Genomic DNA, 113785 nt, shown 5'->3' with positions numbered 1-113785 from the left:
GGTTTGGAACAACTTGAGGGTGAGTAAATGACAGAATTTTCATTTTTGGGTGAACTATCCCTTTAATACAAGGTAAACGTTGCATGTCTTTGATATCAGAACATGCGGATGAATGATTCCATCAATCTGGTGCCTGGTGGAGGTACAACTCTGTGGAAACCCAACTCGGACTATGCAGAAAACGCCTACGCTCCCTCCAGACTACCATAGTATGTCAATTTACACTTATTAGCTGATAATTCTAATTATGTTCAAAATTTCTACCGTAGCTCTCCTCTCTGAGAAAACCTCAGAGAGGAAAACCATCTATTGATGTTTTCAGTCTCATCTGAAATGAGCAGAGTTGGGGGCATTACAGGTAACGTGCATTACGTAATCAGATTACTTTTTGATGTAACGCATTACGTAGATTATTTTTGACGTAACTGCAAATTACATTCTAATTCTCACTCATACTAAGTTACTGCAGATGAAGTATTTTCAAGAACCATAGTCACAGTAGTAGTATGACTTGTAGCTGAAATATAGCTAGTGATGCATAATGTCCAATTTAGTGGACAGATGATTAATCAGAATTTCCTCCCAAACTATAATCAATACAACTCCTTAAATGTTACAACATTTTTTCCCCCCTGCAAGAGTCTCCTAGGATAGAAGGAATGGATGGATATTTCAGTGCAACTTGGCATTTTTGACTGGCCTTTAGCCATCTTGGCTTGGAGCGGGGGGGGAAAATCCACATACAATAGCTTGCCACATGGTGGCAGTGTATAAGATGACACACTAGTCTACTGTAGTGGTTGATATGCAAATATGCAATCAAAACCCATGCATATGCAAGAAATGGCTTTTTGAATAGCTGTCCACTGTAGTGACCTCTATGTGTGAAAGGGTTGAGAATAATAGTAAAGTCATCAAAACTATGAAATAACACAAATGCACTCATGCAATGTCAAAGACAAATGACCAAAACTATATTAAAGCTATTTTAGCTTCTTCAAAGTAGCCCCCAAATTCACATAACTGTTATTTTTAATAATACACTCCTTTCATTTTAAGTATCCCATATATTTTAAACCTATGGATTCTGGACATTCTCATTTGACAGACATTCATTCAAATTTCTAATTTCCACAACAAGATCACATTGTTTGATTCACACTGCCTGTCCACCTCTGCATCTGAAAGTTGTTTTTATTTTCAAATGTTACAAAAAGTCTTGTTTGTCTACAAAAAACAAACTGTACAAAATGTAAAATCCTCTGAAATCAAACATTGGCATTGATATTTCACAAAGAGCATATGTGGCAAAAAAAATAAATGTTTGACATATAACTTGAAAAGCGATTTCTGTGCATATGAAGAACCATAAATTAATTATTAAATGGGAATAGAAGCCATCCTTCATCATATTTTCTTTTAAACTTAAAAAAAAAAAAAAAAAAAAAAAAAAAATTCCAGTTGGAAAAGGTTTAAGGTTAAAACATAAGCTTACCTAATTGTCTGGTTTAATAAAAAATACATTAAAGACAAAATCATGTAAGACATCTCAAATGGCCATTAACCCAAACCTTGTTATTATGCATTCATAGTCAGTTTTTTTCCTTATTTATCAAAATTACAATAACATGACAGACTCCTCCCTTTCCTCTTTGTTCTAATTCAGTCGTCTTTGTTCCTTGTGCTTATAAACTCATTTCCAGCCTTTTCCTCTTTTGTGACAGGGCAGAGTTTTTATGGCAGAGCAAGCTGATTCTGGTCTTGACCTCATCTCCGCCCTCGAGTGTTCGCTACAGGAGAGGAACTGACATGCTGGTTGAGTCATCACATGCTTCTGAAAAAAGCTGTGGCCACTCATACTTGGCGTCTGACACAGTTCTTTATTTCTTCTGTAAGAATTTCATTTTATTCCCTGCAAACAAACATTTTTGTGAGTAAAACAACAAAAATAAATCATTCTCCTTCTTTATCTTTTCATTCAAGACAAATGCAAAAGCAGAAAAAGATTTACCAAGCCCCTTGAGAAATTTATTGACTCCACTTGGTTCAGGTTCAGGATATGAATCCAGATAATCTGCAGCTCTCACTTCAAACAACCCTGTTAAACGACAACGACACATTCCCCTCTTATTTAAAAGGAACAGTTCATCCTAAAAATGATGACTTTAACCAGGAATATCCCTTCTCTCACCTTTAACACCTCCCTTTCTGAGCTCTCGGTCATGAATGAAACCGGCGAACATCTGCGTGTCCATGAAGAGCTGAAGAAACTGCCGCACTCCTCGAGAAGGATGAGATTTCCTAAAAGCGTCTCTCTGCAGCTCTCGGGTCCCACCGGGTTCTACGTCACTCATGTTGAGAGAATAATGTCCAACCAGCTCAACAAAGAACCACACGAACGCCTCTGACACCAAAGTGCTCAGGTCCGACTTGTCTGTAAGGAGAATAAAACCACAATGTAACACACTGATAATGTATAGTGTAAAAAAACAATTAAAAGGGAACTATTATATAATCAAAGTCTTGATTTTGTTTTTGGGCTCTACTAGAATATGTTTTCATGCTTGAATGTTCAAAAAAAAAAAAAAACATTATTTTTTTACATATTTTGCAATGTTGCAGCACCTCTCTTCCCAGTCTGTAATGATCTGGGCTGCGTTTCTCATCTAAGTTTATAGTAGAGACTGTTGGTAGCAATGGTTCTACGATCTACGTAGGCTTACGATGCTTTTGGGAAACGCAGCCCTCTTTAGTTCCTGTCTCTATGAAACCCCTCCTTTCGAAAAGCACAATGTGCTCTGATTCATTTAGTTCATGCATTCATGACCTCAAGGCTGGATTATTATAATGCTTTACTGGGAGGTTGCCCCGCACGCCTAATAAACAAACTCCAGCTGGTCCAAAACGCAGCAGCTAAAGTTAATACTTGAACCTGGAAGTGACCATATTAGCCTGGTTCTGTCAACACTGCATTGGCTCCCTATTAAAAATAATATAAATTTTAATATCTTGCTAATTACTTAAAAAGCACTAAATGGTTTAGCTCCTCAGTACTTGAGCGAGCTCTTAACACATTATAGTCCTACACGTCTATTGTGATCTCAAAATTCTGGCCAGTTTATAATAATTAGAAAATCAAAATCAACCGCAGGCGGTAGATCCTTTTCCTTTTTAGCTCCTAATCTTTGGAGGAGTCTTCCTAGCATTGTTCGGGAAGCAGACACACTCTGTCAGTTTAAATCTAGACTAAAAACACATCTCTTTAACCTGGCATACACATAACACATTATCTACTTCTAAAATTAAAATCATGTAAATTGTTAGGCTGCATAAATTAGGTCAGCCGGAACCGGGAACACTTCCCATAACACCTGATGTACTCACTACATCATAAGCAGAATGCCGTATTCGCTAATATTAGTCTCTCTTTGTTTATTCCGAGGTTTACCGTAGTCTGCCAGATCCAGGACGTATTTAGATGAGATGAAGGACCTGCACCTAGACACGATGACAACGCAGCCCTGAAGTGTCAACTAAACTATCCCCTGCTAAGGCCTCCTTTCCGTTTCCCTATGTATAGATAAAACGTTATCAAAATGATTCCAATTCGCATGGATCCGTGGAAACCACTAGTAATTCTGTATTATGCAGGCCAGACAAGTAATTTGGCAATGTCACTTTGTAAAAAAGACTAAGCGTCTGAGCACATACACATTCACACGTGCATACCTATAGACTAAACACGTAAATGAACAGCAATAATGCATTAAAAGTCTTCTGTTTTCAGTTAACAAGGTGTCATTTAAGCGGCCCCTAAGATAATAATTACCGATTTTTACAACGGAAGTGATTCAATCAAAAACTTACTTTAGCTTGATAATAACTTTTTCCTAGAGCTGCTGTAAAGCCAAAACGATCTCTGTCCATTCATTTTTCTATTATCACTGTGAAGCTGCTTTGAAACAATCTGTATTGTAAAAAGTGCTATATAGCCTAAACGAAGATGACTTGACTTGATTAGTCAGCTGGACCAATGTGTTGTGATTGGTGAACCGCTACCAGCGTGTTTTTAGAAATGTCACACGCCTTACCATAACTGTGAGTTTCAACACACTACTAACACAAGTCAACCAGGCCATGCCACTTTTTTGTGTATGCCTTGGGCGGGAATTATTTAAATGAGCAATATTGTGTTTGTTCCCAGAAGAAAACTCAAAACTACAAACAAGGTGTTTGTGCAAAAAGTGCTTAATGATATAGAGAATAACTCCCTTTGGAGTGACTTTGTGCTTTGTAACTTTGCAGACATTTTTCATGCTCAAACAGCAACATTACATACTAGAGAAAGTTGAAAATGTACAAAAACATAGTGAAAACAGATCTTTAAACATACACTTAAAGAGCCCAAAATTTAGCTTTTGAGGCTTTTTTTCCCATCTCTATTAGCTTTGAGGCCATTTATATGCTAATGTACTTCTAAAAATAATTTTTAGCAGATTTGAATTGTATACCTTCTATGAAAACAAACTAAAATATTGAGAATGGATTTTTGGTTCATATTCAAATGTTTTTCGATCAAATGCTCTCTAGAATGAGAATGTCTAAAATGATTGGCTATTTAACAAAAAGAGACCTAAAACTTCTTGTTTTAATAGGAAATATGTCAACACAGGAAAGAAAACTGTGCTCATCAAGCATTGCATTGGTCCTTTAACATTTAGTATAACCAGCCCATATAACCATTTACCGTTGGGCCAGCTTAACAAAAATTGTCGTTATGTTCCTGACCTCACTGGCCTTGTTTAACGGTTGGTTACTCATCACATCATGAATAAACAGACAATAGATTTCAAAAGGTGAACAGCTAATTTGACACAATAAGACAATAGACCAAACCTTCAATCACATGAGTGAAACCAGTTTAAAATTGAACTTTTGTGTCAGACGCTGTGGGTTCGGCTGTGAAGGGAACAACGGCACGCGTGATGAGTCTAACCTCCTTTCCTGTCCCTTGTGTTTTGTTCTAGTATCTCCTCCCTGTTCTCCAGTATCTCCTGAAGCGCTGCCTGCAGCTTTCTTGGTAAGATACAGTCCTCATCTCCAAGCTAGAACAACAGAGGGGAGGGAATGATAAATGTAAGAGCAAATTTAGGAAAGAAACAAATATTGATATAGAGACCAGATGGACGAGACACTCATGACTGCATTTCACAAAACGATTTGTCAGCAATTAGAAACTGAAAGTGCAAATTAAAAGCCAAAAAATATGAATAATAATTAATCAAGCATGTCTGTTGTTTCCATGCATGCAACAGTATAGATATGATCTGTGTCCGATGTACAGTACACCACCGTTGAAAAGTTTGGGATCAGTAAGATTTTTTTTTAAAAGTAAACTGCATTTACAAGACTTTATTGATAAATTAGGCTATTTCCTGGTTATGACCAAAAAACATAATCAAAGCATAATCATTCATGTATCGGACTCTGAGTATTTCATATTTTTTTGTTGGTTGTGATGTTAAATAAAGCATTAAAAACAGGTCAGAGGGAAACTCACACACTCATATTTTCACAGAATGCAGGTTAATATGTTTACTTGCCAGGGGAAATCGGGGGTTATTTAAAAATGTAATAATATTTACAGTATTACTGTAGTTTTTTCAAATGCAGCCTTGGTGAGCAAAAGAGACTTCTTTCAAAAACAAAAAATCTTATCAATTCCAAACTTTTGAATGGTAGTGTATGAGGGAAAAATAAATTCATTAACAGAAAAATATGGACAAGAAGATCACTTAAAACTGTCACATTTATGTTTCTGACTGACAATAAAGTTCAGCTACTCAGGCCCTGACTTGAGTTTCAGAGCACACCCTCACAAACTCACTTTCAAAAGGGCACACCCTTGTATTATTAGAAAACTAAACCCTGCATACACACCTGAACGACAAACTTGTCCGCACACAAATCCACAATAAGCACCTGAAAGAATGACACAAAAAAAGAAAAAAGAAGGATGGAAAGTCAGAATGATAACAGAATGCAAGAACCCATTTGTACAAACGTATGTGTCTCTAATGCTCTTTCAAAACAGAAAGCATAAGAAAAAATATCCTATGGATACAATTACATAAAAGTCACTAGATGGACCAGACAGGAACCTCATACTGCAAGTTTGTATAGTTTTCCAAAGTTCATCAGGTTCTTTAAGCAAGACAAATGCAATCTTGTGTTCACTAAAAAGTTTTGATGTTAAGAATATTTTTATTTATAACACTTATTATAGCACCTCAAATGCGAAACAAGTACTGCTTTGTCGCCAAGTCAAAGAGTAGACTAAACTTGGACTATCTTATAGATATGATTTAATACATTATACCTCCGTCAAATAGTACTTTATTGCCGGCATGGGGAATTTCAAGCTGTTAAACAATGGAAACAATTCAAGGCATGACTGTTATTAAATTAAACTCCGGTCGTGGTCATAATCAAATCTCAGAGCTCTCCTCTGTTGTTTAGAAGCATCTTATATCCATGACAGCGCCCTATAAAATCCCCTTCGGGCAGACTGTTTTCCACAGGCCAGATGAGTAAGAAAGTTCATGTAAAACTAAATGTTTTTATTCTTCTGAAATTAAACACTCTAAAGTTCATAACCCAGTCAAATTACTGAAACTAATCTGGGAAAATGGCTAGAAATCAATGGTTGTGATGTCAACCATGAACACATTACCACGATCGTCGATATTTACACATCAACACTTAGTCAGTGCTCAAAAGCATAGCCAGTCAAAACAGATAATTTACATAAAGATCTTTACTATTTTTGGTGCCAAAAAAACCTTAGAGATAGATCACCCAAAAATGTATGAATTTCTTTCTTCTGCTGAACACAAAAGAAGATATTTTGAAGAATATGGGTAACCAAACAGTTGATGGGCTCCATTTGACTTCCATAGTATGAAAAAAAAAAAAACTGTTTGGTTACCAATATTCTTCAAAATATCTTCAGCAGAAGAAAGAAATTCATACAGGTTTGGAACAACTTGTGGGTGATTTTCATTTTCCCTTTAAATATGGCAACTGACCTCCTCAATGGGCATTTCCAGCACCTCAGGCAGGGATGGAGACAGCGCCCCCATTACAAAAGGAGTGGGAGAGCAGCATATGTCCAGCATGCTGGCAGGGAGCACTGGTACGAACGTGTGCTGCCACGTGAAGGGGTACAGTAGTGCCAAGGCAGAGTGAGCACATCGGGATAAGACACTGGCCAGAGACAAAGAGAGTTAGGTTTGAATTTAATTCTAGTTGCCGTTCAGAATGGTATATTTGGGTTTCAGCATGGGTGGCGGTCTGTACCTGAGTTTGTCTGCGATGAAGATCACCCTCCTCTCCAGCAGCAGGGAAGCGAAGACCTGCAGGAGTCTGGTCACACTAAGACACGTCAGCAAACTCTCGAAGTCCACGTGCTCCAAACGAGAGTCCACCGGCCTGCACAGAGTCAGAACCTACATATACGACAGAGACACATGGGTGATTCTCCAAATATAGTGAGAAACCTGTAGCTTGACATATGAGTGATTAAAAAGGTTTCAAATGGTCAAGAAACCCTATGTAAAAGGCAAAATTCTATAACAACATTTTATCAAATAATATGAAAAAGAGTCAAAATTTTTAGTAATTTTTTTACAAGAAAAAAAAAAACATTTGAATGTGTAAAGTGCCTAAAAACCCTTGTTATTTGTAAAATAATTAAAAAAAAATAATTTTAACTATAAATAAAAAAACTGTATTACTTTGAAGATCAAAGTTCAGAGTAAAAAGAGGCTGTTCAAATATGCATATGGTTCATATGGTTAAAGTTCATTTTAACATGTCATTGGTTATATTATTTAATGTTTGTGTGAAAGGTTTTCATTGAAAAAACTATTATATAGAATATAAATGTTGTTTTTTACATAATTATGTTAGAATTAGTTGATTTTCATCTGATCAGTGGCATGTTTTTGAGATGATGCTGATACCATCTTAAAAACACACATTTTTAATGATACTTCTTCACTGGCGTTACACCCATTTCTTAATGTTGTAAAATAAATTAATAAAAATAAATTGAAAAATAAATTAATTACAAAAAAAAAAGGTCAAGTTGTCATTTATAACTAGTAATAAAGTCAAGATGTAAAGAATACATACAATCAGTTTTAAAAATCTCTATTTTCTAAGAATGTTTCAGAGAAAAATCAAACTAAAGGTATAAAATTCTCTGCATTAGCAGAGTTAAACAATACCTTACCTCATTGCCAGAGCCTGGCAGGAAGCTCTTGACGGTGATGGTTCGTCCAGGAGCAGGGAAGGGCGCTTCCATGACGCTGTGCATGAAAGGATGAACTAAAGCAGGAGAAATCTCTCTCCTCCTCTCCACCTCCTCCAAGATCTACTCGCAAACATTTCAGGCAGTTACACTTCAGCATCTGTCTAAAAGGTTTAGTGCTGATAAAACAGGAAATTCATATCTGATCTCTGAAACGCCCCTGACCTTTGAGAAGAGATTGAAGCAGCCCAGTCTGCTGATGATGCAGTGAACTTCAGGCAGTCTCTTCCCCTTCCCACTGGGCTGCAGAACACACAGGTCAAAGGTCAAGTACATATTTACCATTGAGAATACACAATATACTCTTATTACACATTATTTATTCACCTTCATGTTGTACCAAACCTGCATGATGATTTATGTGAGGTTTGGAATGACATGATGAATTTGGGCATTGAAATACATTTTTCTGTTAAATTAATATGACCACATATAATTACAAACTCACCAGGATTTTGCGGCAGTATCCAAATAAGCGACTCCCGTCCTCCCCCGTCAGGACAAAAGAAAATGTTTCACTGTGGGTGATAATCAAAGATCATATTAGAAGGGTGAATTAGTTAGCCAACTAACATAAAACTGTTGTTACGTTTCCAATTTTATAATATAGGGGAAAAATAGAAACAACAATAAAAATTAGGGAAGAGGTTGATGTGCCCGTCTCCAGACCCAGAGTCAAGACACTAAACCTTTTTGTTGTTCAAAAATGAGCGATCTTTTATTTAACAGACAAAAAGAGAAGCAAATAATAAAGTGTAATTAGTGAAAATATAATACAAATTACCTTAGGAAATGGGAGCCCAAAAATAACAATTAAAATAATCTGCTAACTAATTTGAAAATAAAAATATCAGCATGTTACCTGCTGTGGTCCGAGGAGGGACACCAGTCATTACAGTCAGGAAAACAAAACTTGGGAATCGCCCTTAATCTATCTTCAGCCTCACGAGACAGACGAGAAGACTTCTCAAACTAAAATAAAATAAAGAAAATATTATTTTATATAATCAAACATATAATAATTGCATTTTTATATATTACATTTGTTGCATAAATATTATTAATATTTATTTAAAAATTTAAATGTAAATAATTTTATTATAATAATATAAAATAAATTTGAATTTATATATATAAATATATTATATATAATTATACATTATAATTAACATTTATTTAACATTTAAATGTAAATTATTTTATTATAATATATGATATATAAAATACATTTTAATTATAATATATAAATATAAAAAAAGCATATATAATATAAAAAAAAACTATTACTTAAGAAAATGGTTAAATACATCAATCAAATCTCAAATCAAGCTCCATCTCATATTATTTCCGGACACATCCTATTACAAAATTTTGTCATTAGGTCTCTACCTTCGTAGGGAACTGTTGCGTGATCTCAGGGATGTATGTGTTTCCAGGGGAAACTTTTCTAAGCGACACCACAACAAACTGCTGGAAAAGCTGCTGCTGTTGAAGTTGTATCAAGTCCCTCTCTAAAGTGCGGTAACCCGGCCGTCGTTTTAACGTTGACTGAACGTACACTGTTCGCTGGGAGCGATCTATGAGGAAAAAAATGTAAACAGCATTGATGGGTTTATAAAACCTGCTGGTTTGATATACAAGTTAAACTCGAATAAACAAGAGTTCTCTGTGCCGAGGCCTGAGGGAGACACTGACCTTTAGAGCTCTCCTCGGGGTCACTCTCTGTTCCACTCAATTCATCTGCCATAAAACACATTTACTGCTTGATTACACTTTTTTTTTTTCTTGGTAAAACAGGTAAATATGAAATATGCAACCTCTCACCTCTGGTTGCCGTTGCCCATACTCGTTTCCTTCCTCTTTTGGCATCAAAAATCTCCTGGATCCTGTTTACGAGCTACACGAGAAACACAAAAATAATAATTCCTCATGATTTTGTTCACAATATTCCAGGTTAAATAAAACTTTGTACACTACCGTTCAAAGGTTTGGGGTCTTTTTAAAACATTTTGAAAGAAGTCTCTTATGCTCACCAAGGCTGCATTTATTTGACCAAAAATATGAACTATAATATTGTTAAATATTGTTAAAATTTCAAATAATTGTTTTATTTTAATATATTCGACATTTATTCTTGTGACGGCTCTAGTATTCGGTGTCACATGATCCTTCAGAAATCATTCTAATATGCTAATTTGCTGCTCAAGAAACATTTCTTATTATTATCAATGTTTAAAATCATTGTGCTGCTTAATATTTTAATATATGCTGAAATCAGGATACATTTTTTTCAGTATTCTAAAGCATTTATTTTTAAATATTTTGTAATATTATAAATGTATTTAGTTACTTTTGACCAATTTAATGCATTTTTGTTGAAAAAACAAATTACTTTCTTTAAAAAAAAAGAACAGCATTTATTTGAAATAGAAATCTTTTGCAACATTACAAATGTCATAAACTTTTAAACAGTAGTTAAACACATTTACACATTACAATGGAAGCCCTGCAAATAAATGCTTAAAATACAAAACACATGCAAACAATATACAAAAGTATAACCAAGATACTTAAACATTATCATGTGACTAGATGTGCCTGCGTCTACATGTGTATGTCAGACCTGTTATTCTCTTCTGGTCAGAGCAGAACATGACATGCTAATTATGATTCATAGCCATGAAGACCACAGCGGTCTACCCACATCACAGAGTGAGAGCAATGAGACAGCACACTGTTGTGGCATTTGCCCATGATGAGCGGAAACAGCGTGGTGGTGCTTCCCCCCAGATAAAAACATAATGCTCACCATGTGTGGAGATGGTTAAGGCCTTTTTAAGCACCACTCAATGCTTTGACCTCCACATGAGTTTCAAATAGAGTCACGGAAGGATGATTTTAGGTTGCTATGTAGCAGAACGCCAGTATAAACAGCGAATAATATGATCATGTAATTGAGCATAGAACTGAAAAAGTCATGACTCTGATTCATCACAGAAAGAAAAAAAAGACTTGAATGTAAGTTCATGAAGCTTTTCTGTCTCAGTTCAAGAACTGAAGCACCACGATGACATGAATTTCTAATTTCAAGCTTGTTAACAACCAGTCAAAGTTAGACTTTTTTAATTTGTGAGACGCACATGGCATACAAATGTTGACAATTATAAGTTAGAAGAAAAGTATACCAAACAAACATCAGATGTACTTTGTACGCGCAGGTCGCACATGCGCATTTAATTGTTTTTGCAGTAATTTGTTTATCCACCAGGTGGTAACCGTGCCCTGGGGCATCGATTCACAAGGTAGTCGAAGAAAACCTGCATAAACAGAACAGACTGGAACACATGCAAGCTATAGCGACGATAGAGGCCTAGATAAACGAGAGATTGCGCAAAGAGGTTAGAAAGTACCCTCATGAAAGAATACAAAGATGTTTACATTGGTTGTAACTCGTGGCGAAAGATTGCTCAAAACTGTGCATGCATCCAAGACTCCAAGTTGAATGAAGTATGCTTTGCAAAACGAAGTATACCAAGGCTTTAGTTATATAGTATTATATAGCATTATCAATACTAATTTTATAAAAAAACGCCATCACTTTAAACTTAAAACAATCAATACTGTGGGTAAAAAACAGACTCAGGAAGTAGGTTCCTCTCAGAATGAAGCTGTTTAAGAAATACAGAATTTAGTTTTATAATAGTTTAAATAGACATTTGATGGGAGGCAAATAGGAAAAAAGCTTTGAAAGTGTGTGAAAGAGACAAGTAAAGAAGGTTGCTGTTATTGATGTGTCCAAACCAGTGTTGTTATTGTTAACTAGAACTAAAACTATTAAAAATATTTTTTTTTCGTTAATTGCTAACAGCTGAAATAAAATAAAATAAAAATATGATATGAAAAACTTAAACAGAAATGTTAGAAATCTTGCCTTGGCAACTAACTGAAAAAAAATATGCTTGAGTTGAAGTACTAAAATTATTAAAAATAAAACTGAAAAATAAAGCTAAATAGAAATATTAAAAAAAAACTAATAAAAAAGACAAGAACAAATCAAAATTACTAAAAGTTTAAATAAAATTCAAATGAAATGAAAATTTAAAACATAAGCTTATTCAAAATATTAATAAATACTTTAATAGTAAGCAATAATTAAAGACAGGATGTTGAATTATTAGAAAATAATGCACACCCGAGGTGGTAATGCGGCCACGACATGAAGCGGAATGTGTAGGACTAATTTCTTATGCATCTCATCCCACACCTCCGATGCTAATTCCAAAACGTCATTTTAAAGCTAGTAACAGAGGCTTGAGCCATTGATAGCAGACTAATGCAGTTATTAATGCAGTTATTAGAGAGAGAGAGAGAGAGAGAGAGAGAGAGAGAGAGATTAAGTATGTGTGAATTACCCGAGTCTGTGCGTCTTTCAACAGTGTTCGGCAGCAGCGTCTCTACTAATAGTGAAACTGTAAGTTTATCTGCTTCAAGAACAGTACCGTTATTACCTCACTAATGAAAAAATGTCATGTAGCTTTGAAGATGCTAAACTATTTTACTGACAAAATCATCACAGCAGCGCTGACGACACGTTTCTGTGTGAGTGTGTGTGTGCTTGAGAGGGAGAGAGAGTGGGAGAAAGAGAGAATGTGCTTTCCGTACATAACAAAACGTAATTTTGTGGCAAAAAAATAAATAATTTGTCATTTTTATCCTATTGTTTACTATATTTATGTGCTTGGTCAGTGTCGTTGTGAGTTTTGGTTCTTTTGCTGTTGTAGGCTGTAAGGACCTTTGAAATAACTGAAATCATTTGGCGAAGTGATATGGAACTGTAATGCGGTCGAGACCTGCCTAGAACTAATTTAGCCGTGCGTTTGCCTAAAAATAATTACACACTGTCACGTATAGTTTTGGTTTTGTGTTCATGTTTCATGTTTTATTTTCAAGTTCATGCTTTGTTTCATTGCTTTGTTTATGTTTGCCATGTGCTCCCTGTTGTCATGTGATTACCTTGTCCTCATGTGATCATGTCATGTGCTTCCCTAGTCTCATGTGTTATGTTGTCATTGGTTGATTGGTCATGTGGTTCAGCTCCGTTTTGTGATTGGTTCATTGTCTTGAGTGTTCTCAGGTGTTCCTTGTTTGTCATTAGTCTTTCTGTATAAATAGTCCTCTTGTTTCACTGTTCTCTTGTCTAGCTTTGTTCCCTGTAATCCGCTGTTTGTGAGTTTATGTTTCTGTTCAAGTTTATTTTAAGTCATGCCAAGCCACGTCTTTGTATGTTTCTGTTTAATAAATACTGCACATGGGTTCTCAACACTCGCCTCCAGTGGACTCTCTTTACACACACCTTAGAATGTTCATTGATCTCAGATTCAAGTAGTATAATACTAAAATAAATTTTTGGTATTATCTTCAGATATTTCATTTGGAACGCATGAGATGATATCTGCGCAAACCACTCAACACAACCTACAGGAGAACTGGACAACTGACAAAACAACTTCCACATTTCTCACATGCTGTTTGATGTTAAAATGAGTGATTTCTATTGAATAGAGGAGGGCTCTTACCCACCCCTTTCTGCTCACTCTCATTATTAAAACAGCATTCCTCCATGAACTTCATCTACGCTGCCTCGGCCTGCTGATTTCTGCCTTTCCAAAATAACAATATAGATCATACTGGCACAAAGCTGAATATAGCTGATTAGTCAGCAGTGTCCAGTATGATGCACAGGCACTTCATGATAATCCTCAACCTCTCATGCTCAAAAAGGAAGCGTTTCCTGAAGCCATCCATCCATCTCCTCACCACTTCCTCCCTCTCTTTCCCTTTTCTTTCTTTATGCATCAAAGCTGACGTCTCTTCTCAGACTATGTTTTGTATACATGTTTCATGTCTGGTTCTCTTTCTTCTTATATTCACTGCTACTTTATTTTGAGATCTGGGGGCAAAACAGGCTAGAGAAATGTTGTTTTTGTATCAAAAAAAAATTTATGTATCAAAAAATTATCAGTGTTTGGGTGCAGCACCTTCTTCTCTTTATAAAACACTAAAGAATTTATTATGTCATGTAAAAGAGTGGTTAAAGTTCACATGCATACAATCAGAGAAACAGGTGATGACAGGCATGTTGCGTAATGTTTAATGACGTCTGAGGCACGTGTTTATGCATGTGGGTTTACCGGTGGTTGTTGGTTTGTCTTGTATGCAGTAGCAGGTTTGGCTGCTGATGATTTAGGAGTGTTTGTAGCGCATGTACGTGTAGGTGACGTTATGGATTCTTTGCGTTCCCGTCCCACTTTATGCAGCCTGTCGCCATTAGGTAATAGTGTGAAGGTTTTCGGTGAGAGCTGCATAAGATCACAGACAAGAGAAGAAGTGGATTAGAAAACACACAGTTTAGTTCGACAATTAGCCAGTGGCCTTAATGTAAAGTTTCTTATTCTTAATGAAATAAACAGTGGGAATAAATGGCTGCTAGGTTGAAATAGTGAACAGGGGTTTTCTAATTAAAGATCCTTTCAAGCTTTCAGTCTATTAGCTTTGAGAAAAAGGCTGTATTTATTTGATGAAAAATACAGTAAAAAAAAAGGAAGATTCTGAAATATTATTACAATTTAAAGGAACGTTTGTCTATTTGAATATATTTTAAAATGCAATTTATTCCTGTGATGAAAAAGCTGAATTTTCAGCATCATTACTCCAGTCTTCAGTGTCACATGATCCTTGAGAAATCATTCAAATATGCGGATTTGGTGCTAAATATTTTTTTTTTGTGTGTGTGGAAACTTATAAATTTTTTTCAGGATTCTTTGATGAATAGAAAGTTCAAAAGAACATCAATTGACCCCAAACTTTTCAATGGTAGTGCACATACTATTTACTGAAATATGACAAAATTAAAATGACAGTCACCTTGAGGTGTGGGCTCTCTCTCTGTCCAACTGTGTAATTTCGTGGCCGTCTTATAGGTAAACACATGGGAGAAATCTTGATGTCTTCATATGGGTTCTCTTTTGGCATATCCGCTGTAGAAGATTGGTTGATAAGACACAGTTACACTTTATTTCCCTTTATACATTCTACTAACTATAAATAACTTTGCAACCACATGTCAACCCAAACCCTAACCTAACAGAGTCTTCTAGCAGGCTACTACAGTCTACTAATACTCTAATGAGAGTTAGTTGACATGTCGTTGCAAAGTTACTTATAGTTAGTACATTGTCTAAAGTGAACCACTGAAATAAAGAGTATGTAATGCAAATGCAAGTAATGCAAAAATATATTTAGTGTTCTCTACACTGGCTCCAATACAATTAGGAATGTGCCAAACAACATGTTTTCAAAATCAACAAGTCGGTGGGTTGTCTGTCTTAAGGAAGCCCTCTATAATTAGGGCTTGTTTCTTAGGGGGTGTTTAAGAAAGCCTTCTTGCTTTCAAAAACTTCTGGATGGTCTAATGCAGCTGTCTTTGGATGCATTTTTAAAAATTAAACTAACATGTACCATCTAAAAAGACCCCTGACTATGTATGGATGTAGTGTCAATGCTTTCAAGGAAATGAATTTAAAGCTGCAACATTTTGAGAGGGTTTTCTCATGCCAGTTGTCTACTAAACCACAGCATGATAATTAATGCACCACTAAAAATAAACTGTACACCACTATTTTAAAGTTTGTGGTCAGTAAGATTTTTAAAACATTTTTTTTAAAGAAGTCTTTTATGCTCACCAATGCTGCATTTATATGATCAAAAATACAATAACAACAGTAATATTGTGAAATATTATTACAATTTAATAAAACTGTTGTCTATTTTAATATCTTTTAAAATGTAATTTATTCCTGTGATGGAAAGCTGAATTTTCTTAAGTGTCACATGATCCTTCAGAAATCATTCTAATATGCTGGTTTGATGCATTCATTATTATAATCAATGTTGAAAAATGTTGTTCCGTTGAAAAATATTTTTGTGGAAATCATAATAGATTTTTTTCAGTACTCCTTGATCAACACCAGAAACATTTATTTAAAATAGAAATGTTCTGTAACACTATAAAAGTCTTTACTGACACTTTTGATCAGTTTAATGGATCCTTGCTTTCATTTCAATCTTTCTGACCCCAAACTTTTGAATGATAGTGTATGAGTAAAATGGAATATATCAAGATGAGAGTTTCATTCCATGCAGACATTTTTTTTGACCATGCTTCACAGTAATATCTGATCAATGACATGTGTCTTGGCATTCTCAGAATCACTTACAGATGATGTCCTCATAGATGCTGTCTTCAGACAGGGCGTGGAAAAGACCCGAACGGCGGCCCTCCTTCACTCTAGAGGCCTGTTGGGCTGACAGCCGTACCACATCTTCAAACTCAAACGACTTCCTGTGGAGAAGGGGATCAAGAGTGTCTGTGATAGGAACAGTCCCTGTATTGTAATATAACAAGAGGTTTTGGGTCTCCAAAAAGGAATGCACTAGAATGCATATAACACAGTTAAAATTATAGACATGATATAGATATGATATAATATGGCTGGAACAGACATTGGGGTCCAAATGATCAAGAAGAAAAACAATTAGAGGAAGGAGTAAACACAACAGCATGACCATAGGAGTGTTCAGAAAGCCCTTGCGTGACCTCTACTGTCTTTGCTGAAACAGAAGTAGGCCAAATGTGGACAATGGGCTGCGATTCTGCCAAATAACAGCTGACATCACAGCTGGGGACGAGGCCAGACAGCTAAACTATCACACACTCACAGCTAAACTCTCCTCACTGTCCTCTGACACAAAGCTGTCCAAGAGTATGAAATAAACAATTACAAGAAGAAGAATTTTAGATTTTCTTAGGAAATTGTGAGTGGTGTTTACACATGAATAATGCTAGAGTGTTGTCGGTGGTTGCCATGGAATTGCTATGCAATTGCTAATATGTTCTGAGTGGTTTCAAAGACTTTAGCCGTCTCATTTCGAAGGCTGCGTCTCAGGAGGTTGCATTTGTTGGGCGTATACGTCATTGAGGCTGCTTCATTTCAGTAAACTGAGCACTACATTCTAAATTCAATAAGAAATAGTACAACAGGTTACGCTTCAATAGGAATAACGGTCAATTTTATAATGGTTACTGTTCTAAAATAAGACTTCCTTTATGATGTATGTAGCCGACAAATGCAGCTTTAATATATACCAAGACGGTGCGGCCATATTACTATGAATTGGAGAAAGTACAATGGGCAATATGGCGGAATAAGTCCCGCCTTCTAAATAAAAGAGCCAATCGCCAATTGGTAGAGTCATTGCATCAATGCAGCTGCCTTTAGAAGCTCCATTAGAAGCTCGAAATGCAATAACTGTCAGTGTCTTGAGACGTGCGCTTATTACTGGCACATGCGCATTGGCTGGTCCAGCCTGAAATATAAGGTTTCTTAACGCTATTTGAGCATAAGAAACAACATTTACGAACAGTCAATGTCAGGTTTTGTTGCTTATTTCAAATATGTTTTTTAAATGTGAGCTCGGAAAGAGGTTTTTGACCTCAGGATTTCCCTGTTCAAAAAGATAAGACTTGGCCTTGGATGCCTGAAATAACTGCCTAGAGCAAATATGGCCGCCGAGTGAACAGACTTTCCTTTTTTTTGGCCCATACTACAAAAGTCCAATGTTATTTGGACCCTAACATTCTTAAAAATATTTTTTTTTGTGTAACGCAGAAAAAAAAGAGACATAAAGGGTGAGTAAATGTTAACAAAATTTTCATTTTTTAGGTGAACTGTCACTTTAAGCCTCTAAGGTATTCTAGCTTGGGACATTCAATGTAAGTCTATGGGATTTTTTTTAATCTGATAACCTCTCTTCAACATTCCACATGATTTGAGCTATCAATCAAGCTCAGGCATGTCGTTATGAGACGGTTTTAGGCCAACACCTATTGTTCGTGAGGATATATCATTTGTAACCAGGTTTAACAGGTTTTGAATGCCAGCGAAACGCTATTTATAAAGGGTTATCGACCTGTTTTGTACAATATAATTACATAAGGGGGGTGCTCAATTATCTAGTTTCTGGCATTTGCCTTTTTATTAACCCAGTTATTTAATGACTCATTTGATGGCACTAGTGCAGCAAAATTAAAATACTTGTCTAAAACTGAAAATTCTGGCCGAACACCAAAACCAAATCTTAAAAATGATTATTAGACTAAATTAGACTTTGTTTGGAATTAGAATTGAAAGAGTGGGCCAGTGCAATTGTGGAAACTGCATCATATGAATCTATGCTCAGTTAGAATAAATGGTGTTAGAGACTTTGGATGCACATAAAAATGAAAGATCAGAATGAATAGGTCTCAGTTATGATTTTGATCTTATACTTTTTCTGTATTTCATTTTTGTCTCCCTCCCTTCTCTTTATACTTGTACTATGCAAGAAACTGTCCCTGCAACCAACCTTCCATAAAAAAAAATAAAAGCCTCAATGAAAAAAAGTTGGAACATATTCTAAATATTATAATATTTAATAATAACTGATTACCAAAATATATTAAATGCAACATCTGACAAGATATATTCATGAATATGAAACTGAGTTTAAAGTACATACAGTTGTTGGATGCTGCACATTAAACCTCCATTTCCTTTTTTTATGTTTGGGATTAACTGTGTAATGTGATCTGCACAAAGGGAAAAATATTCACCTGTTCTTTCTGTTTCTGGAAAACCCGTTGAAAGTGTTGACAGGACAAGGAGGAGGTGGACAGCTGGGTGGCTTTAATATGATGTCATGCTTCCGGACTTGATCCGATTTGCCTACTAACGGAGTCTGGTTCTCCAATTGGATCCACTGGCCGGGAGGACTGCTCGCACCCTTGTACTGAAATGTACGCTGTGGTTTAGGTGGGGGGGGAGAAGGTCCAATTTCACCAAGACACTTAGTCACCATTGAGGAATCTTTCTCTCTCTCCCAGAAAGATTCATCTGCCTCCAGTCGTTTCCAGAAACCCCTGGAGGTGTAAAAGTTCCCTGGAGGCAGCAACGCCTCTGGATCATCTACACACTGAGGTAGAGATGTAATTTCGACATCTGGGAAATGATTTGACTTAGAATTATTGCTTTTAACATTCGGTTTAGTCACTTGGACTTGGGTTACAGTGCTTAAAGGCTTAGTTGCAGGAGTTGATGTTACAAATTTATTCAAATGCGTGTAATTTCTTGGGAAATCAGACTGGATTTCACCTGTAACTGGTCTAAAAGTCATTTGGTTTTCTCTGAAATCCAAACCCAGGCTTTTGGCTTTTGATACAGTCACTTTATTACCTGCCATCATTGCTGTCAAGTCCATTTCCAAGGAGATCCCCTGAAAGCCTACGAGAAGCAAAAGTCCGCTGTGTCTGAACTTTCCCACTCCGGACATCCTCCTGCTGGCTGAGTCCTTCCCATTGGGAAATTTTCTGCTTGATGTTTACGCCAGGTTCTCGCGAGAGTGGCCATGCCGCCGCTGTCGTCGCCGGCTTCCCTCCAGGTCCTCCTGTGACTCTTTTTTTATGGTCCACTCCAGGAGCCAGCATGACGACGAGGATGTCGTCACAATGCAGGACTGTCTGGCATTGCAACAGCAAGACTATCAAGGAAGAAACCCTTCCTTTGCGGTGCAAATAGGTTAATAAAGTTCACCAATGAACCTCTGTAGGACAGCTATGTCTTCAGTTCCTCTGCCATTCTTCCTTCACTTTCAGGACTGCAATAGAAAAAAAACACAAGTGGGTTCAACTGACAAGCACATTTTGCAAACATAAAAGGTGATGGTTTCTGCATGCTGCATAAATGCAGGAAACCAAAGATAGTCAATGTCAAGGTCAGCAGCAAAACCAAAAATAAAAACCCTAACAAAGAGGAGACTGACAACGACAGGAACATGGGAGAAGACAAAGCATTGTAGAGGCCTCCATCCCCAGGAACACCCACCACCCCCCACTCCCACCCTCTCCAGCTGGGCCCGTCCAAAGCACTGCCATGCATTAACACACTTGAGCATAATGCAATTCAATTTCACTCCTCTCCAAAAGCTTCTTTCAGCCGAGGCACGAAAAGGACAGGCATTCCAAGTATTTCCACATCCATGTGCACATAATAGAAGGGCCTTCTTTGTGGCACAAGAACGAGTAGTCAACACATCAATGAGGAAAATATGCACAATTTCATGCACGTTAATAAACGCTGGTGTCTATGCACAAAGTTGACAACAAAAAGAGGCCACTTGAAATTCCTCTTTCCTGCGTCTACTGTAGCCTGGATGGATCTGGCAGCTCTAACACAAGCCCTCATCTGCAGCCAAAGTGTTTTGGACACGTTGCACATTACGCTAAGAGTGAGGACGTGCTGAAATTCCTTGGCACTGGGATTGAACGACATAATAATTCGGTATATTGACCACATTTGATCAGTCGGGCCCGAAAATGATGCCTTTGTTCCGGATGACCTACATCTAAACGTACAAACTGGAATCTCTCCGTGATTCGAGCCAGATCCCATCCCCCTTACAGGATCATCACATCTACTGACCCACTTGTGTCTGTGAGAGTGTGCAGGAAGGCCTGTGTTTCCTGATTCACAGGAAGATCGGATCAGCAGAATGTCCATAACGATGGTTTTACAAATTTAATCTGGTGTAGTATTTCCATGCTAGTTTTTTTGTGACTCAGGGAGTCTGGCATTAATCTTTAGTTCACTCAAAAATGAAAATTATCCCATAATTTACTCACCCTCAAGTCATCCAAAGTGTATATGACTTTCTTCTTTCAGTCAGGAGTTATATTAAAAAATATTCTGCCTCTTTCAAGCTTTATAATGGGAGTGAACCAATATTTTGAAGCCCAAAAAAGCACATCCATCCATCATAAAAGTAATCCATACGGCTCCAGGGGGTTAATAAAGGCCTTCTGAAGCAAAGCGATGTGTTTTTGTAAGAAAAATATCCATATTTGTAACTTATTTGTTCACTTCAGAAGGCTTTTATTAACCCCCTGGAGCCGTATGGATTACTTTTATGATGGATGGATGGGCTTTTTTGGGCTTCAAAATATCGGTTACTATTCACTCCTATTATAAAGCTTGGAAGAGCCAGAATATTTTTTAATATAACTCCGATTGTGTTTGACTGAAAGAAGAAAGTCATATACACCTAGGATGGCTTGAGGGTGAGTAAATTCTGGCATAATTTTCATTTTTGGGTGAACTAACCCTTTAACACAGTAAAGGTCATAGACGCATAGTCTGAAATGGTCTGCGTAGGTTTGGACGGGCAAGATCAGCGGTTAATTACAACTTTCAGGATCTGCAGAAAACCGTCTAACTCCAATTAAACTGACTTAAACTTCCCAAATGCATGAGAGAAGGAACTTCTCATGACATTCCCAGCACCAAACCCACAACCTGAGAGGCGTAATAAATCCTCTCTCTCTTTTCTCAAAGCCACCTGCTTCCAGATATGCCACCGCACGCCGACAAAGCTCTGCGTTTGGGGTTTGGTGATCAAAAGAGTCATCAGCAACCGCAGACATACACAAAACACCCCTACAATGCCAGAATCAACCAGACACTAGTATTACACCAGTCCTCAAATGGTCGACAATCAAGACATAAATAAACTATAATATTACGTTTGACAGGTGATCCACCCACCCCAGGTGTTTGTGCATGAGGGGACATGCTTCTGGGTGGGGTTGATTAAGAGGGTGGGAAAGTGATTGAGTTCACTGTCAAAACTAAACATAATCATGTCTATATATGACAAAACATTCTGTCAAATACTGCCCAGCTCACTGAGTTATAGAAGTTCATAAATAACTCAACTATGGTGTCAATACTACAGACATCTTCAGCCAAAGGCGAAATGAGAAAAGCAGACTTTACAGACTTTATCCAATATGAATACATTAATTTTTGATTAGCATATTTACTTGAAAGGTAGACTTCGGCATAAATGTAAATAAAAGGTGTCTATAAGGAAACTTGATTAAAACAATTAAACAAAGGAAATGTGTATTTATTATTAAAGGCTCTGAAATCAGGCACGAAAAATAAAATATAAAAAAATACATGAAAATTAATTAAAATAAAAGTTTTAAAATTAAACGAATGAAAATAAAACAACAAATAATTTTTACAATAATATTAAATTCAACTAAATAAAAAATAATTAAAATCAGCGACCAGAGCTCGTTCATGTAAGCCAGTTCAGATCTTTTGTTATGAAGAAATATCAACTTACTTACGCAAACTTGTCCGCCGTTTCACAACACATATGCTCGACTCAACTAAAAAAAAGCGAAATGAATGTTCTCAAGAGAGATCATTTAGAGTAAATACTGAGTCTGTAACTCTGTTGTGGACCCGAAGTTTTCATTTCTCATGGCTGGTTAGCCAGTCGGCTAAAAACTTCCTCGAGAGAAAACTTTGTATCCATTCACTTTCACCGCGCGTTATCAACGGGAACGGGTCACAAAGTAAGAGATAATTCCTGACAACAATACAACGCCTGGTGTTATTTATATTCCCGATAGAAGCTGTTATAGGTGTTCCTTAAAGAGTGGATGTGTTCGTGTAGTCCTCCTCCTGTGCTGTCAGTTCCCCCTCTGAGCTTCGGTTCCTTCTGAGTGGATGAATCAGATCACGAACTGTTGCTGCAATAAGAGTGTCTTCATAAAATGACCAATGTGTGTTCCTAGTAACTCCATTCGACTCAAAACTTACTTGAAACGGAAATGGTGCTTTGATTCTATTGTTTTAACTGTTTAGTGGCTTGAGGGAAATATAGGCTATGTTACAAATGCTGTATGGGTTGGCAATATTTCATCAGGAGCAGTTTTGCTCACAAAGCACTCTGAAAATTAATAATTGGAATTGAATAATTGAGTTATGGGAATTCCTATATATGCATAAGAAGAGACAAAATGACATTGTATTGTAAGCCATTATGTGATTTTATATAATAATAACCTATTATTATTTAAATTAGTTATTTACATATTATAATACACATTATGTACTATAAATAGTCATACAACAGGTGTGAGAAACATAACAAAATTTAAAATTGAAATGATATTCACTGTACAGAGAAGCTCTCAAACTGTACCCCAAACTTTAGACGTCAAGATGTGTGACCTGTCATGCCTGGTTTTGCACCAGTGACAACAAATGGCAGTGGTTTTGTTATGTACCCATATCAGGTTCACAAAAGATTTAATATGCAGAAGTCCAAATGACATTTCAGAGCTACAGAGGGGGATGAGAGGGTGAATTGTTGCTCACACAAAGCTCTTGTATGACATGAAAAGACATGGAATATAGTGAATGGGTATTACTTTTACAGAAGTTGGTGGTTTTGATGTCCTTTTTTAAAGGAATAGTTCACTTTCAAATAAAAATTTCCTGATAATTTACTCACCCCCATGTCATCCAAGATGTCCATGTCCTTCTTTCTTCAGTCGAAAAGAAATTAAGGTTTTTAATGAAAACATTCCAGGATTATTCTCCTTATAGTGGACTTCAATGGTCTCCAAACGGTTGAAGGTCAAAATTATAGTTTCAGTGCAGCTTCAAAGGGCTTTAAACGATACCAGACGAGGAATAAGGGTCTTATCTAGCGAAACGATCGGTCATTTTCTAAAAAAAAAAATCAAAATGTATTATAGGCACAAATGATCGCATCACAAGTGCTTCCACCAGAACGCGATTCCGTATTCTTCAAAAAGCTTACGCTAAATGTCCTACGCCTTCCCTATTCAACTTACGGAAAAAACGGAACTGGCGCCGCGTTCATTCTGTAAATTGAATAAGGAAGGCGTAAGACATTCAGCGTAAGCGTAAGAGAAAAATCCTGGAATGTTTTCATCAAAAACCTTAATTTCTTTTTGACTGAAGAAAGAAGGACATGGACATCTTGAATGACATGGGGGTGAGTAAATTATCAGGAAATTTTTATTTGAAAATGGACTAATCTTTTAACCTTTGGTCTCAATGTATGGAAAAGGGCAGCATCTGCATAGCATCTTATACATGAGGAACGATATGAGGTTGAGTAAATGATGACAGAATTGTCAATTTTGTGTTCAGTTCAATTCACATTTATAGTGTTATAAGTGTTATAACTATAAGAACAAAAATCAAAACAGAATATATATTTAAATATAGATTTTGTTTATTGAGTCAACTGTAACAGGCTTTTTTCCAAAGCATGAACACTAAAAAACATAATACAATAAGGCACAAAGGGGATGTAAACTTAGTAAACTGCAAACTGCAGTAAGACCTAAAGGTCAGACTTAAGATAAACTGCTCAAGCCGACAGACACCTGTGTACAAGAAGACTCTGTTCTGGAGTGTCATTTCACATTAAGATATAAGTCTCATGGATGTTATCTCATGGGCTTCACAATAATGATAGCAGAAATGTTGTTGTCACTGACAATTTAAGGACAGTGCAAAACAAACACTTTGCATGTGTGCATGTTTGTTTAGTCACCCATCACGCCCTCTCTAATGAGGTTCAGCTCATAGCACTGAGTCTCGTAGCGGAAGGCCATGCGAATCTGAGCCACGTTGGTTTTGCGGATGTCGTTGCCCGCTGGACCGTCCTTCAAGTAGTTGGCACCAAGGAAGTGAATCTTTTCCTGTTTGTGTGAGAAAAAGATTATGTTGCAGTGTGATTATCAAGACTGAAATGTATAGATATATTATTAGAATTAATCATTTGGAATTATTAATTCCATATTATTATAGGCCCTGTTTACACTAGTGCATTTTCGTTTTAAAGCGAAATAAAAATTTTCGTTTTGAAAGCAAAAAAATAAACATTTTCGTTTTGAAAGCATAACTTTTGCTACAGTTACTCCTGTTGTTTACACTACTCCGGCATTTTCGACCCTCAAAAACAGACTTTCGAAAACGCTGCAGAGCCTGTTTTAGTTTTAAAACACCGGGGTTGCGTTTCAGGCCTTGTCCACACTAATACGTTTTCGTTTGAAAACGCATCTTTTTCTCTCCGTTTTGGCCTTCCATCCACACCGAGATGTCATTTTTATTTACGAAAATGAAGCTTTTTGAAAATGCTCTCCAAAGTGGATAAATTTGAAAATGCCTCTTTCACATTGTAGTGTGGACTGTGAAAACTGAGGTGTTTGAAAACGATGACACAAGTTTAGAGAATAGATATTCATATTTATACCGCTATTGTGCCGGTTATGTGCTATTCACTTTAACACAGTTGCTAAAATATGTTACTTTGCACACTCTTCATATACACAGTCCTGCAAAGATTTACTAGCATTTACTTGCAAAAATTTACTCGCATTTGCTGTCCTGCGGCAAAACGATGGTGAGTGAGTGCGACCTGGATGAATCAGTGAATGGTGAGATATTTTGCTAAATAAAATTATCCTGCCAGAAAAATTGCGTGATAACTTTATTATGTCTTGTTCTGTCTGTATTACCTCAGTGAGCTTTTATTAGGGTTTATGCATGCATAGTAAGGTGAATTTAGCATTTTCTGACCTTTCAGTGTGGACTAGAAACTTTTGTAAAATGCTTGAAAACGCTAGTGTGGACGGAGAGTGTTTTGAAATGAAAACGCCATTTTCAGATGTATCCTGATTAATGTAGACATAGTCTCAGTGTAAACGGACCAAAAAGGAGACTATTGAAAACGATGGCGTGGCTGCCCAAGTTCGCTCTTTGTTTCCTTGACGACCATGTAAACAATAACATGGAGACTGAACTGCAATCTTTGCTGGCTTTGTTGTCATTTTTAGCAGTCATTGTGCAGTTAAACTCTGCATTTTTTAATACTGCAGCTGCCTACATGCGCAAGAGACAACTGTTTACACTTGTACGCGCATGCATGAATGGTCATGTGACGTGTGTTTCAGTCGTGTAGTGTAGATCGATTCTGAAACACTGTGGAAACGCCAGTGTGGATGAGGATCGTTTTCATTTTAAAACGCCGTTTTAAAACGAAAACCCACTAGTGTAAATGGGGCCAAAGATATATGGAAATTATATTCTTGTTTTGAAGTTTAAAAAAAACAGTGTTGTTATTGTTAACTGAAGTAAAATCTATTTAAAAAAAAAAAGTTATTGTTAATTGAAGTTGAAAAAATAAAATATAAATATTAGATCAAAAAATGAAACGTAAAAAATAGAAATGTTGCCTTGAAATAAATGTAATAAATAAATAAATTTAATAAATAAATTTAATAATTGAAATAAATTTAAGTTGAAGTACTAAAATTACTAAAACTGAAATAAATATTAAAAGAAATATTAAATATTAAAAACTAATAAAAATTACAAACTGACAAAATTACTAAAACTTAAACTAAAATGACAACCAAATATAAATACTATAATAGTATATAAATAATATTAAAATAACACTGATTAATATATATTATATATATATATATATATATATATATATATATAAAATTATATTAATATAAAAATATATTAAAATAACACTGATTAATATATATATATATATATATATATATATATATATATTAATCAGTGTTATTTTAATATATTTTTAATATATATTAATGTGTGTGTGTGTGTGTGTGTGTGTGTGTGTGTGTGTGTGATTTTAGCACCACTAGGGTCAATAGTGATTACATTTTTTACTTAGAAAAGATTAGACATATCATCAACATTTTTAAATCACAATATAAGTTCAAAAATGGAAACAGTTGCTATATTTTAACAGAAAACAACTTGTGTCTAGATCAGTGAAATTATGCAAATGATTAAAAAAAAACAACAACTGTGATTGTGTTTCAGTGATGTGTTAGATCAGGTGACCTCACCTCAGCAGATAGGCCGCTCTGGAGGACACTGTTCCTGGCAATCTCGCACATGTCACAGGTGCTGAGCTTGAACACCTGGGCTGCAATGGCATACTCTTCCATCAGGGGCTCCTATTGATGCAGGAAATAAGACAAACGCAAAGACATGATAAAATCAAAGGAAATAGAGGGAGAAGATTTGCAGTTTGCACATATGAAAAGGGGAGAAGACTCGCACCTTGGTGTAGTGGAACTGCATGGGGTCATCGGTGGACAGGGAGACCATCAGTCCCTTCTTGTGGAACTCCAGCAGAGGGCTCTTGTTGTATTCTAGGAACAGACTGTTGTTGCTGAGTGGGGACATGGCAATGGGAACCTGGGCCAGGTAATACAGGTACTGCAGGACAGGGCTCTGTGGGACATGAGGAGACAGTGACTGTTGCGTTTGTGTCAACATCATTATTTTTCGAAGACTGAGATGAAGTGGTAAGGTGAAGGATGCCCCCTAATGGTCAGGGTAAATGGTGTATTAACCTTCTTGAGGTTAAGGCCGTGAGAGATGTTGTCTGCAGTCATAAAGCAGGCCAACAGGTGAGTGACAGCTCCAGCCTCTCCACAGTGAGGTCTGAACTGGAATGTGTTCATACCTCTTTCCCTTGATGCCACAAACACACAAGATACAGTTACTCTGGGCTCTATAAACACTACCGTTAAAGTTTGTCTTTTTAAAAAAAAAAACAAAGTAATGCTTTTATTCAGCAAGGATGCATTAAAATAATCAAATGTGACCGTAAAGCCACAAATGTTCTGTTCTTTTTGAACTTTCCATTCATCAAAGAGTCCTAAAAAAAATCATTCAATTCTGCTGTAAGACATCTCTAAAAGACAATAGTGTCACTATTCAGCTGAAGTCAGTTCAGTGTTGATTAAGTGAAATAACTGGGAAAAGTTTATCAATTATGAATGAGTTCAATTCAGCCATAAAGCAGCTCTGCAGAAAACAGTGATATCATCATCAGCTCAGTTCAGTTCTCATCCAATAGTGTCAGTGCAGTCAAATCAATATATTGCTGAATATTAACTGTCAGTAAGTAAAAAAGTAATAGCATACTTCTCCTTGCAAGCTGTACAATGTGAGGTATTAGTCATGTCCATGGGACAAACAGTGTGGAGATGTATTATAAACCAAAGTTTCATACTTTTGGGTTAGGGATCGAAACAAACCCCTAACTTCAATTATAAGCAATCGTAATAAAAAAAAATGGTGTCATTGAAATACTCACTTGCGCAGCTGGTTGAGTCGGGCAATGTTTGCATACATGTAGTAAATCCAGTAAGTGTATGAGGGGCTCTTCTCAATGTCCCACTCCTCCGGCTTGGGGCTCTTTTTGGAGAACATGTGACCGCTGTGTTTAGATTCATCATCCACACTGTCAAAACCTGTCACCTGCAGAGGGACGAAACATGGGAATGGAGGGATTAACAGACTACAGTAATATTGTGAAATATTATTACAATTTAAAATAATTGTTCTATTTTATAGAATATTTTAAAATGTAAAATTGAATTTATTCCTTTGATCAAAGCTGAATTTTCAGCATCATTACTCCAGTCCTCAGTGTCACATGATCCTTCAGAAATCATTCAAATATGCTGATTTGCAGACGTTGGTGGAGTAAAAAAAATCTGTACTCAAGTAAAAGTACAAGTACTTAAGGAATAATTACTCAAGTAAAGTAAAAGTAATAATTTTAATAATTACTTGAGTAAGAATAAATATGTATCAAATGAAAAGACTACTCAAGTAGTGAGTTAATAGTTACTAGCAGAATAATGGGAGGTGTTGTCTTTACGTCTACAGCCGGTGGAAAAGAATCTGGACGGAACTCGGGAAGAAATCATATTCATGGAAAAGCTAATGTATTAAAGATTTATTAACATTACTGTAGTATGAAGCAAGGTGTGGCTGAAAGCCGTTGGAGAGGAACGAGGCCGCTGTAGTGATTGCTAATGAGAGACAAGCGCGACACACATCTTGAGAGCAGTGGAGCTTTTATTATGCCGCAGACGACCGCTTCTGCTTCTTCCGGTCATGAGTATGTGGGGTAAAGCAGCGCTGTTTATCATATTAGATACATGTGTGTGTTGAACATTGTTATAATGCTACTCTGTGCATTCGCTCGGCAGCTACTATGAGACACTTGCTGTACCCTGCACTAAGCTAGATCGATATTACACATGGTTTTTGGACATTTTAATCCAAAAAAACTTACATATTGTGCCTTTAAAATAGAAATCTTTTGTAAAAATTATATATGTATTTACTGTCACTTTTGATCAACTCAATGCGTCCTTGCTGAATTAAGTATTAATTTCTTTTTTAAAAAATCTTACCGACCCCAAACTTTGGAATATACTTTATATATGAGACAGAACTTGTTTATATGCACATGTATTCTCTATTACTGTATTCGCCAGATTAACTCACATGCTTCAAGAAGACACTAAGCTCTGGGTTGGAGTTTGGGTCAATGGTGGCCTGGAAAACAGGAAGGAAGATGTTTTCCAGCATCTTCCCAAAGTGTGGCACAAAGTTCCTGGCTCTAAAAATGTCGCTACAGGGAGAAATAAGAGAGTTAGTACAGTTTTCACAAAGACTGAGTGTGAGAAGTGAAACAGGTTCACGTACTAGATTCTGGGCACTTGAATCATCCACTTGAGCTGAGGAGAAAAGACTCTGTGCTTGTTGAACCAGCTGGAAAGCTTAGTCCACTCATTAGGGTTACAGCCATAGATGGACAGACGAGGCTCTGCGTACTGGTATCTGGCATCCTCCAGGTCACTAGCAACTTCCTGTGAGATTCCAGAGATTAAAGCTGGTTTGATTGGTTTCCTGTTCGTGTACATGAGTAATGCCATGGTCACCCTAGTCTTACCTTGATAATGGTGGCAAAATACTCTCCAGATATGTGGTTCTCAGTCTTCAGATAAAGATCACGCAGCTCACTGGCACCCACAGGGTTGTACTTGGCATTGAATTTATCAAAACGCTGGAAGGTTTGTCTGCCCTGCATAAAGTCGAGCAAGGAATAACTGTAAATAACTTTGCAGTCATCACAATAACAGTTCTTGTGAGCAGTTTGGAGTGCTAAGAATACTGTCAAAACAGCTGAGGATATACCCGGTGGATTTTGTAACCCATGATGTGATGGTTTAAAATTAGAGCACATGACAACTGCATAATGAGCACTGCATAGTGCTGTAAGGATTCAACATATTATTTTTTAGTGCTGAACATCTGTGGTGATTCTGAGTAAGCAGGCCCTGAAGAACCTGTATGATGTGTTGTGTGATACCTACAGCATGCACATCCAGGGAATCTACAGTCAGGTCATAGGGGTGCAGATGAAGAGATTCAAAAAGCTCCTTCATGGTAACTTCCTTGCCCTTCAAAACATGCACCACCCGATCTGAATCCACACGGTAGGTCTTCTTGATGAAGCGGAGGAGGTGCTTCTGGTTCATGCAGGCAGCAGCATGGATGTGAGTATCAACCTACACCAGCGAGAACAGATCAATGTCAAAATTTGTGGTAATTTGATCAGTTTGATTGTAAATTATTTTAGTATAAATGACATATGGCTGTTTTGAGTCATACCTTTCTACAGTTGTAAAAGTCTCTGTGGGGATTTTTCTTCAGCTCTTTCATTTCCTCCATCTCGTTTAACATCTCATGTACATTGAATTTTGACATGAGGAACTTCAGACGACGATGAGTGTATGACTTTCTGAGGAAAAAACCACAAGGATCCATTAGCATTTACAAAACAAACACATCATTCTTATTCTCTTTAAACTTTAAGTTTAATATTATACACTATCTTTCAAATGTTTGAGGTCTTTTTTTTTACCAATAAATTAATATTTAATTCAGCTAGGATGCATTAAATTGATCACAAGTGACAATAAAGACTTTTACATTGTTAGAAAAGATATCTGTTTCAAATAAATGCTGTTCTTATGAAGTTTCATCAAAGAAACCTAATAAAAAATGTATCACCGTTTCCACAAAAATATTAGGCAGCACAACTGTTTTCAACATTGATATTAATAATAAATGTTTCTTGAACAAATCAGCATATTAGAATGATTTCTGAAGGATCATGTGACACTGAACACTGAAGTAATGATGCTGAAAATTCAGCTTTGCCATCACAGAATACACATTTTACAATAAATTACAATAGTGATTAAATAATAATATATTTACTAAATTACTATTTTACTGTAATTTTGATCAAATGAATGCAGCCTTGGTGAGCATGAGACTTTTTTTCAAAAACATTAAAAAATATATCTTACTGACCCCAAATGTTTGAACAGTAGTGTATATTATAAACAAATAGTTCAATATGTAACATTGATTTCAACTGACATTTTAAAACACCTTGACAAAAGGTTTTTTTGCCAAAATGTTAGGTATAATAAAGTATTTGCAAGTGAGTGTGTGGTCATATCTCCTTTATACATTCAATTGACATTTTGTCACAATAAATTCTTTGGGCCCTATTTTGACGATCTAAGCACATGATCTGAAGCGCATGGCGCAGGTGCACTTAGTGCGTGTCTGAGTCTTCTTTTGCTAGTTTAACGATTGAAAAAATGGTCCAAAAGAGTTTGACCTAGTCTCTAATTGAGTAATGTGTGTGTTTTAGGCGTAACGTACAATAAACCAATCAGAGTGTCATCTCCCATTCCCTTTAAAAGCCAGGTGTGCTTGCACCATGGCGAATTGCTATTTACATGGCGGAATATAGACACCCTCAACCTGATGAGTCAGTTTAAATACATGTGTGTATTGCCATGATTGGTCAAATAATTAGCCAGTTTCATTCGTCATTACTGCAAATAGGTAATTCTGATACATGCAATGACTATCCATTATGACATGTTGGCATTTTTATCTTTATGTACACAACAATAATATTTTATATTGTAATCCTTTTATTTTTAATATTTGGCATGTTTGTGTGCTGCTGCGTCCCTGTGTGTGTAACAAGCAGAGTGTACGCGCGCTGTGCACCTGCGTATAGGCGCATATTACTAATGCGCCCTTTAAATAACAAAAAAATACTGTGCCGTTGACTTTAGACAAGGTTTTTGTTAGTCAATGGCGCAGTCATTTTCAGTTGCTCAAAACAGCAATACGTCAACAATGCGCCTGAACACACCTCGTTTTCAGACTAGCACGCCCATGGGCAAACAGCGTCCAAAGTATAATGGGCACGAGTGCATTTGCTATTTAAACAACGTGGGCGCTGGACGTGAAAATGATAACTGCGTCAGGCTGAAACTAGCAAAAAACACTTGCGTCGTGCCTGCCGTTGCATTGTATGATAGGGCCCTTTGGTTTTTTTTTCCCCAAACATTAAATGGAAAATGAGAGAATATACTACAGAACTACTAGAGGTCATATATTAAGCATCATGCAGGGCTTTCGTGCACTCACGTTGGGCCCTGAGCAATCAAGGCAATGAGGAAGTTCATGTCGTCGATGAAAGTGGCAAGGTCTGGACCGGGATGGTTCAGAGGCTGGTTTTTATCAGCAGATGCTGCATCTTTGTAGACATAGATAACACCATCCTTCATGCGAGCAACGTAGCCAAGGTCAGGTGGGAAGTCCTTTGTGCAGAAAGGATCCTCACCAGCTTTAGGAGGAGAGGTAAAGACTGCAACACAACAGAGACTGTTATGTGGTTATGTTTCACTGAATTTAACAAATACAACTTGTTTTTCCATTTTTCAGTTACCAAACATTAATATTGTCATATTCATTACTATGTCAAACCCTCAGAGAGTTGTCATGACAGAACTAATGTCATTAATTAATATAAGTGTTTCTAAGCGCGAGGACGGACAACCTGTCGAGTTGAACCACACAAGATCAATAGCAAACCACAACAATCCAACCATCCAATCAATTCCCAATGAACAAAATCAACATTTTGTCTTGTTTGAGAAGCCATTTCACTTGGATATGACATTATAGGGACACTACTGGTATACATTACCTGGAACCACCTGATCTTCTGGTTTCCACTGCTCTCCTTCAATTTTGCGTAAGAACTCAGAAGGAGTGTTGGGGAATCTCTGGAAAGCCAGCTTCATGTACTTCTCTCTGATGGTCAGGGCACGGTACAGACCCTTACAGGCCAGCTCGAAGTCATCCATGGTCACCTGCAGTACAGTTAGGAAGAGTGTGATTGTGTGAAATGCCAAGTGCATTGCTCTGATTGTTATGTTTGAAATGCCTATATTTCTAATATGAAAAGTGATGTCAACATAAATACAGATGTACTAGAGCATTATGCTGACTGAGTGACACTATATTTAAAAGCAATCATCTCCCTGATGTCCTGCCAGGCCAGGGCAGATGAGTTTGATTCTTAGATAAGCAGGCAAGAACTGATGACTACAGGTGAAAATTAATTCCTTAAACCCCCCTTCTAAATGTCAGATACAGATATCAGAAACCAAATCCATGGCTGGGCTCCACCTGCTCAGATGGAGAGACCCCTTGGCTGATCTATTTCTGCTGGTCAGTTACCTGCAATGGTCTTGGTAAAGGGTAGTATAGGTCAAAACTTGCATAACGTGCATATCCCAGTCAGTTCCTGGAAGTTATAAACCGGAACATACCCCAGCAGCATAGTCACCAGTGATGGACACTCTCTGGAAGTGAGGCACTTCCAAATAAGTTGCTTTCTCCTCTAGCACAGGTTGACTGCGGCTGAGATACTTCTTACTGTGTGGAGATTGTTTAAAGATGAGGTTGGTTAATTCTGAGTATACTTTGTAGGAGGAAAAACACAAGTAAATTAAAAATTAAATCAATGAATCACCACTTCCAGAAGCAAATAGTTAAGGAGGACTGAACCCACCAAAGAAAAACAAAACAATGGTTTTGCAGGATATACTACAAGAAAAATAGACTTTAAAAGAATCTTATATAATGAACGTTTCAACAGCGTTTTCAAACAACGATTTCAGTAACCTCCAAATTCAGTCAAAGCGTTTGTAAAAGACGCTCACGATTCACGAAATGAAGTCGCGTATTCCCGCGTTTTCCTGAGGCGCGAGACGTAACCATAGTAACTGCTTGCTTTTCTAACCTTGTCGTGTCAGTACCTCTGTTCAAGACAGTACAGCAACAAAACGTAAGTACTGTCATTATTTGTCCCTCTATTATACATGTACATATCACTAAATCTTATTTTTTTTTATTTGTTTTGTCAAAACGTATTTTAAACAGTTGGCGGCTTACTGTTCTAGGTTCGTCAACCCCAAACGACAATATGGCTTGCGCGAGACGAACCTCAAAGAGGTTGCCAATGGAAAATAGGCACCTTTAAAATAAATTTAAGTAAAGAAAGGTTTTACTGATAAATGTGTTTAAATTATGTACACTCACAGAGAAAAAGTGGTTTTACTTTACAGAAAAACCTCTATTTAACAATGCTCAGTCAGACCTTCACGACCTTCGAAGGCTTTTAAACTCCGAGTCCTTCAAAGGATGCAGCCTTTGAATTGGGACACAGCCAAAGTCAGCATACAATGTAAATCTATTTTCTAAATGCATGTCTGTGTTTCATTATTTAAAAAATGTTTTTGCCCTTATAATTTTTTTTAATCAAAATGTCATAATTTGATCTGACAACTGACTTTTTTCTCTGGTTATGTATGCAGAACTTCTCCAATCATTCAATCTGCTTAAACCCCGCCCCTGCAAGCTCATGTTCATCTACACCCATTTTGAGTGCAATGCCAACATCTCAAAATCAACAACCAATGCATATGACCAAGTCGCTAATCTGTTATACTCAGTTGCACATCACAATATGGAAGAAAAGATCTGTCACTACTTCCATTTCTTTGCGACTTCAATGCTCTTAATTTAAAAAAGGAGTTATATAATTGTGTAACTGCACTGACCGCTTCTCTATGTCATCATTCTCGGCTACATGTAGGGCCAGCTCCTGGTTGAGGATAGGGCAATCATCAGCCACATCAAACAGGGATATCTCCTCACGGACGTCTTCATCTTTGGTTTCCGATGCAAATACACGCTCTGCGATCGCAATCATATGATCATCCGTTTCTGATTAAAAAAAAAAAAAAAAGCACCGCATTGGTTTTAATGCAAAATAATTATTTAAGGAGACGGCGGTCTACAAAAGCAAAAACAAAAAAAGAGAGAGAACATGACTAAAAAGCCCCAAAACTGTTAGGATGCATCAAGTGAGACGATGTTATGGTCTGGACATCATTTAAGTAGGCTATAAAAAATATTTTTTATATGGTAAACGCCATAAGGCACAATAAGTGAACAAGCAACTTGTACTTATTATAAAGCATCTAACTTGTTGTCCTTAAGACATTTTTAAGAACTTACACATTTATTGAACTTTTTAACCAGAACATGCTTTTGGCACAAGAAAAACACTTTTTCAGAATGATTCAACTACTGAGTCACTGTGACCCTAGCAGTGACTGAGCAAATTCTCCCATGCAGAGAAGAACAAAACTATGACAAATTGATTAAGCCAAGACACAAATCATAAAACTAACAGCACAACCCAAATCATAACTTAGAAATGTCTAATTGAAAACAGGCTTACATCCTAAAAGCTTTCAAGAATTACATTAAACATGCACAGATTCAGTCTAAGCCAGAAGTACACAATTTAGTCATTTGTTTGCTAATGATGAACTACAATGAGGTGCAAATGTTTTAGCTGAATACACATATTAATTACAAATTATATTGGCACTGCACAACAATTTGTTGTTTAACTGAATAACATGACTTAGTATTTAGCATGTCGACCTTTTGCTCTGACACTCGAGCAAGAAAATCTGTCCGTCTGCACAAAAATGATCAGTGTTGCAAATTTAAATATTTCTTATTTGTTTTACATTATAGCATTACGTTTAAATTTTCCTACAACAAAAAATGGTTACACTTTATTTTAAGGTGTATTAATTATTATTAGTTAACTACATGTACTTAATGTAGGTTTTGGGTTAATTGCATGTAATTATGCACAAATTATAGTAATTGCTATAACTACACTATAAAAAGTCACATTATGAATGCCAGATCTTCAATATAGTGGACATTTGGACCCCAATGTATATATTCACCTAAACAAACAAATGAATAAAACATACAGATAGATGTTTTGCCATTATTTTGCTGCACTGAAGCAATTTTAACATGTCGATCTTGGACGGGTTCCTTTATACTTACTCCCTCCTGATTATTCATTTCCCCCAGAGTGGGTGAGGAAGATCCAAAACATTGGAAAGAAAAAGGAGGTTATAGGTTAGACTGGGTTAGTAAGCAACACATTGGAACTGCCATTTTATTCACATTTGAGGGATCATACATGCCACCTGAATCACAAACAATTTTGTAATATTAAATAAAATGTCTCTGTATTGCAGGCAACCGAATTTTACAATAACAACGTCAATATGAACCTTTGTAACTTGCAGTGACGGATGGGGTAAAGTGAAAAGTACAAAATTACAGTAAAAAATAAAAAGAGTCATGCTCATTTTTTCACAATCCCACGATTGCGGACACCTTCAAAAGAACTCAAACAAGGCTTGACATTTCACAAACAGTGTATCACTATCTGTTCTCACATAGAGGCAAACTTTTATTTGTTATTGTTCACTTTCCATGATCATACAATGTTTTTCAACTGATTAATTCAAATCACAGATGGATTGGTCCTGTGGGGCCCTCTCTTGTTGCAATTGCAATACTTATTGAATAAATGTCATCACATATTTAATAACTGAAGCTCACTTGGAGGCCCCAAGCACCCACACCATTGGCCCGGACCTGAATCCACAAGGGCTGCGTCCAAAATTGCATACACTTTGAGTAGGTACTTGTTTTGAATAAGTAATTACTTCTCGGCCACTAAAAAGTATGTTCTATAAGTATGAATGTGTGTAGTATTAAAGGGTTCACCCAAAAATGAAAGTAATGTCATTAATTACTCACCCTCATGTCGTTCTACACCCGTAAGACCTTCGTTTATCTTCGGAACACAAATTAAGATATTTTTGATGAAATCCGATGGCTCAGTGAAGCCTCTATTGCCAGCAATGCCACCGAACTTCTCAAGATCCAGAAAGGTACTCAAAACATATTTAAAACAGTTCATGTGACTACAGTGGTTCTATCTTAATATTATAAAGCAACGAGAATACTTTTTGTGCGCCAAAAAAACAAAATAATGACTTTTCAACAATATCTAGTGATGGCCGATTTCGAAACACTGCTTCGAATCTTTATGAATCTTTTGTTTCGAATCAGTGATTCGGATCGCATATCAAACTGCTGAAATCACTTTGGCGCTCCAAACAACTGATTCGAATCAATTGATTCGTAAAGCTATGAAGCAGTGTTTTGAAATCGGCCATATATAGATATTGTTTTGTTAAGTCATTATTTTGTTATTTTTGACGCTTTATAATATTAAGGTAGAATCACTGTACTCACATGAACTGTTTTAAATATTTTAATATACCTTTCTGGATCTTGAGAAGTTCGGTGGCATTACTGGCAATAGAGGCCTCACTGAGCCATCGGATTTCATCAAAAATATCTTAATTTGTGTTCCGAAGATGAACAAAGGTCTTATAGGTGTAGAACGACATGAGGGTGAGTAATTAATGACATTATTTTAATTTTTTGGTGAACTAACCCTTTAATTTAATCTGGACTTACTACATTCGCAATGTTTTTATTATCACGTTATCACGTGAACTACCAGCATCGGTTGTGTCGCTTCACTGCCATTCACAAATCCTCTGCCGTGGCCTTATGGGAAAGTGTTCAACATATTTTTTTTCCCCCTACTATATTGAAGGGAAGTATGTGATTTCGGCTGCAGCCAATGTCAATGTCATGGATCGTAAACACTAAACAAATAAACAACTTGTTTATACTAAATAATATTCAACCTCCCCTAATCCACATTTCCCCACTCTAAAACTTTCTTAAAAATCACAAACTGTGTATCCACCTGGAGTTCCACCTGGCAAATCCATTGGATACGCCATGGGATGGGTTCTGAGATTCCCATATCTACCAAGTCATGCTCACCCTTCTTTCCAAACACACAAACCATCATTCGCCTATGATTCCTCCCAATACTTACGCTTCTCCTCTGTTGGGTTAGTAACATGTACCCATCAGATATGGGACAGGATTCATGGAGAGAGTGGAAACATGATGGTAACACACAAGGACAATAACACATATTGACCACAACAGAAACAATAGGTCATTACATGAAGACATCAGGAAGAGGATTTTACTCTGTATTATTTTCTTAATAAACTAAACTGAATAGCAAAAATAGGTTTCCGACAAACACCCTATATCCACCATTGGTCGGGCAAACGGATAGTCCTGCCCTAAACTCACATCATCAACTACAAATAACTTTCTCCTGTTCAGCTTAATAATATCCAGAGATATAAGTATTAAGTATTTTAATATCAGCAATAACATGTTTAATATCAGAGACAACATGTTTAACATGTTGAGTATTAGACTCAAGTGTCTTTTAGGTGTGAAATCATTAACCATGTGTTTATAACAGCCCGCTGTCTATCCTGCTCAATAACTGAAGCTCAGCCAGTACTTGGCCTTCCCTGCTGTCTCGAAATTATAGTGTTTCTATTTTTAAACTTGGTGATATCAGTGACTGATATCCTTTCACAGTCTGCAAATTCAAATTCTGATTATTCTTAGCATGCACATGGAAAGCAGCATGTCTAGCAATGCAAGTCTTAAATCAACTCAATATCTTAAAAGAATCAGTCCTAATGCGCATATAAACTTGTGGTTATATGTTTACATACACCTTGAAGAATCTGTTATTAAGGTAATAATTTTAACAAAATAAAAGGGATGATAAAGCATGCTGTTTTTGTTACCTCTTTAGTTAAAACTGTTAACATTTTGCAGATTGTGCCAGGTATGTGTAAATGTATGAGTACAACTGTACTGGCTAGAACTTGAAAGAACAGTGGACAAACATTTATGATGTAAAAATAAATGTTAGGTGAGTGATGGCATGTCAAGCAACAGCATGACATTTGAGCCACTAGAATCCACTGACTAGACTGCATTTTCAGGCAAGCCTCTGTGAGCTGTAACTAAGTCATAACTCATAAGCATTCAAAACCTCGCTCATGGTGTCAGACCAAACAATGTTCCATATTGCCACAGCTGCAAAAAAAACATCAGTGAGAACTCCTGCATGCATGCATAATAAGATACAGCCTATTTGACATCATTTTCATACAGATTGCACTTCAGTCTATATCTAAAAGGTGCGGATGAGTTCATCACAGGTGTTAATGAGGCACAGTATCAAACACTAACACCTCTATTTTCATTCTGCTTCCATTTGTTAAAATGTCAGGGGCATTGACACAGTTGAAGAATGCAATGCCTGACAAGTCTTTGAATTAAAATCCCGCCAAAGTACTCTTATATACCACCACTACCAGATTAAAAACAATTGCAGTTATTGGAAAATCTAACCTTGTCTACTGTATTTGTTGTACACATTTCTAAGACTTGATCAGCAAAAATAACTATTCAGACACTCCCGTTCCTAGATTACAGTTTCCGCCAGAGACCATGATGGTGTCCAGAACTTATCCAACATTTTTGTATTCTTCAATTAACTTTGCATACACATCTATATGCATTAAATGCTAATTTTAACATTTTCTATGATGTAAAATGAGCTTCATATGTGAAATGTTCAAACGAAATCTATCTTTGTGTGTTGGATTCAGGTGGTGAAAGGACACTCACCGGGCACAGCGACTTTGGGCATGTTGCCTTTTGGTTTCTGACACTATCACTCTTCCTGAAGAAATCTGGCCGGTCCGACACTGGTCCTCGGTAGCGGGGAAGTGTGCAGTTGGACACTGCACTGATGCAGTATTAAGCAGTGGTTGCCCAGTGTAACCAGAACCGTGTACACGCATTGGACACGAGGGGATTGACACTCCAGATTCTGTGTGTTCAACTCTATTTTAAGTTTTAACAGACAGACCGTTTCAAGTGACAAGCTCACACATGGGAAAGAGGATATTATGCAAGTATACACATGCAAACACGAACATCCATGTACATGTAGGAGAATTACACACAATATGCTCAGTTTCCAATTAATTTACTGGTAAAACGTGTTGTAATATGGTAGGCACATTAAACATCTGTTATACATGAATCCCCCCCCCCCCCCCCCTCCCCTCCCCCCAAAAAAGAAAAATGTCCATTGTCACATGATTTTCTGATTAAGGAAAGTCTGTGACACTAGTAAATTGTGCTAAAACTGCAAAATACATCATAAATCAAGTCTCGATAATGTTGAAAAAGAAAGAATTGTTAATGTAATGGCAAACTTAGTTTGTATTTTTAAGAAAACATCCTGCCTCTGTTAAAACGAGGACAGAAGGCCAAACGCAACCGCAGTACGAATAATGGAACATATTGCAGATTTCACTGTTGATGAAATTAGGCACAGTTTCAGACAAATGCCATATAAATAACATGATAGTCAACACGAAAAATCGCTTTAACTTCTTGATAAACCTTCATTGGCTCTCAAGAAGAGACTTCAGGCATGAAAATAACATAGCAACAAACCTCTGATCTGTTACAATCCCAACAAAAAACATTTTTGCAGCTTTCACTGGAAGATTTAAGACATTGTTTAACATGGGCTAAAAGATGTCATGCTATATAGGACACAAAAGGCGGCACATAAATTTGGCATGTACACCAGCAGCACCATGATTCAAAAGGCCCTTTAAGTAAAATCCATCACACCCCATGCTTGAAATCCGATCTGTATCTAGGCTAAATCATTCTAATCATTGTGTATTATATGTCAAAATATACAATTAACATCTGAGAGCAAAGAGAATAAAAGAAAAAGGTGATATTCTAGAGTGAATGGAACTACTGTATACGACAGAAAACGGTAAAAGTAAATGCTAAATAAACTCTTTGGCTACAAAAAAAGGGAAAGAAATAAACAGAAATAATCCCATACATTTCTGAAGATTTTCTGTGTTCACAGTATTCCTGAGCATTGAACCTGCGGATTAAGATTAAAGGGCATTTCACTTTCTCACTTCTGAGGCCTTTACAACATCAGGTCTGAGATTTCTAAAACTTTAAAAATAACAGCTTCCATTTTAAGATATATGGTAATTATCTATATTAATTCCAATTTAAATAACATTTAAAAATGCAGTTCCTTTCCTTCGGTGAAATATGCATTTCTTATAATCAAAGCATTCTTGGGTGAAAATTTTTGGGTGAAAATTTTTTTGCAATGTGACACTGTCACATATTTGTTGACAAACACATTTCCCCTCCAAATCTCAGTATGGTAATGTGAAAAAAAAAAGAATGTATATTTAAACTGTGAAGTATTTATGCATCATAGTAGTAGGTGTTAGACTGACGTTATGCCTACTGAAGAAAATATTATATTACAGTAAAAGTGTATTGCATTAAAACAATGGGAATCAAAAATAAATACAATTTCAGATGCATTATGATAAGAGTTTGGGGGGTAAAAAAAAAAAAAAAAAGCTTCAAAATATAATTCCTTAATTATTTATTCTTTAGATTTTTGTGGTGAAATATGGCCTAGGCATGATTTTATGAGTTGCACCCTTCTGCAATTTAGAATTTCTTTAATCAATGCCAATGTGCTGTTGTGTTCATAAGGGGTCAGAAGTGAAGAAAGAAGAACTCAATGCCCAATCTCAATGCCCGTTTAAGTTTTTCTTCCAAAGGAAGAGGGAAAACCCAAGTACTAAATGAGACAAATGAGCCTCAGTGAAAACATGTAATGTCCAATGGCCTCATTTTTCTATTACAGCAGGCCAACAGGAAAGATGACCAGTTGTGCATTAATCCCTTTCAGCCAGCAGAGGGCAAACTCTGCACACACGCACACACATGGTCACGAGGCTTCCAGCTGCCTGGTCAAGAAACTGCTCAAAACAAAAAAACAAAAAACAAAGGGGGAGACAGTGCAGTCACATGACTTCACAGGACACGCCCAGGCAGCCCTGCTTCCTATCTTCTCTGCTGTTGAGCTTTTTCATGCGATAATGCCGGATCTCACGGACGAGGGTGTAAAAAGCATCCTCAACTCCCTGAAAAACATAAGGAAAGCAGACAAAGGATATTTCATTAACACATATGCTGTGTGTGAAGATTTATGCTAAGCTTCGGTATTACAGTAAGTAATTGCTTGAAAAACATTGGCAAACTGTGCTAACACATAAAAAGTTTGTATTATGAAAAGCAAGAACTGATTATCAGTCTTTGCCTACCTGTCTGGTCTTTGCAGAAGTTTCTACAAACTCTATGCCGTAGCTTCTGGCAAGTTCCTGAGCTTGCTTGGTGTCCACTGTTCTGGCCAAATCACATTTGTTCCCCACTAGGACCATGGGAACATCGTCTGAATCCTTCACGCGCTTGATCTGCTCTCTAAAATGTACCATGTATCAAATGTACCATTATAGACATTGTACACCACATATTACAAATACTCCGTCATATATATAATATAATTTATAATATTATTGACATGTAAAGAGGACCTATTATGTTCCTTTTCACAAGATGTAATATAAGTTTCTGGTGTCCCCAGAATGTGTCTGTGAAGTTTCAGCTCAAAATACCCCACAGATTTGAATCGCCCCTATTTGGGTGTGAGCAAAAACACGCCATTTTTGTGTGTGTCCCTTTAAATGCAAATGAGCTGCTGCTCCCGGCCTGCTTTCCAAAAGAGGGCGGAGCTTTAACAGCTCTCACTTCGGTTGCTCAACAACAACAAAGCTGGAGAATCTCATGTAGCCAAAATGAGGATTGTCAGTAACGGTGTTCAGCCTTACATCGTTCAAACCGGAGTCAGACACTGATGGAGAGACTCAGGAAAAAGTTACAACTTTTAGAATGCAACTGGACGTTTCTGAACAGTTAGTGGATAAATTTAAGTAGTTGCTGTGGAGTTGATTCAACTCGTCAACTAGCATGTGACGTCATGTTAATCTTTTGTGCAAATACAGCGTTGAACTGACCCTCATTGTGAAGCAGTCTGGCGTAAAATGATTTGTGCATACATATATATATATATATATATATATATATATATACACACACACACACACACACACACACACACATTTATATACACATATACATACATATACAGTGGGTACGGAAAGTATCCAGACCCCCTTAAATTTTTCACTCTTTGTTATATTGCAGCCATTTGCTAAAATCATTTAAGTTCATTTTTTTTCCTCATTAATGTACACACAGCACCCCATATTGACAGAAAAACACAGAATTGTTGACATTTTTGCAGATTTATTAAAAAAGAAAAACTGAAATATCACATGGTCCTAAGTATTCAGACCCTTTGCTCAGTATTTAGTAGAAGCACCCTTTTGATCTAATACAGCCATGAGTTTTTTTTGGGAAAGATGCAACAAGTTTTTCACACCTGGATTTGGGGATCCTCTGCCATTCCTCCTTGCAGATCCTCTCCAGTTCTGTCAGGTTGGAAGGTAAACGTTGGTGGACAGCCATTTTTAGGTCTCTCCAGAGATGCTCAATTGGGTTTAAGTCAGGGCTCTGGCTGGGCCATTCAAGAACAGTCACGGAGTTGTTGTGAAGCCACTCCTTCGTTATTTTAGCTGTGTGCTTAGGGTCATTGTCTTGTTGGAAGGTAAACCTTCGGCCCAGTCTGAGGTCCTGAGCACTCTGGAGAAGGTTTTCGTCCAGGATATCCCTGTACTTGGCCGCATTCATCTTTCCCTCAAATGCAACCAGTCGTCCTGTCCCTGCAGCTGAAAAACACCCCCACAGCATGATGCTGCCACCACCATGCTTCACTGTTGGGACTGTATTGGACAGGTGATGAGCAGTGCCTGGTTTTCTCCACACATACCGCTTAGAATTAAAAAAGTTCTATCTTGGTCTCATCAGACCAGAGAATCTTATTTCTCACCATCTTGGAGTCCTTCAGGTGTTTTTTCATGTGTCTTGCACTGAGGAGAGGCTTCCGTCGGCCACTCTGCCATAAAGCCCCGACTGGTGGAGGGCTGCAGTGATGGTTGACTTTCTACAACTTTCTCCCATCTCCCGACTGCATCTCTGGAGCTCAGCCACAGTGATCTTTGGGTTCTTCTTTACCTCTCTCACCAAGGCTCTTCTCCCCCGATAGCTCAGTTTGGCCGGACGGCCAGCTCTAGGAAGGGTTCTGGTCGTCCCAAACGTCTTCCATTTAAGGATTATGGAGGCCACTGTGCTCTTAGGAACCTTAAGTGCAACAGAAATTTTTTGTAACCTTGGCCAGATCTGTGCCTTGCCACAATTCTGTCTCTGAGCTCTTCAGGCAGTTCCTTTGACCTCATGATTCTCAATTGCTCTGACATGCACTGTGAGCTGTAAGGTCTTATATAGACAGGTGTGTGGCTTTCCTAATCAAGTCCAATCAGTATAATCAAACACAGCTGGACTCAAATGAAGGTGTAGAGCCATCTCAAGGATGATCAGAAGAAATGGACAGCACCTGAGTTAAATATATGAGTGTCACAGCAAAGGGTCTGAATACTTAGGACCATGTGATATTTTAGTTTTTCTTTTTTAATAAATCTGCAAAAATGTCAACAATTCTGTGTTTTTCTGTCAATATGGGGTGCTGTGTGTACATTAATTAGGAAAAAAATGAACAAATGATTTTAGCAAATGGCTGCAATATAACAAAGAGTGAAAAATGTAAGGGGGTCTGAATACTTTCCGTACCCACTGTATATGTATATAAAAAACACTTTTCTGACTTTCTTCTGCATATTTCCTTCATAATTGAAATTCAATGGTGTCCTCAGTGACTCAGATGCAGAGAGTGCAAAATGTTTTTGGCGCAGACATTGCATATCTCCAGCTGCTACAACGAGTAAACAGAAATGGTGGACTGCTGCGACAGATCATCACCAGTCATGGGCGGGGCTTCCCTACTCTTATGTAAGAGTAGGGAGAAATCTGGAATCATGCTTTTGAAGAGACTGTTTATGATTCATGGGGATTATAAAAAAAGGATTTTTACCATTACAGGCTGGTTGTTTACACACACTGTGGACACACATCTGTGTTCAAACACCATATAAAAGTAAATTTTGCATAATAGGTCCCCTTTAAACTGAAAAGCTTTCAATATGGTTTATCTACCGCTACTTAAAATCCAGAGTATTTGTAAAATACTGAAACCATATTCATCAGCTCACGGACCTGTACAAATGCACGTCTGCAAAGGATTTGCTGTTGTTTATAGCGAAGACACAGAGGAAACCCTCTCCTGTCCTCATGTACTGGTCCCTCATTGCGCTGTATTCTTCCTGACCTGCAGTGTCCAGGATGTCCAACAGACACGTCTCACCATCAATCACCACCTGCTTCCTGTAAGAGTCCTGCAGGGACAGACATGATCAGCACTATATATTTGCATTGAACCTGACAGTCTCACAATTACATGAATCAACCTCGACAATACTGTGTAGTGGATATATATATATATATTAGCAGCAAATCAGCATATTAGAATGATTTCTGAAGGATCATGTGACACTGAAGACTGGAGTAATGATGCTGAAAATTCAGCTTTGTCATCACAGGAATAAATTACATTTTAAAATACATTAAAAAAGACAACAGATATTTAAAATTGTAATAATATTTCACAATATTACTGTTTTACTGTATTTTTGATCAAACAAATGCAGCCTTGGTGAACAGAAAAGACTTATTTAAAAAACATTTAAAAATTCTTACTGACCCCAAACTTTTGAACTGTAGTGTACGTAAAGTCATAACTTAAATGTGCAATAGGTGATTCTTTACCGAAACATTTTTTGTTATACTGGTCTCCACATATCCCGATAGAAATCACTATCTTAAACGGTCTAAATGTATTTTTATAAATATATATCGTCTGTGGAAGGCGTAGGACCATAAAATGTTCATCCACTCATTATATTTGGTCCGAATGACATGATACAATGTCCTACCTCCGTCAACGTACGTTTTTACATACCCTCGCACACCCTGTCCACATAGACATCATACGTCATCAGCACGTTTCATGCTATGCAGAGTTTATGTAGACAGACATCAGTCACAGAGCACCACAAACAAACAGCAGCCACCATTTACAGTCCCAAATGCTCTAAGTTGTTTATGTTCATTATTATTGTAATGTTATGTGCTTTGAGACATGAGGTAGTTTAACGTAGTCTTTTGTGATGCTTTGCCGAGAGCAGCTGTGTGTATGTGTGTGCCTTCATGTGTTTTGGAGGAGGCGTGGCTTTGGAGATTCTCTGAAGGGAGGGTGGGATGTTATGATTTGAAAGCTAGCTCACTATTGCTAGCCTCTCCGAAAATGTCCTATTAGGGATGTAACGATACATCCGGAACCGATTGAAAATCGATTAAAACGTGACGATTCAAGTCGGTTGAGATGCTAAATGAATCGCGATACATTTGGGGGCGGGGGTTTATATGAATGTATATTTGAGGAGAGCTGACTGGGTTCAGAAAAGTTTAGATGGTATTTTCTTTTCATCTTACTTCCGTACAATGCATTTTAAAGTACTTTTAGCGCACAGTTTACAGCGGTAACCAAGCAAGCGCTGTATTGCTGCTTTTCCATAAGCTTCAAATGTTAAAAAGTATACAATCTAATTTAAATTAAAAACTGCTCATGCTGCATGTATGCAGCATCTTTGTTGGGATCGTGATTAAAATGAAGTGGTTGCCTCTAATTTTAAATGGCTACAGATAGTTCAGCCTGTAATAGAGCAAATAAACATCTTGTTCATGTACTCATATGAAGAGTTTTCTGTATTATTTATTTATTTGATTTAGGATCCGTTTTAAAATTTCAATTTAGTTTTGTTTTAAAGATTCACAAAGAAATATGCAGCATTTTGCCTGAGAAATAATAAAAAGACACTTTCTCATTTAAATCTCATTTTGTTAAAAAAAAAAAAAATAGTGAGAAAATCAAATCGTGAAACCAGTATCGTGAATTGTATCGAATCGTGAGTTGAGTGAATCGATACATCCCTATGTCCTATTGTACCTTTAAGGTAAGATTAGGTTAGATGGTCGTTTTTTGAGTACCTCAATAGTGGGGTCATATTCATCCACAAAGTGATTCTGAATGAGTTGGATGGTTAATGCGCTCTTCCCGACACCACCTGCTCCCACAACAACCAACTTATACTCGGTCATCTTACAGTCCTTAGAGACCACCTGTGATCAAGACAGAGAGATTGCACATGCATATATTAACAACACAATATTCATAAAAATTCTGACATACAAATCAGTATTTAATAACATGTGTAACTATATCATTAAAAACATATTGTATGTATGTCAATGTGTATGTGTTGGTTAATTACTGCTTTGGCAATGTAATCCTTTTTTGGGAGAGAGAAAAGAGACAGTAAGAAATGAGATACACTACCGTTCAAAGGTTTGGGGTTGGTAGGATTTTTAAAATATTTTTGAAGCCTCTTTTGCCAACAAAGTCTGCATCTATTTGATTAAAAATATAGTAAAAACAGTAATGTTGTGAAATATTATTACAATTTCAAATATCTGTTCTCTATTTGAATACATTTAATTTATTTCTGTGTTGCAAATCATTTTAATATGCTGATTTGCTGCTCAAGAAACTTCTTATCATTTAAAAAAATATATATAAAATTGGTACTGTGATACACAGTATTTATGTATATATTTATGAATAGAAAGTTCCAAGTATTTGAAATAGAACTCTTTTGTAACATTATTAATTCCTTTACTGTCACTTTTGATCAATTTAATGTGTCTTTGCTGAATAAAAAAAAAAAAAAAAAAAAAAAAATATCTTACTGAACCCAAACTATTGAACAGTACTGTATCAAATAACTGCCCTAAAAAAGCTCTGAGAAAAGTAAAGTACTTGACAGCCGCCTGGGTGACTTGCATTTAGTTTAGCATATTGCACAGTGAATAATATAATTATATACTTTCCCAAATTTGTATCACTCATATTTGGAAGCTATTCAGTGATTTCTCCACCATCATGTGACCACTGACCTCAGAATAGTAATAACCGTTTCTCTAAGAAAGCATCCCTGTCTGCAAACATTACCCCTGCAATCTATTTATAGAATGGCTAAATGTCAAAGTCATTCTCAGAATACAGCCAGGGAAAAAAATTAACCTAAGAGCAGAGCAGAGGTCACTGACCCCTGAACCGTTTTTACTTGCTCAACTTAAACCCGAGACACAGACTTCAGGTCAAAGCATCTATTTTACTGTCAACAATTCAAAAGATTACACATATAATCAAACTTGTGAGTGATTAATCTGCGCATGTTCCAAGGAAAAAATGTCTTTGTAATCATTTATCGAAAATTAAATAACATGCTCTTCCTCTTCAACAAATTTCCTTTCCCACTGACGTCACTTATGTTGTTGCGGCTGCTGGATAATATTAACCAACAGCTTCTTTCTTGTTGAATAATATAAAAGTAAAATACACATTATAGAAGTAAAATGAGCTGTGAGCAGCAGGGCATGTGTACATGTGTACACGGATAAATCATTTATGCTGTAAAATTCCATAAAACATAAGAATTGTCCATTTTGATTTCATAACTGATCATAATTGATTTCAATTTTGGCTTTCAATGACAGGATACTAAATGAGGACAAATATCGATCATGATTTTTTTTTTTTTCGTAAAGAAACAGTTCAACCATTCTGCCATTCTCATTTAGGCAGAATGGCAGTCACCACTCACTTTCTTTGCACTGTACTCAAAAATCACACAGGTTAAATGGCAATTTTAAACTTGAATGTTGTTGTGCTTTATGTAAATATGCACTTTCAACTGGTATGAATGTCTCATACCATCCCACTACCTTGGCTGTGGCTTTTATGCTTTCATAACAAAAAATAATGTTCCCCTGGTGGTTTGAGATATACTAACCTATTTGAACTAACAGTATTGGGATGTGTGTGGTGGAATAAACCAGCAAATTAGGTCAAAACCCTCAAAATAAAATCAATATGTTGCTCAATAGTAAATACCTGATACAGGAAACTTCAAAGATCATTTAAGTATACATTTGACATGTTATTAAACAGACAACAAGTCACGAGAAGTCAAATCTGTCCATTAAAGAGACATAGACTACATTTATCCTTCATGTGCCAAAATGCTGTCTATGTAGACAGTTCACTGGGATTTGAGGCACAGCCTTTATGTCGCACAAAGAAGCCCTTTTATTTTGTGTTTACAAGTGCCACCACACACGAAAATCACATAAACACTCGAGGATGGTTATAAATGTGAAGCAGAGGGTTTATAAGGCGTGGAGAAGGAAACTCACCGCTTACTCTGCAGTTCTGCGACCTCTGGCTGATCTGATCAACAGGGCTTCGCTAATTACTGCTCTCTCGCCCAAAATAATGCCATGAGGAGCACTTTAAAAGTCACTTCACACTCGTCTGGAAGCGACGTAAACCCTACGAACAGGATTAGTTGGGAGACTATAGATTCAGCTTCTAAAAACAGCAGTTAAATAAGTCTGTCTAAAGTTTTGAATAAGAGTTGACCAAGCAGCTTCCCCCAGAACTTCACGATTCAGAGCGACTTCCGGCTTCAGAATTCCACAAATCATGTCAAAATAAAAGTCCATCCGTTGCGGCTGCCATGTCTGATTATATAACCATTTAAAATTAACATAATAAAAGTGTAACAGTAGGGTTTCTGTTCGTATATAAAAATGTTGTATTTTGCGCACTTTTATTTAACTTAATTTTTTTTTACTTAACATTTGATTTGTACTTACAAATGACTTGAAAAGTTTCAAGATCCCCTGTGGTGAAAATCAAGTTTTTAATGTTGTTTATATGTCTATGTGGTGTTTTTAATATGCTTTAAGGCAAACCATGTACAAATTCATGTCAACACCATTGCTGAGTATTTTCTCTTAAAAACTGCAGTGAAAAAAAGACAGTCTCAAACCCTCTGTTTGAAATCGCTGATGTTTCTGATGTCACAAACTACCTTGTAACCAATCACGTCAATGTGCCAGCGGGCTTTAGCATTAACAGCGAACTAGCAGCGGAGTCTCGAGAGAAGCCAGGTTATCCTGGTATATTTTTCTGTTGATATGAAAAATTGTGTAGATTTACCAATATAGCAGGTGTATGATGTATATTACGATGTTATGATGAACTATATGCCTTTCTCCACCGACATTCTGAGATGTTCAAAGCGTTTGTAAGGAAACTGATTTTCAGAAGGCAGCTGACTCTGACATGGTGAACGGGAACATGGTTTGTGTAACATTAGCAACACATTATTAGCTGTTTGATAACATAGTCAAGTTAAAGGCTAATCTTATTAATTACTGCTATGTGTCTGATACCAGCGATACCATTGTGCAGCGTTTACCTCAGTAAGTTGACCAAGCGGATCTCTGAGCTGTTGTGAGCGAGTGGAGGTGGGGCTCATTTGCATATTCATTGATCCACGTATATTAAATGAAACAAGGGTGTAGAGTTATATTCAAGCTATTTTAAGGCATGAAGTTTTTTTTTCACAGGAAAATACATTTAAATATGTCATATTCAAAAAGATGGGTTTTAATGGATTAGTTCACCCAAAAATGAAAATAATGTAATTTATTACTCACCCTCATGTCGTTCTACACCCGTAAGACTTTCATTCATTTTCAGAACACAAATTAAGATATTATTGTTGAAATCCAATGGCTCAGTGAGGCCTCTATTGAGAGCAAAGCCATTCAAACTCTCAAGGTCCATAAAGGTACTAAAAACATATTTGAAACACGATTTCAAAACACTGCTTCATGAAGCTTCTGAGCTTTATGAATCTTTTGTTTCGAATTAGTGATTCGGATCTCCTATCAAACGGCTAAACTGCTGAAATCACGTGACTTTGGCACTCCGATTCACTGATTCGATTTGTAAAGCTCTGAAAGCAGTGTTTTGAAATTGGCCCATACAGATATTGTTGAAAAGTCTTTGTTTTTTTGGTGCACAACAAGTATTCTTGTCACTTTATAATATTAAGGTAGAACCACTGAACTCACATGAACTGTTTCAAATATGTTTTTAATACCTTTTTGGATCTTGAGAGTTTGAATGCCTTTGCTCTCAGTGCAGGCCTCACTGAGTCATCGTATTTCATCAACAATATCTTAATTTGTGTTCCAAAGATGAACGAAGGTCTTACGGGTGTGGAACGACATGAGGGTGAGTAATTCATGACATTATTTTCATTTTTGGGTGAACTAACCCTTTAAGGGATAAAAATACTGACTACATGGGGACTTTAAAGACAATTTTAATGTGAAATAAAAGTACTGTAATAAGTGTTATTTCAGCAAAATAATGTGCAGAGAGAAAGCAAATTATATTATTAAAACTTTAATAGATATCTGTTTGGAATGTACAAACTGCAGCAAAATTAAAACTTTAGAGAAGTGGCTGAAAAACAAAACCATTGTGCCTTTGCAAGTAGTAAGTCTGGTCAATTCTCACAACCAGTCAAGTAAAACATAAATGGAATATTTCTGTTACAATTATTCTCTAATACGCACAATCGAAGTAAAACCAAAACAACATTTAAAAAAAACAAAAAAAAAAAAACAACTATGTACAACAGAAAACAAATCATTTATAAAGCATTGTATATTTCACATAAATAAGAACTAGCTAAAATACAATTTGCATAATTCATATAAAACTTGAAATAAAATAAGACTATTTATATAGAGTGCGTTTACAAATCTATAACAAATAAAATCATGAAAGTTAATTATACAACTAATATTATAGCTGGATAAAGTGCATGAAAACAAGCTTATTTTGCCATGCTGTAAGATGTGTCGGCAGTCAAAACGTGATGCAAGACAGAAAATACCATTATTTCTTGTGAAAGGTGCTTTTTTGCCAGTCAAATTATTCTAGGAATTTTGGCAGTACACTGCATCCATACCAAGTGACAATGGTTGGTATGGTTCCCTATTGGTTCCCTGCAGTGGGAAAAATATCAACAAATACATGACAAATACTGAGTGCAGCTGTTACAGTAGCTGCGCTTCGCAATGAGAAATCTCCTTCCTCCTGGAAACCAATGATCTAAGTCCCTTATTCTTAATCACAGTCATTGCTGTGTTCATTATTGATGACCTGGACAGAAGCATCATGTCAGATCGTCAAGTTCCAGGGAAGGGGCTGGTAAATAAGACAGGAAACAGATGATTCGGTTTGGGAGGCCCAGTTGAGTCAACACCCCCGGCGCCCTTTTCCCGAGGGCATTTCTGAGAGCAATTCTGCATAACTGCTGAAGACTGAGGGGTGTGGCTGAAAGACAGTAAAAACAAGAAGCTGTCAATTTTCTGCTTTAGCGAAACTAATAAACATATTTGATTCTTACAATTTACTATGACATTAAAGCAGTCATATTATTCAAGTTTTCTTGTGACAAAAAGAAAAACACACATCCCTTCATTTTAGCAGTTTAGTATCGATAAATGGTCTGGTTGGACTCTTATCTCAAAAGAGCAAGGAAAAATTGATGTCTCATAATATGACCCCTTTAAAAACAACACCTTCTATCATCATAACATCCAAAACTTGAGCACTTAAACTTACATTCATAAAACTCCAGGCAGAGGGCAGATGCTGAGCTGGCTCTGGTGTACTGAATGGGCTTTTTGCCGAGGTTGTCTCTGGCATAAACATTTCCCCCAAATTCTACCAAAAGCTCAATTAGTTCCAGATTTTTCACTTTAGCAGCATGATGCAGTGCGGTCTCATGAAGTTTAGCAGCATTTACATTTGCACCTAAAAACATGAAAGAATACAAAGACATCATAGAAAGAATGTGCAAAAAATAATATATTTTATTATGTGCTACAACGAATGAACAAGAGATTTGATTTATGTTCACCTTAAGTTAGTATTGGAGCAAAACACTTTACAATATGGTTAGTTAACTACATTGAACTAACAATGAACAATACTTCTACAGCATTTATTCATCTTAGTTCAACATTTACTAATACATTTTTATAATCAAATGCTGCATCTGTTAACATTAGTTAATGCACTGTGAACTAACATGAACGAAGCTATGAGCAATTGTATTTTATAACAAATCTTAATAAACCCTGTAAAAATATTATTCATGTTAGCTAATGTATTAACCGATGTTAGTCACCATGAAATCAAAATGTCAGTTCCCATTTTTTTTTTTTATGGAATATTGTAGTATTATTATAAATTATTTATCCATGCATATTTTTTTTTTTTTTCAATTCATGTGCTCTCGTAATCTTTAATGAAACTAAGTTCCCCTCCCTCTTGCAGCGACATCTCTTCTCTTCTTTTCTCTGATGAGGTGTTTATTAGCGTGAGGGTGGGACGACCTGTCACTCACATGAGATCGACCAATAGCAAACCACAACCATCCAATCGATTCCACATGGACAAAATAAAATTTTTCTCTTGTTTGAGAAGTTGTTTCACTCGGATATGTCACAATATGGAAGAAAACACTATCACAACTTCTGTTTCATGCTGACTTTAACAAATGAGACCTTACTGTAAAATGTTACCAGTAATGCTAATTAAAAAAACAAAACAAATGGAAATGCAGAAACTCACCTGCATTCAGCAGAACCTTGACGCAGTCGAGATGCTGCCTTGCACACGCCACATGCAGAGGAGTGCCGAAGTGGCAGTCATGGGCTTCCATAAACGCACCTTCATCAATCATGAGCTGAACACATTTAGAGTTACCTGGCAGACAAAGTCATTTTAAATCATTCTGAAAGAATTTGTATTTGAATTATATTCATTATTTTTCTCTCTTAAAATATCAAGTCAATTCTAATTTATTTGTAGACTGCCTGCTTTTCACAATACATGTTGATTATAATATCTTAATATCTTCATGCCTTGTAGTCACACTTAGCAGATTAGAGCTGGGTGATAATATAGTTTACATGCGAAAGTACAAGCAATCAAGCAGTTGAGATTTGCTATGTATTATATATCGTCCGCATGAGTATTCTGTATATGTATGTGGATAAAAGTTGGACTTACACTCACCAGCCACTTTATTAGTTAACAAATGTGTTCAACTGCCTGTTAACACAAATCAGCCAATCACATGGCAGGAACTCAATGCACTTAGGAATATAGACATGGCCAAGATGGTCTGCTGAAGTTCAAACTGAGCATCAGAATGGGGAAGAAAGGTCATTTAAGTGACTTTGAACATGGTTGTTGGTGCCAGAGGGCTGTTCTGAGTGCTTCAGAAACTGCTAATCTACTGGGGTTTTCACTATCAATGGTCTGAACAAGAGAAAATATCCAGTGAGTGGCAGTTCTGTGGGCGAAAACGCCTTGTTGATGCCAGAGGTCAGAGGAGAATGGCCAGACTGGTTCCAAAGACTATATAGAATAACACAAGACGTGTCACTCGTATTGTTTTGAATGGGAGAAAGTGCAACGCAATATGGTAGAATAAGTCCCACCTTCTAAATAAGAGCCAATCTCCGACTGGTAAAGTCATCGCGTCACTGCAGCGGCCGTTAGAAGCTCCGGTTCCTATAGAAACAGTTAGACGCGCGTCTCCGAAATGAGGCACAAGAGATGCGCATTAAGGACTGCGCATGCGCATAAAAGGACTGCGCATGAGCTTGATCCAGCCTGAAAAATACCGTTTTTTTTGTCATGATTTGAGCGTTTAGAAACAAAATTTATGAGACAGTTGTTGTCAGATTTCATTGGTGGTTTCAAATATGAAATTTAATCGAAAGCTTGGCAAACAGGTTTGGAGAATTTGATGTTTTCCCATTCAAAGAGATAGAAGCTGCACTTGAATGCCCGAGAGGCGTTTCAAAGATGGCCGCCGAGTGAAATGACTTGTCTTAAAGGGACTTTGCTGGTTTGAGCCGATAGAAAGGCAACAGTAAATCAAATAAGCACTTGTTACAACCGAGGCCTGCAGAAGAGCATCTCTGAATGCACAACACGTTGAACCTTGAAGCAGATGGGCTACAGCAGCATATAACCACACCAGTGCAACTCATGTCAACTAAGAACAGGAAACTGAGGCTACAATTCACATGGGCTCAGCAAAATTGGACAATATAAGATTGGAAAAACATTGCCCTGGTCTGGTTCTGCTGCGACATTCAGATGGTAGGGTCAGAATTTGCCATAGACAACATGAAAGCATGGATCCATCCTGCCTTGTATCAACGGTTCAGGCTGCTGGTGGTGTGGGGGATATGTTCTTGGCACACTTTGGGCCCCTTAGTACCAATTGAGCATCATTTAAATGCCACAGCCTACCTGTATTGTTGCTGACCATGTTGTCCATCCCTTTATGACCACAGTGTACCATCTTCTGATGGCTACTTCCAGCAGGATAACACCAATGCTTGAATTGCTTCTCTATTTTTACCTTTAGCGTACCGCCAGTTTTCCTTTCATACCGGCACTTCCTACATGTTGCACGTACCGAGCATTGGAAGTACCAACACTTTTATTTTTCCACTTCAAGCACTGGATAACACGCCATGTCATGTCACAAAGCTCAAATCATCTCAAACTGGTTTCTTGCACATGACAATGAGTTCACTATACTCAAATGGCCTCTACAGTCAACAGATCTAAATCCAATAGAGCCCCAGTGAGATGGGGTGGAACGGGAGATTCACAGCATGGATGTGCACTTGCGCAGTTCACAAATCTGCAGCAACTGCGTGACGCTATCATGTCAGTATGGACCAAAATCTCTGAGGAATGTTTCCAGCACATTGTTGAATCTATTCCACAAAGAATTAAGGAAGTTCTGAAGGCAAAATGGGGTCCAACCCGGTACTAGCAATGTGTAATAAAGTGGCCAGTGAGTGTATATATCCAACTCTATATAAAGAGCTGTATAGCTGTATTTGTTATATAGTATCACTTTATGTGATGCAGTATTCATTGACAGCCCTAATAAACATACATAATTGACCCTAGGTTAAATCAAGCATCAGGTCACCTTACCGCCCATGCAGGCTTCATGCAGGGGTGAGAAGGTGAAGAGGGGAGGGTTCACCATGGCTCCATGTTCTAACAGCAACTTCACACACTCCAGACTACCAGCAGCACAGGCGTCACACAACGGAGTGCTGCCGTCAATGTTACGTGCATCAACCTGTTAACAATGACACCAGCAAATAAACAACTGACAGATTCATGAGGCCTACAGTATGGAGGAGCTCCTTACATTAGCTCCAGCTTCCAGGAGCAGCTTCACACACTGTGTTTGGCCCTGTATACAGGCCTCATGGAGGGGCGTGATAGAGTCCACGGCCACAATGTTGACAGATGCTCCATTCTCAATCAGTTTTTGGAGCTGCACAGCTCTGCCCTGAGCTGCGGCCTCATGCACTGCCGAACGATCAGTCCAGAACCCCAGACCATGTGCTGTAGGTAAAATGGAGAGACAGAATTTTAAAACATACACTATATTGCCAAAAGTTTTGGGACGCCTGCCTTTACGTGCACAAACATTAACTTTAATGACATCCCATTCTTAATCCGCAGGGTTTAATATTTAGTTGGCCCACCCTTTGCAGCTATAACAGCCTCAACTCTTCTGGGAAGGCTTTCCACAAGGTTTAGGAGTGTGTTTATGGGAATTTTTGACCATTCTTCTAGATGCGCATTTGTGAGGTCAGGCACTGATGTTGGCGAGAAAGTCTGTCTTGCAGTCTCCGCTCTAATTCATCCCAAAGGTGTTCTGTGGGGTTGAGGTCAGGACTCTGTGCAGGCCAGTCAAGTTCCTTCACACCCAACTCGCTCATCCACGTCTTTATGGACCTTGCTTTGTGCACTGGTGCGCAGTCATGTTGGAACAGGAAGGGGCCATCCCCAAACTGTTCCCACAAAGTTGGGAGCATGAAATTGTCCTAAATGTCTTGGTATGCTGAAGCATTAAGAGTTCCTTTCACTGGAACTAAGGGGCCAAGCCCAACCCCTAAAAAACAACCCCACACTATAATCCCCCCTCCACCAAACTTTACACTTGGCACAATGCAGTCAGGCAAGTAACGTTCTCCTGGCAACCACCAAACTCAGACTCGTCCATCTGATTGCCAGACAGAGAAGCGTGATTCATCACTCCAGAGAACACGTCTCCACTGATCCAGAGTCTAGTGGCGGCGTGCTTTACACCACTGTATCCGAAGCTTTGCATTGCACTTGGTGATGTAAGACTTGGATATAGCTGCTCAGCCATGGAAACCCATTCCATGAAGCTCTCTACGCACTGTTCTTGAGCTAATCTGAAGGCCACACGAAGTTTGGAGGTCTGTAGCTATTGACTCTGCAGAAAGTTGGCGACTTCTGTGCACTGTGCGCCTCAGCATGCACTGACCCCGCTTTGATTTAACGTGGCCTACCACTTCATGGCAGAGTTGCTGTTGTTCCCAATTGCTTCCAATTTGTTATGATACCACTAACAGTTGACCGTGGAATATTTAGTAATGAGGAAATTTCACGAATGGACTTATTGCACAGGTGGCAACGTATCACAGTACCACGCTTGAATTCACTGAGCTCCTGAGAGCGACCCATTCTTTCACAAATGTTTGTAGAAGCAGTCTGCATGCCTAGGTGCTTGATTTTATACACCTGTGGCCATGGAAGTGATTGGAACACCTGAATTCAGTGATTTGGAGGGGTGTCCCAATACTTTTGGCAATATAGTGTAGCTTTAGATAGGCATTTATGGTAGATATAAGTGATTTCCAAATGATGCAACAGTAATGTTAAGTAGGTAAAAAGTGCAATTTATACACCAAAGGGAATTGAAAAAATATCAATATAAGTAACATAGTATTTATATAGTAATATAAGTAAAAGATGTGGAGGTAAACTACAGCATTCTGGGAAAGGAAGTTGTGGACATTATCATAAATGCCTGGTATCAAAGCCATTTATTTATTACAGTGAACAGAACATGAAGATTTAAAAAGGACATGCACAGGACAGTGAAACTGACTCATCCACGTGTTGACTCAAGTCACACTGATCCAGGGCTTTGGTAACCTGCTAATTGTCATTGGTGACTGATTCAAGGCCAAACAGCATGTGATCACACAACAAGTTATGGCAGCAATATTTGTCATCCAGCCCTGGTCTGCACAATTATATGAAAACGTGTCATATAATTACAGTGAACTCTGTCCTGCAGAGTCAAATGATCACCAGACTGCTGGTTACCTGCAGTGTAACAAGTATCATATAAGAGGACAGACATCTTGCAATCTGCATGTTAACTTACCAATATCCCCAAAAAGCGAAGGCCTTGTGCGCGTTATTTCAAATTCCATCATTTATTCCTTAATCATAAGAGAATAAAAAATATATGCGTCACATATCTAAGAGGCATGGCGGTATAGTCAGCCATAGTTTACAAACACTCGACCTTTTTTTCAATCCAATGGCGAATGACGCTGTTGTAGGTGTTTCCTTGGAGACATAATGTTGTTGTCGTGCAGGGGGCGCAATGTGGCTCAAAAAGACGTTAAATCTCAAGGATTTTTTTTCGTCTTATTGGATATGTTTGTACATTAAACTTGTGATAGTTTAAACAAGTTAATTGCAAGGATTGGTACCTGACATATAATTGCGCAGCCGTGCCAGCAATCTGTATAAAATGAGAAAATAAAAATAATTATCGAATATGCACAAACGTCTGTGATTGGTCTATTCTCACCAGCGCTGAGAAAAGTGATAGTTACCACGTGACAACTCACGTCTACATGGGCTGCGGTCTGATGGATAATTTCCATCTGAATAATGCCATACATAAAATTTACTAGTAACTGAATAGGGAAAGAGAAAGATAATTTTTGAAATAGCAGATTTTTATTAAGACCAAGGAGCTGATTGAAACTTATCGATTCTGAGAAAACGTTCGGGCCGCCAAGCTCCGCCCATTGGACTGCAGAGCAAAGACTAAACAAAGCATATTTTCCTTTCCTTCACAAGCTGGTTTATTTCATGTGCAAAGCAGTTATGCATATCAAGCAAAGACGCATATAAAATGTGTTTTGAGCAACAAAAACATTACCTAGACATTAGTACCATTCACATAGACAACAACAACAAAAGTATTGTACGAACATTTTCAGGCGTTTCAAAGATATCAGTATGAAATGATTATGGTTTCAGTCACAAAGTTCATCATAGAATGCCTATAGTCAGTTTCCCCAATCCTTCAAGCTTCATCAGTGATGATACAACAGAAATGTCTTCAAAATAAGTTCAGGTGTCTTGACGTAAGTCTACCAGATGTACCAACAACGCTTTCAAGTGTACAAGTGGGTCAAAAAGTTTGAGACCACATTGAAAATCTAGGATTTTGGATCCACAAGTGTAAATAGACCTATTTCATATTTAAAACAAAGTTATGATGTAAAACGAAGAAGAGATAAATCGAGATTCTAATCAAAAAAGCAAATGTGCCCATAGCAGTGTGAAAATAAAGACATTTAGCTGAAATTCAATAATGAAATGTAACACATTTTCACCAGCTGATCCTTCCTGATTTTACATTCCTACAATAAGACACATTCTTTTAAAGGAATAGTTCACCCAAATGACAATTCTGTCATTCATTCTTCATCTTCATGTTGTTTCAAAATAATGTTACTGTTTTTCAGTAGAACACAAAATTACAGTTTCTTGAAGAATTGTTACACAATTCTTGCCATACATTGCTTGTTGGAACTTGACATGAGGGTGATGACAGAATTGTCATTTTTGGGTGAGCTATTCGTTGATAGTGGGTGAGCAGCATTGCAATGACCGAAGCACTTGTGTGCACCACTGAACAACAAAAGCAACAAAGTAGAGCTGCACGATTAATCGTTAAAAGATCGCGATTTTAATTCAAACACCCACACGATCTTATTCCTAAATGGCAACGAATCTGCAAGTAGGCCTACGATCACATCGAACATTCAAATCTATGTTCACGCTGCAGCTGTCATGTATTGATATGAAACAGCTTCACAAAGAGTGTTTTCAACCACACAGTATCATTATTTCTGTGTTACAATATTTCAAATTATCACGGAATTACTGGGATAAAAGTTTATAGTTCGGATATAAACGCTGATGTCTACGGTAGCAATCAAAATCACCATTTAAAAGTAAACTGATGCTTCAAATAAAGATTGCATTAATTACATCGTTTCACCAGAAGGTGGCGAAAAGTGACTGTCAGTCATTGAATCATTCATTCAGCAAACGCTGATTCATCCAGTAATGAAACAAGTGAAGTCTTTATGAACGAGTCATTGAATCATTCATTCAATTAAATATTTTTAAATAGACTGCAGCAATTAACATTTTGTCAGAACTTCTAGTTAATTAAGTTATTTTGTTTAGTTGTCTGTTCTGAATCATGGGAGAATTGTAATCTCTATATTTGACACAAAACAATCATGATTCTCAGTTTATCCAAAATCGTGCAGCTCTACAACAAAGGGCTGAAATCATAACACTATCCATGTGCTGGCCAGCAGTATCCATTAAAGCAACTAAACGTCAGTGGTGCGGATATGGTCAAGACTGTGAGAAAAGTCTGTCTCGCTGGGAGTGAATTGAGGCTGGGAATGGTGTCGTTGTCGAGCTGTAGACTGAGAGGCGTGGCCTGTGTGCGAGAGTGAGGGGAGAGAGCTGTACGGCCCTTCTCTTTGACCCTCTTCCTTCAAATGCTTCTCCTGATTGGGCACCGGGGTCCACGGTTGCCATGAATCTACAGTGGAGCTGCACTTCGTAAGCTGATGCTTCTTCTGCGTAGAAAACACTTTGCCGGAAGAGCGGAACTGTCAATCAAGAGAAGAGAACATGCTCATGTATTTTTTTTTAGGAATGTCCTATTTACAAAATGAAGCTAGAATTGTAGAAGCTGGTCTGATGTTAAGGAGTTTTACATTGGATGGTGATAAAATATATGTGACCTTGGACCACAAAATCAGTCATAAGGGTCAATTTTGTGAAATTGAGATTTATACATCATCTGAAAGCTGACAATATTTGGCCCAAATACAACTATTTGAAATGAAGGAATCTGGAATCTGAGGGTGCAAAAAAATCAAAATATTGAGAAAATCGCCTTTAAAGTTGTCCAAATGAAGTCCTTAGCAATGCATATTACTTACAAAAATAAATGTTTGATATATTTACGGTAGGAAATTTACAAAATATCTTCATGGAACATGATCTTTACTTAATATCCTAATGATTTTTGGCATAAAAGAAAAATCGATAATTTTGACCCATACAATGCATTCTTGGCTATATTGCTACAAATATACCCGTGCGACTTATTTTGTGGTCCTGTGTCACATATAGTATTAATATTTGATTTAATAATTACAATTTCTAGTTATTACACTCAGTGGGGTTCTATTTAGAACACTAGGGTTCTTGACTCAATTTGAAAGAACACTTTATGCCAAAAAGGTTCAATATAAGGATAAATATCTTAAATGATTGCAAAATACTTGCATGTTTAATGGGTTGAAATGAAAATGAAATGAAAATGAAATGAAACAAAATTAATTAATTAATACTAAATCCATAAAATGATCCCATGATGGGAACTAACGATTTTCTGTAACTGTCTTACTTGTACAATATGCTTGGTTCTCAAAATTAAAATAAAAAAACCCGTGAGAAATGCTAAAACAAATCATTCTTTTTGACAGCTACCTAAAAGATCAAGATCAAGGTCAATGATGACTGTGATCTAATCCATATCACCTGATATTAGATTTTAATATCAAATGATAAAGTGTTTTTTTTTTTTTTTTTTTTTTTACCTTAGATGGCCCTCTAAAGTCTTCAATTTTTGAGGAAATATCCTTGATCCAGCCCTTCATGTCTTCTGGAGTGTCTGTCTGCATGTACACACAGAACATGAGCAGGTTAGGTTGACAAGATGTTTTAGTTTCTTTTTTATATATATATATATATATATATATATATATATATACATATTCATGTATGTATATATATATTATATATACACACATGAAGTCCACTGTATGAAGAATTTTTGGGTATAATATGTCACAGTTTACTTTATTTTGCTATCCTCACTTACATAAATGAACTATAGTGTCCTGCACCCACTAGTAAAAATATATCACAAAGCAAGTGAGTAACCATTAGTTCTTTTAGACTATAAATCAGGTCAATTAGTCAAATCATAATTTTTAAGTACATAATGTTTACTCACTTGCTTTGTTTACTAAGTAACATTAAAGGAATAATTCTCCATGTCATCATTTATATTACACACATTTACATTTGCATTTACAACATTCCCTCAGCAGCCACATAAACACCTGTCACACACTTGAAAAGCATTTATAATGAGTTATTTATGTTTCGCTTGAGTGGCAGAGCATTTATGCAAAGACGATTCAAAAAACAGTTAATCTTAAAATACATTCACATACAGCTGCAGATTTGGATGCTAGTCAATGAGATGAACCATGTTCACATTATATGGTCTACCTACACAGACTTGATTTTTTTTAATACCTTTTTTCACTGACACCTGGATCATTATTATCAAATCAAATTACCTGGACGTAGAAGGTTCTGGTACTTGTGATGATTTCAAAAAGGTTATCACGAGACAGCAGATCCCTACAACCAACAACACAATTAATAAATGACAAAAAAAAATATATACATATTTTAATCGAGCAAGGATGCATTAAATTGATCAAAAGTCACAGTAAAGACATGTATGTTACAAAAAATATATATTTCAAATAATTACTCTACTTTTGAACTTTCTATTTATCAAAGAATCCTGAAAAAAATGTTTCCACAGAAATATTAAGCAACACAACTGTTTTCAACATTAATAATAATAAGAAATATTTCTTGAGAATCAAATCAGCATATTAGAATGATTTCTGAAGGATCATGTGACACTGAAGACTGGAGTAATGATGCTGAAAATTCAGCTTTGCATCACAGGAAAAAAATACATTTTAAAATATACTAAATAAACCATTATTTAAAACTGTAATAATATTTCATAATTCTACAGTGCAGCCTTGGTAAGAGACGTCTTTCAAAAACATAAAAAAATCTTACCGACCCCAAATTATATATATGTACACCCTTTTAAAGCTTGAAAACTCCAGTACAGAAATGACAGAGAAATGTGAACGACCTGTTGGTTTGTGACCAAAACCAACCAGAAACCCCACCTCCCACAACCAAAAAAAATAATTTCTCACCCTGATTTCACAAGACACTCGTTAACTTTCAGCACATCCCGCAATCGAATACTGCGCAACGGTTCCTTATCCTAAAACGAGACAGGTTTACATATCTGTTCATGAAATAAATATAAATCACTTGTATTCTGTTAAAGAGTTTCCATTCCAGCATCTCACCATTTCAGATTTATAGTAGCTCACAGTTTGGCCATCTAAAATAAAAAACCTCCTCTTCCAGCTCTTCCTCTGAAAGAACATTTGATTCAAGTGTGGTGATGTCAAAATGAACTTAGCAAAGCCCTGCTTCTAGTTTTGCAGGGCCCAGATTTTACATGGGACATATTGTACAAAATATTACATTTATCAGAAAAATTTAATATTACTATGAACTGCATAAGCAAATCACAAAGACACTGGTCTTACCACATTGCCTTGCTTGACACAGTAGCCAGACCTCACGACATTTGGACGCACACTCTGGCATCTTCTTAAAGTAACATGTGACCCAGGTTCACTCGTGAAGACATCATCACAGTCGCTCTGAGGAACATAACAGATTTATGTTCATATATTTTCCTTTCAACTAAATTAAAAATATGAATAAAGAAGAACATACAAACACATTACCTGTTGGACTGGTGTGTGCACAACCACACCTCCAACAATTTCTGTTTTATACGCCTGTCGAGATGTTGACTGACTTGGGTTTGAAACATTTGTGACATCAGAGCTTTGGGCCACCGGTGATACTTTTGGAACCTTAAAAAAGATATTATTACCTATTAGGCTTTTTTACATTTTACAAAGTTACAAAGCACAAAGTCACTCCAAAGGGAGTTATTCTCTATATCAGTAAGCACTGTTTCTGAACTCTTAAACATACACATCACAATATTGATCATTTAAAGCTGCAGTCTGTAAGTTTTGCCTCTTTGTCGCCATCTCTGTTTGAAACCTGCAGTTGCTGTTATTTGCGGAATTATCATCTTTACGTGAGTTGTGCATCCTCAGCGTGGATGAATTTAATGTTTGCTGTCAGTCACCACTTCAGTGTGGATACTGTACTTCAGAAACACAGATTCTACATCTTGGAAGTATGACCAAAATAAGAATTTTCACCGGAAAATGTCATCTGAACAAGTAAGTAACATGTGTGTCACTTTTGTTCTGACTGGAAAAAAAAAGCATTACAATAAACCGTGCTGCCAATGGTGATTAAATCTAACGACCGCTTAGCTTAGATCATGTCAAACCATGCAAATTATTATTATTGTTATACTCAAATTGTTAATGTTAACAACATCAGCATTGCGTGACTATGTGTATTTAGTGTGTATTAGCATTACCTGTAGATTTCAATTTCTGTAGCCACTGCGCAATCCGAAGTCTTTTGCTTTTGACTACGGGTGAATCTCCAGTTGTCACTGATGATTGTCATTTGGATCTTTCTGGATTACAATCCGCCATCAAAATGATAAGTTTAATTATTGCAGCTGCTGTGAGAAAAGGCTATAAATGATCCGCCTTACATGAGATATAGCCTACTAGCTGGGACTCCTTCTTTATGTAAACAGACGTGACGTAATGCTCGAATTTCCCGCGGAAACCTACCAGTACCACCCGAATTATAAAACATTATTACAAGCTTACAACCGTTGTGAATCAGGCTAAGGTAAGAAGATAGTTTTGAACACTGGCTGGTTATGTACTTGCTCAAAAATTGATTTTGGATCATTTTTAACCAAAAAAAGTTACAGACTGCAGCTTTAAATAATTCCCGCCCAAGGCATACACAAAAAAGGGGTGTGGCCTGGTTGAGCTGCGTTAGTAGTGTGCTGAAACTCGCAGTTATGTTAAGGGGCGTGACATTTACGAAACACGCTCAAAGCAGTTGATCAGTCACAACACACTGATCCAGCAGACCAATCAGAACACATTTCGCTTTTCAGGAGGAGGGGCTTCATAGAGACAGAAACTAAACAGAGCATTACTGACAGACTGGGAAGAGAGGTGTTGCAACAATGTAAAATATGTGAAAAATAAAATTTTTTTTGAACATTCAAACATGAAAACCTATTCTAGTAGACCCCCAAAAACAAAATCAAGACTTTTAAAAAGGGCATTATGGGTCCTCTTTAATATTTATGCATAAAGCTTATTCAAATCAAACTGGCCAAACAAATATAGACTTTGCATTTAGCCATGTATAATCTCATCTTCCATCTCTAACTGAAGTCCAGGGTTGTCACCTTTCTTAGAATATATAAATGAGACATTATGAAGAATACCCCACCCCCTCCTCCCAAAAAATGACAGAAGTGAAGTGACGACACAAAAAGCATGACATACTGTAATTTTGGTGGCATTATTCAGAGCAATGACCCACTCCTTCAAGTCCCCAGCATCATTAGCCTGCAGAAAGTACCGTCTTGACAATGCATTTATTACTGAAAGGGGAAATAAAATCAATGGTTAGTGATTGATATTGTGAAAAACTAACAATAATATAATGTACTTACCAAAGCAAAACTCTGCCTTTGGTTTCTGTTTTACTGATGCTTCATTAACCTACAATCAAGTGAAATCAAATTTGAATAAGCAAAAATAAGTAATAACAATATTATATTATATTTCCTTTTATATTATGGTAAAATACGATACCTTTGAAATGTAACTGAGTCGCAAACTTCCAACAGCCTCTGTTCCCACAGGTAGGTTCTGTTTTTAAAGGAAACAGGCAAAAATAGTTATGCAAAAACCGGATTAGTTTTTAGGATGCAAATTTGAGGTTTAGAGTGTAGGTAAATAAGAAGATCCTCTGTAATGCCATACTGTAAAACTTCTGTTTAAAGATGCAATTGAACACAAAGAGCAATACCTGTGGATTGTCCATATACCATAAGAGAAAATTCTCATGAGTATCCAAGATAAAATAACGTCGGTAAAACCTATCACTGTTCTCATTTTCCTCAATATCCAGGAATCCACAGGTCCGGTTTTGTCTGTCCAGGTAAGGCATGTCCCAGATCTACAAAAATGACTGCAAATTAGATAAACCCTATATATGTATTTCACACAATAATAACAAAAATAGCCTAATAATAATAAACCCGTATCCATCACGACTCATTAAAGATCATATGGATATTTTTATCTTTACTCTCTCAATACTAGATTCAGGGTTCCCACACCTTTTGAACAATGCATTTTTTCCAGTGTGATTACTAGCCAAGAAATCTAGTAGTCTTTTAATCTTTTTACAGAGACTGCACTTACACAGAGTAATTTTAGCAAATAAAAACTGTAGAGCTAAGCATAGCTAGAAAAATGAATGACTATAAAAGTTTACATGACTTTCCATGAACGCGGGAATCCTGATAATCCAACATAGGTAGAACAAAAACAGGTTTTCAGAGTGTTCATGACAGGTGGATTCAGGTGTGCTTCACCTGGACCAGGTTTTCATGAACTCCCAATGGAAAACTGTATTACGAGTATGAGATCAAGGAGAGGAAGTCGGTATTGCGCATAACTGCCACACCTAATATCAACTTACTTCACTTCCAGAATCCCAAAGGCTCGTGACTCATCCGCGTTCCGCTGTGTGTGTGTATTGTTCAGCGCACACTTAGAACACAATACAAGGACAATGCGCGCTCATTTATACGCGAAAACTGATGAAAGCTCCGTGCGGAAAGCCGAGCCCTGTGCCTCTAGCGCAGCCTCTTTCCGGGTTGACAGCAAGTTGAGTTAAAACCAAAACTAAACGCATCCGGTAGTGGATCTTTATTTTTTTTCACATGCGGAAAGCGGAACCCAGTTGATGCCGTGTCAGAAACGACGCAATGGGCAAGGATTTAACAGAGCGTCCCAAACAATACATTGTTCTTTTTAAGTTCACGTTTTTACAGTTTAACAAGTACATTTAATACGTTTTCAACCGTTCCAATAATTATTAAGATAGATTACAGTTTGGTCAGACCGCGTAATCATCTGACTGACCTGGCGTTTACTTTAAGGATTCGTAGCAACAGTTCGCTTTCCATTGCAATTCATTTCTGCCAGTAAATAAAAAGTGTTAATATAGGCTATCACAAAATCTTTTGGTGCTTTATTTTAAAAGTTTTTTGGATAATTGGCATTTTGATGACGAGAGGTTTGCGCGAGATCAATCTCCTCAGATTACGCTCCGAAAATAACATTTACATTTAGAGGTTTAAAATTCATTGTAAAAATGCAGAATTCCTCTAGAACAGTCGATCCCCACCCCACCCCTTTCAGAAAGTGTGCAGCTCTCTGAAAAGTAGCGTAGGCTACACTATACCAATCGGTATTTTGCACCTATTGTAAAATGTTATATGCACAACTTTTTATAACGAGGCATAACCCCAAATAAAATAACCTTTTTTTCAACAGCTGTCAGACTTTTGTCAAATGTTTTATTTATAAAATATTTAATAAGAACATTTGTTCATGTAGATAAACACCTCTAGTCGTATTTTTTTTTTTTTTTTAAATAAAACACCAACCCTATCAAATGCAAAGGAAAATTAAAGCCTTTGACTGAACAAAATACACTATAGGCGAAACTGAAATCTTATACCTGTTCTTCATAAGACTGTACAGTTGTTTGGTTGTTAAAATAGACAGGTTTGTACTTGTTTTGTTAATGTTTTGCCTTTGGCACAGCTACCAATATCTGATACCTGTACTTGGTTTTACAGGCAATTGAAAGTGTGCCAGGCCAAAACAATGATTTAAATAATTCTGAGTTTTCCTTAAACACTTTTTGTTTGAGCATTAGTAACTCAGTGGTTGTTTGTATCTCTCAAATTTTGACACACGGTAGCCACAATCAGTCATTGGCTATGTTTGCCATCCAATTATGTGAATTTTGCGACATCACATTAAAAAACTCTGGACAGAAACGCCAAGATACGCACAAAAAAAACGCAACGACAACAACAACAAAACTCACGTGACTTTGCCCTAAAGGCATGGTAGGCAATTTGGTTTCTAAACACTTTTTGTCATACTGGTTGAAACTCTCTTCACATCCTGATAGCAAACAATAATAGAAGCGGTCTAAATATTAAAACATGTAGGCTATATATATCTTCTGTGGACGTCTCAGGACCAAAAAATGTTCGTCCAATCATTGCATTTGGTCCGAATGCAATATGCTAGCCTGTTATGTCCTACTTGCCTGTCAATATATGTATTTCCATACCTCCGGGCACTCTGCTCGTGCAGACGTTCCATAAGGCTATGCAGAGTTGTAGACAGACAGTCACCGAGCGCCACAAACAGCAGCTGCCTTTTACAGTTCCTCCTAAACCAAAACAACTAGCTTAGGGGAGAGTGGGGTAAGATGAGCCAGTGGGTAAGTTGACCCACACCCTGTATCTTGGCAACCGTACCACTTTATTGTCATGTGACCATATATTTTAGAACCACCCGTCATTTCTGCCAGACTGTGAAAAGGAGAAGCACATGGGAGGAGTGGAAGTCACTTATTTACTTTAAAAACTGTTTTTGGCTTGTCAAAGTAAAATTTTAACATAACAGATGTAATGGCTGTTTCATCAAAGCAAATTTGTCCAGGTCTAAAAATATTTATGATGCATATTGGTGATTCAGCAACGTATAAAATACCATGTAAGTCATTTAGCTAAATATTATCCTGAATTGGTAAGCTAGCTAGCTTTTCCTAAAATGGCAGCTATGGGGCAAAGTGAGCCAAATGCTGTGGGGTAAATTGAGCCAGTGTTTTAACTTACCCCACCATAAGGCACTGAATTTAAGTTAAATCTGAAGTATAAACTGGTGTCATTTCAATGTATTACGCAACTAGTTTAGTTTATCTTTATTTTTGAGTTTAATTGATAGGAACAGTGTACAAGTACACCAAATCCTTCTCTGATACGAACCAGATGATGTTTAATCATTTCTATCTTTCCACCTGTAGTCCCTAATGGCCTAACATGGTCAACATTGCAGAAAAACTACCATGCCAAGAACCTTTTGACATTTATTCATTCTTATTTAGTTTTTATTTAATTTTACTCAACAAACTCTCTGTTTAATCTGTTTATGGGAAGGTTATAACTTTAATGTTCAACATATTTCAGAAATGCAAACAATTAAAGATACTGAAATTTCAACTTCATTTGGTTGGTTTAATGTTGTTTAAGTTAGCTTTAAAAAAAGAAATATGAATATTTGTAAAAGGAAATTTGATTATTAAATTAGTTTTTAAAATAGGTACAGTATCTTTAAAATTTCACATGGGTTTGATTCAGATTCAGTTTACCCCCACCTACTGACTCGGATCAACTTACCCCTAACCTGGGGTAAATTGAGCCAGAGGAACACTTTTTTATAAGAAGCCATATTTTTAGAACCCTTTGTCATAGATATATTCTCATCATTTAAAATGATAGGAAACATCCTGAAATTACTTTAAATACTTTCATTGTACTTCTGCCTCATTTTCCCTTGAGGACCACATAAGTAAAAAAAAAAAAAAAAAAAGGCTCATCTTACCCCACTCTCCCGTATGCTGCGTTCACACCATGTCCTAACTGTAATTACAAGATGGCATTCACATCCTCATGCGTTTCTGTCAACACATATCTATGCTGAAATAAATCTGCAGCAGTCAGGTGGTACAAGTAAGAGCTCTGTAAGTTGTTAATGTTCATTATTATTGTAATGCTATGTGGTTTGATACAAGGTAATTTAACGCCGTGACGCTTTGCAGAATCTGCTGTGTGCCTTCATGCATTTTGAAGGAGGCGTGGCTTTGGAGAGCGCTCTGAAGGGAGGGTGGGATTAAGTTTAGTTTATTTGTTTACAGGGGCAATGCACATTAATAAACATGGCTGTGAATGTGCCAAAAAATCTATTTTTCATCTGTAAACCCTTGACAGAATGGGTCACCCTAAAAACAAAGCATCTTATATAAATACACACACACACACATATATACACACACTGAAAATTTACAAATACTAAAAAAAAAAAAAAAAAAAATACAAGTACATGATTACACATGGAAATCATACTAAAATACAATAATAGGAAATTATCTAAAACAAAATATTGTGCTAAATACGAGGTAAGAGAGATAGCGACAGGAGAAAGCAAATAACCAAGAGCAATTAATACAAGGAAATCTAAAATCAAAATATGAAGATACAATATTAATGTTGACAGTGCGGAGTTGTAACCATTTTTTAAGATGTATCCAGTCTTCTAATTGTTGATGGGATGGAATTCCATTCCCTTGCAGATTTGACTGAAAATATGGACTGATTAAATTTACATTTTCTGAGAGGAATAATACAGTCCCCTCTTTCTCCACCCCTTGTAGACAGTTGTTCTAATATTCACATACAGTGAAGTCAGGCTATGTATAGCCTTAAACATAAAACATCTACATATTTGATCAGGTTATCCCAACTTAGCAAACTGTATCTTTTTTTATTCCTTTTTTTTTTTTAGTATTGAGCAATGATGAAACTGAACTGATTTCTTATCAAGATCTTATGCTTTCAAAGCTAACTTGCTATTGCTAGCCTCTCCACAATTGCCTACCCTACCTTTAACAGAGGATGTGATTGATAACTGGACTCAATATAAGGGGTTGGCTGTAACATTTTTAATGAACTGTTACAACTATCCCCCTCCAAACGAAGCATAACATAGCTAACTGTTTTAGCATGTGGGTTTGAAGTTAACATGAATGCAAAGCATCAAATTAAACTAGAGAAACAGCTAATTTAAGTTATGCAAATCAAATAATTGTATCTATAATACAATGATTGCTAGGCAAAAAATAATCTTGATTAAAAAAAATTATTTCCTTCCTGTTTTTTGGTTATAAAATCTACAATGTTGCACACAGTCACATGCTACTTCTCATGTGAGCTTAAAAAAGGTGATTGGAGTGTATGATATTGATGACATCACCATAGCACCTTTCTGACTTGTTACAACTGATCCTGTGTTACAACAATTTCCGGTCTCCCCCTACATATTAATATGAATGCATTGAATCTGAAAAATAAAACCATTGATGGAGACTGGAGAACTGAAGAACAAATAAAGCCAGAATCTATAAGGAAGTAGCTTACCTTCACTCCTTTTCCCTCAGGTGATTCCTTAGCTTTTTTGCCCACAATAGATTATAGTGAATATATAAATAATAATATAATATGTTTTAAATACACAAAGCTGAATAATGAACAACCATACTAAATCAGCTCATTTATTAGAGTTTCAGTCAATTTCATAGATAAAAAAACAGTCAGGTTAAAACACACTAAAACATTTTCATGACCTACATTTGTACATTTTTACTGTGTTATAAACGGTAAAGTTCTCGCTGGAAAGCTTATAAATTGTAAGCAATTACATATGAGTAACAAAGATATATGCTTTAACATTTACGATAAAGAATAAATTAATTATGAACAAAGGTGTACTTACCAATGGTAAGAAATTGGATTTTGATAAAAAACAAAAAAAACAAAAACAAAACAAAAACACATTTATGACACAGAACAAGTATCATTTGAAAGAATCCGTGAGAATGTGTAAATGTTCATGGTTAAAATCCCATTTGTTCCAAAAGATTCAGTAGGCGTGTCTGCAACGCAAAAGAACAAAAGGTAAAAATCATCATTTCATATTCTCATATTCCCTAAATCTGGTAATATTATGCATTGTTCACAGAAAAATCTAAAGTACAATATGCAGAAATGAAAGAATTCATTTTTTATTTCATTGTATAATATTTGTATAAAATAAATAATTTTTAAAATGCTTAAATTAATGAAGGAAAAAGCCTTTTTGTAACTGTGACGAGTACAAGGGTAGACTTGGGTAGGGATGACCAGGTCTGCCGCTCACTAAATTGAAGGACAATACTTAACGTAATGAACTTCACATATTATTACCTTTTTTTCCCTCTATGACGACTAGTAAGTGGAAAATAAATGGTGCAATTAGAGGTAAATAACCTCGAACATCAGGTGAAGGATAAGTCAGCAGTCATATTTAATATGGTAGGCCAGAGAATGTATAGGAAATTAAACTTGTGATACGATAATGCCATTTTTCCAATATTACCAGACTGAATTTATCAACATTTTGAATATTATTAAGGAGAGACTCACTAAACCAACAATTAAAGCAATGAGTATTATAAAGTATAATTTTAGGGTTGTCTACTCTCCCCTTTTAAAATGTCACTTTTGAAGCTTTCAGACCAAAAAAAGTGCTAAAGATCAGTATGTCTGATTTCGCTATCAGTGACAAAGCAAGAATGGAACCAGGAACCAAGAAAGAGAAACAGAACTTAAAATAACAGGAAACAAGTTTTCACTAGTTCTTTCCAGCCATAACGTGTAACCACAAGACAGAGAGGAAAGGAGAATACAGGTTTATCTGTACGAGTTGGTAACTTTGCAGTGTAATTAAAATCAAAGCTTGCTCATCTGTTACAGATGGCTGTGTAGAAGATTATGGTGAAAAAATTCCTTCCTTTCAATTTCTTGAAAAAAATGTATGAAGCACAGACATATCAGATCAATCATATACTCAACATACAATGTTTTTAAGGTGCAGAAGTAATATGAATATATTTAAGAAATCTGAATAATTTAATGTTTTACAAAACGTTTATATGGGGTTATGGTGATTTAATTTTTATTTAATTGTGCAGTTCAATAGGCTGGTGTGAACTGAACTGAAGTGAACGGGCCCTAACCTGTAAGACATGAGGACTTTTCACAAAAATGAAAACTCTCACCTGTAATAAACACAGGAAACCGTACGGAGGCGTTTTGGATCTGGAGACGAGTCAAACAGAAGAGGTAATCCGGTCGGTCCCGTGATATGACATCACATTCATGATAGGGCAAGACCTCGACTATGCCAGCTTTCTGACAGCAATCGATAAACTGCTGCTTCTTACTTCCCTCAGGACTGGACCTGTCGAGGAGATTATGTTAGAGGAGAGTGGGAATTAGTCTGTGCCCACAACTGGGTAAGCAAGTACTAACAAAAGTAGCTATTGTTTAAACAAAAAAAAAAAAAAAAAAAACTTTAAATGCTGCTTTATCAGGCAGTGTTCAGAGGTAGAAAGGCATCAAGGCGAAACTAGAAGCTGGTACAGTTTCAGTCACAGCTGTGATCTTACCTTGCACTTTCCCGAAGCCTGCGACTGTCTCTATAGTGCAGAAACCATTTCCATTTCCCTTGTTTGTCTAACTCCTCCAGAATCCCCACAACTTTCTTCATGTCATCTTATAAATTTGACAAATACAAGTCCAATGAAAATGTCATACTCTACATCAGTCCATCTCCAGTAAAACAACATGCATAATTTCTGTAGCAACTTGATCAGTACCTAGAGTAAGTGTGTCAAGAGCCAATTCATCACACACTATAAAGCCTCCTTTTTCAAAAAGCTCTTGGTGAGCGAGGTTCACCACGTCATCAGGTCGGTCGATGCCAGCAAACAGGACGTTGGGCGACTTCTTTAATTCCAGCAAACAAGGCACCTGGTTGAATGGGAAAAACAGCCATTTTAAAGGGCAACCTCAATCAAACAAGAAGTTCACAGAGAAACAGTTTCTGAAACAATTGCTCAAAGTTTTTTCCCAACTTCTGCTACTTTTATCAGTTTGACTGAATTACATAAAAAACAACAACAAAAAAACATGGAAACAAAAAAATGAAAAGGCATTTCATTCTTCTAATTCAACCCAAAAAAGATATCTGCTCAACAGACGTGAAACTCCATCTCAGGAAAAGACTAAGATTCTCTTAATTCTCTGTATTGATCAATATTGTAATTATACTGTAAAATAAATAAATGCTAAAAGTGAATTAAGGCATCACTACATAATGTACACTGTAAAAAAATGTATATTAATTTTGAGATTTGCTAAAGATTACATTAAGTAGTGCCATTAAATAACTATTTTTAAATAATTATGTTTTTTAAGATTCACTTTCCCCCCATTTTAATATTTTGAATGTCAAGTGACGACAAAGGTATTCTAAATGTAAAAAAGGGGAAATGAGCATGCATAGTTAAATATCCAATATCAAACATGCAATTTCAACCAATTAACAAATAAATGGAAACAAAAAATCTCTAATACTGGCATATATGGTACTGAAATACAGTGATATACTAATATATACTTTACTGAAGAATTAACACTAGTTCTTTAACAAAACTGAGCTTTTCTCATTCACTTACCTCGCATATGTGCTCTGCAATGTCCTCATTCCTCAGTATAATGAGAAGAGGTGACTGACTATCGTCACTGAGGTTAAACTCGTTTGGCTCAACCGGTATGTGGCCTTCAATCTCCAACAGGTGCTACAAATCATAGAAATTCCCATGAAAATCTTTCCTCACTGTTTTGGACCACTTCACAAGATTCTTTTTATGCATAACTTTCTTACCTTGGTTTCTTCAAAGAAGGTATCTGTTGATGTGACAAGAATAAAGAACCTGTACTTAGTCTTTGAAGCTTGCCGCACAAAGACCTTCAGATTGTCATGAGGATTGTCGAAAGTGTCCTTCTTGATCCGACCACAGAATCCAGGATGTTGGCCAACGCTCTCTCGATTGTACTTCCTCTTGATGCCCTTTCCACTTGCCTCAATTGGACGAGGGAGAGTCTTCCTGCTGCAGACATCATTCATCATGGACTTGTACGCAACAGCGCATTGCTTTGTTATTTCTGAGATCCCGGCAAACTCAACCTCGTTGCCTTTTTCACAGAAAAATCTTTGAAGGTGTGGTTTGCGGTTTCTTACAGGTTCCATCATCTCTCTCTTGTCAGACATGTCCACTTTAATCTTAAAATCAGTAAGTGATGGCTGTGCTTTACTAAGTTCAGCAGAGTTCTCCACTTCACTGAGATTTGAAAACTGAATTGTCATGGGACATGTAGCCTGGTTAGGATTTGACCAACAGTGTGATGTGGTACTGGATGAGCTCTGAGCTCTGACTTTCTTATTCTCTTTGAGAACCTGATTCATTTTTTTAGAGAAGATAAGGTACTCGAGATCAACTGCAGACCGGGTCACATCAGCCTTACTTTGTTGTTCTTGCCAGTCATTTAAAGAGTTCTCAAGTCCAATTAAAGATGGTTTCATGTTGGGAGAGTTACTGAATGTCACCCGGTTTCCTTTTCGGTCCAAAATGGTGACAATAGATGAGGGTGGAATGTCAAATTTGTCATCCCTCTCACTCGCATCTAATAGCTGACTGAAAGCCGCCTCCCTTCTAAAATACCTGCTCCAGTCAAATTGCTGCTTGCTTGTCTTAACATGTGGAAGGGAACTAACAGTGACCTCCCTAGTCGGCTTTAAATAAGTTTCAAAGCATGACGTTTTTTGGATGCTGTAGTCTACAATACCTTCCTCATCCCACGCAGAATTTTGGCGGATGACTGTGAATTTGCTCTTTCTAGATTTCTTTTTTGGACTTTGGTCCCTGGTATATTCAGCAGTAAAAGTAACTGACAGAGGGTCTAATTTATATTTCTTTTCTTCCCAACAATAGTTATCCATCTCTTTTTTTGCACGCTTTTTGTGCCTGTAGGAATACTCACGTTCAGATGTAATGTACTTAGAACAAATGGGTTGATCATTGTCCCCACTAAATTCGATTTCACATGGATAAAATTGGTGATCAACTGGTTCCTCTGTTTGGTAATCAGGCCACGGTAAACCTTCATCAGATCCCTGGTAATATCCATGCACATCGTCTACATTGTCTTCTCTGTAAAATAGTTCAGAATCATTTTGAGGTGCACCCTCTATGAAGTTACTGTTCTTGTCATCTTTTTGTTGGGAGGTGGGACAGAGTTTGTGCCTTAACTGGAAAGGGTCCTCACTGAGTGAACACTTAGTAGTTAATGCAGATTCATCTTTGAAATCCATTGTCCCAGGGTATTTGTTTCTCTTCCACCTTAGTTCATCATTGTGGGTTTCTTCATTATGTCCTATAAAGTCAGAGAATGGCTTTGTGGTAGAAACATGGGTGTGCGGACTTACAGAACTTTTAGGTGGCAACATGTCAACACGAACAGTGCTGTCAGGAAAGTAAAGGTCTTCGTGTACTTCTGGAAAACACGCCATTTCATCTTGCGTAGGAGTAGAGCACATGCTGTTTACCTCCACTTCTGAGGGTTTGTCAATTGTCAGAGCTTGAGGAGCAACCATTTCATTACGAGAGTAAGTTGGGATATTGGGGGGCAAAGCACAAACTTTTGGGGACAGGCATTCTTGGTATGTTTTGATGACTTCATCTTCACAAGAGCCTTGACTTTTTGTCTCCTTCTCATCAACAAGTGTATCATCCTCACCACTGACTTTAGATTTATCCTCTTGGCCTAAATCTCTTTCATCATCTTTTTCTGAATTACTAATATCTAATTTGGTGGGTTCAAAAATACTTGCTGGATTTAACTCATTCTGACATACTTCAAGAGCTTCTTGTTGGACCACTAAACTCTGCTGAAGGGTCTTGGTTTCAATCTCATCTTGCATTCCTTCCAAAGTATCAATATCAGAAACAGGGGTGTGTTTCTCTTGCACAGACATGGGCTGATCCTCAGCTGAGCAAGAATCACTGCTTAATTCAAAGGCATTATCTTCAAGGTATGTCTCCTCTGGTGACTGAGGTTGCGTTTCACTTTTTTGTGTCTTCACATCATCATTGATGGTGGAATCATCATCATCACTGAATTCCATATCAACACTGTTTATATCATCCTTTAGACCGAAAACAATCTCATCTAGGCGTTCCACCATTACTGTGGACGTCTCACGTTCAGTATCACCTCCATCCAGGTTATCCCATTCCTTTGACTTACTGTCACCTTCTTGCATCAGTTCCTCACCTGTATAACCTTCATCTTCTTCCACAGGCTCTTTAGTGTCATTCCCTTTAATCACATGGGATGATGCATCAATCAAGTTTAACTGATCTTTCGGATCATGCTCTTCTTTTGCACTAGAAATCTCATTGCACTTTTCAACTTTAGTCTCATCTGATGTAGCATCTCTTAGCTCATCAGCTGTGTGTTCTTTCAGGTCATGCACAGACTTAAGATCTTTTGCATTAGATGTCTCATTCTCTACAACTCTTGTTTCATCTGATGAAATATCGCTCAGCTTATCAAAATGGTCAACTTGATTTGTGTCATCTAGTAAAGGTTTCAGTTCTTTTTGTGCATGAGAAGTCTCATTGTGCTCTTCAACACTAGCCTCATCTGATGCGGCATCTCTCCGCTCATCCACCATTTTTATTTGATCTTTCAGGTCATGCACAGGTTTAAGATCTTCCTTTGCATTAGATGTCTCATTCTCTACAACTCTAGTCCCATCTGATGAAATATCGCTTAGCACATCAGCATGGTCAACTAGATTTGTGTCATCTAGTAAAGGTTGAAGTTCTTTTTTTGCATTAGAAGTCTCGTTATGCTCTTCAACACTAGCCTCATGTAGTGAAGCATCTCCCAGATCATCTACCATGTTTGCGTGACCTTTGAGTTCTTCTAAAGGTTTAAGATCTTCCTTTGCATGAGCAGAGCATTTATGCTCAGAAATACTAATCTGATCTTGGCTAGGTGATTCAGAAGTAATGTTTTCCTCAACATTTCCATCTTCCATAATTGTAAGACATCCATCTTGGCTATCTTCATCAGAGACTTCTTTACTCTCTTCACTTACTGATACACTCTTTTCCTGTACCGAAATGGATGCTCCGTGTCCCGTTTTAAATTCTGAGGTATCGTCAACATTTCCATCAACCACAGCTTCTGGGCACTCATCTTTGGTTCTATTTGTTTCAGAAATCTCTTTACTTTCTGCATTGTCAGAAACATTCTCCTTTTGCAGTACTGCATGTGCTACATGGCCAGTTTCATTTTTTAAGCTCAGATCAAAACTTTTCCTACCCAAAATCAGGCGATGTGGTTTTGAGAATGCTGACGGTTTTACGGGACTAAGTACTTGATGGAACACACCAATCTTTTTCAGATCAACAGTGGACACTTTTGTGGATGCTTCATTATTTGTAACATTTCTGACCTTTGGCAGTAGTAACCGAATACCTATTCTCATATTTGATGCTTGCTCACATAACTGGTTGTATGCACTATTTCTTTCCAAGAGCTGAGAATATGAGCAGTCAGGGGCGATGTCATTTTCATCATCAGTTTCAGTGTCACTGTCAGGCACTGAATTTTCCACTGGTATGTCCACAGTAGATCTATAACTCTGTGTCAGAGAAGTGAAAATCAATAAATCACTATTAAATCACTGCACAAGAAGCAAAAATTTAAAATATTACTGAGAATATCACAGAGAATGTCCAAAAGAATAAATCTCTTATAAACATAAACATGACAAGTAACTGAAGGCTAAAAGCAAACAATAATGAATTTTCTTAAAAATATATTTAAAAAAAATTGTTTAAAGAAATTCTATACATTTTAGAGATTAACAACTATGCAACTAAAAGCTCAGAGTTAAATACAGTGCAATTGTAATCATGTAAAATTTAATACATTACCATCATTGTTGTAACTTTTGGATTGAGGGAGAGACTTGTCCCAGAAGGTGAATGGCTTGGTGCCGTTTCATGCTTACAAGTTGGTGACATTCCACCAGGATGTGATGCAGTGTCTTTTATTCTGCTTTGATTTGAAACCGAACAGAGATTCACAGGCTCGCCATTTTTCACAGAAAGATCCAAAACCTCTGTTGAAAGAGGCACAGGCCTAGACGAGTCCTCTTTCGAGCTCAACTCAACATTGAGCAATGACACAGCATTTTGAATGGCGTTAATGTCCAGATGAACTTTTTCAACGTCCTTCCCCTTTGAAAGTGCAGTACTATTTTCAAGGTGAAATAACCTGGAAGTGTGTTTACTATAGAAAAGACCAATCCACATGTGAAAAATGAGATGGACATCCTCATAGGTGTCTTCAATGCTGAAGTTCCATTTCCTGTCAATATTAGGTAAGAAGAAAAATCGTTAACAGACTTTTTGGAATGCCTATATATGGGTTATGATGTCTCAAATGATTACCACAAAAACTGTTGTTAAACTCAAATTATGACCACAAAAATTGTCACCACCTAGATAAAAATGTTACCAGCCAATTAAGCTTTTTTTTTTTTTTTTAAACTGATCGGTATCGGCTATCCTAAGCCTGATATTTTGTAAAATCAGCTGTCACGCAAGAGTCGTACAGTAGGTGGCGGTATGCACCTTTAAGTTGGTTTTCCAACCGCCATTAAAAGGAAAAGAAGAAGCTAAAATGTGCGCAAGAACCAATGAACTCTGCATCATATGCAACCAATGTTCTAGCACATCATATACACATTCCAGCTTCCATGTTTAGCCGTTTAATGTGCACTTTTGTAACAAATCACTCGCAAGTCAATTATTTACTGTTTACATACACAAAGAAAGAGAGAGTGTGTGTATCTTATGTATATCTCTATATCTCTCTCTCTCTCTCTATATTATATATATATATATAAAAATGGTAAATAAATCTACACAGACTCAGTATCAATATTCAATTACTCGGATTGGATCGGGGGCACAAAAATCGGGACATCCCTACTTGTAATAGTCTTGATAGAATCAGTAAGAGCATGTAGACAACTACACACCAATCAGTAATAGTTTTAATTTTTTATAGAAAAAGTGTGTATATGAATATATAGTTTTGCATTATAGCTGTATAATTTCTAGCTTGTTGCATAAATAATAATAATAATAATAATAATAATAATAATAATAAAAAATACTTATTTTTGAATTTGCATTTCTAATTTTAGGTGAACTATTCCTAATATTGTCAGAAACTAAACTAAAAGCAATGTTCAGATTTTTGTCTTGTGTAAATGGTTTGTCACCACAAATCTACATAAAAACAGTATTAAATTTTCACTACAACAAGAAGAGGTACTTACCCATGAAGTGCTCGTGTGACAGTTTTGTCTATACTGTCATTGGTGAATTTGCTGTCAAATTTAAAATCATAATCTTCTTCCCAAATCCTCATCACTTGGATCTTTCCCTCCTTTTCAATTATGCGTCTGTTTCGTAAAAATCTTGATTTCCTCACTTTTGTCTTGGGAATCAATGACACTGGCTTATCTGGAGAAATCAGATGCTTCCATTCTGTTCTGCCTCCTTCCTCTTGATGACACGAGGCTGCTCCATCTTTGGGTAGGTTCAGATGAAGCCCAGTGTTCAATGACAGAGGCGAATCTACACATCCAGATGGAGAAGAAACCTGGGGGGATGGACCTGACAAACCTGACAGCAGAGAGGTGGGCTGTGAATAAGAATGCTCTTTTGATATTTCCAAAATCAGTTCCCCAGTCACTAAAAGACCTTCTGGGAAAGGAGACCTGGGGGGTAATTTAAATCTGGTGGATGGACAACGAAGAAGAGCATGAAGGACTGACTGCGGGGAGCCGCTAGCCTCCTGTCCAGGTTTGGCTTCTAAGTTCGATAACACTTTATCATTACTTGAACCGAGGGCCAAGTCAGCCAGTAAACTCAATGCATCTGAGGGCAGAGATGCACCCATGCTCACACTCTCTGCGCTGGCTTTGCCATCAACGCTAATTCTTCTCCTTCCTACCCTATCCCCAAGCGATGATATGAGCTGCTGGTCAGTGTGTTTAGCTATTTCAAAAGGTGCTGATGTGTCAAAATTGAGGGACCCTGTAAGAAATAGACAAAAACAAAGACAGAGTGTAAAATAGCAGTAGCAAAGGCTCATAGTAATGCAGACATGCAAAAGAATAAGAGGAAGTATGACAGTGGCCTTCAGAAGCAGAATGACATGCACACAGAAGACAAAAAGTTGAAGAAGGAAGAACACATGGGGCCAATTTTAATACACCAGCATAATCATGTCTCAAGCCAGTCTAATTAAATGACTACTACAGAAAATGAAACATTCACAAAGGACTGAGGTTTAAAACTGGTAGCAAATATACACAGAGCTCTTTCTGGACACTTTCCCACTCTTGGTATGTGAACATTTGTTTAATAACAGAATATATGAACTAAAAATTCTCTTACCATTTTCTTTTGAGGCCTTGTGAATAAGGCCTCTCCAAGACACAGGTTGTTTAGTTATCTCCATGGGTTTCACTGGCGCATGTTGTGCCTTATCATTCATGGGCTGTGATCCTCTGTCTTTCAACTCATTCTTGATAATATCAGATTTCAGATCCACAACAGTGTCCAATTTTCTTATTTTTGATTCTGGCTCTGCTTTATCTGGCTCAGATATTGCACTATTACCTGGGGAAGGAGATTTCGCCCTCTTTCCCCTTCTTAGTACAGTCTTTAACTTGCTTATTGATATTGCACTGTACACACTATGTTTTGCTTTCTTTTTGATTTTGTCAGGGGAGGATACTTTAGGGTCCGAGAGCATGGATTGGTCAGATTCTCTGGGAGGACTGGAAGTTGCACCTGTTTGAACAGTAACAGGATGATCTTTGTTAGTTTGTTGGAAGCCTACATTCTCATTTGATGTAGCATTCATGGACTTTTCTGAACATAAATCCTTACTTTTGTCAATTTCTAATGGGTTGTTTTTGTGAAGGTTTCTCAATATCTTTAATGCTGACAAGAGAGCACTTGGCATTTCACCTGAAGGACTGTGCGACAATTCTTCGCCATCACTGACCACTGGATCTTTACAGGGTAATTCTTCCATTACCTTTGAGGGAGATTCTCCCTTACTTTCCACTATTTCTGTGGATTTGTTTTCCACAGGAGAAATCGTTTCTGCATTTGTGTCCGTGTTCATCTCAACATGCATTTTCTCACTTTGTCTCTTGTTTGCAGATTGTACATCAACATCTGAACCATGCGGGACAAAAACTCTGCCACAGGTTGTGATTATGGTTTTTAGACCATATCGTTCCCTCAAGCTAAATCCTTCCATCTTCCTCTTGGGTGTGCTAGACAAACTTTGTTTTGTGGTATCGGCCTGTGCGTTCACTATAGTCTCCTCATCAATCTTTGCAGCAGCTGATCTCAAAGAACGCTTCAGATTAGCATCAGTATTCCACAATCTTTTACGCCTTGGAAGAGACCGCCAGTCTCTTTTTGAAGGACTTGTTTCATTTTTTATACTTTGATCATGTATAGTTTCTGTTGACACACTTAAAGTTTCTTGTGCTTGTTTGGCTTGACTCAGATTTCGATTCACTCTCCTTTGCTTGCGTCCCTTGCCCCTACTAGTTGAATGTGGACTCTCATTGATGTCGTCAGCATGCATGGTCTCAGACTGAGTCTGCTCTTTTGGAGGGTCATCTGTGGAGTTCACTGGCAAAACGAGAGGCAAACTTGAAGCTGGTAAAGCGAGCTTTTTTTTAACTCCTTTTTTGATCTTCATGGTTCTCCAATGAATTTTGCGCTTCCTACCTTTACGCCTTGAAAAGGACCTCCGATTTACTTTCTTAGCAGGATCAGCCATTGTTTTCTCAGGATGTATATTATCCTCCATCCTCCCAGCAGTACCACCTTCTTCTGTTGATGTGATTAATGGTGTACTGCTTGTGTGGATGGGAGTCTCTTTTTTGGATAAATCTACACAGACTCCATCAGCATCTCCCTTAGTACTCCCTTGAGATGTTTTCTCAACATCAGTGTCAATACTTACACAATTCTCTGTAGGGACATCACCCAATTTGGGTGACACTGTGGAAATTGGATCCTCCAACACGCTGTCAGCTACTGTAACTACAGCTGTTCCCAGTTTTCCAAGGCCCTCTGGCAAAGCAGGTTGAGGCTGCTCTGTAGGCAAATGCTTGTGCTCATCTTTTTGTTTTTCAACTTTTTCAACAGTCCTGTGAGAGGTCTCACTTTCAACAGGGGCATCAGTCTGTGGGACCTCCTCAGGTGATGATATACAATAATAGACATCATCGTCATGATCATCACCACGCTGCTGTCGACCAGTAGTGAGTAACTCCAGTGCTCTCACTACTGGAATTGTAAAGCCACAAGGCTCATCAAAATAGGATTTTAATCGGGTGCCAGTCTCCTGTGACCATTTAGGTGATATCAGAGTAAAACCACCAGGCACATCAAATTGGTCTGGAAACATACTGGCTTCCCTTGTGGGAACATCCAACAGTCCTGGGTGAAAAAGAGTGCCATATTCCTGCAAACACTTCTCTAAAGAACTTTTAGAGCACCCCTGCTGGTTTGGAGGACATTTTCCCATCTCTGTTTCTGCATAGTTGAGTGCTGGAATGACTTGCATTATTTCTGATGACACTTTAGTATTTGTCAGGTTCGACTTGGCATCTAAACATAAAAACACACAAAAGAGATGCTTTTAAGACGTGCAAGACTTGCAAATGAAAAGATACATAAAAGTACACTGATTTAAAAAAAGAAAAAAAAAAATGAATAAATCAAATTATACTTCTCGTTACCTCTTGGCACAGTTCTTGAGTCTGGGAAAATAAACATGCCTTGAAGTGCTGCTGCCTTACCCGACTTTGCGTCTACAAATAAGAGAAATGATTAAAATTAAAATGTTTTCACAAGATAAACAACATCAAGATGATTTTCTCTCCACTTTTTAAGTTATCTTGTATCTTTGTAAGTTATCTTGTTTAAGTTAGATGTATTTTTCATTGTTTATTTTATCCATAGAGATTAAAGAAAACTTTATTAAAAGAGCACTGAGACAAGAGCCAAACTTACCAGCTTCAAGATAAATCACAACATTACAAACATAGATTTGAAGCAAAAAAAAAAAAAAACTAGCAAAAGATAAAGGTACAACACTATGTACTTAAAGGGATAGTTCACCCAAAAATGAAAATTTGATGTTTATCTGCCTTGCGCATCCGGTTGGTGAGATCTGAAAACGTGCTCTGATGACGGAAGTGATGTCTCGCGCTTATACTTGAATGAGTGCAAGAGATCACTTCCGTTGTCAGAGTGCGTTCAGACCTCACCAACCGGATGCACAAGGCAGTTGGACATAGTGGTGTTTTAGAGGTGAAAAATGATATAAATACTGTTCGGTTTCTCGCACAAACCGATCATTTCGTGTCTTAGGACATCAATGTGTCGTCACGAGCCGCAGGGTTTAATTTGGATTTGTCTGTGCGTGTTTTTTTTTACTCTTATAGATGGAATTCCCATTGACATGCATTATACAACTGACAGACTGCAACGGTTGGAGTTAAAAATCATCATTTGTGTTCTACTGAAGAAACAAAGTCACCTACATCTTGGATGCCCTGGGGGTAAGCAGATAAACATCAAATTTTCATTTTTGGGTGAACTATCCCTTTAATAGGGCTGCCCCCTAATAGTTGACTAATTGTTAGTCGACAAGAAGAGGCTTAATAAACCAAAATGTTATTAGTCTGTTAGTTGCAGAAAAAAAAAAATACAGAGGAAGTGGTGAAGTCAGTGAGGGACAGATCGTTAACGGCAGGTCCTTGTGGTAATTACAGTATTTCGGGCAGGAAATCCAAATGTTTGCCTATCATCCATCAACCTCAAATATGGTTTATCATGACGTGGAGGCACTGGCGCAATCACTTGCACAAGAGTAATACATCATCCAAAACTGTAAAAAGTCTACTTTTATGTGTGTAAACTCACAATAACAAAAGTTGTGGTTTTATAAAATAAATAAAACAAACAGAATGCACTTTCTGCCATCTGAGTCGACTAGAAAAATCTTTAGTCGGGGGCAGCACTAGCATTTAACGTCTAATGAAGAAATTAACTCAATCCCATGAAGCATTGTGAATGACAATCAAATTAAAATGGAAAATATAACAATATTCATTTATAGGTGCTATTGTAAGTACAGAAAATAATAATTTTGAAGTTTATTGCTAAATAATCAGATATAACCAAGTATACATTTAGGATTTTGGGTAATGTAGTACTTTACCAGGATTTGCGCTGTTAAATGTGTTTGAATGACACAGACCTACAGCATTAAAAGCAGCATACGTCACTGATTAACAACCTCAGAGCTCATGGCAGGTTTGACTTTAAAGGTTTATATGTTGATGTTAAAAATTTATTGTACTCTAGAGAAAATGATTGGAGTTGGAGTTGCACTCCACTGGGCAACGTCTTACCTTCATAAGAGAAGAGGTGTGAAGAATGTAACAGTATAAGGAAACCAGAATCTTCCAGTGGAATAACAAGAGCCTGGTCAATGGAAAAGATCATAAGACAAGATTCGTTTAGAGATTTTTTTAAGTGATTTTTGATTAAATATTTCACTCTTCTCCATATTTACCATATCTTTTTCCTTTAGCTCGTGGGCTATCTGAGCAAGATCATTTTTCGCCTTAGAGGAGACAACATCATACAAGTTGAAACATCTGCCATCTATGCAAACTGTGGAGAGATGCAGGAAAACAAATTAAAAGATGTCACCCAAGTGCTCATTTACAGTGTTAGCACCAATATGGGTGATGATGTCAATTACCAAAATGAAATTTTAAACACACCTTCACCCACAATGCAGGTTTCAAAGATTTCCCGCGGCAAGGTCCTCTTCAGTTCAGACACACCAATTGCATGGTCAATTTGAACTGTCTTTGGGCTGAAAATATAGTTTGCATTTTAGTCCTATAGCTTATAAGAAGATGTATAGTATTTCTAAATAATCCACCTTTGATGTTTAGGCAGCTTTTTTTGGTGCATTATCAAATGAAATCTGGTTTATAGTATCTGAGCAAGAGGGTCCTTGCATAAAACATACAGTTTTGCTGGGAACCAGGCTCCACTCGCAGACTGAAGACCAACATCATAGACAGTGGATTCAATCTTGAATTGGCCAATCCATGGTTGGTAATGAAATACTACAATACAAGATACCGCTCATTGGTAATTACATACTTTAAATACACTGAATATTATTAAAAACATGGAACAGTCAAGTTTAAAATGCTATACAACAAATGAAAGAAAGACAATGGATAAGATTTTGAATAAAACAATCGCTATTTGCCATATTTGCAATTTCACCACATAAAGAGAAAAGAACATGCAAAACAATCCATAATTCATACCTGTTTTGTCTTGGCTTGAAAAGAAACAGTAAAGAAAACAGATCATTAGTTGTCAAAATCATCATAAGCAAAACTTAAAGTTTGGTTTAATAAAATTCAGAAAAAGTTGTTTAGTCATAACAAAAATGTATATAAAATCTCAAAGAGAAAAGTGGTAAACCTCTTTTGCTCCAACTCTGACGTGGTACTCATCTTCCCATATGAAAATGCCACGATGGCAAACGGACAAGCATGTCTTGGACATGATTCTGCTTTACTGCTTCCATCACGGAGTTCATACATATAGTACTGCAAGACAAACCAACCTTGTTGATATACAGTTTGATACTAAGGAAGGAAGGAAGGAAACCGTTTCTTTGAGAGCTGCATCACCTGTGTTCGCTCATAAGCCAAGAAAGAACTAGTAGTTGAAGACACAGCACCAAGCTGATCTGATACATGGCAGTCAAAGCCAGGTGTTGGAGGAGTAAAATTCTGGGTGTAGTTGTCTGTAACTTCTTTCACTCTCCCCTGATGTTTAAAAATATAAGAAAATATGTTTGCATGTGGTGCGTTATGATAAAACAGCACAAAGCAACAGAATTTGGGTGGAAGAATAACAATTTTCCACCAATTTGTTAAATGTGTACCTTGGTCAGCTTCAAAAGGACAATGTAGCCAGTCTTGCCATCGTACCAGCGCTTCAGGTCAAGGCAGTCTGAGTATTTTGAGATATAGACACCTAATTTAAGTGCAAAAAACAGAAATATAATGTGATGACAATCGCCTCAACCAATAACAGAAAACAACTCCACAACAATCAATTCACTGCAGCTGCATTCAACACACATTTCTTAAGACAATAGCCATTTACAAGGCCTGACTTAAAGAAACATATAAAGGGTTTAGATTTAAATGGTGTTAAATATAAACTATGGGTTGAAAACTGAAAAATCAGCCCTCAAAGAGGCATTTATGTTACAAAAACTACTGTCTGAATATAAACTCAAACAAAAAAACCAAACATCTCTTAGTTGAAGGTGTAACTGAGAATTCTAAGAAAAGTTTTTCATACCCAACACAGGCAATTAACAAGACTGGCAAAAACTGGAAAAACTAGTTTTTCTGCATTTTTGTAGATGAGAAAAAGGTGTAGCGCAAGGACTTCTTAGAAAGATCTGATTGCCTCAACATGTTCAACTACAGTGAACAAGTTTAATCTCTCTAGTACTGCTAATTATTAAGCCAACAAGTCCTGGTCTCACACAGCCAGGCTTTTGTCCAACAGCATCAAATCTGGTCCAGACAATAATAAATAATATAATAAAATTCAGAAAAGTAGAATAAACAGTTCTACTAACTGATATCAAGTTAACTTGCTACTAAAAAACCTCAAAAAACTAGTATTTTTCAAAGATTTATTGAAAAACTATGGCAAATCCAGCAAAGATTTCTTTAACAAATTGTATCAGCCTATGTAAGCATGACCCTGTAAGCATGACTTTTTTTTTCCAGGCTGGTTGACAAAAGTGCATGCCAGAAGTTGTGTAAAAGCCAGCAGAGCAGATTACAGCAAGTTCTCGATATTCTTGTGTACATCAGAAGGTCGGCGAACAGACTGTGTCAGTGATATAAAAAGCTGTGACTAAATCCCTGACAACACACCAACATTTGCTGGGCCCTAAAATATGTTTGCATAAACAAAAAATGATATAATCCAACAGCAACTTGCAGTCAATATCACAAACCTTACTCTTATTTGTTTGTTTAACATTTGTAGAAAGAGACATTGCTTTTACACTTATGAAACTGTGTGTATATCAAGACTTTCCCCTCTCAGGAACCAGAAGTAGCACAAATGACCACATAAACTCGGCCTAACTTACCAGTTACACCATACATAAAAATAGTAATAAAATGAAATATGAAAACCCTTAAATCATCTGAAGGCCTAAATTAAATTGACTAAGAATGTGTGCTGAATTTCACTATATGGTTAAACAAATGGCCCATCTGTCTTCTCAAACCTGCTTTAAGTCAATAATAATCCAAGATTATGTCTATTATTAGTAGCTGTAGTAGTTCTGCATGAACCATATTGCATTGTGATATTGTTGTCCACCAAACACTCAGATCTTCCAGCTTAAATGAACTTAAATGCAATACAAAATTCATTACTCCTTAATAATTATTTGCTCATCTTCAAGCCATGATACACCCACCATGGGACTGTGACAGGTTCCTTAGCTAGAAATGTGACTCACTTCTCCGTGATATGATAAAATCTTCCACCAGTAGTTTATAAAAGCCCCGTAGCCACTAGCAAATTTGAGAAGGGTGTCAAATGTTTAATTTAGACTGCAGTAAATACTTCAGTAACTAGGCTATTTGATATCACACACTAGTGGGACGACCTGGGTAAAGGCTAACCTTCACTTTCCCTTTCTATAGATTCATTACATCTCTAAAGTAGAAGTTCAATTCATACTTTCACTTTTCCTTTCATAGGTAGGAAAATAGACTATGGACTTAAAAATATGCAGTTCTCCTGAACACTATTATTATTAAAAGGCAATGTTTTAACAATCTGTTGTATACTATTGTTAGCTGGGCTCGACCGGACAAGTAGAAAAAAACCTTAGCATTGAGCTTTGGTTACTATATCGTACTTAGTTACCTGATTTTAAGCAAAGTTATTTAGAATAATAGTTGTAACAGTCATTCATTAACACTATTTCTAAAAAATGAAACTAAAAACTGTGATATACGCTTAACTGAAGTTACAAGTTGAACTGAAACTGGGCTGGGATTTCTATTTTCCAGCATGCTTTGCCCATGGAGTAAAAGCTAAAATAAAGTGTTATATAATGTTTTTTGTGCACGATTAATGGTAAGGGAGATTTAGTAGTGATTAATATTTTGTTATGCTAATTTAGAAGAGTTTCTGTTCATGTGGGAGAGTTACCATCATGGTGAGAAAAGATGCATGCAGCTTGGTTTGAGGGCAGGTAAGTTACATGTTTTAAGTTACTAGAACTCAATAAGAATTTGTGTTCTAGCACGCAAGAACTCAAAGTTAATTAACTAAATATTTAAATGTTGTTATCAAAACGTATGAGTTAACTAACTAAGTACTTCAAGTTAGAAACAATTAACATGCATGAGTACAACAAACTCAAACTTGATAGTTCTGCTTACTACGGCTGGACGATTAATTGAAAAGTAATCGAAACCGAAATTCAGAACCTCTAACCGACGTAATTTTCCCATGACGGTTATTTTGGTTTTTTAATCCTGTTAATACTTCCCCCTTAAAAATATACTACTGCGTGTGTAGCCACGTGACTCTGCCCTGTCCAGTCAACAAGCAGGTGAACGCCGAGTCAACACATAAAGACCACGCGAGCGGTGAGCCTTGCGTCTTCACTAAACTTTGTCAGTTGTATGTGTTTTAAGGTTTGCCAGTTTGGACATTCACGTTATTTAGACGATCGGATGTGTATTGTTATATCGAGCTACCGTGCTCGCGCAGCTGCACTGTGGCACGAACACTCATACAAACAGTAGCTGGGAAAAAAGTGAAGATCACGCGCACAGAGAGGAGCAGAAACTAGTTGTCAGCGCTGTCCTGTGATTTACCACTAAAGTAGTTTAGAAACTTATTATAGCATAGCCTATATTTTTCTACTTTTGAAGTAACCATTTACAACCCAGTTTCACAATTAATAGGGAAACGGTATGACTAATTCACACACACACACTCATTATGTACTGTACTGTGCTAATTTATCTTTATCTGATTTACAACGTGCAGAAATCTGTAAGAAATGTTACGAACCATAGATAAAATAGCTGCTGAAAGTGAGCTGTTATGTCAGATCACTCTTTCAATAGGAAAAAAATATTCCACCTTTAATAGTCAAGCATATTTACAGTTTAAAACTTGTAAGTGTAACAAAATAATCGTTCATTAATCGTAATCGAGGTAAAATGCTCAATTAATCGAGGTTTTGATTTTAGGTCATAATCGTCCAGCCCTACTGCTTACTAAAATTGGGAACATCATAACTAAAAAAATTTGATGTAACTGATTACCTCAAATTTTTGGAGTTAGCTCAACTTATTCGGGTTTACAGTGTGGAGTCAATTGTTTTATTTGTGATAACGTAATGAAACGAGTCAAATTGTGCAGACCATTTTTGGCCAAGCTGTCATACAAAGAAATTATGATTTTTTTTTATTTTTTTTTGCATAAATAAAACCTGTAATTTTGCCAGATAAACAACTTAACCAAGTTTAGCATTTTGTTCTTCCCTCATATTTAAAACATATAAAATATTTTCCTCATATTTTGATGGTTTAATCAAACCTGTAGTGTCATTAAAAACAAATATCCTCTCCGGACATCACTTTTGGCCACTACTGAATCTGCATTATAAGACATTCACTGAATCAGTCCAATGAAAATCATCCAAGTAACTGTCATTGACAATAGCACATACAAACCCGATTCCAAAAAAGTTGGGACACTGTACAAATTGTGAATAAAAAAGGAATGCAATAATTTACAAATCTCATAAACTTATATTTTATTCACAATAGAATATAGATAACATATCAAATGTTGAAAGTGAGACATTTTGAAATGTCATGCCAAATATTGGCTCATTTTGGATTTCATGAGAGCTACACATTCCAAAAAAGTTGGGACAGGTAGCAATAAGAGGCTGGAAAAGTTAAATGTACATATAAGGAACAGCTAGAGGACCAATTTGCAACTTATTAGGTCAATTGGCAACATGATTGGATATAAAAAGAGCCTCTCAGAGTGGCAGTGTCTCTCAGAAGTCAAGATGGGCAGAGGATCACCAATTCCCCCAATGCTGCGGCGAAAAATAGTGGAGCAATATCAGAAAGGAGTTTCTCAGAGAAAAATTGCAAAGAGTTTGAAGTTATCATCATCTACAGTGCATAATATCATCCAAAGATTCAGAGAATCTGGAACAATCTCTGTGCGTAAGGGTCAAGGCCGGAAAACCATACTGGATGCCCGTGATCTTCGGGCCCTTAGACGGCACTGCATCACATACAGGAATGCTACTGTAATGGAAATCACAACATGGGCTCAGGAATACTTCCAGAAAACATTGTCGGTGAACACAATCCACCGTGCCATTCGCCATTGCCGGCTAAAACTCTATAGGTCAAGAAAGAAGCCATATCTAAACATGATCCAGAAGTGCAGGCGTTTTCTCTGGGCCAAGGCTCATTTAAAATGGACTGTGGCAAAGTGGAAAACTGTTCTGTGGTCAGACGAATCAAAATTTGAAGTTCTTTTTGGAAAATTGGGACGCCATGTCATCCGGACTAAAGAGGACAAGGACAACCCAAGTTGTTATCAGCGCTCAGTTCAGAAGCCTGCATCTCTGATGGTATGGGGTTGCATGAGTGCGTGTGGCATGGGCAGCTTACACATCTGGAAAGGCACCATTAATGCTGAAAGGTATATCCAAGTTCTAGAACAACATATGCTCCCATCCAGACGTCGTCTCTTTCAAGGAAGACCTTGCATTTTCCAACATGACAATGCCAGACCACACACTGCATCAATTACAACATCATGGCTGCGTAGAAGAAGGATCCGGGTACTGAAATGGCCAGCCTGCAGTCCAGATCTTTCACCCATAGAAAACATTTGGCACATCATAAAGAGGAAGATGCGACAAAGAAGACCTAAGACAGTTGAGCAACTAGAAGCCTGTATTAGACAAGAATGGGACAACATTCCTATTCCTAAACTTGAGCAACTTGTCTCCTCAGTCCCCAGATGTTTGCAGACTGTTATAAAAAGAAGAGGGGATGCCACACAGTGGTAAACGTGGCCTTGTCCCAACTTTTTTGAGATGTGTTGATGCCATGAAATTTAAAATCAACTTATTTTTCCCTTAAAATGATACATTTTCTCAGTTTAAACATTTGATATGTCATCTATGTTGTATTCTGAATAAAATATTGAAATTTGAAACTTCCACATCATTGCATTCCTTTTCTATTCACAATTTGTACAGTGTCTCAACTTTTTTGGAATCGGGTTTGTACATATCAAGTCTTGTCAGGCAAGCATGAAGGCTTCAGAACCTCCCCTTGGCTGATCTTGTTGCTGTCACATGTGAAATATTATCTTGTGCATGCAAGTAAACACATCAGGTTGTTATGCTGAAATGATCACCAAATAATGCAATAGCTACTTTCTTTACCTTTCGACGGGTCTCCAAGAGTAGTGCATTTTGCTTTTCCGACCAACAAGCCTGTTTCACCAACTTTCCTTGCCTGTGGGTAAATAAATGTTGAATTAATGGGTTTGACGACACACAAAGTATACTTTTGAAATCAGGCTGATTCATTAAGCTCATTGAGTTTTGTACTTCTTACCCTGTTTGCATCATCAAGCAACAGGAAGCCAAATGACTCTTCAAGTTCCTGTTCAGAATAACCTTTTTCCCGTTTCTCGGACCGAAAGGCAGCATACTGTTGGAAAAAAAAATTCATTATAACATGACACAAATCTCACTAAATCACTGTATATTGTATTAAGTATAAAACTTACCCTTTTTTGTAGAGTGTCATTGTTGATCAAATGGGCAGAGTTGTACGTGAAACATTCTTTTGATTCCTCATACAAATAATTGTTACGAAGAGGAGCTAGAATACTCTCATTAAAGGTTACTGAGCCTGGATGCACAGGCTCCAGAAGACCTAGTAAGACAGGACACATGTCTAAGTTATACTAACTGTGTCACAATTTTTCAAAACATTCAGTCTTTTTAACAACAAACAAAACTGTTATCAAAGCATTTGAAGGTCATTGAATATACTTTGAGATAAACATTATAACTCTGGTAGAGAACTCATTTTGTGAACAAAAGGCTTGGTAAAAGAACCAACAGTTTCAAAAACTGGTTGAACAACTCCTCTAGAACAACTCCTCTAAAACAACCAAAAAACATATTCTGCATTAAAGAAAGGACATTACGCAATTCTTCTACTGAACACGTTGTTCATTATGTGACTGACTATTGTGCAATACTTCTGTAACAGTGTTGTGTTACCACAATAATCTTCCAAATGTACCAAATAACCATATTGTCAAATACTGACATGAATTAACTCATTAAATTACGCAGTCTAAATGTCATCTAAACATGATGGATTTCCATCTTTTCTAATTGGATAACACAAGCTTGGTCTAAGCTGGTACCAGTAGATCATCATGGACCAGCAACAAGCCAGTTATCCACCACTAATCATACCAGTTTAAGGTGGTAAAGCTGGTTTTTGAAACATGACAACTCTCAACCAGCTATTGATCATTTTAGACCACCTAATATTTGATGGACATTTCAAACTCAACACAAACGGAGGAATGAGATTCATAACCAACGCTGTAAATAAATCAACATTGCTGACAATTCTTAAAATCTAGACATTTGTACTAAACCCATTTAAGCCTTTTTTTTTGTCTTTAGTTGTTTGTCAAATTATGTCATAACTTACATTTACAAATCTCAAAACACTTAGAGTAAGGACCAAAATGAGAAGACCTTACATATTATAGCTAGATCATGCACAAATATCTATAAAACACTTATAATAATGGGCTCATATAATAAATAAATATAGGCCAGGTCTAATAGTTGACATTGCAAAGCAGTGAACTAAAAACATGATTGTAGTGATCCTTTATTTAAAAAGCTTGGAGCAAAGGTAAGACTATCACGTGTAGATTTACCAGGCCCATGCTGACTCGACTGCAGAACTGGTTTAGAGTTAAGGGCAACCAACCAAACCAGTACCCGTGTCTTCTTTCAACCAGAATAGGACAGTCGTTTAAAAATTTTACAGTGCTGCAACGGTGTTACTATATTTGAATTCCCATAACTGAAACTCAGAAATAAAAAAACAAACAGTTTTGTTGGCTATCAACACAAACAAAAATAGCACAAAAAAAGAGTGGGTTTTGAATGGATATAGGTCTATATAAATGTATAAACAGATGTTTGTTGCATAAATTATACAAACACTATTGACGTCAAAACAGAAACTAAACGTGTCCACTAACCCCAGTTACCTTGTGTTGATCGTGTAGTCACATTCTCCATGAAGACGAGGCATAGATCCCAGGTTTTCGCTTTGCACTCGATATATTAGATATTTCTGGTACTCGGTGGCTTACGACATTCCACGTAAACGAATAAAAAGATACTGCCTTTTAGGTAAAATAGTCATGAAATGTTTATTGAAAGCTCTAAGGATAATTATTAAGTTCGACGACTAGTCTCTCAGGCTGAAATGCGTTTTGAAGGACTTGGACTATGTGACTGTGTTGCAACCAGGAAGCGAATCCACATAAAGACAGCAAAGGTTGGGCTGTGAAAACGAATGGCTGCCAGCGAGTTGGTCTGAAGGCCTGTTTTTAAACGAATTCTGACTGGGATAAGAATTCACTCGACAGCACGGGCTGTCAACTCGAGGGATGCGGCAATATCTACCAAGCGTAGGTCGTGCGAGTAAAAGCGAAACGAAATAGAAACAGAAAGTCAAAAGTTTGCGTCCATCTTGTGTCCCGCGTGCAGTTCCGTTTGGCGTCACTAGTAGTCGCAGCACAGGCGAATTGAAACGACGACGTTCAACGCTAATTATACGCGGATTTATCTCTGAATGTCGATTTAATAATTAAAAGGACGGTGTCTATGGTTATATATCGAGAATGAGTAGACATCAGTAGCTTGAAGTCCACAAACAACAGTCCTTGCTCTGAAAAAAACCACATTTACTCTTCCGGCCTCTAGATGGAGCTCTTCAGTTTTCTGCATTCCTGAACTCCTGTCTTGCGCCTAAAAGAACATTCAGTTCTGGACGAAATGTTCACTGAGTGAATTAGAGAAAAACAAAACTGTATTGTCCAGCTTTGTCTGCCAACATTTGGTCGGACAAAGCCAAAACAGTTGTAACGCATATGGAAAATATTTATACCTAGTTTTAGAGGAATGCGTACACAATAACGCAGCAAACGTTAAAAAACATTGAACTTATTGAAGTAGAACTAAATATATTAATTTGGGGTCATAAAATTATATATACAGTCAAACCAAAATTTATTCAGACACCTTTAACATTTCAGTTTATTCGCTAGTTTAAAAAAAATGGTAATAATATATGACAATATCTCAGAGTTAAACTGTCGGAAAAAATTAATCTTAATTATCTCAGATAACACTTAAACAAAACATGGTCAGGTCAAAGTGTCTGAATAATTTCTGGTTCCAAATTTTATCATCAGTTTTACTGGTAGTCCACTGTATGAAGAATTTTTGGGTATGGTATGTCACAGTTTACTTTATTTTGCTATCCTCACTTACAGAAATGAACTATAGTGTCCTGCACCCACTAGTAAAAATATATCAGTAATGTCTGAATAATTTTAGGTTTGACTGTATATATAATTGGGGAAAAGTAATACTTTGTAACAGGGCTCAATTTGTTAACATGAATTACTAGGTATCATTCATGAACTAACAATAATTCTTTTACAGCATTTATTTATATAGGTTGTGTTAATTTAATGTAAGTTCATCAGAATTTAGGAATAGCCTACTACATTTCAATGACCATTAATGAAGAATGATTCTCTTTTCCCCTAGAATAGTGTAATGAAACTAAAGACAAACTAGACCAGGTTAACCAGCCAAACCCTTTGACTGAGATAGAGAAAGGTAAATGTGTGTTTGTGTGTGTGAAGTGTATACTTCTATACGTGAAAGGGTAATTCTGATAATGCCACTATGAAGAAACAGATTCCAGTCATCTTTTCTCCAAAAAGTTTTTTTTATCTGTAAATCAAAACTTCACAAGTGCAAATACATGAAATATGAAATGAGCATGTTAAATAAATACCAAAATGCAAGACCACTGATCAAACAAACAGCCACACAAACATATCATCTTAAAAAGAACTATGATTATCATTAGAAATTAAAAAAAAGAAAGCATTGCAAATGGTTTGCAGTCTTTCCACTTTCCCAGAAAGCAGACCATTCTCTATTCATCTAATGACACATCACAATGAATTGTGTTCTGTTTAATTTGAAAACGGCTTTACAAGTCCTTGATCCATGGCTGTAGAAAGGCAGGCACGAGCCGCGTTAATAGCATCCTGCTTCTTGGGGTTGTCCTCCAGTTTTGCCACATATGTCAGGATTTCCAGCAATTCACTTTCAATGAGCTTCTTGGCTAGTTGTTCATCAGCATCCAGCATGTTACACACTGTCACAAGACCTCTGTGCTGAATTTCAGGGTTGTCATGGATACATAATCTCTGAAGAATCTCAAGCCACTGCCCAGTCTGTAGATAAAATTAAAAATAATAGTCTTTGGTATGAGCATCTGAAAGCAACACTGTACCATTGTACCACCACAGTAGTGGTCGATTACAGTGAGACGTGAAGGCTGTTTAATGATACATACCACTTTCGTCATCTTAATAGCAAGTTTTTTCTGAGCGGCAGTGAGCATAGCCAGTGCACCAGAAGCCGCCCTCTGAAGCTGCTCATCATCTTCACCACAGAGCAGGATAAGAAGCTTCAGTTTATCATTGCCATCTTGCAGATATCTGTCTTGAACCTGTCAAAATAATGAATCTGGTCAATATTTCCAAAAAAGGCAACATTTGGTTAACAGAATGTGTTCTCTGCAGTAATTTCATACATCCTTGCAGCAAACCAGATTGCACATGCACTCTGTGGCGGCTTGTCTGATTTGATCATGTTCCTCAAACATGTAGTTTTCAATCTCTGGAAGTGCTTTTTCTTTTAGGATTTTTACTCTGTGGAAAGAGAGATAAATAATTAGATTTGCATTTCCAGAATAGTTCCAAATTTTAGGTTTACGGATTTGGTTCTGTGTAAATGATATTTTTCCCAATGATGTGAGCATCCATCCATCCATCCATCCATCCATCTATCTATCTATCTATCCATCTATCCATCCAGCCATCCGTCCGTCCATCTATCTATCTATTCATCCATCCATCCATCCAAGAATCAAGATAGAAATCAGAAATTGCATACTCTCTGAGTAGGTACTTCTTTTGAGTAATTACTTCACAGCCATTAAAATGTATGTTCTATATAGTATGAATGTGTGCATATGTTTAATAATAATAATAATAATAATAATAATTAAAAAAAGCCTCTGGTCAAAAAAATAAATAAAAAACAGCATGTTGTCATTATCATTATTATAACCAACCAGCAACAGTTGTGTCATTCACTGTCATTCACAAATCCCCTCCCGTGGCCTTATGGGATAGTATCTGTCCATTGGATGCGCACTTTGGAATCTTGCTGGAAGTAGTATATACTTATTGCATACTTTTTTATGAATACTACTTTTTTCACATACTGTTTTTCGCTTACTATATAGTAGAGCATTCCAACCCTGCATTCCATTCGGAAGGGCTCATCCCTATGCCCTAATCCCTTCAAAGGGTTTACCCTCCAGAGTGAGAGCTTCGAAAGGATGAAGGGTGTAGGGGTCAAAAAACTCTTTTTTTGGAATGCACTTTTGCGTCATCTTAGCGAGACAATCAAGGAGGCGCCTTCGTCGCACATTTTGTACGCTGGTTGACCCCCCAAAAAACACGCTCTGAACGATGAGTAGATTTGTTTAACGTTAGTTTATTTATTTTTGGTTTATCGCACCATATTGTATATTGTGTATTTGAAACATTTGAATGGACTGATAAAGGGAGCTGTAAAGTATTTTTGTTAAAGTACAATTGCGTTTTGACCATAATAATGTACCAAATCTAACTTGTATAAATATTACAGCAGTGTAGAAAAATACTATACATACATTTATAAGTAAAATTGAACTCTGAGCCTCATGTACCCATTCTGTGATGCCAAACAACTTCCCTGTGCAAAGGATCATGGGGGCCCGAAGTGTCCATCAGTTGTACCCTTCGAAATCCTTCATTCCAAAGGGCCCTTTGAAGTGGCCAGTTTTGAGCACTTCGGTTTGGAACGACCCTTCAATATGGCGGCCATGATTGTTTTCAATCCGAAGTGCCCTTCGGAGAACGATATATCCCGTTTGGAACGCACTGAATATTTGCAGTTTCATCAGAGCCTGCAGTTCCTCCATCAGCCCAACAGAGGGAACCCTCACAGAATTTCTAGGAAGCCACTTCCTGTCCAGACTGTATTTTATGTATTTGTGTAGTCTTGTTAGTGTTTAGCTACAATTCTTTTGCACTTTTATTCTGATGTCTTGGTCTTTGTGATACTGCATTTGTTTTTGGTTTTGTTGTTTCTGAATCCTGTCTTTCGGGAATTTTTGCATTTAATACTTAATGGTGGGGGTGTACAACAAATTCCTAACTAAAATGTTTGACACTCACCGAAGTTTGTCATTCAAGGCAGCAAGATTTGTAAGACCCAGCAGAGCTTCAAAGTTTTCCATACCATCTCGTTCTGTGTTTAGCAAGGAAACCAGTGGTCGTACAACTTCATATATCTGTTATGGAAAGGGTAGAAACATGGGAAATTATAATAATAATAATATTCAGCTTTATTGTAATTTTTTTCATGCTCAGAAAAATACTCTTAATATTTGAAATAATGTGTTATATTAACATGGAATGCAAAAATGTATTTTAATTACACTTTTCATGACCCTTTAAACATTTTGCCATTCATCTGGCTTTCACAGTGCTTACCCTCTCGCCAGGGAAGGCGATTTCAGGATTGGAGACAGCAGCGATCTTAGCCAGAGCATGGCTGGCCTTTACTTTTCCTTTGTCGGTTCCCTCCAGTGCTAAAGGGATCAAAGCCTGTTGCACATAGTAGTGAATAGTTTATAATTTCACAAAAGTATGAGATTCACTAAAGTATATATTGGGTTTGTATTTGCTCTGTGGTCTCTTACCTTTCCTCCACCTTGAGCTACAATTGTGCCACGATCTTTAACATCATTTGCCAAGGCAAGAAACACTCTGGGTGGACAAAAAATAGTGTGTTAACTTCAGCAGCATAATAGACAACACATAATCAGGCCATAATATATTTTTTGCAGGGTCCAGATTTAAAAACAACATACATAGATAGAATTAAAAACTAAAATTCTTCTTTTAGAATTTCTTGAGTCTTACCTTGAAAGCATCTCTTTGGTTTGATCGGTCAGGATGGAATTATCTGCTTTGACCATGACAGCAAGAGCTGAAGTAACTCCAGCTTTCAATAGCCTCTTCACTCGCCTTTCAATGAAATCCTTCTTATCCTAAAGCACAAGCCAAAATGCTTTAAAATGTATATATGAACTCAACTTAATAAATACTCAACATACTGTATTAGTATTTATTAAGAAACTATACGGAATATTTGTACCGATTTCACAGGACTCTTGTCTGCGTTACCTTCGGGTGCTGCTCAGGGACGTGTTGTTTGGAGAACTTGGCCAGCTGCACCATCTCCGGGATGATCTCTTTCTTGTCATAGCTGTTGGTGCAGTTGACCAGGGTGCAGGCGACAGCATACAGGATGGTCTTATCTTTTGACTATGAGAGAAAAATGTATTTTGTGTATTTGTACATTTACATGTGAATCTCTATAGGTTTATTAGGTCTTTCACATACCTTGGCGAGCTCAAACATGGCCCTCAAGGCTGCTTCATCTTCAACAAAGTCATCTTTTACATCAGCATCATTGGTAAGATAAGCCAAACCTTCAATGGCCCATTTCCTGGTGCGCACATCAAGTGTAGGGTTGCAGAGCCACCTGAAATAAACCAAATCTATAGTTGAAATGCGGTTTGACCCTATAACTTCTGCATGGAGCAATTACAAACAAAATCAACGCTGAATAGGCATTGTTGATAATGTAATTGAAGGTGGTAATATGTTAATGAGTTTCTGATATCAGAAATAAAGTGTTTCCATCTTAGTTTCAGTCTTTTTGAGTTATGAATACACTGCCGTTCAAAAGTTTGGGGTTGGTAAGATTTTTTTAAATGTTTTCGATAGAAGTCTCTTCTGCTCACCAAGGCTGCATTTATTTGATCAAAAACATGGTAAAACAGTAATATTGTGAAACAATATAAAATGAATGTTTTCTATTTTAAAATGTACTTTATTCCTGTGTTGGCAAAGCTGAATTTTCAGCATCATTACTCCAGTCTTCAGTGTCACATGATCCTTCAGAAATCATTATATGCTCATTTGCTGCTCAAGAAACATTTCTTATTATTATCAATGTTGAAAACAGTTGTGCTGCTTCATATTTTTGTGGAAACCATGATACAGTTTGTTTAATAGAATTCTTTGATGAATAGAATTGTCAAACAGCATTTATGTTTGAAATAGAAATCTTTTGTAACATTTTACATTTCTTTACTGTCACTTTTGATGAACTGAATGCATCCTTGCTGAATAAAAGTATTAATTTCTTTAAAAAAAAAAAAAAAAAATCTTACTGACCCTAAAGGGTTTGAACAGTAGTGTGTGTTTTCTTAGTATATTAAACTACTATATTGAAAGATAAAGGAAAATGTAAATTCTTATAATATAATCTTTCAAATAAAAGATAGCTAGCGTTCTCACTTTCTGCACTGCTTGGCCAGCTTCTCAGTGGAACCCTCTGCAAATTGTCTCATGCTGTAATCATCGCCTCCAGCTGATCCCAGTTTACATAAACCCTGAGAAAAGAAATTGGATATATTATGTTACAAACTATATCAACTGCTCTCATTTAACCACTAATGAACATTGAAACAAACAGTTTGAATAGCATTTAAGCATGTAATTTGCGTACCACGAGGGCTCTGATCTTGATCTTTTCATTCTTAGTTTTCTTGTACATTTCCTTCAGCAGAGTTACTCCATTGCTGATAAAGAAGGAGGCTTTGCTGGTTTTGGTGGACGCGTGAATGAGGGCCTCCACTGCTACCAACTGGTCCACTTCACGCTCGGATCCACAAAGTGCCACCATCATCTCCATGACGCCCTGACGACCTGCAAGTATGTTGCCCACGTCGAAAGGCCCCTGCAGAATGCCTGACAAAGTATTGATGGCATGGATGTTTTTGTCCATGTCGTTGGGGTCAAACTTGCTCCTGTTGATAAAAACCAGCAACGTTAAGTATAGTATATGCAAAATTCTATGTGCCATGATCTTTGTAATTCTATGTATGTTTAAATAGGATTCTAATTTTGTGGCAAAAGTGGAACTTACCTAATGTACTCATCACAAATATCTCTGAAGTTATCTCGCTCAGGGTCGCAGCGCAAGTCATCGTAGAGCTTGTTGAGGAGAACGCTGGCAATCAGCTGTGTGTTTTCTGTCAGCTGCAACTGATCGGGAAGGTCTGGAACCTGACCGCAGACCTTCAGAATCTTCTTCAGGCCTGTTTTCGAGACATTTCCATAAAAAAAAAACATTAAAACATTTATGTTCAGTCCTTCTGTCAGCTTGTAAGGAACTGAAAGAATATGATTGCTTTGGACAGCAAAAACTAGGGATGCACCGATATGAAAATGTTGGCTGATGCTGACAATTCTTAATATTTGAAAGCCGATAACCGATATATTGGCTGATAAATCTAAATCAAATTTTTTATATCATTTTTGAGAGCCTGATTACAAAAACAAAAGTCTCACCAATAAAAGCCATGTCCCAAGCACACAATTATAATGTTCTCTTTATAATATTATGTAGCCTTTTTTGACAGACTTGCGCTGTACTTAACTGTATTTTCCTTTCTGAAGTGATTTCAATCATATTTCAAGCAATTTAAAACAATAATGCGGACAGTGCACATGTGAAGTTTTTCAGCTGAAGGAAAAATCCATTATTTATCGGCTTTAATATATCGGCTAAAATATAATTTTCTTATTGGGCCGATAACAATAACATTAAAAATGAATATATATATCGGCCGATACCGATATGGTGGCCGATATATTGTGCATCCCTAGCAAAAACAATGTGTTATCTCTTTCTTCATTGTCTGCAACACTATTCAAAGGGCCGATTACTTTTCTATTTTTTGTGATTTACTGGATTAGGATTTTTTTAAATATTTTTTATAGTTTTAATAATTTTTGAGCCTGGCATAACTAGAAAAATGTATATTCATTAAATAAAAATTGTATAAATTTACATGACTTTTCCAGGTCTAGAAATCACTAGGTTTCCTCATATATCCAGGTTTTTCAAGACACTTGGAATCCTGGTTCTTCAAATAAAAACCACTTGAGTTTAGGGTCCAATTCTCACTATTAACTAGGTGCATATTACTAGGATATTGGCTGTTTATTAGTACTTATAAAGCACATATTAATAATGCCTTATTCTGCATGATCATATTCTACAACATTACATATACCATAACAACTACATTACTAATTATTAATAAGCAGTAATTAGGAGTTTATTGAGACAAAAGTTGTACTTAATAGTGTAAGACTGATGCTGGACTATCTGGACCAAGAGAGGGCTACTCTTTGAGAAAACAAAGGAAATTAACATTTGGACTCTCTCTTGCGAAATTAGCATCCCCATCTGAGACGCAATCACACTGAGTCAATCACACCTCACACCTGCCTTAATTTATATTTCCTTTCCTTCACCCCCTCTTCCCCCATCTCTTCTCTCTACATGCAGAGATGACCTGAAATTCACCCAAAATCTATATGGTTTAATGTGAACAATCATCACAGAATGCTATACATGTTTGGTATCATTTGAAATGTCTCAATGCGACTGGTACAATGGTCTCGTCTACATGGAAGTAAACCAAAAGGTATTAAAGGTTTTAAGAGTTTAGAGATACTTTGGTTGCAATCGTGGGTGTGCCCCTTTCCCAGGGTCCTTTATCCAAACTACCTCCTGTTCCCAACAAGGTGCGAACTTCCTAGGTCTGTGACACTAGTCAATGCAAATTCTGATTCATGGGGGATGTTTTGTTTTGGTCTGAGTATTTAAAGAAATGTTGCAAAAGACTCTGGGCGATTCTGTATTCAGATAAGCCCACATTGCTGAATGTCCAAGACACTCAGCAATGTGCATTTTTCTAATGTCAGGTATTCATCTTTTACTCTATTACTGAGAATTTGATGTTTTGTATTGATCATCTTTGAATTGATTATGTAATTGGCATGATACATTTACCTGAGTAATAAATTGTTACGTTTGATTTTATTCTGACTTACTCTGAAATTATTGACTTCAGTAGATTACGATGTATCCATTGTTACTGCAAATCTGCGTCAGGTTAGTACCGGACTAAAGTCCAGTTTTGAGTGGAGCATAGGGCACGCCAACTAAGATTTTAGAGCTCCGGCTAACGCTTGGCATTAGTTCAAGTGTACTTAGACTGTGAAGGCTAAAAAGGGAATTTCCGTTTAGGACAACAAAATGTTGATCGACCAACCTAAATAGGGTGAGCCTTACTTCCGTTTAATGATACTCTAGTTAAGTGTACATGGGAAACCATGGCATAACCAAACCAAAGCTACTATCAGAGAAGTAATATTGGTCGGCTTATCTGTAGTAGTGGTTGTGACCTCTGACTAGAGATAGTGTTACTTTAATTCAAGTGTATACAGATCTATGGGGACTAAACAAAATACTTTTAGATAGAGCAAGCATGAAAGCGGCCTTCTAAACAGTATAGTCAATTACCTCTGTCTAGTGACCAAAACTGGCTAGTTTGTGATCGTGGGCCCGCATAATAAATGAATGGCCAGTGCGAGGACCCTGTGCGACTCTGAGAACCGAAATGAACGAGTACAATAGGAGTAAAGAGTTAAATAGAATATTCAAATGTCTAGATAAATTATAAATATAAATGGTCAATAATCAATTGGCATTCCAACCTAAATTCGAGGTCATAATAAAATGGAGTCAGATAAGAGTTTAATTGGAATTAAACTACCTTGACACACTGAAAAGACCAAACACGCAAGAAACCTTCCCCATCCTATGGGAAAACCGCCACTGGACCTATTGGGCGGGCCTTACACTAAAGTGTAAACTAAAGTGTGACCCTAAACTAAAGTGTGACCAAGAAAGAAAAAAAAAAAAAACAGGTGTTGAGGGGGTTAATTAATATAAGAAACCAATGCCTGGTTTCACAGACAGGGCTTAGATTAAGCCAGGATTAGGCCTTAGCTCAATTAGGGCATTTAAGTAGCTTTTGACATGACGTGACGTGACATGACGTGACGTGCCGTGTGGCCAAGTTTGGTGTCCCATATTTGGAATTTGTGCTCTGCATTTCCCCTCCAAGTGCACACACACAGTAGTGAACACACACACACAGTAGTGCACACACACCCGGAGCAGTTGGCAGGTGCCCGGGGATCGATTGGGGGTTAGGTTTCTTGAAACATACCGTGGTCAATGGTGAAAAGGCACTTGGAGTGATCAGTGTCTTTCTTGTCTTTTCTTGGCACATTCCTGGTCAGGAGGTTCAGGGCCTGGTCTCGACCATGTCCAGACACCTTCTTGCTTGCGATCATCTCCAACAAGGCAAGCAGGATATCTTTCAAGTCCCTACTGGAGTCTACCAGTCATCGGACAAAAGCAGTTTGCACTTTTAAAACTCAAAAGTCTGAAGGTCAACATGATCACATCAGTAATGCTCCTCTGAATGCTCATTTGCTCAGCTGTCCTCTCTTACCGAGTACGAGGGCCTCTTCTTTGCCATAATTTCTCTGGTCTCCTCCAGTGAGAGAGTCATAGACACACTGGAACAGGTTTGCAGTTGCCAGAGCAATCTCCTCATTGTCCACAGCCATGATGCTGCACAGTTTGCTAATTCCCACCATGTGGATGATGGCAGTTGCCTTTAAAACACAAACACAGTATTAACACAAACATTTATAAATTAAAGGCCACAAACACAGAAAATTGTAGAACTGCACCAGGAATAACATTGCCTTTAAGACCGCATGAAATTAAAATGGGTTGTTGTGGTCTTTATTGTAATTTTATTATTTCAATATATTCTTTCATTGTATTATTTATTGTCTCTATTTTTTTTTTTTTTTTCAGTAAAAATAAAATCAAGAAAAAAATAATAAATATATATATTACAGTATCTTAATATGTCAGGGCTCATTGCTGAGGATTTTCTACTAGCCCAGTCAGGACAGTGGTTCAAATTTTTACTTTCCTTGCCAAAATGTTCATTGAAAAGTAATAAATAAATAAATTAAAATAGTTAATGCTTCCATTGTGTTTTACTCATGCAACCTTAAAAAATAAGGTTTTGACCACCAAATATTATTAAAAAAATTATTAAAGACATTATTTTATTTAGCAATAAAATAAGAAAACAATAATCAAATTAAGAGCAATAGCACAAATAAATACAACAGAACATGCAAGTTTTTTAGGAAGGTCTAAGAGTAGTTTTCAGGTACAGAAATTGAATAAAGTAATCAAATGTAAAATAATACTACATAGTCTTCACTTTATAAATTAAATATATATTAATACTTATTAAAGTTACAAAAGTTATTCAGTCAAGAGCAGTGAATGATTTTTGTTCTTTGTCATTCGTTTGATTAACATTAAAAACAGACAGCCGCAGGAATATTAGGCTGTGGTATGTAAGAATGACAGCTAGTGGTTGAAATGGGTACTGCAGTCCAAATTCAAAATATTGTTTGCCCCGCCCCCTCCTCCTCAGACTCAACTTTGACACGGGTTGCCAGTTTGAGGACATGCAACAGGAGCGAGCTCAATTGACACTGGAAGACTTGCACACTGTAAGTTGATTAGTTGATTTATTGACTTATGATGAGTTGATATCGTGTTTTGATATGCTACCATTCATAGAGATTTTTAGATGGATGCTGAGGCTTTTTAGGTTGGATAGAATCTGCGATCTCTGACCCAATTTGTTCGCTGGCTTCCATGGCTGCAATTCGCTGCATGTGTTTTCTGCCAACTGGCAACCCGGGGTGGCGAAATACTATTTGTAAATTGGCACACGGAACGCACATAGAGTACCTCAGAGATGACGTGTTTTTGTATGCAAAACCCGGAAGCGAGTTAGCAGTTTAGGACTTAAGGTTCCATCGCCCTAAAAAATCTATGGGTTTTTTGAATGGGTTTTCGCTAAAACGCCTGAAATAAGGTCTGTGGTTGACAAAGCCTCTAAATATTTTCACGTTTTGATCTATGACATAAAACACACCAGTTATAACCCGCTTGTGATTTTTTTAAACCTTTATTGTGTCTTAAAAACGGCGAAGTTGCTAAAAGGGACTACTTCCTTTGGCGGGGACTTTAGACGTCATCATGACAAACAGGACATTTGGACAGCATTTCTCATGAAAAAGTGTATAAGTATTCATACACAGCGCAGATCATAATCAGCGAGCATGTTTTTAAATAAAGTTGTTTTTTAAATAAAGTTTGAGGAAGCTTGGTGGTGGTGACGTTGATCCGCGACCATGGTGTGCTGTAGTCCGTTTATAGCCTACTGTTAGCTTTTTATATCTGACGACTTTATTTAGGCTTCAAAATGTCTAAATGTTGTGTTAACTTGTAAAGATTATCTTGATAGACAAACGTGTAAGTGTCATAACCCTTTGTTAAACACAGAGCTTATTTTTTGCGATTTTCCAAAAGTCTATGGGAAAAATGCATAGGCTTTCGATCGAGGGAACCCGTGCACCGCTAACTTTCGGGTTGGCCTACAAAAACACGTCATCTCTGAGGTACTCTATTTCAAAGTAAAATAGGCCTAACTGGCTGTAGCAATGGTTTTCAAAGAAACGAGTATGTGAACTCAGCATGTTTCCTAAATATCTGCAAACATATTATGGTATTTTTATGCTTTAGTACAGTCAAAAACTTACATACAGCACCTTTAATACCCCTGGATCCAATATAGTGTTATATGTTTTATTTCTCAACTGTTTAGGTTCACTGGCCTTATTGTTGAGCCTGTATATGTTATATTATATTATATTATATTATATTATATGATTTTCTCTTAATAATTAATACAGTCAGAAAATATGTTGACTAAAAGATATTTTACTTGCCCCATATTTTACTTTACTTTACAACTGGTTTTTCCCCTCACATAAATTTTGTTTTGTGACCTTTATTGTATTCCTTATTATCTATCTATTTTCTTATATTGTATTCTTTATTGCATACATTTGAAAAATCATTTTAGTAAGTTTTTTTTGTCTTGTTTTTCAGTAAAAAAAAAAAAAAAAAAACTCCTGATAAAATATATTTTATATAATACATGTCTTAATATGTGTATTTATTATATTATTAATGTTTCGGCTAAATAATTAACACATTCAGTATGTTATTTAAAGGATATTTTTTCTTATGCATAAAAATATGCAAATTCATTTTGACTAATTGTTTTTCCACTTCACATAAATTTTATATTTATGCAGCCTAAATATAAGAATTTTTTTCTTATTTTAATATAAAATACAACACAAAAAGTAATACTAATTAATTAAGCATAAATTATATTAAAACGAGTTTTAGTATCTTAATATATATGCATATTTATGTACAGTTTTAATTTTGTGCTTCTCAGGTAGTTTAGATATTTTTTTAAATTGGTTGGTTATTTGTCTGTTCCTCACCCTTGCTCTGTGGCCTGTGCACATTCCTGACAGGGTCCGGACAGCAGCCAGAATCATCTCAGATTTTCCTGTGTCAATCAGCTGCACAAGTAAAGGCACACCATTGTTCTCGAATATTCTTTCTGCTCCCGCATCCTCTCTTGCCAGGACAATCAGATTGTTGGCAGCCTATAGTGAACCCAACAAACATGTTGTTCAGTTTAACTGAGAATTTTGTGCTTGGAAATCTGTGATAGATTCATTTAGTTTTGCTTTACTGTTCCAAGCTAAAAGGAAACAGAGTTCTAGGAAACTGTTCAAACCTTTTCTCTCTTTTCCTTATCTGATTCATCTGAAAACAGGATGTCAAACATGTTCTGCACTCTGGAGTCTGTTGAGAAGGTCGTTTTTAGCTGTGGGGAAAATCAGATATGCTCTTTAGAAACTCAGATGTGCGTTACGTGAACTCAAAAGCATTCTGACAGAAACAATCCTCACCTTCTGCTGGATCTCAGCTCCGAGTCTTCTGAGGGTCTCGAGGAAGGTCTTGTTTTTAGGCTCTATGGTTGCACATCTCTGAACGTCCTTAAAAGCCATGTCCAGTTTGCCAAGCTTCTCTAGCGCTTGGCATCTTCTGTACAGAGCCTTAATGTCCGCAGCATCCACATCGATAGCTGCAATTGTATAAAAGAAACAGATCAGCATTCATTAATAATTTTTAATGGATCTACAGTAACGGGTGTAAGCTGTTTGATGGTAAAATGAGCTTGAAATCACAGCTGAAAACATAAAAAAAATAAAATAAAAAGGAAGAATTAATTTGCAAATCATACCTTTAGTGGCGTCTGATGCTGCATTGCTATAATTTTCCTGGAAAACAAGACATCTAATGAAATTTATGCAGAAATATGTGATGGTGCATTCAAGTCATGTCGGAAAGTATTTATGAGTTTAACGCACATGAACACCACCAAAAAATAGTGGAAAATACAGTGGAAAGCTCTGGAGCCCCGACATTTACGAGTTGGGGGCGTGTCAGTGAGAAAAGGAATACCACAATAGGCTACTTACTTAGCAGTGACATTGTCAGGCTTTTTTATTTACAACAAAATAAGCTCATTTAACAACATAATATGTAACGATAAAGTTTACAGTGACTTTCTAAATTAATTAAAAACATAAAAAGCAAAACACACCTGATGCACATTCGTTGCTCTTCATTTTCTAGAGGTAGAGTTAAAAAACCGCGCTATAATTTTGTGTAGTTAACAAAGACTTTATATGTATGATGAATGGGAGAAAGTGCAACACCCAATATGGCGAATAAGCCCCGCCTTTCAAATGAAAGAGCCAATCGTTGATTAGTAATGTCATCGCGTCACTGCATTCTCAGACTCGCGCTCATGACTGCGCATGCGCATTAGCTGGTCTTGCATGAAAAACAAGCTTTTTAAAACGCAATTTGAACATAAGAAACAAGCTACATGATGCGATTGTTGTCAGATTTAATTGGTGTTTTTAAAAATTAAATGTAATCGTAAGCTTAGTAAACAGTTTTGGAGAATTTGAAGTTTCCCTATTCACAAAGATAGGAGCTGCGCTTGGATGCCCGAAAGGCGTTTCAAAGATGGCCGCTGAGTGAAATTACTTGTCTTAAAGGTACTTTGGTAGTTAATTAAGAGGACCGTACACCGCCATCTTGCTTCAACAGAAGTGACTTGGCGTGAACGCACCTTTCGTACACACGACTTCCCAACTCATAAAAACGAACTTCCCATAATGTGTACACTGTACAGGATGTATCCTGCCTTCACGTGCTCTCGGAATTATCGTGAATACGAGTTTCCTAGGTAAAAAATTGCACGTGAACGCCCTCTCATGATGAAACTTGAATGCAATAAGCTCATAATCACGACTTAAAGGAACACTCCAAACACAAATAGGCTCATTTTCCAACTCCCCTAGAGTTAAACAGTTGAGTTTTACCGTTATTTTCAAAAAAAGTGGAGTGTTCCTTTAAGAAGTGGGAATTGTCAAATTTCCTATAGTAGGCCTACGTGAAGCAGTAGACTCTTACCTTTTTCAGGAAACAGGCTGATCTGTTCCTGTAGATGACCGCGAGCGCTTTCTTGTCTTTGCAGGCTTTTATGGCTTTAGTGTAGCACTCAATGGCTTTGTCGATTTCTCCAGCCTGGAAGTGCTTGTTACCCTCATCCTTTAACTGGACTGGATCTTCAATTTCTCCCATCTAACAGAGAATGGTTACATTTTGTTCACATGCAACTCTTTTCTGTATACAGTCAAATTCATGCAAGTGTTACATGTAAAATTCATTTGTTTGAACTTTCAGACAATATGCTTACACACATTAAAAAGAGAGATATATATCATCACACTTCCACAGTTGATTGATTACATTAGGAATCGCAAACATTTTTATATTACAAGTTTTCTAAAATGTTATGTTTAAATATGCAAATGAGCCATTATCTAATTACATATGCACTAATTTTCATAAAATTCCAGGTTCAGAATTCTTGTTGACATAGAGTCAGAAGTTTTAACAGTGAAAATCCAAAGAAAATACTGTCACTAGCCAGAAAAAAATGTCACCATGTTTTTAGGAATAAGCATTGTACAAAATCAGGCAAATGATATATGAACAAACCCCTCTGTTAAAACCTTCAGAACACAGACAGGAGTAAAACTGTAAAGTTTTGGTGTATAAGTGCAGCTGAAGAGGAGATTTCTGGTTCAGTGCATGACAAAAAACATTTTTTGAGAAAACATCCTTTAAAGATATGTATTGTAATTAAATTCTACAGACATATAGATAAAGTGCAATAAAATAAACATTTAAAAGTGTATTTTGGAAGTTTTCTTTCCATTAGTCTGAAAAGCCAAACAGCCCAAAATCTCAAAATTGAGTCTTGCTTTAATTACAAACCTTTAATTCAAACACATTCCTTGTACCATTTAAATTTCCATCAAAACATGTTCAAACTTACCATTTAGTTGCCAATTTTCTCAAGCAAATGGTCAAACACATGTTATCTGACTTTAAATGTCTGACCCTCAAGCCTTATTTGGGCAACAGTGTGGCCTCATAAGAGATCCTACCTCCACAATACTGAACGCAGTGAATGGCAAATTCTGTTTTCTATAAATTAGACATATTCTGTCTCCTATGACTACAGATTATGCATCCAAAAACAAGCAATCATGCATGTGATTATAGTTACGTACCGTCACTGAAGTCAATTGTGCTTCGTCGTAAGAGGAAAGTCTGTTCTGTGTCACAGTGTAGTTTCTTGTCGTTTGGGTTTATCAGTTGTAACAGCCCCCCAAGAGTCACTTATATATATATATATATCTTACACATGGGGGGCACATACCAAGATAACGGATGGATCCATTTCAATGTGAGGGGTGGCACGGTCTTCATCCACCCCTCCTGTTGTTACAAATGCATTTTGCATCTTATCAGTCACAACCTGAGATTACATCTTTCATGGTTTTTCACTATTCCACATCATGCTGTTCATTTATTCTTGTTATGGCGGATTCATTTTAATTTGAAGATGTGAGGTCACCTCTTATATCAGTGAAATGGCCTGTCTCTGATATGGTCTATTTAGGGAGCAGGTATGACAGCTGAGAAATCAGCAGCAAATGTCCAGAGCGGCCTGATGGGAGGGGGAGGGAGGTGGTGTCTCCCAACAGCTGGTGTGCTGGAGGTCTGACTGGTACTTTCTAGAATGGAAGAACTCTCCATGATAGTAGAAAGAACTGGGGGAAGGTATTAGGTTCATAACAAAACATCCTGCAACCTTATGGTGGTGTTGGTGAGGGACCCTATTGTGGGATCTATTTATAGGGTCAGGACATATCCTGAGTAATACTGAATGTGCTGACTCACAGCTTCTTAACCAAAATTGTAGGTTTTGTTTAATATATATATACAGTAGTGGCCAAAAGTGTGTGTGTGTGTGTTTGTTTTGCCATTTTAAATAAAATTCTGTTGTTCATATTCACAGTTATTGATAAATGCATAAAATCACTATAAATGCCCTGTTGTCATTATGTATAATGTTCATAAAAAGCTGACATCTAAGTGAACAGGGTTGCAATATGTCAATTTATACACTACTGTTTGGGGTAAGATTTTTTTTTTAAAATAAATGTATACTTTTCTTCAGAAAGGACATGTTAAATTGATCAAAAATGACAGTAAAGGCATTTATAATGTTACAAAAGATTTCTATTTTAAATAAATGCTGTTCTTTTGAACAAGAATATTAAGCAGTACAACTGTTTTCAACATTGATAATAATAAGAAATGTTTCTTGAGCAGCAAATCAACATATTAGATTGATTTCTGAAGGATCATGTGACCCTGAAGACTGGAGTAATTATGCTGAAGATTCAGCTTTGCCATGAAATATATTAAAATACAAAACAGTTGTTTTAAATTGTAATAATATTTAACAATATAACTGTTTTACCTGCATAAATGCAGCCTTAGTGAGCATAGGAGACTTCTTTCAAAAACATTAACAACTTCAAACTTCTGAATGATAGAGTACATTGTACATTTTACAACACAATTTAACAGGAACAAAATGTATACATATTTGCTGAAATAAAATGAGTGTCTATTTTACTCATTGTTAGATTTTCCTGTATTTGGCTGAGCAGTTATTTGGGTGGCTTGCCAATATATTTCTCTAATGCATAAGCTTGACCAGAGATCTTGTGTGGAGAAGAATTTATTGAAACACAGTTCTTCAGTAGCGATGTCAACGTGTCGCCCTCAAGTTCACCACTGGGGGGCGTGACTTTGGCAGTTTGATTCATGCTCCGAACCACTGATTCGAAACAAAAGATTTGTGAAGCTTTGAAGCTTCATGAAGAAGTGTTTTGAGATCGCCCATCACTATATTGTTGAATAAAGTCGTTATTTTGTTTTTTTGGCACACAAAAAGTATTCTCGTTGCTTTATAATATTAAGGTTGAACCACTGTAGTCAAATTAACTGTTTTAAATATGTCTTTAGTAGCTTTCTGGGCGTTTGAAAGTGTTAATTATCTTGCTGTCAATGCAGGCCTCACTGAGCCATCGGATTTTATCAAAAATATCTTAATTTGTGTTCTGAAGATGAACGAATGTCTTACGGGTTTGGAACGTCACGACGGT

The 113785-nt window shown here is 36.8% G+C and overlaps 6 protein-coding genes across 13 annotated transcripts; all 6 read right to left on the bottom strand.

The window, feature by feature from the left end:
- Positions 1-1176: 1176 nt before the first annotated feature.
- dennd2c (DENN/MADD domain containing 2C) lies at positions 1177-23084 on the bottom strand. The gene is given in 20 exon segments (XM_051902503.1): positions 1177-1912; positions 2012-2098; positions 2192-2434; positions 4997-5105; positions 5941-5982; positions 7089-7266; positions 7360-7508; positions 8297-8437; positions 8540-8617; positions 8823-8892; positions 9237-9346; positions 9764-9951; positions 10070-10114; positions 10199-10271; positions 14566-14733; positions 15299-15411; positions 16651-16775; positions 19086-19709; positions 19711-20125; positions 22662-23084. Coding segments are annotated over 19 exon segments (2820 nt in total). The 5' UTR covers positions 19956-20125; positions 22662-23084; the 3' UTR covers positions 1177-1880.
- Positions 23085-24567: 1483 nt separating this feature from the next.
- On the bottom strand, positions 24568-40303 carry ampd1 (adenosine monophosphate deaminase 1 (isoform M)). The gene is made up of 15 exons (XM_051902504.1): positions 40141-40303; positions 35223-35388; positions 33930-34035; positions 33302-33467; positions 32740-32959; positions 30889-31018; positions 30591-30785; positions 30167-30298; positions 29920-30083; positions 29719-29845; positions 28514-28677; positions 27765-27885; positions 27469-27642; positions 27252-27362; positions 24568-25061 (listed from the first exon to the last, which is right to left on the bottom strand). The coding sequence occupies exons 2-15, from the start codon at positions 35372-35374 to the stop codon at positions 24906-24908; spliced, it is 2118 nt and encodes a 705-aa protein (XP_051758464.1). The 5' UTR covers positions 35375-35388; positions 40141-40303; the 3' UTR covers positions 24568-24905.
- Positions 40304-40494: 191 nt separating this feature from the next.
- On the bottom strand, positions 40495-50106 carry nras (NRAS proto-oncogene, GTPase). Of its 2 annotated transcripts, XM_051902514.1 has the most exons (6): positions 49819-50106; positions 47900-47970; positions 47551-47682; positions 45661-45839; positions 42696-42852; positions 40495-42515 (listed from the first exon to the last, which is right to left on the bottom strand). In XM_051902514.1, the coding sequence occupies exons 3-6, from the start codon at positions 47659-47661 to the stop codon at positions 42396-42398; spliced, it is 567 nt and encodes a 188-aa protein (XP_051758474.1). In that variant the 5' UTR covers positions 47662-47682; positions 47900-47970; positions 49819-50106; the 3' UTR covers positions 40495-42395. The 2 variants fall into 2 exon arrangements, with proteins under 2 accessions (XP_051758474.1, XP_051758473.1); XM_051902513.1 differs by lacking the exon at positions 47900-47970 and having other exon boundaries at positions 49819-50104.
- A 1764-nt stretch (positions 50107-51870) lies between these two features.
- On the bottom strand, positions 51871-59019 carry asb13b (ankyrin repeat and SOCS box containing 13b). The gene is made up of 6 exons (XM_051902511.1): positions 58815-59019; positions 56754-56953; positions 56531-56681; positions 54131-54265; positions 53117-53308; positions 51871-52825 (listed from the first exon to the last, which is right to left on the bottom strand). Exons 1-6 carry the CDS (start codon positions 58864-58866, stop codon positions 52665-52667), a joined length of 891 nt encoding a protein of 296 aa, XP_051758471.1. The 5' UTR covers positions 58867-59019; the 3' UTR covers positions 51871-52664.
- A 360-nt stretch (positions 59020-59379) lies between these two features.
- On the bottom strand, positions 59380-67730 carry plekha2 (pleckstrin homology domain containing A2). Its single transcript, XM_051902507.1, has 12 exons — positions 67346-67730; positions 66668-66817; positions 66451-66507; positions 66309-66357; positions 66139-66236; positions 64417-64548; positions 64213-64329; positions 63967-64035; positions 63808-63878; positions 63139-63202; positions 62368-62445; positions 59380-61368 (listed from the first exon to the last, which is right to left on the bottom strand). The coding sequence occupies exons 2-12, from the start codon at positions 66806-66808 to the stop codon at positions 61081-61083; spliced, it is 1164 nt and encodes a 387-aa protein (XP_051758467.1). The 5' UTR covers positions 66809-66817; positions 67346-67730; the 3' UTR covers positions 59380-61080.
- Positions 67731-72047: 4317 nt separating this feature from the next.
- Positions 72048-111981, bottom strand: LOC127517196 (protein unc-45 homolog B). 7 transcript variants are annotated; one of them, XM_051902494.1, is made up of 41 exons: positions 111836-111981; positions 110667-110837; positions 109423-109459; positions 109088-109263; positions 108913-109002; positions 108611-108778; positions 105661-105826; positions 105373-105543; positions 102210-102381; positions 101790-102090; positions 101579-101673; positions 100616-100757; positions 100397-100537; positions 100133-100260; positions 99910-99976; positions 99701-99814; positions 99383-99498; positions 97687-97804; positions 97447-97602; positions 95051-97324; positions 93530-93678; positions 93355-93450; positions 93180-93252; positions 87573-87664; positions 87316-87453; positions 87104-87231; positions 86944-86957; positions 86634-86733; positions 86380-86474; positions 86166-86266; positions 86002-86074; positions 84322-84393; positions 81944-84190; positions 80818-81580; positions 79403-79838; positions 75277-79107; positions 75068-75190; positions 74207-74360; positions 73997-74102; positions 73607-73788; positions 72048-72442 (listed from the first exon to the last, which is right to left on the bottom strand). In XM_051902494.1, the coding sequence occupies exons 2-20, from the start codon at positions 110835-110837 to the stop codon at positions 97061-97063; spliced, it is 2793 nt and encodes a 930-aa protein (XP_051758454.1). In that variant the 5' UTR covers positions 111836-111981; the 3' UTR covers positions 72048-72442; positions 73607-73788; positions 73997-74102; positions 74207-74360; positions 75068-75190; positions 75277-79107; positions 79403-79838; positions 80818-81580; positions 81944-84190; positions 84322-84393; positions 86002-86074; positions 86166-86266; positions 86380-86474; positions 86634-86733; positions 86944-86957; positions 87104-87231; positions 87316-87453; positions 87573-87664; positions 93180-93252; positions 93355-93450; positions 93530-93678; positions 95051-97060. The 7 variants fall into 7 exon arrangements, with proteins under 7 accessions (XP_051758454.1, XP_051758453.1, XP_051758450.1 ...); XM_051902493.1 differs by lacking the exon at positions 111836-111981 and adding an exon at positions 111598-111780; XM_051902490.1 differs by lacking the exons at positions 97447-97602; positions 97687-97804; positions 99383-99498; ... (14 more) ...; positions 110667-110837; positions 111836-111981 and having other exon boundaries at positions 81944-82342; positions 82442-84190; positions 95042-95563.
- Positions 111982-113785: the final 1804 nt, after the last annotated feature.

Source organism: Ctenopharyngodon idella, chromosome 8 (assembly GCF_019924925.1).
Source record: "Ctenopharyngodon idella isolate HZGC_01 chromosome 8, HZGC01, whole genome shotgun sequence".
NCBI classification, from domain to species: domain Eukaryota; kingdom Metazoa; phylum Chordata; class Actinopteri; order Cypriniformes; family Xenocyprididae; genus Ctenopharyngodon; species Ctenopharyngodon idella.
Note: the sequence above shows the minus strand (reverse complement) of the source record. Positions and strands in the feature narration are given on the sequence as shown.

What these genes read in the sequence shown, in the direction of transcription:
- ampd1 (XM_051902504.1), bottom strand. Translation starts at nt 35,374, where the DNA reads ATGATTGCGATCGCAGAGCGTGTATTTGCATCGGAAACCAAAGATGAA. An exon ending in AATGATGACATAGAGAAGCG is followed by an intron (nt 34,036 to 35,222) that starts GTCAGTGCAGTT and finishes ATCTCCACACAG; the next exon opens with TAAGAAGTATCTCAGCCGCA. An exon ending in TTAGTGTCTTCTTGAAGCAT is followed by an intron (nt 28,678 to 29,718) that starts GTGAGTTAATCT and finishes GTCCCTCTGCAG; the next exon opens with GTGACAGGTTTTGACAGTGT.
- nras (XM_051902514.1), bottom strand. Translation starts at nt 47,661, where the DNA reads ATGACCGAGTATAAGTTGGTTGTTGTGGGAGCAGGTGGTGTCGGGAAG. An exon ending in AATATGACCCCACTATTGAG is followed by an intron (nt 45,840 to 47,550) that starts GTACTCAAAAAA and finishes CTGTCCCTGCAG; the next exon opens with GACTCTTACAGGAAGCAGGT. An exon ending in CTTCTGCAAAGACCAGACAG is followed by an intron (nt 42,516 to 42,695) that starts GTAGGCAAAGAC and finishes TATGTTTTTCAG; the next exon opens with GGAGTTGAGGATGCTTTTTA.
- asb13b (XM_051902511.1), bottom strand. Translation starts at nt 58,866, where the DNA reads ATGATGGAATTTGAAATAACGCGCACAAGGCCTTCGCTTTTTGGGGAT. An exon ending in TTCGCTTTTTGGGGATATTG is followed by an intron (nt 56,954 to 58,814) that starts GTAAGTTAACAT and finishes TTTTACCTACAG; the next exon opens with CACATGGTCTGGGGTTCTGG. An exon ending in GCATGAAGCCTGCATGGGCG is followed by an intron (nt 54,266 to 56,530) that starts GTAAGGTGACCT and finishes TTTGTCTGCCAG; the next exon opens with GTAACTCTAAATGTGTTCAG.
- plekha2 (XM_051902507.1), bottom strand. Translation starts at nt 66,808, where the DNA reads ATGCCTTACCTGGACAGACAAAACCGGACCTGTGGATTCCTGGATATT. An exon ending in TGCACACACCAGTCCAACAG is followed by an intron (nt 64,330 to 64,416) that starts GTAATGTGTTTG and finishes TATGTTCCTCAG; the next exon opens with AGCGACTGTGATGATGTCTT. An exon ending in GAGTGTCTTGTGAAATCAGG is followed by an intron (nt 63,203 to 63,807) that starts GTGAGAAATTAT and finishes TGTTGGTTGTAG; the next exon opens with GGATCTGCTGTCTCGTGATA.
- LOC127517196 (XM_051902488.1), bottom strand. Translation starts at nt 95,081, where the DNA reads ATGGAGAATGTGACTACACGATCAACACAAGGTAACTGGG. An exon ending in ATGACACTCTACAAAAAAGG is followed by an intron (nt 93,451 to 93,529) that starts GTAAGTTTTATA and finishes TTTTTCCAACAG; the next exon opens with TATGCTGCCTTTCGGTCCGA. An exon ending in CTCAAGAACTGTGCCAAGAG is followed by an intron (nt 84,191 to 84,321) that starts GTAACGAGAAGT and finishes TTTTATGTTTAG; the next exon opens with ATGCCAAGTCGAACCTGACA.